Raw genomic sequence first — 144,179 nt, 5'->3', positions numbered from 1 at the left:
TAGCATAGTTAGATTTCCAGAAAGCTTTTGACAAGCTCTCTCACCAAAGATTCTTAAGCAAAGTTAGTTGTCAGAGGGAAGGTTCTCCCATGGATTAATAACTGGTTAAAACATAGGAAACAAGGGGTACAAATAAATGGTCAGTTTCCAGAATGGAGAAAGGTGGTGGTGTCATCCCTCAGGGGTCCATCCTGGGATCAATCTTATTCAACATGTTCAAAAATGATCTGGAGAAAAGGGTAATCAATGTGGTGGAAAATTTGCAACTGATACAAAACTGCTCAAGATAGTTAAATCCAAAACAGACTGTGAAGAGCCTCAAAAAGATTTCGCCAAAGAGGAGACTGGAAAACAAAATGGCAGATGAAATTTAATGTTGATAAATGTTAAGTCATGAATATTAGAAAACATACTCTCAACTATACATATACAATGATGGGGACTAAATTAGCTGTTACCGCTCAAGAGAGAAATCATGGAGTCATTAGGGATAGTTTTGTGAAAACATCCACTCAGTATGCAGTGGTAGTCAAAAAAGCTAACAATCTTGAGAATCATTAAGAAAGAGATAGAGAATAAAACAAAGAATATCTTATTGCCTCTATATAAATGCATGGTATGCCCACATCTTGTATACTGCATACAGATATGGTCATATTCAGCCCACATTGATTCTTAAGCAATGTCTACACTGTTCCTGCCATCAGCCCTCCAAGAGCTCTGGCTCATATATCTATATACCAGCTCAAATCCTGCCCCCTTGATCCCACCTGCAAAGCAGTAAGGATCCTTGTGGAGGTCAAGTCTTCCAGAGACAAGTGGGTGCAAACCCTTCTGCACTAGCTCTCCTCTGTGCAGCAGAACCCCACTGGCTTAGATGCCCTCTGCATCTCTGGAGAAAGGAACAGAGTCTGGCTCTTAATGATCAAAGTGTGAGGGAAGAGTGTGGCTCAAATCAGTACACACTGTATCATTCAAGTAACAAAAGAAAGAGAAAACAATAGCTCAAAACACTAGGCACTGTAAATCAATTATGTCCCAATTATATCTCTGCCACCCACTGATTTCTAGAACAGCCAGCGAGTACCAGTCTCATATCTTGTATATTTCCCTTTCTCTCACATCCCACTTTCATCATTGTCATGCTTACTGGGCCTTTGACGCCAACTCAGATTTTAACCTCAGTTATTCCAGTGCATTTTCATGGTTTTCAATCAGTGGAACCGAGACCAGAATTCGGTGCTCATTTGGTCCACATCAGAAAGCTTCTGCAATAGGTGGTTTCACACAGAGACAGAGCTCCCCCTTAAGTTAAAAAAAAGAACCTTCGAAGCTGTGTGCTGCATCTGTCCTTTACTAAGGAGAACCCTATTTTCAAGGGAATTCCAAAAGAAGACACCACTGCATTTCACCTTCTCTCCGTTATTCTTTCTTTGTTTTCCACAGCCCTTTGTTTTTTTTTAAGCTGCGCTAGATCACAGCCTCTCTGTTTCCCGTCAGATACACGTCGCCATGCCCTGCTGCTGCTATCAGAGCCGGGGCTTGATCAATATGAGCGCCTCAGTCTAGGGGAAACATTTGCATTTTCATTGGCACAGGTACAGCATTCAGAATTCTTTCAGGCCAGGCCAATTAAAACAAGCTGAAAACTGCTGAGCGAAGCAGTTTCAACTGGGATCTGCTTACATTCTCTCTCTGAAAAAAGCAGGGGGCCCACTTTCTGCAGCTCTCTCCTTCTCTGCACAGCGTGGGCTTTTTTTCCCCTCCTTTTTTTCTTTTTAAGGTGGAATATCTAATGCCGTTTACACAAAGGCCAAAAGAGAGGGAGGGCAGGCTCTGAATCTGTCTCTATGCCAGCGCTTGGTCTGTAATAGGAGGCAGAGGGAGGAGAAAGGAGCTGGTAACTCTTCCTAGGCTGAAATTCCCCCTCTACTGAAATCCTTGGATGATTTTTAAGGTCCTGAACCACAATATAACTGGCAATCAGTTTGAGAACAAGGACATGCCACCAGCACTCTGATATCCAGTGTCCCAAGGGCAGCAAATACAACTATATTACCCAAGTTTTCTTTTCTGTATCCACAGTCAAAGGGATCCTGACAGGTTAAAAGACTCAACTTCCTTCCCTCCCCTACCCCGAGCAACAAAACGTGCCTGTGCTGCCAGGACCACAGCAGAATATGCTAATAATCTGTAAAGGCGAGAAACTGCCACGGAGATACAGGCCACAAAAAGGGGCAGTGGATTGCTGACCTGGCATCCCAGGAAAAGAAAGTAATGCCAGCAGTCCAGCCTCTCTCTTCTGTTCTAATCTGGTCTGTATAGGTTCTTACCACGTGCTCATCACTATCGTAGCTGAGCATAATGGGGGAATAACCAAGATTCCACCGGTTGTCCAACCAGCTGCGTGGTGTGTCTGTGGGGGGACAGCTGGGATGCTGCTTCTATTTACTTCTGAATGATCAACACAAGGTCAAAACAGGCTGAAACTCCATAATCCAGACTTCCTTATTCTGGCATCACCCCTGGTTTGGCATCGTGGGGGTGACCCTGTGGGGCCAAGACCATTGCCAGACTAGGGAGCTGAGAGAACAAAGCCCCTGTGGCAGCGGATCTGCTGGGTGAAGCGCAGAGCTCTGGGTGGCAGCGGGGCCACTGGGGAGAGCTGCTGGTGGCAGCAGAGCTACCAGGTGGTGCATGGAGCCCTGGGCAACAGCAGGAGCCCTGGGCAACCGGTTTGGGAGAAGCACAGACCCCAATCCCGGGCAGCAGCAGAGCTGCAGGCAGAAACAGACCCCCGGGTGGAGCAGAGCCATGGAGGGGAAAGCAGAGTCCCCTCCCCCCTGTGGGGAAAGCAGAGCCTAAGGCGGCAGTGGGGTGGCCAAGCAGGAAAAGCGCAGCCCTTGGTGCACTATCTCCCCTGGTCTGGCAAATTCCCTGCGTCAGGACCTGAGGATGCTGAAGGAGGGAGGTTCAACCTGCAGACTATTTCCCAAACACCGTTATATAGGCAAACAAGTTAAGAAGCAATCAAGCCCTAAGTGCTCATGTCGTGCAACAAGCCACAGCATATGAATTCGGATCTGTGTTTCGAATATCTAAAAGCAGGACAGTGCTTGGATTTTGGATGCTGGTTCCACTGACCATAAATATGGGTCATATGCAAAATATGGAGCCAGAGTTGGTTTGGGATTTCAAACACACACAAAACCAAGGAGAGTTTTGATCAGAGACAGGCAAGGTAAGCTAGTGAACGGGCTGTATGAGTGGCCCTCTATCATTTCAGTGAGTCACAAGATTGTTGTAACCAAGACAGTCTCCTGGGACAGGGTAGTTTTGCTAATGGAGTTTGCGTACCTAGAATTTGACGTTTGTGCCGACTGAACCATAGCAGTGCTCTGATTGGATGCAGAGGGAAGGCACGAGCAATGTTGTGTGCAATCAGCGTGCACCTCACGTCACGTGCCCTGGTTTTATGTGTGTGTCATTTTAGTAATAACAGTAGGAAAAAAACCTACATGGATGGAAACCAGTGGAATCCGGCAAGCCTGTGAATGGACAAAGGTAAACAAAATGTCTCACAGGCCACGCGCAGAACCTCAGTGGGATTCAGGTTTGGATCCAGATGGGTCTGGGGTGGCTCTATTACAGAGGTGGGCAATAATTTTTGACTGGAGCCACTTCAGAAATTTTTGAAGTGCCCTGGGCCACCCTGGAAGGGGCAGGGCCTCATGCATAAGGGGCGGGGTCAGGACACTTCCGTGTTTCTCCGCCAACAGACCCTGATTGCTCTGTGGATGGGGGAGGCATGAAGTCTTTGTCCCCACCCCCTCAGAAAGAACTGCCAGCTGCTCTGAACAGCTAGTGGGTCCCTCTAGGCACCCACGGACATGGAGGTGGGAGGAGACTTCATGCACTCCCCCCCCACACACCCAATCAGGGCCTGGGAGTGGGGGGAGCACATGAAATCCCCCTCCTGCACCTCTAAGTGCTGAGCCCCTTTCAGGGCAGGAGGAGACTTCACGCACTCTCCCTGCCCCCTGGCCAATCAGAGGCAAGGGGAGCGTGCGAAGTCTCCTCCTGCCCTGCCCCCACCTGCAAGGAGCGCTCTCACTTCCTGCCCTCCGGCACGCAGCGCTTAGAGTGAACTGCCAGGGTTGACTCTAAGCGCTGTATGCTCCCCCCTCCCTAGGCCCTGATTGGCAGGACCTCTGCAAGCCGGATCACCCTGCTTGGCTCTATCAGCAGGAATGACCACTATTATTATATAGCTTAGGTTTTAAGCACATTGGGGTGGGGACCATGCTTTTCCCTTACAAGGATGCAGGAATAGTGCGCCTATTATTTTGAAATAGATTTCAAAGTAACGGATGCATTTAAAGATGCAGAACTGCTACTTTGGGATATTTTCAGTATCCCAAAAGAGCACCGCTATCTAGATGGCCTCAGAGAACTGTAGGGCAATTTTCAAGGTATCTAGGGTGGGGGAGAAGGAGGGTGAGGAAAAAGTCACAGCAAAAGATCAGAACTGTCTATAAAAGAAGTGTCTATATATGGGCTAAACTTCCGTGACCTGCCAGTTTTGAGACAAGATTGCTATGCCTTTTCCACACTCGTTTTGAGGGAACACTTGGTCATTTGCTCAGGGCATCGGCAAGCTGATCATCACTAGTACTGGTGATTTACCATCACGTCACTGGACCTTCTTTCTTCTGATCCTGAAAGATTTACAGACCAGACCAGACAAGGAGAGGGGCTCTGGCAACATCACCATGGCTGAGTCCAGAGCAGCTGTGGAGTTGTGAATGAACTTAAGCTTCTTGCTGACCTCCAGAATGTGGCTGTCACCGTTCCTACCTTTTCCCTCCTACTCATCTCTCTCTGGATATGTCTAGACTGCATCCCTCTGTTGGCAGAGGGATGCAGATTAGGCAGGTTGATATTGCAAATGAGGCAGGGATTGAAATATCCCGCACTTAATTTGCATAAAAATGGCCACCACATTTTGCTGACTCAGCACTTTGTCGGCAAAAAGCGGCAGTCTAGAGGGGGATCTGTCGAGAAAGAGCCTTTCTCTGCTATTAGGGATGATGCTAAGGGTGATGCTTACTGGGTAACTCACATCCCTAATAAAAACAATGCAACTAACCATTTTCCAGACCCAGGGTAGGAAAAGCTGGGCCTTTCAAATGGGTCTAAGTGCATGAAGTGCTGTGCTTGTGACATTCTAGCAATGGAAATGCAAGTATCAGAGACAGGAGTCACACTTCCGTATTATGCTATGTGTGCCTCCACACACACCGCTTACATAATCAGTCAAACTGGCTGTTGAGTTTGGGTACCTTGGATTTGGAAGCCCAACTTGACTCACTAGCCTTGATTGTCAGAGCAACTGCATGTCCCATTCACACTCACTGACCTCCACAGCTCTCATTCAGAAATCAGGGGGGTATAATTGAAAATGCTTGGCGGGTGGAATGCAATAAATAGCCTGTTCAGAGATAAATAGTCTCTCTTGCTTTCTATGCAGTTGTGGAAATAAAAAAATCACATCACCCACCGTTGAAATGCAATGCATTTCAAGGATGGAAAATGTGAGTTGTTAAACATTCCATATCAACACTATGCAAAGCAGTTTAAGACAAGAAATGAAGACAGTTGTAACCATTTGGAACTACTGGGAGACTCTGTATGAATTTAGAAGCTAATGACCCAATGTAAAAAAATGCCCAGCCACTATTTATACAAGTCTCAAAATACCAGCACATACTTATGGAAGGAAGATTTGTCCAGCTGTAAGTATGCCAACCACCCCTCATGCATCACATGGTTCTGTCATTCCAAGACATTTAATTTTTTTTCTTTTCAATGATCTACAGAACATTATGGTATTCACCAAGGCAGACTAGTGCAGTAGCAAAGTGCCTGTCCCTCCTGCAAACCTCCAAATGCCTCTGAATGTAGAGGTACAGAAAAGCATTTCATATTCTTTTGGTCCATCTCTAGTCACCTGATAAGAAATGAACCTGATAATACAAACAATGCGACTGACAAAGTCAAGATAGCCAGCGAGTGTGGGTCAGGACAAGTGATCCTAGGGAGAGGTAGCTGTCATATATTTATCTCAGGGTTCTTCTGAACCAGTACCGGCACAGATTCAGAGCACACAAAGAGCTGCTCAGAGCAGCACATGACCTGAAATAAAGCAGATACATTTTGGAGTTTGCAAGATCCTCTGCACATAAGGATGCAGATCCCTGCTCTGTCTTCTTGGCATCATCAGGAAACCCTCTATGGCCTTGGTGCCAATGCTATTAATTTTTGTATGAAGGCCGGTAGACAAGATGTAGTACTCAGTACTTGCAAATGCAATGGAAATGAAGAACTGACATCAGAATCAGAGACCCGGTCTTTAAGTGCTTCTGCTACTCTTTTTTGGGGTAACTATTAAGCAGAGTAGAACCACGAGGCAATGAAGGTTGGCACTAGGCTTGCTGCTAGCTTTACTCCAGTTAAGCTGAGAAGGCTGCAGTTCAAAGACTGGATATAGTAATCATGTTTCACAGACAGCAATCCAGTATGGAACATTTTAGATGCCTCAGTGATGGATGATCTAGTGAACTGCGGTGGGTGGGGGGAATCTAGGATCAAACTGGACAAAATTAAGATGCTTCAATCATAGCAAATCCATCCAGCAAATTTGAAAGACTATTCAAGGAGGGTATTTTCAGTATGAATAAAATCATGGCACCTGGTTTTATGAACTGGAGTCTTTGGATATGGAACAGATATGATTTGACAAAAACAATGATGACCCAGACACATGGGTTGATGTTAAAAAGTATACCCACTGTCAGTTTCAAACCTATACTCTTGGGCTATGTCTTGACTGCAAGCCTCTTTCGAAAGAGCCTCTTTCGAAAGTTACTTTTGAAAGAGCCTCTTTCGAAAGAGAGCGTCTAGACTGCACGCGGAACTTTTGAAAAAGCAAGCCGCTTTTTCGAAAGAAAGCACCCAGTGAGTCTGGATGCTCTCTTTCGAAGAAGCCCTATTTACATTCAAGAACGCCTTCTTTCGAAAGAGCACTTTCGAAAGAAGGCGTTCTTCCTCGTGAAATGAGATTTACCGCCGTGGAAAGAAAAGCCGCGTTCTTTCAATTTAATTTCGAAAGAACGCGGCTGCAGTCTAGATGCAAGTGAAGTTTTTTCGGAAAAAGGCTACTTTTTCCGAAAAAACCCCTGAGTCTGGACACAGCCTTGGATGGAAAGCAAGGGATGTGTTAGAGGTTTGTGAGACCCGTGTTCTGAGCCAATTCCAGTAGGTGGCGATAGACAGCAGGAACAATCCTCCAGAGTGGTGCATTCTGACACAAGTCGGACAAGTCTCCAGTGGCTCTGACTTTGTCTGATTGCTGGCACAAGGACAGCAGCAAACGAGACCAAATTTCAGAACAAATGACAAAAGCTGTAAGGGCTGCAGAAGTAGATTAAGAAAGTGACACGAGCAAAGTTGAAACAGTGAAACTCAGGAGCCTGGCAAGAAACAGCAGGTGGGATCTTGGGAAGTCACTTGTTGACCTTTGACAGAGGCAAGCAGAAAAGGCAACATCTGAAAGAAAACAGGGCTGATCCATTGACTTCACGGCAGCTCTGCTGAGCCCCAGCAGTAGGGGATCTGGCCCTTTAATTTTTAAATGCCATTCCAGCCTTTAGACGGGTGTAGGGCACTGCATGTATACAATGCGACAAGCAGATCAGAGGACAGGGGAACTCTGCCTAGCATTAGGCTGTGCTGCTTAGAAACAAGGATAACATACAAGCCTTCAACTTCACCTTCCGTGAATCTCTTCTTAAAACTCTCCTGTCTGTTGTGATGTCTCCAATGCACATAACAGGTTAGGTAGCTAGTGTGCTGGAATTTCTGCTGGCTGTGGTGATCTTAACTGTTTCATTGCTACCCTGTCCTTCCTGCTATCTGCTCTGGCTTGCCTTATACTTGGATTGTAAATTCCTTGAGGCAGGGACCTTCATATTATTATGAGAATGTGCCATGCCTAGCACAATACAGCCCAAGCTGACCAACCTTCTCTCACTGTTTCCTTGTATTCCCCTGTCTGTCTCCATCTGTTATCTCATGTCTTATATTTACATTGTAAGGTCTTTGGAGCAGGAACCAACTATTTGTTCTGTGTTTGTGCGTCACCTAGCACAATGGGAACCTAAATAATAATTTGGGCCTCTAGTTGCTACTCCAGTACAATTAATAGTATGAACAAAAACAACAATACAAAAAAATTACCACCACCAGCACCAACAACAAGCACAGTGAAGATCACAGGTAAGCTTATATCTTCACCCATTCCACCTCCCCTTTTAAATCATTCTCTGCACAAAAGCTAGGAAGGGGGTGGACATACAGGGAGCTTGAGACATACCACCGAACAGGAACTGCTGTATGACACATAATAAAGCTGAATGTTTTAAAAGAGTTTCTGCATACAAAATAAGCCACAAATGTGAAGTGCAAGAGGTTTATATTGACACCTTATCACCTCAGAAGCTGGGGATTCATAACCCATGTTGAAGTCAATTAAAAGAATGATCAAAGCCACAGAATCCTCAGATTAAAGCTTTGCCTTATTATTAGAATGGTAAGGATCTTGTGAACTGTGAAGATATTTGTGTGAATATCTTCTTCAGCTCTGCTCTGAATGGGGCTGTGCTGTGAGTGAGCTCTCAATACAAGATCCTTAGCTTCTGTAAATCAACATAATCAAAGGAGACACTCAGTTAAACCAGTGAGGATCTGGCCTCACACAAAACTGGTAAAAACAATAAAGTTTTACATACTGTTGCATCAAGATCATGCGAAACTGAAGTGTACGTGTCCCACCTATGAATCAAAAATGTCCCACAAAGTTTCCACACACAGAGAGAAAAACATTTAAAATTTTTGGTTTCACATTCAATTCAATTTAACAGGAGACACCTGTCAGGGATGATCTAGACAGTGGTTGGTTCTGCAGTGAGGCAGGAGACTGGACTCAATGAGGGTATGTCTACACTACAAAGTTAGTTCGAACTAACGGACGTTAGTTCCAACTAACTTTAATAGGCGCTACACTAGCGATCCGCTAGTTCGAATTTAATTCGAACTAGCGGAGCGCTTAGTTCGAACTAGGTAAACCTCATTTTACGAGGATTAAGCCTAGTTCGAACTAGCTAGTTCGAATTAAGGGCTGTGTAGACCCTTAATTCGAACTAGTGGGCCTTAATTCGAACTCTGGCCAACACCAGGGAAACTCGTCTGCCCCCCTCCCTGCCCCGGACCCCTTAAAGGGGCACGGGCTGGCTACGGTGCCCGTGCCAGGTGCAAGCCTGCCAGCACCCAGCCAGCAGACTCTGCACCTGGCACGGATTGAGCCAGCCACCCGATGCCCTCCAGCCCTCCCCCTCTTCCTGGGACCAGGCTGGCGGCTCCCAGGAGCTTGCCCGGGACCGCAAGAGGCGGGCACCCACCTGGGCTAGTGCGGACATCGTGGACCTTGTCCACGATCTCTGCACTAGGCACAGGAAAGTGGCCAGCTTGGGCAGGAGAGCTGCCAGCCTGGCCACCCAGGAGCAGGTGTCCATGAAAATCAAGGGGGTCCACTGAGACCCCCGACCCTGAGCCCTGAGCTTACAATGGCCGTCCTGGGTCAGACCAAAGGTCCATCTAGCCCAGTAGCCTGTCTGCCGACAGCGGCCAACACTAGGTACCTTGGAGGGGATGGACCGGAGACAGTGACCAAGCCATTTGTCTCGTGCCATCCCTCTCCAGCCTTCCACAAACTTTGGGCAGGGACACCACTCCTACCCCCTGGCTAATACCACTCCATGGACCCAACCTCCATGACTTGATCTCACTTCCCTTTCAACTCTGTTCTAGTTGTAGCCTTCACAGCCTCCTGCAGCAAGGAGTTCCACAGGTTGACTCTTTGCTTTGGGAAGAACAACTTTCTGTTACTACTTTGAAGCCTGCTACCCATTCCTTTCCTTTGGTGTCCTCTAGTCCTTCTTTATGGGAACTAATGAAGACCTTTTCTGTATGCACCCTCTCCACCCAACTCCTGCTTTTAGAGACCTCTATCCTGTCCCCCCTCCGTCTCCTCTTTTCTAAGCTGAAAAGTCCCAGACTCTTTAGCCTCTCTTCATATGGGACCTGTTCCCAACCCCTGATCATTTTAGTTGCCCTCCCCTCTCCCAGTCTCTCTCTTCCCCTCTCCCACCTCCTTTTCCCAGTCTCCCCCAGTTTTGTTCAATAAAGACAGATTCCATTTTGGAAGACACGTTATCTTTATTTTGTACATCAAGAAGAGGGGCTAGGGAAGGGTAAGTGGAAGGAGGTGAGGGAGGAATGGGGCATGAGCCTCCGATGGGGAGGACTGGGCTGGCTCTGTGGGCTTCTGGGGGTGGAATCTCTCCTGCAGACCCCCAATTGCCCCCTCTCCCCAGATGGCAGCCTGCGGCAAGTACAGCCGGGCTGATGGCTGAGTGCTGTGATGTGCCCAGTGTGGGCACTCAGGGCACTCCAAGCCAGGACTGGTTTTCAAGCGGGGCACCCCTGAGAACTGTCTGTCTGGGGTGGGGGTCGGGTCCCTTTAAGCGCAGCCCTCCGCTAGCCTGACACAGCATCTCAACGCTCTAAGTCCTCCTCTGATGCCCTGCCGGCACTGCTTCCGGCCATCCTTAAGCCCTGTTCAGGGTCCACTTAATGTGGACATGCTAGTTCGAATTAGCAAAACGCTAATTCGAACTAGTTTTTAGTTCTAGACGCGTTAGTTCGAATTAGCTTAGTTCGAATTAACTAATTCGAACTAAGTTAGTTCGAATTAGCGCTGTAGTGTAGACATACCCTGACAGCTTCAGGTCCCTTCCAGTTCTATGATTCTATTATTCTAATTTTAACCATTTAACTTAGTACTAACACAGTACATTTCATTTTACATTCAAATGATATTTAGTAAACTATCTGAGACAAATTTTCATTGTCTGTGACATCTGTAGGGGGGGCCTGACTCAGCTCCTGTTGAAGTTAGCAGCGAAACTCCCCATGATTTCAACAAGAGCAGAATTGAACCCTCAGATGTGGCATTGTGATATAAGGCAATATTTACCTTTGTATTTAAATTTGCCTCGATGATCCTTCTCACCTCAGGGATATCCAGTCTACCCAGGTGCCATGGGAGATCTAAGAGAAACAAAAAATACACATTGGTTATGGATGTCCTCTTCCAAGCAGCCAAAAATGCAAGAAAACCACTTGGATAGAAAAGAGTCTGAACTGAAATATTAGATCCCAACAGCCCTATTCTATTTAGAATTAGTGGATGGGATCTACTGTACTAAATCTAAAACTAAATCTATGTCGGATACCCTCTAGGGCCCTATATATACAACAGGTTGAACAAAACCTTTGAACCTGGTTTTGGATGTAGCTCTTCTTTTAAACTTCTGCATCCATTTCGTAGGCCTCGTCTGCAATAACCCCTACCAACAATCCAATCTATGTGACTTCATAAGAACATAAGAATGGCCATACTGGGTCAGACCAAATGTCCTTCTAGCCCAGTATCCTGTCTGCTGATAGTGGCCAATACCAGATGCCCCAGAGGGAGGGATCACAACAGGTAATCCTCATGTGATCACCTACCTCCAGAGAAACAGAGGCTAATAGCTATTGATGGACTTAACCTCCATGAATCTATCTACCTTTTTTTTTTAACCTTGTTAAAGTTCTAGTCTTCACCGCATCCTCTGGCAAGGAGTTCCACAGGTTGACTGTGCTGAGTGAAGAAAAACTTCCTTTTGTTTGTTTTAAACCTGCTACCTATTTATTTCCTTTGTGACCCCTAGTTCTTTTATTGTGGGAATAAGTAAATAACTTTTCCTTATTCACTTTTTCCATACCAGTCATGATTTTATAGACTTCTATCATATCCCCCCTTAGTCTCCTCTTTTCCAAGATGAAAAGTCCAAGCTTTTTAATTTCTCTTCATAAGGGACCCGTTCCAAACCACTAATCATTTTTGTTGCCCTTTTCTGAACCTTTTCCAATGCCAATAGATCTTTTTTGAGATGAGGCAACCACATCTGTATGCAGTATTCAAGATGTGGGAGTACCATGGTTTTATATAGAGGCAATAAGATATTTTCTGTCTTATTCTCTATTCCTTTTTAAATGACTCCTAACATTCTATTTGCTTTTTTCATTGCCAGTGCACACTGAGTGGATATTTTCAGAGAACTAGCCACAGTGACTCCACGATCTTTCTCTTGAGTAGTTGTAGCCAAACTAGTCCCCATCGTATTTATCTATAGTTGGGATTATTTTTTCCAATGTGCATACTTTACATTTATTGACAATTAAATTTCATTTGCCATTTTGTTGCCCAATCACTTAGTTTGGTGAACAAGAAGCTCTTCACAGTCTGCTTTGGTCTTAACTGTCTTGAGCAGTTTGGTATCATCTGCAAATTTGGACACCTCACTGCTTACCCCTTTCTCCAGATCATTTAGGAATAAGTTGAATAGGACTGGTCCTAGGACAGATCCTTAGGAGACCCCACTGGTTACCTCTCTCCACTCAGAAAACTTACCACTTATTCCTACCCTTTGTTTCCTGTCTTTTAACCAGTTATCAGTCCATGAAAGGACCTTCCCTCTTATGCTATGACAACTTACTTTACTTTAGAGCCTTTGGTGAGGGACCTTGTCAAAGGCTTTCTGGAAATCTAAGTATACTATAACCACTGGATCTCCCTTGTCCACATGTTTGCTGATCCACTCAAAGAACTCTAGCCGATTAGTAAGGCAGGGTTTTTCTTTACAGAAACCATGTTGACTTTCCCTCAACAAATTATATTCATCCACGTGTCTGACTATTTTATTCTTCACTGTAGTTTCAACTAATTTGCCTGGTACTGATGTCTAACATCAGTACCAGGCAAATTAGTTGAAACTACAGTGAAGAATAAAATAGTCAGACACGTGGATGAATATAATTTGTTGAGGGAAAGTAATTGCCAAGATCACCTCTAGAGCCCTTTTAAAATATTGGTGTCACATTAGCTATCTTCATTAGGTACGGAATCCGATTTACAGGATCGGTTACACACCACAGTTAATAGTTCCACAATTTCCCATCTGAGTTCTTCCAAAACTCTGTGACAATTCCTCCGATTTGTCATCTGAAAAGAATGTCTCAGGTCTGGGAATCTCCCCAATATCCTCAGCCATGAAGACTGAAGCAAAAAATTCATTTAGCTTCTCCACTATGACTTTATTATCTTTGAGTGCTCCTTTAGCATCTCGATCGTCTAAGGGCCCCCTATTGGTTGTTTAGGGTTGTTCCTGCTTCTGATGTACTTAAAAACATTTGACTATTACTTTTTGAGTTTTTGGCTTTCCTTATTATATTTTTACACTTTATTTGACAAAGTTTATGAGCGGTTCTATTTTCCTCATAGGCGTCCCACATAAGGAAGGCAGGATAAGGTACACCCCGAAGAGAGAGTAGTTGGGTGGGTTTCTGTGTGGCCTTAAGGATTGCTCATTTGTCTCTGGAGGGCAGGGTTGAGGGTTCAAGCCCCACCCTAGGTGCAGCAGAACAGCCAATACAAGCTGCACCAGGGCTGGAGTTAGCAACTGCATTAGGAAAGCAGGAATAAGGGATGCCTGGAAGGTGCTGGGTGTGGGAGTGGCCTAGAAGACTAGAGCATCTCCATCAATAGAACCTCCCCTAATAGATGTCTCTGTCCAATCCATGTGTTCCTCTGCACCTGTCGGCCTTCCCCCAGACCTTAGTTTAAAAACTGCTCTACAACCTTTTTAATGTTAAGTGCCAGCAGTCTGGTTTCATTTTGGTTTAGGTGGATCCCATCCTTCCTGTATTGACTCCCCTTATCCCAAAAGTTTCCCCAGTTCCTAATAAATCTAAACCCCTCCTCTCTACTCCATCATCTCATTCACACATTGAGACTCTGAAGCTCTGCCTGCCTACCTGGCCCTCTGCGTGGAACTGGAAGCATTTCAGAGAACACTACAATAGAGGTCCTGGATTTCATTCTCTTTCCTAGCAGCCTAAATTTGACCTCCAGAACCTCTCTCCTATCCTCCCCTATGTCACTGTTACCTACATGAACCACGACCACCGGCTCCTCCCCAGCACTACACATAAGTCTATCTAGATGTCTTGAGAGATCCGCAACCTTTGCACCAGGCAGGCAAGTCGCCATACAGTTTTCCAACTATGCAAATAATATAACTGAAGTCAACAAACCTATCACAGTGTCTTGCATGAGGTAAGGTTGGTAGGGGCTGCACTCCCCTGGACACCAGCTCCTCTTCTCATCCCGGTAGAGTACAGGCATCAATGGGAGAGCTCTTGGAGATCAACTGGTTGTGTATACGGAGATACGATAAATCAACAGCCGGTGGACTGATTGCTGCAGTGTCAATCCCCAATGCAGTGGAGACACGCTCCCATTTCACTTGTGTCCATGTACATAACACCTTGGATTTGTTGCTTCACACTCCAAAGGAGCAGCATCTGCAAAACAGTCAGGGTGTGCCTGGTATTTCAGTACTTACATGGCACATCCGTCCTCCCGCTGACTTGCCATCAGTGTTACACTGTCCAGACAAAGCAAAGGATTTATTGCGGAATCTCAGGCTGGCATCACAGCCCTGTCCCTGAAGTGTACGATGACAGGAGGCTGCAGAACAGCAATGGGGCTGCCTTTTGAGTGCTTCAGGGTGTACATTTTGGCCAAGCAGGATTGCTTAAAATGAGACACTCCCCTGAGATTTCTCAACAGCTCCAGAGAAAAGAAGCCTATTAAAAGGGCGGGGCCCCACATGTTAATCTGGCACAGAAATATTTATGCAGGCCAGAAAGTGAAATTCAGGGTGATTCTATTAACTTCAGTTACTCTGGATTTCCACTGGTGATCTGAATCTGGCCTGCAAGCTTTAAGGAGAGCTGTATTCTGTGGTGCAGATGGTTTGCATTCTAATTTGGAGGGCAAGCAGGAGCGGTTGAATGACTTTTCAAACCTTTGATTACTGACCGATGCATTCCCTTCAGGAGACACAAAAGTACAAAACCTCAGCATGGAATAACTCTTGTGATTTCTTTTATTTTTCCTCCCTGGGCAATTTTATCAGTTTGGCATTTGGCCAACACATCTGTCCTTGTTAACATATGCCGGCTGTGAAATGCTGCCCCTGGGTGGGCAAAATCTACCATTTGTATGTGAAGTAGTTGCCACGTACTCTTTTGTTTTGTTTTAGCCTCTTAAAAGGACAGTCTGGGGGGGAAATATCATCACTTAAATGACAGAAGCATAATTTAACATCCCCTGAACTATTCAACCAGAACCAAGTTGAGATAATAGGACAAATCCTCAGATGGTGGAAATTGGCTTCATCCTTTGGAGACAATGGGACCACACCCTAAGATATTGTAAACTGATGTAATTCCAAGTGATATAAACCAATTTCTGCCTGTCGAAGATCCTTCTCATTTGATGTGACCAGCAGTAGCTGCCCCAGAAGGATATCTTCACATTTGTTTTTCAGGCATCTCTTTTACTATGAATTTAACTAACAGGAATTCTGAAGAAATTTCCCCTCTGGGCATGTTACAATTATAAGTGCCTGTTGCAGGATTCTTACATTTTCCCCTGAAGAATCAGGTACTAATCAGTGGTGGGACCAAGTTATCTGAGTATCGAAATACCTCCCCCCACTTCTGATCCAGCATGGAAATCCCTAAGCACCTAGGTTCGTGAAGTCATTGAAATATCTTCAATTTTCAGCCCTGGAGAGAAAAACCTTCCCTGTGGCACTGCCAACAACAGCACGAACCTTTCTCACACCACCAAGCCAATAAGGGTGCGTCTATACTGCAGGGCTTTCCTCAAAATAAGCTACGCAAATTGAGCTATGTCAATTGTGTTTCTTATTTCAAAATAGGGAGTGTCTACACAGCACTTATTTTGAAATAGAGCACTCTTTCTTCCTTCTTCCTTATACAATGAGGATTACAGGAGTCAGAGTAAAAAGTCCTCCAGCTTGACAGTATTTTGACACTACTTTGAAATAACTGCCTGCTGTGCAGACACAGACCAAGTTATTTCGGAATAGCGCTAGTTATTTCAAAATAGTGTTGCAGTGTAGACGTATTCTAAGGGTCAATCTTGAGCTAACGGGACTTCTCTGCTGGCCCACCTAATTTTACTGCCACTGGGTTTAATGCACCTCTGTACAGAGCACCTACGATCCTCTTGAGTCCCACTCATGCCTCCAAAAGGAGGTTTAAGTGATGAGTAAGCCGCCTGCTGGCTCTCCGCACAAGGGTAGTTTCCACCCACTGAGGGTTTTGCTACTGACTTCCATGGGAGTGGGATCAGCCCTTTGAGACAAGTGACAGATGCTCCTGTGCTCAATGGCCCATTCAATTCCTCAGCCTCTCTGCGAAGACTGCCACATCTGGGGCACCCGTGGATAAGGGATGGGGGATTGTGTTTTAATCAAACCTTCTTTTTTAGCTGTGAGGTTTTACCCCAGCAGCCAAAGTCACTTCCGCACAAAGTGCAAAGGAGCAAAATTGTTTAAAAAAAGATTGTTTCCACCAGAGACTCTGCCACAAATTCACTCTGCTGTCCTGAAGCTTGAAAATGGAAGCCTGCTGCTGAACCCAGGTCTTACTATTTGCATTTTTAATCATTTAAGAGTTTAATTAGTATCATGGCCTTAATCAGGAGCTGCAAATACAGCTGAAGTCATCAGAGCTTAATTAGTCTGGAAAAAAGTTTGGTGCTGTCTGAAAACGTCTCCACTGACATGAAGAAAAGAAGCCTCCAGGGTTCCCAGAGAGGAGACGAAGATGTCAGTTCAGTGGAGAAAGACTGCAGGAGTGTCGTTTTCTAGTTTTCAGAATGACCAGCGGTGGAGAAATATTAACTGACCGAATGACTCTCTTTAAGGTTGATATTGAAGACGCTGATCCATTGGTAAAAACTGGTGATTTGGAATCAGGAGAGAGGGCTAGTCCTAATGTCACCACAGAGTCTCTGTGTGACTTTGAATGAATCACTTCAGCTGGATGTCCAACATGAGACATCTAGGAACTGATTATCAGCAGTGTCCAGACCCTCTGACTCAGTGGTGGGCAAACGGTGGCCCATCAGGATTCTATATATGGCCCACAAGACTTTTGATTTAATGTTGCCCCTGCACAGGGGTTAGAAGATTCCACTGGTTTCTGTCTGCATGGTTTTTTTTCCTAACAGCATTTCTAAAGTGACATGCACATAAAGCAAGGACGCTTGAAGTGAGGAACACACAGATTGCACACAAGGCTGACTGTGAGAGCTGTGTGCTCCTTCTGCATCCAATCAAAGCACTTCTACGGTTCAGTTGGCACATCCCACAAATTCTAGGTATACAAACACAGTTAGCAAAATTACCATATCCCCCAGAAACTTAACGGTTCTGTGCATGGTAATAAAATGGGCATAACCTACCTCACAAGGGCATTACAAGGTTTAATCATTATCAAGTGCTCTGAGGTACTCAGATGATGTTTGGAAGTACTCTTGTACTAAAATTGTTTAGGTTCTGAAATGTTTTCATAGTTCTGGTGTTGTGGATGAATGATTTGAGTCTGGACAGAGTGGTTTCACTTTCACAATATTAAGTGAAGGTCAAGAAAAAACTTCCTGGGAAAATGCTGAAGGAGTTAGAATAATGTTAGTTCTTGTTGTACACTCTGTGTTTCAGTCTGTTTCTTCAAGGAAAGTATTTTAGGAGAGGTCCCCCATGTAGCAGCCGTGTATGTCCTCACAAAGGCAGGACAAGCTAAGGATGGATTCCAGACAACTTTGTGCACCGTGTCTGCTGTTTTAGCTGTAGCACCCCTTCTTGGGATACATGAGTTGACAAGTGGTCTCAGCCGAAAGAGATCTCTTTCCATCTGACTGGTCAAAGGTTTCAATGAATTGTAACACAGATAGTTATAAATCCATGTCACAATATCTACTTGGATTACAAAGTAGTTGAGGCTGTGATTTTCAAATGATCCTATAATGAAGTGCCCAGATCCCATTAAAATTCATTAGAAGCCGAGCAACTAATTCACTTAGGTTCTTTTAAAATATTCAGAGTGGAATCCAGTTGAGTTTAGCTACTGACCCCACTGGGTGATATTAAATTACTAAACTGTTACATTACTTCCTGTTTGTGTATGTTTGGGGAAAGGCCTTTCTGCATCCCTGTGCTAATACAGGGCCTTGCATGACAAGGCCCTATTCTTGGTTGGTTCCTAGGTGCAACTGTATTAAATGTACTACATAATAGTAAGTGAACACAAAATGGGCCAAATTCACCCTGACATTATGATTAACTTTAGTGAAATTACATCAGGGTTTGAATTTGATCCCACATCAATCCAATGGACCTGCACATACATTTCTTTGGGGTGTAGGTAACAGGTCAGATATGTATTAGATATGTTTGTTTTTACTTGCACTGGTGCATATCAGGAGTAACTTCACTGAAATTAACAGAATTTGGTGTAAGTATGGTCAGAATGAGGCCTCGTGTAATTCCACCAGTGATTTATTTGTCGAAGCAGCAGCAAGAAAAAAGTCTCCCAATTGCCAGAACTGTTCCTTGCCTCCAAGTGTTAAAGAATATCTCATCAGGCAATGCACTCCACCTCTCCCCTTTTTTGGGCGGAATGGGGGGTAGGAGAAGAGGAATGGGAGTTGCATTTTCATTCAGTAAATATATTACAACACACTATGGCTGTGTCTACACTGGCATGAATTTCCGGAAATGCTTAAAACAGAATAGTTTTTGTTATAAGTATTTCCGGAAAAAGAGTGTCTACGTTGGCAGGCTGCTTTTCCGGAAAAGCCCTTTTTCCGGAAAAGCATCTGTGGCCAATGTAGACGCGCTTTTCCGGAAAAGAGCCCCGATCGTCATTTTCACGATCGGGGCTTTTTTTCCGGAAAAGACTACTGGGCTGTCTACACTGGCCCTTTTCCAGAACAGTGTTCCGGAATAAGGACTTATGCCCGAGCGGGAGCAGCGTAGCTTTTCCGGAATAGCGGCTGATTTTGTACAGTAGAGCGTCGTTGCTTTTCCGGAAATTCAAGGGCCAGTGTAGACAGCGCGCAGCTTATTCCGGAAAAGCGGCTGATTTTCCGGAATAAGTGGCCCAGTGTAGACACAGCCTATTTGTCTCCCCTACAGCTTCTTGACCTTGGTGTAATGTCCCAGCTCAATGTCTCCTCAGGAGTTTCACAATGAAATTAGTGAAACCTACCACTAGGCGATAGCAAGCAGAGATATTGTGGAACTCTATTTAATAGGAAATAAGGAATTCGGTCAGTTATGTGTAAAGGAACACAGCAACAATCTGACTGGATCAAACTGACAGTCCAATCTGTCTCTGTCAGCAGAGGATCAGTTGCTTTGGCAGAAAGAGCAAGAAATCCCATAGTGGATGATCATGGGTTAATTTTCCCATAAGTTTCTTCTCAACTCCATGCTGTTATTGTTTGGCTTATTCCCTGAACCACGGAAGTAGACATCCCATACAGTTAAATAAGTCCACTCCTCCTTTGATTCCGCCTAAACTATTGGTCTCAATAACATCTCAAAGTACTGAGTTCCACGAGTTAATTATGCATTCAGTTAAAAGGTATTTTCTTTCTTACAAGTCCTCTCTGAAGAAACCTGCCTTTGTACCTGCTAAGTTGATGCACATCATCTCTTTTTTTCAGGGTGAGGGGGTGATCTGTTGGTGAAAAGAGGACAGATGACAAATGAGTTAACACAAAGCCGTGGAATGCAAGTGCGGCTCTGCTATTTTTAATTAAGAAGTGATGACAGCTGACTAAATTCCCTGACTCTGCAGTTACAGGCTCCCTGACCTAGACATTACTGGACACGCTCCTGAGACAAGGCCAATATATATTGGTCCCGGCGGTGCTTCTATTATTGTACCCGCCATCGCAACAGATGCAGGACTAACAAAATCTATGCCTATTATCAACATGAAAATAGCGAGATAAAAGTGTAAATGCTTATGAGCTAAACAAGTCAGCAGGTGAGAAGAGGACAATGAAGGTCATGCCCAGAAAGGACTCAAAATGCCTAAGTTTGGTTTTAGGGATGTGACTAATTAACCAGTTAACCCCTTTAATCGTCTAACCAGTTAAACATATAGGCTGTGTCTACATTGGCATGATTTTGCACCAAAGCGGCCGCTTTTGCGCAAAAACATGCTGCCTGTCTACACTGGCAGGGAGTTCTTGTGCAAGAACACTGGCGTTCTAATGTAGGAAATCAGGGCTTCTTGCACAAGAACTATGATGCTCCTGCTCAGGGATAAGCCCTCTTGCGCACCTGTTCTTGCGCAAGAGGCCAGTGTAGACAGGCAACGTTAATTGGCTAAAATGGCCATCAGAGCTTTCTTGCTCAAGAGAGGGTCTACACTGGCACGGATGCTTTTGCGCAAAAGCACATCTCTTGCGCAAAGGCACATGCCAGTGTAGACGTAGCCATAATGTTTAACAGGTTAACCAATTAAACAGATTTTACATCCCTATTTGGTTTCCAGTAAATGTTCAGTTTATCTTCATTCTCAACCTTTTTTAAATTACCCTTTGCAATTTGACACGATTTAGTCCAAAACCCCACCACTAACATCCTGTCTGAGGGCAGTGCCTAGAGATCAGGAGTGAAGTCAGGACCCTTCTGTGTTAGCTGCTGCAGATACATATAATAAGAACAACCCTAGCTTGTCTTTGTCCTAGTAGACAAAACAGACAAAAGGTTGATGAGAAAATAGGTGTGAGGATCTAAGATCATATAGGTTAGAGGCAGTGCTGGGATTAGAACTCTTTTCTCCTTATTCCCAGTGCAATAATGTAGCTACCAGACCCTTCTAGCTTCCTGTACGATGTACTTGTGGTACAGGAAACTGAAGATTTCACCTATTCAACAATAAAGGAGTGTCCTTTATATGAGATCTTAATGTTATTCAGTGGCATTCACCTGGTAGTGAAGGTATCTCTCATCTTAGGATAGCAACATGTTTTACAAACATTAAACTCTAAGTCTAGAACTTAAGCACCAGCTATGGTGCAGGCTGATGTATACTGTGTGAGCCGTAAAATAGACCCAGATGGAAAATGAGGCACGGAAAGCGTTCCCACTCCAAGTCATTGGCAGAGCTGTGCATATAAACCTGGGTTTCCAGCTCTCACCACAAAAACTGTCTATCTCCCTCAAACTGTAATACTGCAGCACAAATATCATATCATAATGGAGGGGACAGTTTTACATTGTTTCATCTGCTTTGGAAATGCATCAAAATAAGATAGTGAAAAGCTCCACAGGACAATAAATTCCACCTTTGCTTTTTAGCCCATGATGCCCACACAGAGGGATTTCAAAACAAAGGAAATTAAGATATTGGCATATCATTTTACCTGGAGCTCAATACTGGGTTTTAGTAAGATTGGTCAGAGCAAAAGAAATCCTTTCATTCTTTCTAAAAAACTATGAAGTGACCAGGTAAACAGGCACACTCTGTGAACCAAACCAGTCATGCTCAGATAGGGCTATCGTGAAATAAAAGCATCAAGGAATATAATCAAGAACTTTCCAGTGTGGCAGCACTGTGGGCACAGAAGGGAGGGGGTAAGTTCAGTTCTGCTGTTGCTAAGACAGTTCCCCCAACCCTAGCTTTATTCTAACCCAATCAGATGGCTTTGTCTCTCCACTGGCTCACCAGCTGCATCGAATGATCATGACAGGTTTTCTTTCTCCTCGTTCTATTGGCTTATTCCTATGGTCTATTATCAAGGGAAAGTAAATCAGACACCTAATCAATAGTTTGCAAGAAGGCACTGAGGCTGCTAGATGCTACATTTGCATTCAATCTCTCACCGTCTATGTCTCTGCATGCAGATAAGCACTGTATTAGCCTACAAGTTGGAGCACTAGCTGCTGCCAGGCAGCCATATTGGCTATGCTAGCTGAGATTTCTAGATGGCAGACTGAGACATCAAAGCATCACAGTGGGCAGCTATAACTGAAAAATCATCCTTCTCTCCCCCAGTCACCACAGCACCTAGGGCTCTGATTCTGCAGGATGCTAAGATCCTCAAAATCCATCCAAATCAACAGGAGACAAGAGCATATCACACCTTGGGGGGCTGGGCCTTATGTCCAGATGCTCCCAACAGTGTTTCTCACTATCATCCTTTTAATCTAATGAGCTAAATGTGGTCACATTCCCCCTGGGATGGCAGATTTGGTCAATAGGATGGTGGAGATACAGGAAGGTGAAGAGAAAGTGATTTTCCATTGCTTCAGTAGAATGTCAGATGTTCTCCTCAGCAGGCTGATAAGGGCATTGTTTGGTATGGTGCTCTGCCTCACAAGGCTCTTTTAGAGAGGGCTGGTAACTCATCCGTGTCCCACAATGCAGTGGGAAAACACTCTGGCTCTAAACAAGGCCATCAATGTTCTACTGAGTTACAGCAAAGATGGTGCCTCGTCCCCATTGTGCTCCACTCTTGCTGCATTATTGGTGTGGTGGTCACTCCTTCCTCAGGAGAAGACCTTTCCCAGGCCAGAGAGAGCATGGCTCTCTGAGGCCCTTGAAGACCAGGGTGAAATGTGAAATAGGACCTCAATGGGGATGAGCAGAGGAAGAACAGCTTGCAAACGTTTTCCATCAAAAAGCTAGTTTTGAGCAAAGGCCTCAAAAGCAGGCATTTTGCATGTTTTCTGCATAAAAATCACATGATATGAAGAAGCAAAACAGAGTCAAATATTTTACACAGCTTTAAAGCTGACCAGGAAGGTTGCTGCTGGCAGCCAGCTGCCCAGCAGAGGAGCGCATGGAGACCAAACTTCCCTCTGATCTCCAAAAGTAAGTCCTCCCCTTCGAGGACCAAGAGTACACTTCAATATAAACACCTGTCACAGGCATTGTTCAGCTGATATGGGCTTGGGATCTGCAACCCTGCCTCCTCAAAGGGTCCCATAGTGTGGGCTCTAGTCTGAGCTCAAATGTTTACATGGCAATTTTAGAGCCCTGAAGCCTAAGCCAGCTGACTTGGCCAGCTGAAGATGTTTTATCCAAGTGAAGACACATCCTAATGAACATCAGTATAGCTCTTTGAGGGAAGCTTGCTACCTGCCCTTTTCCTTAGCCAGAAGCTTGGTTGGGAGCAATGATAACCAAGACTGGTTGTAGAAAACCACAAAAAAATAAGATTAAGAAACAGTGACATTTTCCTATTGCCTCTTGAGTGCCACTTCAAATGCTTAGGTTCTGTTTCTTTAGGTTCTGTCAAACACCGGGACTGGGACAGGAGATGTCAAAGAAAGAAAGCTAACAGATAAGGAAAAAGTCTCTCTTTCTAAACTGTAAGACGGGTGCCCTTTAGACTGCCTGTGTGCAACTATAGAAAAGTAAGATAAATTAGATCCTGCCAAGGTGACAACAGTCAATACAAATAAGAGCTCCGACTCAAAATCCTGGTTTACTCCAGCCATTTATTTAAGTGACTTCTAGATATGCCTTGCTACTCAACAAGCTCAAACTTTGCCAGACCAATGTGGCAAGGGGAGTTGGCGCTTTCTTGCTGAGATGATCCTCACTCTGATACTCTACAGTGTCCACATCTGTGGTCTCCTAGACATTGCTGGTGCTGAGCTATGACAGGTCCATTGGATATGCCATCCAAGCGAGATACTACAGACAAGCAGAGGCTTTTCTCAAAAGTATCCCAAACAGATCTCAACTGCTGGGGTGGTGAATAAAGAGATTGTGAGATTTATTGCCTGAACTGCTATGGCCAGCATGATGACAGGTTAACCCTTATTCTGCTGTGGCTCATTTTGCTGCACCAGTTGGAAATGTTGTTTCCTTACCTTGAAAAATGTTTCCCGCTGTCTTCCCCAGGCCAATCCTGGGACAGGGCAGTAGCTGTGTTCCTCAAGCAAAGGAAGACAAAGGGGTCTTGAGCCTCCAGCTGTCATCAGCAGGGATCTACATGAACAAAACCAGACCAGTGTGAAAACCTGTTTTTTCCACACTCCTCTGCAGATCAAGGTCCAGAGGGACGACAGCACTGAATGCATGCAGAGAAGACCTGGACTGGGGCATGATATGGCAGAAAATATAGAGAAGGAAACAGAATTTCCCTTCTCTTCGAACTGGAAACAGCAAGAGAAGCAGTTCTCTTCTGCAACTTCGGCTTCTTCTACTCTCTGTTAACTTGCAGTGTATTATTCAGCCACTAGATGTCTCTAGGGGCTGCACAGTGTTTCCTGCAGGGTGTGGTCTGCAATAAACAAAGGAGGCAAAGTTAGAATTCAAGCTGTGCCGTAATCTGTATCTGTATCTGTCTTTGTTTTCTGTGGTTCCATACATCATGACACAAGCTGATTCCTGTGATGCCTGAAGTACGACATGCAAAGGCTTTTCTTTCGGTATTCTTGGACAATGATCAAACATTCTGAAGCCGCTGTGAAAACAAAAGCCTCACAAACAAGCCTGAATTAAATTTTAGATGAAGCTTTGGTCCGGTTCCTATTTTGTTCCATCCAGTTCACCCATCTTGAAACAAAACAACAGACTCCCTGCTTTAATGAATAATCTGGAAACTCAGAGGCTCTAAAGAGCATGTTCATGTGGGTAAAAACCTTTCAAATCTTCCATGGGTTTAAGAGTGGTAACTCCCCTTAAATGTAATAAGGAATGACACTATCAAATGTCCCACAAACAGAAGAGAAAATAGCACCTTAGAACTCAATACAACTAAGTCCCTGTCCAGAAAACATGTCAATCTGCTCTATATTTATCTATCTTATACTGTAAGTTCTTAGGAGCAAAGAATCTGTTATTGTGAGAGGATACAGCTGCAACGTGTGCTTTGGACAGTTTCCTCCACACATACCAATGAACTCTACCTACATATGGTTCATCCATTCAGGCCCCGATTTCTTTGCCCTGACACAACTTACCCAAAAGGTGTACCACTAATATAGCCAAGATCCTCACTGCTTCTAATAATACTGTTACACTGCTCTTTTCCTCTAAGTTACCAAAGGATTAACAAACAGTAAATTAACCCCTAACATGTCCCACTCAGAGCACATGAGTATTACTAAATCCACTGAGACACAGAGAGGTGAGAAGAATTCCTCTGGGTCACTAAGAACTGAATTCAAGTCCTAACTCAGAAGTCCGTGTTCTAACTTCTAGGGTATGTCTAGACTGCATCCCTCTGTTGGCAGAGAGATGCAGATTAGGCAGGTCAATATTGCAAATGAGATAGGGATTTAAATATCCTGCACCTAATTTGCATAAAAATGGCCACTGCGTTTTGCCAACTCAGCACTTTGTCAGAAAAAAGCGGCAGTCTAGAGGGGGATCTGTCGAGAAAGAAAGCCTTTTTCGTCAGATCCTGTAAACCTCCTTGCTGGAGGCTTAAGAGATCTGTCGGAAAAGGCTTTCTTTCTCAACAAATCCCCTTCTAGACTGCAGCTTTTTGCTGACAAAGTGCTGAGTCGGCAAAATGTGGTGGCCATTTTTATGCAAATTAGGCACGGGATATTTAAATCCCTGCCTCATTTGCAATGTCGACCTGTTTAATCTGCATCCCTCTGCCGACAGAGGGATACAGTCTAGACCCGTGGTCACCAACCCGTCGATCATGATCGACTGGTCGATAGCGAGGCCTCGACCAGTCGATTGCGAGGTGTTCGGGCAACCCCGCCCCTCATTTTCTCCCCACCCCCGAGAAGCCCCACTACCTACCTCTAGTGTAGTGCCGGCTTCCCGCGGGGTGGACGGAAATCCTCTCTGAAGCCCGCGTCACTTCCGGGGGTTCCGGAAGTACGCGGGCTGCTCCCCCTCCCACAGCTCTGTTGCGTGCTGGGGGAGGGGGCGTTGGCCCTAGAGGAGGAGTGCGGAGGATTCCCTGCACCGCCGGCGCCGGAGGGGTGAGTTGGGCGCAGGGGTTTCCCTGTGCCGCGGGAGTCGGCCCCGGGGTTTGGGAGGGAAGGGAGTTGGCCGGGCCGCGGGAGGGGGGTTTGGCCCCGCCGCGGGAGGGGTGGAGGTTGCCCCTGGTGCAGGCTCCCATGGGGGTTTGGCCCCGCCGCGGAATGGGGGGGTTGCCCCCGAGGCAGGCTCCCGCCAGTGTTTGGCCCCGACGCGGGAGGCGGGGGTTAGCTCCAGGGCAGGCACGTTCGGGGTTTCCCTTTTGCCACGGGGGGCCCAGATGAGGCATGTGCTGGCTTCCCGCGGGGGGTGGAGGAGAATCCTGGGAGGAGGCAGATGCAAGTGACTCTGCGGCCACTGACACCCTGTCCCCACTCCCCAGACTCCACTCCCCTGTTCCCAGCTACAGACCTCTGTCCCCATTCCCGACCCCACTCTCCGAACTCTGTCCCCACTGTCACTCTGTCTCCTGCTGCAGAACCCTGTCCTCTGCCCTCCCAGCACCCTGTTCCCTCTCCCCTGCCCCAGCCGCAGAACTCTGTCCCCACTGTCACTCTGTCTCCTGCTGCAGAACCCTGTCCTCTGCCCTCCCAGCACCCTGTTCCCTCTCCCCTGCCCCAGCCGCAGAACTCTGTCCCCACTGTCACTCTGTCTCCTGCTGCAGAACCTTGTCCTCTGCCCTCCCAGCACCCTGCCCCCAGCCGCAGAACTCTGTCCCCAAAAAATTTATAATTATAAATGCTTCATTTTAGATTTAAATAGCATGAATAAAAAACAGACCATTTATTTCATAACTATAAACACGTGATTTTAATTTTATATAGCGCATAATTTAAAAATAAACTGTTTATCAGAGTGTGTAAGTAAGGGCTAGGGATAGCAAGTGATGGACAGGAGGAGAATAGAGTGGGCGGGGCTTCAAGGAAGGGGCGGGACTTCAAGGAAGGGGCGGGGCGGTAGATCTTCGCCTGTTCTGAGATTTAAAAAGTGATCTTCGGTGTAAAAAGGTTGGAGACCACTGGTCTAGACATACTCCTGGATAAAACTTCCGTCCCTTGTGATCATTAAAGCTGCTATGACCATCTTTGTAAGAGTATGTGGTACTAATTTAGATGTGTTGGTCAAGTTCAAACTTGGGTAATTGCATAACCAAATTATTGAATGCAATAGTTTTCCAACCTTGTCCTAAAACATTGCAAAGTATTGCTACGCACCATTAAACAACAGCTGTTTCCCACCCCTGAAGTAGCTGCATTTCAGAAATGGGTAAAGCAATTGATAGATACAGATGTAGATGTAGATGTAGATGTAGATACACACACGTCAGTTTTTAGAACCAGTTATTAAAAGTAGAAAGAACTTTGCTATCTGACGTTGCTTGCTCTGGAGAAATGAACATACGGATAGAAGCCAGAAGCTCCTTTGGTCTAATCCAAGCTGACTCACTCGTGTGGCCGCAGGCAAGTCATTACCTCTCTGGTGCCTCAATTTCTCCATCTGTAAAACAAGACTATACATTTATTTATCTCACAAAGCAGTTGTGAGAATTAGTTGACTAACAGATGGGATGTTCCTTGAGCACTGAGGGTATGTCTACACTACAAAGTTAGTTCGAACTAACGGACGTTAGTTCAAACTAACTTTCATAGGCGCTACACTAGCGCTCCGTTAGTTCGAATTTAATTCAAACTAACGGAGCGCTTAGTTCAAACTAGGAAACCTCATTCCATGAGGATTAAGCCTAGTTCGAACTAGCTAGTTCGAATTAAGGGGTGTGTAGACCCTTAATTCGAACTAGTGGGAGGCTAGCCCTCCCCAGGTTTCCCTGGTGGCCACTCTGGCCAACACCAGGGAAATTCTACTGCCCCCCTCCCGGTCCCGGACCCCTTAAAGGGGCACGGGCTGGCTACGGTGCCCGTGCCAGGTGCAAGCCTGCCAGCACCCAGCCAGCAGACCCTGCACCTGGCACAGATCGAGCCACCCACCCGATGCCCCCCAGCCCTCCCCCTCTTCCCGGGACCAGGCTGGCGGCTCCCGGGAACTTGCCCGGGACCGCAAGAGGCAGGCACCCACCTGGGCTAGTGCGGACATCGTGGACCTCGTCCACGATCTCTGCACTAGGCACAGGAAAGTGGCCGGCTAGGGCAGGAGAGCTGCCAGCCTGGCCACCCAGGAGCAGGTGTGCAAGAGAATCAAGGGGGTCCAGTGAGACCCCCAACCCTGAGCCCTGAGCTTACAATGGCCGTCCTGGGTCAGACCAAAGGTCCATCTAGCCCAGTAGCCTGTCTTCCGACAGCGGCCAACCCTAGGGACCCTGGAGGGGATGGACCGAAGACAGTGACCAAGCCATTTGTCTCGTGCCATCCCTCTCCAGCCTTCCACAAACCTTGGGCAGGGACACCACTCCTACCCCCTGGCTAATAGCACTCCATGGACCCAACCTCCATGACTTGATCTCACTTCCCTTTAAACTCTGTTCTAGTTGTAGCCTTCACAGCCTCCTGCAGCAAGGAGTTCCACAGGTTGACTCTTTGCTTTGTGAAGAACAACTTTCTGTTACTACTTTGAAGCCTGCTACCCATTCCTTTCCTTTGGTGTCCTCTAGTCCTTCTTTATGGGAACGAATGAAGAACTTTTCTGTATGCACCCTCTCCACCCCACTCCTGCTTTTAGAGACCTCTATCCTGTCCCCCCTCCGTCTCCTCTTTTCTAAGCTGAAAAGTCCCAGTCCCTTTAGCCTCTCTTCATATGGGACCTGTTCCCAACCCCTGACCCCTCTCCCAGCCTCTCTCGGTTTTGTTCAATAAAGACAGATTCCATTTTGGAAGACACGTTATCTTTATTTTGTACATCAAGAAGAGGGGCTAGGGAAGGGTAAGTGGAAGGAGGTGAGGGAGGAATGGGGCACGAGCCCCCGATGGGGAGGACTGGGCTGGCTCTGCGGGCTTCTGGGGGTGGAAGCTCTCCTGCAGCCCCCCAATTGCTCCCTCTTCCCAGATAGCAGCCTGCGGCAAGTGCAGCCGGGCTGATGGCTGAGTGGTGTGATGTGCCCAGTGTGGATAATCCGGGCACTCCAAGCCAGGACTGCTTTGCAAGCGGGGCACCCCTGAGAACTGTCTGTCCGGGGTGGGGGTCGGGACCCTTTAAGCACAGCCCTCGGCTAGCCTGAGGCAGCAGCTCCACGCTCTAAGTCCTCCTCTGATGCCCTGCCGGCACTGCTTCCGGCCATCCTTAACCCCGGTTCAGGGTCCACTTAATGTGGACATGCTAGTTCGAATTAGCAAAACGCTAATTCGAACTAGTTTTTTAGTCTGGATCCGTTAGTTCGAATTAGCTTAGTTCGAATTAACTAATTCGAACTAAGTTAGTTCGAATTAACGTTGTAGTGTAGACATACCCTAAAAGTGCTATGTGCTATATAGATGAAAAGTGAAGCAGGTAGCTTAACTTTCTTACTGTCACTCCTGTCACTTGCCCATAATATTTAGCTTCTTACCTGTGTGGCTACTAAGTTTTCACCTTCTCCTCCAAAAATGTGACTCCCACCAGCATATGTCATTAGCCCCACAACAACTGGCTACCTACCCATTACATTTTATAATTAAAATGAAGACTCATCTACATAAGCTGGACACTGATGGCTAGATGGCTTTGGTATCGCTGAATGCTGACTCTTCAAGCAAACAAACAAACAACAAAGGCAACTAACAAGTTTCTAGACCCATTTGTTCAACATGACAGATGGGCAAACAGTCTTTTTTTTTTTTTTTTTTAAACAAACAGCTTTTTATAACACACAACCCAAAATAAGCCCTGACCTAGCTGTGGTGCCATGTCAAACAATAATTACTCTATATAAGGCTTACCAAATGGGAATATTTGTGGGCCGGTGGGATGAAATTATTTTAGGACTTGCACAAACTTTCTCTGGGAGTGGAAAGCTCGCTGTGGGGAATGTGGTGTACCTAGGAAACAAGCAGACACAGGGGAGAGAAAGAAAGATTGGCTTACTCCTCTGTAAAAATAGCCCTCTCTATATCACTGTATGTGTTGTGAGATTCTATCCAGATCTGGCCACGAGCCAGGCCCACTAAACCACACCCAAACATACAGGAGAAAGCCGGAAAGCAGAGATGCATTGCAAGGTCCCTGTAATATTTTACAGTAGTGGACAAAAAATAAACAATTGGCTTCATCTCCATTTCTCACATTCTATTTGATCTCCTTCACCAGGAATTACTGTCCTGCCTCAGACTGAAATCTTCATTGCCATGCATTGTGCCTACATAATGCACTGCAGTATACACAGCTGCATTCAAACAGCCTTGCATGCACTAGTGCCATCACTGGCATAGCTGCACCAGTGCAAATCCCAAATGGAGACAAACTAAGCAGCAATTTGCACTGATGCGGTTCACTCTGGCCTGAACCCAGCATAAATTGGATCAGTACGAATTGCCTTTTTAACAATCCTGTCTGCTCTCGGGGGCTGCACTGGGGCCAGCCTCTAGTGCAGATATAGCTTTGTGGTTGGGTTCTCCCAGGAAATGCCTTTGTTATTTGAAGTACTATACCATCCTTGTGCGAGGTATAGGGGTCCACAAGAGGGGAAAGCTATAATTGTGTGTCCCACCCTCTCTCTCCAACAACAGGAGTCCTACTTCCTACTGAAAAGATGTAAATACTTCATATTAAATATCTGTTCATCTTGAACCTCAGCTATCTCAATCAATGTGGTCCCCAAGAGCCTATTTACACTGTCTGTCCACAAAATGCAGCATTAACAAACCATCAGAAAGCTTTGTCCTCATCTGTCATTGTTATTGAACTTTTGTGTACCATGATGTGCATAGAGTTGTAACTTCACATAATGAATCTATATGTAAATCCAAACACATGGTAGCATATTCAAAAATACTCAGGTGGCTTATGAGGAGAGAGCGGTGAATAACCAATTTATTGATTTAGTGGCTAATCCAAAAATTGAAAACAAAAATAGTTTTGGAGCAATTCAAAATTTTTTAGATGTTTCAGTGAACTGAAAAAGTCAAAGAAGTTGAATTTCAGCTTAAAAAAAAAAAAAACTTTGTTTGACCAAAAAGAAAACATTTCATTTCAATCTTTGAAAAGTCAAAAAGTTTCATTTTGAAAAGATCTGAATGAAATGTTTTGACTTCTTCTGAATTTGTATTTTTTTGTTCTGATTAAAACATTTTGGTGAACTTTGACATGGATTTGTGGACTATTTCGGTTGACCCAAATCTGCATTTTTTGGTGAAAATCCTTTCATCTAAAAATTTTCTCTGAGCAGTACTTAGAATTCCCATTTATTACAATGGGATTTAGGCACCTCATCACTTTTGAAAATCACACTGGGCACCTAACTTCATCTTTAGAGCCTCAATACCTTTAAAACTCTGATCCTTAGAAGTCTACACCCCATTGACTTTTAAGTAAGCTTAGATGCCTACGTGTTTTTTTAAATGTGACTGCAGTATCTCTTAAATGACTCAGAAAATACTGAAAATTATTTCTACCATTAATATCATGTGTTGTACAATATCAGTCATGGGGTACGTCTACACTACATGCCTCTGTCGGCAGAGGCATGTAGATTTGTTTGTTCAGCAAAGGTAAATGAAGCCGCGATTTAAATGATCGCGGCTTCATTTACATTTACATGGCTGCCGCGCTGAGCCGACAAACAGCTGATCAGCTGTTTGTCGGCTCGCCGCTAGTCTGGACGTTCCCCCTGTCGACATCAAAGCCCTTTGTCGGCAGCCCCGGTAAACCTCATTCCACGAGGAATAACGGGGCTGCCAACAAAGGGCTTTGATGTCGGCAGGGGAGCGTCCAGACTAGCGGCGAGCCGACAAACAGCTGATCAGCTGTTTGTCGGCTCAGCGCGGCAGCCATGTAAATGTAAATGAAGCCGCGATCATTTAAATCGCGCCTTCATTTGCCTTTGCCTACAACCCTAATCTACATGTCTCTGCCGACAGAGTCTAGACACAGCCTTAGTGAAAAAGCAGGAGGAACAAAAGGAAGCTTTCCTCCAGTCCTTCCTCCTTTCTATCTGAGACCCCCCCCCCCTCCCCACTCCAATGGATTTATCATAGGTTAAAGGGTATGGGAAGTTTTGTGCGAGGCATATGTAAAGAAATAGTTCATCACCAGGATGAGGATTAGTTCAAGAAATGGACAGAAATTAGCATCAAGCCATAATGGTGCAAATGGCCCTTTTCTGGTTTCTAAAATATCTCATGTCCTTACATCATGGTAAGAATGATAAAAATGGAAAGTGGTTAACAGGGTAATACCATTTAAATTTAAAATAGAAGCGCAGGGGATTAAAGCAAATAGCCAGACAGTTCTAAACTGTATTTATAGCCCAAATACAGTCCTAGATTCCTGTTTTTTTCAGGGGTTTGTTCCTGTGCTATAGCTGGGTTTTTTTTTCCCTGGGATGGAACTTGGCTCATGCTGCCATATGACTCATCTAATGGCAGTCACTGGGCATGTGTTGCAGAGGTTAATCAACTTTGGCGCCCAACACAGTTTTAGCTAGAGGGACATGAAAGAGTCACAAAAAGTATTCGGTATTTTTCATGCCTCCCATGTCACTGAGAGTTTCAAAAGGAGCCACTTTTGCAACAACAACAACAACAAAAGTTTCTTTTGGGATTGCACTCAGAACTGCACTCCATTTCTCATTAAAAAGGACCCACTCAGAGAAATTTTGCTTTAAAATTTTCAACTATGGAAATTGAAAAAGGTTTGAGATCTGCAGAAGTGCATTATTGATTGCCCAAGCTAATCCTTGGCAGAACTCAATGGCCTTGAGTGAAATAGATTAATTGTTTACAGGGTTGGTTTGTTTTTAATTGTAGATGCTTTTCTGCATTCCAGTGATGTAAAATCATTAGTTAAATGATGGATGAGTCCCACGGGGTAGCAGTTTTATTTCATTTAGGAGAGTAAACCTTGCAAAAAATCTTTAGTGTCCTGTGTATGGAGATAAGATTGAGATGCAACCTCAGTATACAGACACACTACTGGTAGCATGTTCCACAATAACACATGGCGCTTTTACCTCAGTACTGTCAAAAATGTCTGTCAGTTGTCTGTCAGAAAATGTCATTTCCACAAAATTAAATCTTTTTTGTGAAATTGTGCTGATTTCAACAATAACCACAAATTTAAAAAATAAGATTGGGGAAAAGAACATTTAAAAAATGTCAAAATGTCCATTTCAGCATTTCTAGAATGGAGAGTTTTGATTTTTCATTTTGAAACGACTTTTTATCTTGAAATTTTCTTTTACATTTAAAACCTTTTAAAATGTTTAAAAAGAGGCACAATATAAACAAAATATTTTGAAAGTACTGAAGTCAAGCATTGCCAATAGCCTGAAATCAAAAAAAGGTCAGCATTTCATTTAAATGAAAAAAAATGTAAATTATGTTTTTCATCTTGATTTGAGATGAATATTTTTTCAAAATCTATTTTTTTCTCCTGAGGATGGAAATCTGCTTTCTAACCACCTTTGCACATGGACAAAGGACAGTATACCGTACATGATACTTGGCTTTACAATAGTGTTCAACATGCTATTGCCCATATATTGTCCAGCTAATGCTGCTCATTTTCTTTAAATGACTCACATTCTAGCATTCAACTCACGTGCCTTCACCAGACCCAGCAGTTTCTTTAAACGTATGGTGTGAAATTCACAGATGGGAGAAATTCTAGCCACATAGAGTCACACGGTGCAGCAGGACATAATTAAGGGTCACATTGAAAAGAAAAAAAAAGAGGATAACTGCAGAGAAATGACACTTGTGAGACACTTGTAACAGGCTATGGAGCTTTTGATCCGTCAGTCACTGGTTTTAATCCCAGTTGGGTTAATAGGGTATAGACTCACTTGACATCCAATGGCTGTTCAGTGGCCTGCATGAAAACAGTTGGTATCATGGGCTCAATTCCTAGTAGACAGGGATCTATATCATAAAGAAAAAAAAAACCTGTCACATTGACTGAAGCAGCATGAAGCCTGAACATCTGACTGCTAGTGCTGGGTTTTTGGGGGTCCATTAGCAGAGCAGGCTGGGAATGGGAAGAAGCTTGCACAGTCACGGCTCCTGTTTTGGGATGAGTTGGGCTTCACTGGTGTTCTTCGGAGAGAGGGGAACTCAGATCTTAAGTGGTGGAATCCAGAGGAATTCTGGAACTTTCATCAGCCATAATTCTGCTAGACGGGGGGCTGGTCAAGGAAGCTACTAGAAAGTAATAGCTGGATTTCTGCTTGTACTGCAGCCCTGATTGCATGCTGATGTTTTATGGGCTGCAGTGGCTGGACCTCTTGCTCCTGAGTGCTTTGCTAATTTAGATGCACTTCCACCACAGAGACTCCTTGCAATGACTCACAGCAAACCTGACTTATAACATCTGAGCGTCTTCCCCCTCATCCCCGCACCATTCTGTTGAGGGAGTACCAGAAAATTATTAAAGGTTGAGAAATGGGGATCAACTAGCAAAAATGCCAAACCCTGACAGGCTGTGCTCATGCAGTCTAGATGAGAGTATGCAGCCTAAAACAGTAGTAGATTATATACCTTACAATTTATGATTTACCTCTTTTCCATACATTTCTCCATCAAGAGCGATGCTTGGAGATTTGCCCTACTATGCATCTGTCTTAGATTGATGGCTGTAGCTCATGGCTATTTACCCACTAGGGGCTTCATATCAATGAAAGGTAAAAGCCCACAGCACCTTCTACCATGTGGCCCATGAGTTCCCATAGTCCATAGTTCATCAATGTATTTAATTACATAGTTCACTTTTAGTGTGTGAATGGTCCAGTTGACTTCAGTGAAACTAGATGTGGACTTGTAGTCAGAGCTGGTGGGGAAAATGTCAACAAAACTATTTTTCCCTTTAAAAAGTGCCATTGTGTCACAGTATTTCACAGAAGCACGTCCGTTTCAACGAAAACATTGGGACGTTTTCTCCAGTCCAGGATGCAATTTGAGAGAGAGACCCAGAGCAGCCACATGGTTCCGCCACTTGCCTGCAAAGTGGAAGAAACAGCTACAAGTTCCTTCCCAAAACCAGGCAGGGCAAATCTTCCATATCACAGGTGAGTGTGTGAACTACCTGGATATTCTGGGTTGGGCAGGTTTTCTCTCCCCTTCTCAAACAAGGTGTCAGAGCTTCACTCTGGAACTAAAGCAAATACCAAAACCTTGACATTTCTAATAAAACAGAATGGTGGTTTTCCAGCCAGCCCTATTTAAAATTCCTCATATAAGTAAGTACTTCAGTGAATTTAATTATGGATCTTACTTCAGAATTTGCTGGGCCCAATTATTCTCTAGCTTATGTTAGTGTAAGTCAAGACTAATTCTGCGGAAGACAGTAAAGATACATAGAATATAGGCAATGGAGGGGAGCAGAGAATCAAATTCCATATTTTAGATGCAAGCAGCTGTGTCTTTTCTTTAAACTTTAACGTTTTTTCCATATGACTATTCCCCATTGGCTATAAATATTATGCCCACAACATTATTATAGGATATATTTACAGGAAAACCCGTTTCCTTACATTTCATTCCATTGGGCTGATGGTTTTTTTAAACCATCTCTCTTCCCCTGCTTTGCTCTATATCACTGAAAAGTGACATCCAGCTAAATGGAGGAAAATGAATAAAAGTTACACTCAAGCATTGTGAATAGTTTATAACTGGAGCTGAAAGAGTCTCATGACACAATCTTAGGGCCAGGTCCCCCAGTGGTGTAAAACGGTGCAGCTCCAATAAGGTCAATGACTGTCTAATGATTTGTACAAGCTACAGACTACAGCTACATAATTTTCTGTCTTCCAAACCAAAAACAATCATCACAAACTTTTCACAGGAGATTGTGTATGTGTGCATCCACATGTGATTATGTGTATTGCAGATGCTCAATCTGCAGTAATAAAACACAGCTTTCAAAGCAATAGGTCAAGTGAGACAAACAGATTACAAATGATTAGGGGGCTGGAGCATATGACCTATGAGGAGAGGCTGAGGGAGTTGGGTCTGTTTAGTCTGCAGAAGAGAAGAGTGAGGGGGGATTTGAGAGCAGCCTTCAACTTCCTGAAGGGAGGTTCCAAAGAGGCTGGAGAAAGGCTGTTCACAGTAGTGACAGATGGCAGAGCAAGGAGCAATGGTCTCAAGTTGTGGTGGGAGAGGTCTAGGTTGGATATTAGGAAACACTATTTCACTAGGAGGGTGGTGAAGCACTGGAATGGGTTACCTAGGGAAGTAATGGAGTCTCCATCCCTAAAGGTGTTTAAGTCTCAGCTTGACAAAGCCCTGGCTGGGTTGATTTAATTGGGATTGGTCCTGCCTAGAGCAGGGGGCTGGATTTGATGACCTTCTGAGGTCTCTTCCAGCTCTAAGATTCTATGATTCTATGAAATAGGTGAGTAAGGCAGAAAGTTGAAGTGATCTGTGTCATGCCAGCATTTCCGTGTCAGACCCAAAATCAGACTTCAGAAACTCCCATTCCTTAGCTCGTGTTGCTTTAGTTTTAAATCACATGATCTTTGTGATCTCTTCTAGGGTCTGATCCAACACCTGTTGAAGTCAAAGGAAAGACACTCACCAAATTAAACAGGTTTTAGAAAAGTCCTGCAAATCCATGGATATCCACTTTATATCCACAGGTATCTGTATCCATGCATTTCAATGCAGCTATCCAGGGCTCATTTGTACAGATACAGATGTGGATACAAACAGATCAGACCCCAAGACCCTAATTAGTACTGTGTACACATTACTTTGAATAGCATATCTGGTTTCAATTAGATACGTGAAAACAGCAATTACAGCAAATCAATATCCCTTAATTTAACTCTTGGAAAATTATCCACCTCCAATGTTTTGGGCATTTTAAAACTTAAATTCTTATGAAACTTTAATGCATTTAAAACATAACATCAGTTTAGTCCTGTTCTGCAAATGTCACCATTGGTTATGCCCAGGCATAGATAATGGTACAGCACATTCTATAATGTGTGTTCTACAGTGTATAAAAACACCTGTTGGAAGGAAAACGATCATAAGAACATAAGAACGGCTGTACTGGGTCAGACCAAAGGTCCATCTAGCCCAGTATCCTGTCTGCCGACAGTGGCCAGCACCAGGTGCCCCAGAGAGGGTGGACCTAAGACAATGATCAAGCGATTTGTCTCCTGCCATCCCTCTCCAGCCTCTGACAGACAGAGGCCAAGGACACCATTTTATCCCCTGGCTAATAGCCTTTTATGGACCTAACCTCCATGAAATTATCTAGCTTCTCTTTAAACTCTATTATAGTCCTAGCCTTCACAGACTCCTCTGGCAAGGAGTTCCACAGGCTGACTACACGCTGTGTGAAGAAGAACTTTCTTTTATTAGTTTTAAATCTGCTACAATCACATGCTTATTGAATGGCAAGGGCAGAACTTCCACATAGCTTCCAAATTTGTACTTAGCCCTTTTTCCCATAGTTGGTGCCCAGTTGTTCCCATGAATGCACCATTTGCACTTGTAAACTCAGAAGCTTGCAAATTCAGTTGATTACATGCAATATAATGTAAATCTAAATCGTGCAATCTTCCTGGCCAGAAAAATATAAACTGAGAAGGAAAAAAATCCAAGTGATAGCGTAAAGGAAAATATGGAAATGGTACCCCACAAGGATATTCAATTCGATACAAGAGCTCAAATTCAATGTATTTTCTGCACTATCAGGAGTGGATTAGCTGGAACAAGGTCCCATATTAAATACAAATTTGTAAATTATCTTTCTGATTTTTTTCTCAACTGCATTAGTGGATAATAGGCAACACATAGACGTTAAACACAGCAATTTCTTTCACTGTAGGACCTGATGAGATAGTAACAGGAGAGGGCCTAATCCGCAGCAGGTGTGTTTCTGGGAGTGCATCTCTTCTAACCCCAGTCCCAGCCCAGCTTTCAAATAGGTTCACAAGCAGCTGCCTCGTACACAGGTCATTGTAGATCATTGGAGTTGACTGTGAATCAATTCAAAAGAAACTAGAGATTGATCAAAACACTCCTGGGGGCCTTGCAATTCTGTCAGTGCTCTCCTCCCCCCTCCCCATTCCACAGATTTTCATGGAGTTACTCCAATTTATACCAGCTGAGAATCTGACCCCTAGAATGAAAACCACCTGAAGTCACTGCAGAACAGACATTGGTTTTATTGAAAACTAGAAGATTCACCTGGCATTGCTCAGGACCTTAACTCAATTTTTGTTTTTTGGCAAATCAAATGAACATGTTCATGTTTCATTTAAATCATTGCTCTGAGGCGGGGCTGGAGATGTGGGGTTCAGTATGCAAGCTGACCCAGGAGGGAGGACTACCCCACCCCACCCCTCATTGCAGCAGCATGGTGAAAAGCACCTCTCTATGGTTGCTGCAGCTCCAGCAGGCACAGCTATGGGAAGGGTACATGTCCCCTGGCTGGGACAGGTCCAAGTTCATCAGCCCCCTGTCCTCCCCCACCAGAGTGAGGAATGCAGAAAACTGTGCACTTTCCCCTCGCTCCCTGATGAAGGGGCACAGTCAAAAATGTTCCCATATGAATCAGAGGGGGAGGGCTTCAGCCCCTGTCACCCTCCCTAAAAGGCACATGGGAAGGTGGGAGGCTCAAAGCTGAGGAAGTCCCAGGCAGGGTGGAGGGGCATCCCCAGTCAGCCCCTTTCACCTGCCTGGTGATTTTGTCTCTTTTCTGTATGGTTGTCTGAGAAACAATCCCATTCCAGGCACATCCCATTGTCCTGGCACAACCAAATCCTTACAGTGCTTCAAGTTATGATAAGGGGAAACTGTGTACTGAATTTGGCGGTCCTACCTCACATCATTTGGGAGGAGTTCTTGAACAAACAGATGGACTTGCAGAGACAAACTCATTCAAATATATGGTAGATGTAAAGATGCTTAGTGCCGGTGCTTCTCTTTTAAAACACAGACATGCACGCTCAGGATGCAGATGCAGGTGGATAGATATCCTCAGCTGGAAATCATATTCTCTCAACACTCACAGCTGATGGACAAATTGTCTCTACTCATGCTTAGCTTTTCAGATGGCCTGGTGCCTATTCATGAGCTGATTAGAACTTGCCCTAGGCTATGAGGGCAAGGCAATGGCATGTTCAGATCAGTAAACTGTATAACCATAGACACATCATCTATTCAGCAAAAAGTCTTGGCAGGATAAGTGTCTTGTGCCTGATTGCATCTCTGTGCCAAAATGAAACTTGAAGACTCTCTGGAGAAAGGCAAGCATGAGATTCACCACCAGCTCTTCTGGCTTGCAACACAAGCTGGATAGCCGTGGGTGCCTTGTTAATCCCAAGACTATCTAGTGAGTGTCAGATTGTATGTAACATGAATATGACCGGTGTATATATAGACTTGTTGAGCAGCCAAGCTGAGAGCAGAAAATGAACCACAAACTGTGTGTCTGGCACAGTTCAAGACATGAGCTGTACATTTGCCAGAAAAGAGGGCAACCTGCCAAAGTAGAATAGTCCTGGGTGGTCACTAACTGGTCGTGTGTTAGGGCCAAACTGGAGCAATGCACAACAAGCATTATGGACAATTATTTTAGGAGGCGAGTTGGAATCCAGGCCACATCTATGGACAGTCATCACCATCCAATTGCCCCTGGACACCTATATGAAATGAAACGATGGTTTCACTTCAGTCCCTAGAGGTCAGCACTATGATTACACTGTGTATCCTCCTTGGCAAACTTGCCAGAGAAGCCAAAGGAGAAGAAAGGCTGGACTCTATCCTATTGTCAATGAAAGGGTCCCTTTAGGACAGAGTTGAAGCAAAATGAGTTACCTGGTTCACAAGGGCTATTTAAACAGGAACAATGCGAGATACAACATGTAGAACATGGGATAAAATAATCTAAGTTAAAGATCCAGTGTTTGAACCCACAAAACAACTGAAAGCATAATGGGACAACGTAGCAAACTGCTTCATGAAACATGTTGGAATACCTCCAGGACATGAACATCACAGTCTGTTGACCTGCAAATACATTACCAAGGATTACTCTGTATCATAAAAAAGGAACATTTGCTAGGTCTCAGATGTCTTTTTCCAGAGTCATTGTCTTCGCTTCTCAGTCATACACCAAACCACTGAAAAATGGCTTCACCCTTTTCTTTGATCATTCATCATTTTGTCCATAATCAGGAGATTGCTAATCCTACAAAATACCGGCTTCCCGTATCACTGCCTAAGGTACAAATAACTCTCCTTGATTTCAGTGAGAGCCACTTGTGTCTTGGTGTGTGAGAATAAGAATGCTTGGCTCTGCAGCTGAGCCAACGACCAGCTGTCTGAGATGACAAGATGTGAAATTCATCAAAGATGTGTTTTTTAAAAGGACAACAATAATTTCTTGAGGGTCCCAGCTAGAAAGTCAGTTTTAAAGGTAAATGAAAGGTCAGATATTTATCAATTAATTCAGTGATCTGTGGCCCAACTCTATAATTTAGGGAATCCCTCCTAAATGATAAAAAATAAGCTGCCCCATCTACGTTTTTCCAGCAACCATCAGATCTTGTATAAATTCAGGGCCAAATGACGTACCCCTATTATGCACTTTTTAATGGTCCTCCTTCTTCAACCCACAGATGGAAGAGTACTATTCTAAAGGCCAGAGTTTTTAAGTTCAGTTTCTGTGTCCAATAATTTTTCCCATTTTTCCATATATTTTCACTGGATTTACATAGCCATTTGCAATTCCTGGGGCAATCACAGTGTTGATTCTATTCCTGCTAAAGGTTTCATGAAAACTTTCAGTACCCATAAAGTCAGAATCTAGTGCAAATCAGTAGCATTGCTCTGGATTTACACACTTAAAATCTAGCTCTGATATTTTTCAGAGGTTCCTCAACCAGTAATGTAGATCCATTACAAATTCATATATACAACAATTTGTTAACTGCCTCTTCCATCTTTGAAAACAGAAATCTGTCTGAAATGCTTCTGATTCGCATAATCCAAAACCACTAAACTTTTATTGCCAAACTGGATTTGAGTTTGTATTTAAGTTTATGACACAGAGATATTTAAAAGATTGAGATATGTGCTCAGAAAAAAAATCCCCAACAACACTGGAATATTTCCATCAATATTTCAGTCTAAATTGTTGAAGCATCGGAATTACAAGGTGCAATTATCTTTTGGAATGCATGGCTCCTAGGGGTGATCTTTATGTTTAAAGGAAAAGATGGTTTAATGCTTAGTAAATGAGTGCTAATTAAAAAGCTGGAAGAAAAGTCTGTCATAGCTGAATAATGAGACGAATGCATGCTGTGCGTTTGTTTAAACAGTCTCTGGTATACTGACAATACTAAACAAGTATGGCCCTCTATAAAGTGTATTTGCCAAAACAAATCCTTATGCAAAGTCTGATTCTCTGTGACTCTATACATCAAGAGCCTGATTCTACAGTAAGGCATGCCTTATTTTAGATAAAGGCCTATTCAAGTTAATGGTACTTATTGTGAGTGATGCTATCAGTGTCTGTCCCCATTGAAGAGTTATATAGAAGGGTTTGGACACCTCTCAGATTTTTTTTTAATAATTTGGAAACAGTTTGGCTAATATATTATACATTTGGCCCCTTCTATTGTGTATTTTTTTATGCTGGACATTTGCATGGAAATAGCATTTTTGTTGAATTCTTTTTTTCATCTGCTCTGGTTGCCTGCTCTGTACTTGAACTCATTGATCTGCCTACTTAGGCTTCTTTCAGTGTACCCTGTGCAACAATTTTGAGCTGTGATCATTTAAATTGTCAATATTACAGGCGTGTCCTCCAGTTGTTTCCTTTTTAACATAACAAATCTTTTATGTTCAAAAGCTTCAGAGGAGTAGCCAAGTTAGTCTGTAACTGGAAAAACATTAAAAAAAAACCAATGAATGGTCTAGCAGGACCTTAAACTCTAGCAAAACATGTACATTGTATCATGAGCAGAAGTGGGTTGTACCCATGAAAACTCATGATACCATCTACATGTTTTGTTAGTCTTTAAGGTGCAGCTAGACCATTCGTTGTTTTTAAAATATTTCATGGTCAGATATGGGAATGTGGCTGACATGAAGAGCCAAAATAAAGATTCTCATTGACTTTGACAGGTTTTGGATCAGGCCACAAGCAGGTCTGGAGGTGGATTATTAAGAAAGAAAGTGACTCGTCTCTTGCTATGAATATGCAAATTTCATTATTCACTTACATTGGGAACAGTTTCATTCTGATTTAGATCATGGTTCAGGATCACCAGTCCACTATTCTCTGCTCCCAACAACAGGGAAGCATAATTAAGAGAACACTGGGAAGCAAACCTATCCAGAAGAGCTGTACTTGCTTTAATAATGTTTATACCCTGTTCATATTGTATTTATGGCTGCAGGCTGGGTTTTTTATTGAATCCCCTTTCCTGCCCCAATGTTATTTCCAGGCCTGATTCTCAACTGCTCCACTGATTTCTATGGAACCACATTCTGATTTACACCATCTCGGGATCTGACCTGGAACAAGGTCTCTTTATATTTAAAAATTCAAACCAAAGCTCAGTTTATGCCAAAATGCACATTTTTTCCAGCTCAAACCTGCTAAATTGCAAAAAGCCTTCTCTGGTCCACTGCTGGTCTCTTCTCACACATTGCTTGAATGCAATCCAAGCATGGGCCAAGGAAATGCATATTAATAGAAAAAGAAAATGACTGACGACTTCCCAAACATCTGTCATACTTGCAATTTTTAATGAGCCTTATATAATGTGTCATCAATACTATTTCTTTCATAGCCATCAATCTTAGTCACCCAAATCTATCACAGGGAGCATAGCTCTGGGAGGGACCAACTTTTAGAGCAACGTGGAAACCTATTAAACAATGATGCTTTTGTAGCCAATCTCAGAAATACTCGGGCTCCATTCACATTTGTGTGTCTAGTTTTGCTCCCTATTATTTGGCTTCAAATTTTGCTTGGTCCTAACAAATCCTGCTTTAAACATCCAAATTGGCCAGCCTTCCAAAAGTTGGCCCAACACTTGATTGTGAGTTAGGCTGATATTTTACAAGTGGCCATTGATTTTGAGCACCACCATCTCTCTGCACACAACCTGAGACTCCTAGAAGTGCTGAGCATTGATTTAAACCGGATCTGTGGATGATTAAAATGGAAACCCAAAAGCTAAAGTATCAAAAGCTGGCAGCCACTTCTGAAATATTTGGAATTGGCTCAAACAACTAGGTGTGGGGCAGCTTCCCCATCTTAAAGCAGAGCTATTTGCCCATCTTTATAAAACCCTTTAAGATCTTTATATGAAAAAAAAACTACAGAAGGGCTAAGAATTAGTAGTAGAGATGGCAGAAAGGAGAAAATTTTCATGAAGATTTTTTTCTTCAAAATTCAAAGTTGATGGAAAATATTCTGTTGTTAACAAATGTGTTGTTATTCTTATTCCTATTATCACACAGGCCCTTACCACTCGAGATAGAGGGGGATCTATTGGCACTATAGAGCTTATGACGTTCCGTTGAGTAATTTGTATTGTTCCCAGCAGAGGACAGTAACACACCCACAGACTAATTAGTAAATACAACATACAGTCTGTGGAGGGTATATTCCCATTGTAATTCTCGCAGGTTTGGGACACCAATGACTGGATGCTCAGAGGCTGAAAGCAAGAAGAGACCAGTGGATATTGTTCACTGTTTAGGGGCAAGGCCCACTGAGAAAAAATTGGTACCCTGGCATGTCATGCTCACTGGATCTCTATCCCCTCCCATTTCACCTCAGTTGCAAACATTTTTGGGGGACTCCCACGTGAGGGTCCCCAGTACAACCATCCCTGCTCTCCCTTGCCTTTCATCAGCCCTGCCATGCTAGACACAGCAACAAAAGTCATCCAGCACAGGCTGTGTATATTTGCTTGGCAGCAGGTGTGTGCAAATAAACCAACCATGGGCCAAAGTGAGCATCCATTTCTGATGGCTCCTGGCTTCACACTGTGCTTAAACCTCCTCTCAGCTTTATCCACTAAGGTTTCTCTAGCAGGCAGCAAATATACATATTAGTCATATTCTCACCCTCCCACACTCACCTCAGAGCACATATTTGTGGGAAGAAGAAAAGCCACTGAAAGAAACAGGGGTTTTATTTTATCCTTTTTATTTTCCACAGGCTAAAGTAACCCAACCCTGGTTTTATTCCATTTAAAAACAAAAACAAACCCCTCTCAACAAATTCCTGTTTATTACACATTGATCTTCAATGTGCTAAATAAATCAGTGAAAATGGAAATCCAAAAATAAATAGCCATTCTGCTGTTGCTATGACTACTACACATTTTTACCTGGACAGAGATTTTATGTTTCACAGTTGTTAACAGTTTAAAAGGAGAATTACATTTAGTTTTTCGTCCTGGCACATTTTCCCCATAGGAGAGATTATTTTGGGTTCCTTATTAGAAAATAACAGAAAATCAGACAGAGGAGCTCTTTTTCACTCAAGGCTGAACAGACAATATACAAATGTAGTAAATTATTAGGGCTTATGAAGTCTATTCTACACATACAGGTAAGAGGATACAATATTATTATTGGCTTTAGCAGAGCACCTAAGGATGTTAACTAAGATTGAGATCCCAATACGCCAACTGCTGGTTTGATGGCTAGTAAGAAATACTCCTTGGCCACAAGGTCTTATCTTCCAAGCAGGCAAGACAGACAAACAGTGTTAGAAAAAGATTCATCGTGCAATCAGATGATTGGGAACTGAAGCAGAGAGGTCACAGCTCTTGCCAAAGGTGTTACAGGGAGACTGTGGCAGCACAGACAGTTTAGCTGAGATCTTTAGTTCCAGTCACCCTCCTTCTACCACAGGGCAGAGATGTTTCTTACCCGACACCTGATCGTCATGACCAACATGACTGAAAAGATTTCACCTAGAAGAGCCTACGTTCAGTAATGTAGTTGATGGAGTTTCACTGGTTTTTTCAGGGCTGAATTTGGCCAAATGGGGAAAACATACCAGGCTACACACCCATCCCATAATATTATCATGGCTAGGAGGGGTAAAAAGGAAGCACAAAAACTGTCTTCCTTATCGTGGCCTTTCTTAGAACTGATGCACCACAAACCCTGTGCACTGTGAACTTCAGAATCTGTACCAGGGTGGGTTCAATCAGGGAGCGTCTTCTCTTCGCATAAACCCAGCACTACACTTCCACATCCTATTCACTCCCCCCCCCCATGCTTTGTTTCTTCTCTCAGCAGAAGCAGCTGGCTTCCGTGTCAGCTGTTTGACCTCTGCCTTGCACCTTGAGCTGTCATGCTCGCCAATGAAAAGTTGGCATAAGTCATCAATAAGTCAAAGCGGCACCATTTACACCTACTTCCCACTTGCTGGGACATTCCACAGCTGGTGTAAATCAGCATAGCTCCACGGCTGTCAATAAGACTCGGCTGAATTAGACCTGGCCCATTTTGCACATGTTTTAATAACTTCAAAAGGCCAAAGCAATGAGAAGTCAAGCCCACAGACTTCATAGAGTTAACTTCTGATTTATAGCAGCCCTATGGCAGGGAAGGGAACAATCTTATCCTTGGAAAGGATGAACCAGGTGGCCTTTCCATTTCTAATTTGAGAAACAGCATGGGACTGAGTCCAACTGATATGAGGAGTTCAGGGGGCTCCCAAGTTCTAAGACTAGTTGGTTTGAAGACCTACTGTATTTCTTCAGGAAGTCCCTTAATCTCCCTGAACCTTGTCGCACCATTGGCCCTATTAAAATCCCCCTGCCTGACAAATATGGTTAGGAGGGTTAAATAACTAATGAAACAAATTAGAACTGGGCAAGAACATTTCTGAGATGTCCACGTTTTCCCATCCTAAATCAGGATGACAAGACAAAACAGCAAAGCAGCAAACCTCTTCTCAAAACCAAAATCTGAGCGGGGGTGGGGAGACTCAGTTCAAGTCCATTGAAATATTTCATTCTGATCCTTTCACACATTTCTATTCAATTTTGTCTTTATATTTTTTGACATTCAAATGTATGCATCCCACATTTTCAAAGGAGAAGTCATTTCCCCCTGGATTTTTCCTTTTGAAAGAGTCGAAACAAAATGTTTCGCCAATTGCGAAACGTTTTTGTAAAATGTTTTCAAGTCAAAAACAGGGGGGTTGGTACCGTTTGTATAGATGTGTTAAGAGCCATTAAACAAAGTGCAAATGCTGTCTGTGGTGGAAACCACTTTGAGCCACTGGGTGCTGCTGCATTCCCAGCTCTTACACTTGACAACTTACTTGAAACCAGACCCTTTTCCACAAAAAGTCTCAACAAATTGGCATTTTCCAACAAAAAATGTGATGTGAAAAAATTCCCAGTCAGCAATAGACCAGACCCTCAAGCTGGTGTTCCTCTCCAGTCAATGGTGAGAATCTACCCCAATGACAGTACAAGCACTAAGCACTCATTTATGTGATTCTACACAATATCCAGCAACAGGAAGCATTTTTGTACCACCAAAACGATTCTCAAGTACCTTGTTAATTTTGTTCACTTCCACCAGTCTCAGTCTATATAGAATTGCATTTGCATGCTCTCTCTCTCTCTCTCTCTCTCTCTCTCTCTCTCTCTCTCACTCACACACACACATACTGCTATGCCTCTTTTCCTTAAAAGCAAAGCAGACGGCTCAAGCAGCAGTCGGTGAACGCAGGCATTCAATTCTACTCAGAGAATCTCGTTTTCCTCTAAATGAGCCTCTCATCAGGCTCAGTGACAACTCTTAGCTGCCTGAGAAAAAGCACTGACATAAAAAAAAGGAACCTATTTTCCAGAGCAAAATAATCCCTATTCCATTGCCATGGCACCAGACATCCGTCTCTTCCTTTCATTGACCAGACAAGGTCCCCCTCAGCTATTGGCTTCTTTTTTTTCTTTTCCTTTCTTTCTTTCTCTCTATCTTTTTTTTTTTTTTTTTTTTTTTTTGTGGATGTGTGTGTGTGCCTGAATTTGTTTCCTTGCTAGGAAAAGTAGTCATTAAAGTATTAGTTTAGGTTGGTTGATTCTTCAGGGACAGAGAAGTGTTCTGGGGACTTTGTAATCTCTGACATGATCTCAAAACAGAGGCCTTCAGCAGGAGACAATATTGAAATAAAAACAGGAAGGTACAGTTTCTCCCATTTGGAAATCCAAATAGTACCTTTATTGCCTACAATTGAAATTTCCTCTGCAAACCTTCCTTCACCAAGGTACAGAGAATTGTTACTGGGAAAATAGGATAAACTCACCTTTTTATTGTTGATGGGGGCAAAACTATCAGGGACACCCTCGGCTGGTATAAACCTGAAGTTTCCTTGACTTCAATGTAGCTGTATTAGTTTATTGCAGCTGAAAATTTGGCTCTATATTCCAATGCGACCTGAAAAGTAGCATAAAAATGAATGATAAAGAGGAGTCAGTTTGAAACCAAAGAAAGACAAATGGCTAAACAAAGAGAAGCCAAGTGAGGTGAAATAAAGACTAGACATAAATACCTGGAAACCTGTGCTTGGATAAAAAATGCACAAGTGCTGAAAAGAATGAACAAGTAAGGTCACCCAAAACACCTTAACTCTGTCCTCAGACCATGGGCCACCTCCCATTTTTGCCTGGAGTATCCTTCAGACACTGCTTGTTATGGTGGGAAATTTTTAAGAGCTAGGCTTTCAACTGCACAAAGCTTCTGCTGGGCACAGTGAGTTGTGGCTCCTTGAGTCTGGATGCGACCTAGCCCCAGCACCATGTTGTTCTGCTATGTGCTGGGTGATGATGACTAGGGGCGCAGCAGCTGCATAGGAGCTGGCTATGCCAGGGGAGCCTTTGTGGGAGACAAGAGCTCTTTTTAAAGCCTTTTCTAGTCTGATTTTCGGTGGTATTGAGTACCCATAATTCTTGTTCCAGTCAATGGGAGGCCCTCAGCACCTTTGCAGTGTCAGGTCTTTAAAAAATGTGTGCTTAGATGTATCATGTGCCCAGATTTCAATTTGTGTGAGTGATAGCCCAGACTCCCTGCCTAATTCCTGTAGACAAATAAGGTTGTTTTTCCCCCATACACAGAAGGATGGCTTTTTAGCTGGAATTTGGCTGGCTCTTTATTAATGAATAATTCTAAGTAGCCACCTTCTGCTGTTCCCATGCAACAACGCTCCTGACAAGACAGATGGCTCCGAACTGCTGAGCACCAGGGTTCACCTTTTTTGTTTCATAAAGATCAATTTTCTGTGGCATCTGCAGGCAGGTGCAGGAGAAAGCAAGAGAGAGTGAATGTATATGCACTGCACACACAGATCCCCAATCCATGCTATGGATGGTGCACACGCATACACAAAACTGATTCCTGCAGAGGTCTGACCAATTTTGCATTCAGTTCAGACCTAGAGTGAATTTATTATTCTTTGGAAACTTGGTCCCTGAAAGGAAGATGGATCCTTCATGACATAGCCCAGGGTTTCAATCAGAAATCTCCAGACATATATTCAGACAGTTTTCTCTTTTCACAACACTCCTTTAATGGCTCAGGCTCCCTCTTTTGGCTAAGGGGAGAGGTAGATTCTTCAGTGCTAACACATTCAGTAATTGACAGCTTGCCTTATTATCTACTATATATTTGAGACAGTTTGTGTGTCTGTCTCTCTGTCCATCTGTATGTGAGTTTGTTTGTTCAAGAACTCCTCCTAAATGGTACAAGCAAGGATCACCAAATGTGGTATAGACCTTCCCTTTATAATAATGTAAAGCAAGGTCAGGGTTTGGTTGGTCTGTGACAATGGGATGTGCCTGGAATACGACTGTGTCTCATAAAATGGAAAGGGAGGGGTCTGGTAGGAGGGACAGTTACACTGTGTAATGACCACATGGGGGCAGCAAGGGGCCAGAGCTGGAGACTGGGACAGCTATAACTCCACTGGGGCAGCAAGGTGCAGAATGGGATAGTGATAGAAATGTAGCCGTGTTAGTCTGGGGTAGTTGAAGCAAAATGCAGGACAATGTAGCACTTTAAAGACTAACAAGATGGTTTATTAGATGATGAGCTTTCGTGGGCCAGACCCACTTCCTCAGATCAAATAGTCTAGCTATCTACTATATATTTGAGGCTGTCTCTTTGTGCTCAGCGCAGCAGCCATGGAGATGCATTTCTCCTATCTCTCTCTCTCTCATAGAGCTGGAAGAGACCTTGAGAAGTCACTGAGTCCAGTCCCCTGCTCTCATGGTAAGACCAAATACCATCCCTGACAGATTTTCCCCAGATCTCTAAATAGCCCCCCTCAAGGATTGAGCTCACAACCCTGGGTTTAGCAGGCTAATGCTCAAACCACTGAGCAACTCGTCCCCTCAAGCTGTGGGGGTGAGAGAGAGGTGGGGTAGTCTTATCTCCCTGGGCCAGCCTGCATCCTGAACCCCTCCTCCCTAGCCACAGTCTAGAACAATATTTTAAATGAAGTAAAACAAAAATTATTTCAGTTAAGGACTTGAGCAATGGCGAGCAGGTCCCGTAGTTATCTGTATTATACTATGCCTCAATGCCCAAATTGCGACCAGGGCCTCATTGTGCTAGGCACTGTACATACACATAATACATAGCAAGACACAGTGCCTGTTCCTACGAGCTTGCAGTCCACCTAGGCAAATCAGGCACAAAGGGTGAGCAGGGAAAGAGAGATACAGAGGGGTGAAGTGACTTAAGGAAGGCCTTGATCCAGGTCAGAGCAAATAAAAGAACTGATTGCCTGAATTCCAAGCCCCTGCCTTGTCCCTTGGCCCATGTGGCTATCTCCTTCTGCCCAAAGACAGGTGTAATATATATGGATTCATAAGACAAAGCACCCTCCCATGCACTGGGTTCCTTGGAATCATTTACATTTGCATATAACTTTATAGATCGCTCCTCCCTTCTGACATTATGTAGCGATCTCTCCCCACCCTGCTGACACAATATGAGAGTCTCAGATTCCTGCCTGGCCCTTCTGAGGGTGCACAATGACAAGGAAGGGAAGGGAAACTTCTCCCCTTTCCATGGCTTTTGTAAGGATCAACAGCCTCTGTGCTCTGGGAAGTACATGTTCCTTCCATGCTGTCCCAGCAGATTCCAACCTCGATTTCCTGTAGATCATTTTATTTTTTAAATTCAATCCTGATTTGCATTTATGCAGGAAGAGGAGTCCTCTCTGTGCTTTTGGCACAGAACGGAAAGCGACACACCTCTGTCCTGCTCCACCATTACCTTCCCAACATATCTCTTCACCTCTTGTAATAAGCCTGATGAAGGTAACTACAGGTTGAACCTCCCTAGTCCAGCACTCACTGGTCCAGCAACATCAGTGCTCCAGCATGATTTTAATAAGCCAGATGTTCACTTATTATAGGTGTGGTCAAGTTTCTAGTGGTCTCACGAAATTTGTTTACAGCTACCAATCCTGGCTCTTAGTGTTCAGTGATATTAGCTAGCTCTAATTTATCCCTAAGGCTGTGTCCAGACTCAGGGTTTTTTTCAAAAAAACTTCACCTGCATCTAGACTGCAGCCGTGTTCCTTCGAAATTAAATCGAAAGAACGCGGCTTTTCTTTTGACGGCGGTAAACCTCATTGCACGAGGAAGAACGCCTTTTTTCGAAAGTGCTCTTTCGAAAAAAGGCGTTCTTGAAAGCAAACAGGGCTTTTTAGAAAGAGAGCATCCAGACTCACTTGCTGCTTTCCGTGTGCAGTCTAGATGCTCTCTTTCGAAAGAGGCTTTTTCGAAAGTATCTTTCAAAAAAGCCTCTTTTGAAAGAGGCTTGCAGTCTAGACATAGCCTAAATGTCTTCTAAGAGCTTAATGAACCAGTGGCAGTGCTGGTAATGCTTCTAGACAATATTGACCTCCTATGGTTTGGTAAAATCTCTGGTTCAGTGCCAGTCAGGTCTTGAGGGTGCCAGAGCAGAGAGGTTCAACCTGTCGCTCCAAGTGATTATTGTTACAGAAGGAAGAGGAAAGCTCTGGTGCAACAAGGTAGACATTGGACAACTAGACAGCAACAGGTCTCCAGCACAACTGCCTTTGTGATTAGACCCATAACTGGGAAGATGAAGTCTGGACTGAGACTTGAACTTGGCTGCTGACGGTTATCTCTGTTTCAAGCCAAGCTAACCCTGCAGTACCTGACCCCACAGAACATTGGAAAAAGATAGAACTTGGAATGTAACCAGCACCTTGGATCTGCTTTCTGTGCATGGGGTCTGAGTCTAATCTCACTGGCCAGTTTTACAAACTGTGTGGGCTTGAGAAGAGCTACTCCTGATTCACAGCAGTGTAAGTAATGCCTCATCTCTTCCTTCTTCCCTTTGCATCTCACACAACAGGTCCTGTCAGGTGAGCTAGAACAATTTTTATAGTTGGGGGTGCTGAGAGCTGTTGAACCAAACTGGAAACCCTGTATATAACTGAAACCACTTCAAGCCACGGGGGTGCTGCAGAACCCCACCCATCAAACTCCTAGTTCCAGCACCATAGGTCCTGTAGGTGCACTGTGGCGGGTCCAAACCAGCTTTGACCTCATCATCTTTTTCACTTGAACAAAGTGAATCTGAAACTGCAAAATCAGAATGGCAGCATTTCACCCCTCATTTGCATAGGTGAAAATGACAACACAAAGTGCCAGATAACGGAGGATCAACTGCCCTGTTATCTGTGTTGCAAGATATACTGCGAGTGAGGTTTAAAATATGGTGGTCTAATGCACCTAGACCAGTGCAAACAAAGAGTAATGCCCTCAGCACAAAGGAATTGTGCTGGTGTAATTTTGGTGTAAAGCAAGATTAAAATCAGACCTTTCATTAGGAAACAACTTGAAATCATTGCAGCTTCTATTGTCTGAAGCCCTCTTATCCACACTCAATTCCAAATACAACCAGCAGAGGGAGTTCTATAGTAATGACAGGCATTTTCATTTACCACCAGAATTTCCTTTTAATGGATTTTTGTTTTTAATTTACCACCCCACCTCACAGTGGCAAAACCCAATATGAAACAGGGAGTCTTGAATGAACAAAGATGCAGTCAATAGGGGAAAGTGATGATACAATAATTTATGACGGTTTAAGTAGGAATCGTGAGATTTTAATGAAACACAGTATTCTGTTACTGAGCCTAAGTGATAGAAAACAGAAAAGGAATAACAGAACTCAAAGATAATGAAACTGACTAGAACTGCCCGGCTTACCTGAACACAGGTGTAAATCAGGAATAACTGCAGATGAATGAGACCTTATTGCATTTTTACATTTACAACTGATGAGTCTTCAAAACAAAAACTCAAGCATAAGGCAGCAGTGGAGGAGAATGTTTGCAATTATGCAGCATACTACACATGTGCCCCTGCAGTAATCTAGGACCCTGGATCCAAATATTTCTAACTTTAGAAGAAATTTGGATTATGACAAATTTCCCTAGACCATATCTCTACCAGCGGTAGCACTGAAAGTCCTACATTTAGATCCCCCCTCAACCACTCCTCAAACTACGCGAAAGTTTTATGCACACTGGGAAATTTGCAGATGGGGCCTAAAATAAGGAAATCTTAGAACCCAAGGTAAAATCCTAGTCCTTACCTCCATAGAGTATCAGAAGTGACACTGAATTCTGCAGCTTTCTGAAGCTAAAGAGGCTGAAAGTAAGCCTTGGAGAGAGTGCCTGCAGAAGGCCACGGTACAAATTACGTCTCACATAAACAGCCTGGCACTAAGGACTGGAGTAAATCAGCACAGCTCCACTGAAATCAGGGATGGGGTCACACTGATTTACACTAGGCAGTCCTTTCGGACATTTTTTAATCCACTCCCACGCTTCATTTCAGACAAGAACTATGTTAATTTCAGGAATGTACCAGCCAATCTGCTGGCTCCTTTTGGCTTATGCAGAAGCAGTAATATAGAGTAATGGGGGATGGAGACAGACTGGCTGAAAGGGGAGTATGTAAGTCGGACGGGGTCACATCCAGTAAAACATCAGAGCAATTGGAGGAGCAATTCTTTTCTGAGAAGAACAAAAGACATCTGCTGAGTAAAACAGGAATTGACTCAGAGCAAGGACAAAGCCAGACAGCATCACGTGAGGCACCAGACTGTTCCATCCAACAGGATGCCAGGGTCAACGGCAACTAATGTACCCAATAAGTCAAGAGGAATCAATAATGCTAAGTAGCCAGCATCTCCTATACAGAGCAAATCAGAGCAAATGCAGTTAAAACGGTCTCTGGGCTCTGCATGCTGCAGCCTAAAATCTGATTGAGGCTTGTCATGTGACACACTGACATTGGCACATGGGTTCCTACATTGCAGTAAAAATGTCTTTTCAAGCTCTACGCACGCACAAGGCAGGATTGAATGTGGCTGTTTGTTATCCATCTAAAACCAAGGGCCCTGGTGGATTAAATATCCCGTGGCGTTTTCTCCACAAAAAGGAGGGTTGCTAGTAATCTCCAGTTCCAACTCTGGCTTGAATCACATTCCACCTGCTAAAACTCTCCTTACCCATGCATACCCAGAGAAGCAGCGAGCGAGAGAGAGAAATAGCAGAGTGTGTATGGGGATAGAGATAGATACGCAGACAGACGCCTCTCACACACAAAATAGCCATTTGTTGATAAATATAGGACATGCTACAGGTTATTGCTGGCTCACAATTAAGCTGAAAGGGCATATCAAGTGGGGCTCCACAGGGATCTGTTCTGGGTGTGGTTCTATTCAATATCTTAAACAGTGGCTTAAGTAATGTAAGCTCCTAAGATATTATGAGCTTAATAGCAGTATTACATTGTGCAACCCAATTCATTATGAAATAATTGGATTAACTAAAACTCATGTAAGTATGAATTTCTGTAAATTATCCTCTTGATTCTTGGAGACAAGACTTGGCACCCAACCAATGTGTGGCATCAACTAAACTACCATGGACTACTTATTTCTACTTCTAGTAAGTCTGAAGTTGGAAAATAGTTCTGCCCTCAAAACTAATACATGTTGGTTTTTAAATCCTCAGATTTATGTCTTTGGAATGGTGCTGTCCTTGATAAAGAACAGAGTTCACCTTAATTTGGGTTCAAATTCTGTGTATGTTCCTCAACAAGAAAGAGCAAATGTACAACTCTCAGGAAACTTCTTTTGACCATTTTTAAGTGAGCAAGATGATTCCATTTGTGTAGAAAGGTTTCTACAGGTATGTTATCATTAAGAGGGTGATCAGAGAGGGTGTGGATGAGGGAGGTAACCTAGTGACAGATGATGTGGGAAACAGACAAGATAAACTCCCAGACAAATGCACTAGGCAACACAGTATGGAAAGGTAGTGGACATCCCATGGTGGGGAAAGAACAAGTTAGGAACTATTTAGAAAAGCTAAACATATGCAAATCCATGGGCCCGGATTAAATACATCCGAGGGTACTGAGGGAGCTGGCAAGTGTCATTGCAGAGCTTTGGACATTATCTTTCAAAACTCATGGAGATCGGAAGAGATCCCAGATGATTGGAAAAACCCTTAGTTTCACGAGGCATAAGAGATCGGTCGGCAAAGGCTTCCCCCGCTGACCGATCCGCGTCTAGACTACCGCACTGTGCCGGATGAGCTGATCGTCGGCAGAGCGCGGCGGCCATGTTTATTTTAATGAAACAGGGATTATTTAAATCCCCTCTTCTTTGCCTATGCCGGGTAAACTAGTTTACATGGCTCTGTCGACGGAGCCATGTAGTCTAGACATACCCTACGAGGGTGGTGAAGCACTGGAATGGGTTCCCCAGGGAAGTAGTGGAGTCTCCATCCCTAGAGGTGTTTAAGTCTCGGCTTGACAAAGCCCTGGCCGGGTTGATTTAGTTGGGATTGGTCCTGCATTGGGCAGGGGGCTGGACTTGATGACTCCTGAGGTCTCTTTCAGCCCTGGGATTCTATGATTCTATGACTAGTGGTTCCCAGCCTGTGATGCATGAAGGCACTGTAGAGGGTCCACAGAAAGTTTTTAAAAGTAAGGATCAGGCCCACCGCAATCAGAGAGGCATGCACGTCATGCATGCAATTTCCCCCATGTGCCCTTAGCTTCGGGAGAACGGGATCAAAAGCAAGCCGCGTCCCAGTGTGCATGGCTACTGCTCCCCTCCACACTCCAGAAGTTCTGCCCTTGCCCCTACCCTCCTGAAATTCCACCCTTGAGGATCTGGCAGCTTCAGAGCTCCCTTTGGCCACGAGAGCCCCCTTGCTACGTGGATGGTCAGGGGACGGAGGCGACAGGAGCTGAGAAAACAGCACAGATGAACAGCAGCCAAAGGGATCTGAGAAGCTCCGTGCCCTAAAGTCTTCATGTCCTTCGGCCCACACTGAAGCTGACAAGCTGTGACTGTACTTTGGAATTGGCTAATAAATGGGTCAGTCACTTTTTACCATTTTTTTCTCTTTTTTTGAATAGGTCAGCCTGCTCTAACCATTCAAAAGCTATTAGAGTGGTGGGAAGGGTTTAGTTGGTCCGCTAGCAAAAATGGATCAGTGGAGCCAATAAAATTTTATTCAATAAAATATATGGTGCCTCAACATTGTCACATTTCAATGTGGGCATGCTGTACTATCTCTCAATATTACTATATTTGTTTAGATAACATGAACTATTATATATCTAAAATTATTATCACGTAATGGAATGTTTGAAAACAGCTATATTGCTTGGGAGTCCGTACAATTTTAATAGCTTGAAAAGGTGTCCGTATGCTCGCAAAGGTTGGGAGCCACTGCTGTAGGCTGAAAAAGATTAAAATACATTTTTCCCCGAATAAATCTGGTAAATTTTAAAAGGACTGTGTGTCCTTTGTAAGCTTCCTTCACTTCTAAAATTTCTACATTTCTTACAATGTTTTTTTAAACTATGTTTTCTAGTATAATAATGTATTTTTTTCAAATAAAGAACTATACCAATTTTTAGAAGTTTCTCTCTCAATTTCTCTCTCTCACTGCATTTCTCTCTTTTTTCTTTTGAAAACTTCTTTGTTCTATTATTAAAGACTTCACTGAGCATCTTTCTGAGTGTGTGCAACAGATTTCTCCATCTTGGCAATTCTTTGAACTATGTTGTGAATTTTATTATCCATTTCCTTCAGACATTTATTGAACAGAAGACAAGAAATACCATTTGAATCTATATATCAGTACTCCACAAACTTTGTGCTGGACATACTAACACAGTTTGAAGGGAATGGATTAACAAATAGAGGGCTAACTGGAGTTTAACAGCCCCAATACAGTTCTACCCAACTCAGACACAGAAATACAGATGATGTTCTGGATGGTGGCAGGACTGTAACAAGGGCAAGGCAAGTGGGGCACTCACCCCGGAAGCATCATAATCAGGAGCGCCAAGACACAATACGTAAAAAATAATAAGCTGCAGAAGTGAAGAGCACAATGTGTGCTTACCTAAGGACAGGGGGTGCATAATTAATATTTTGCCCCAGGTGCAAAAATACCTAGTTACGGCACTGGGCAGTGACACTTCTCTTCAGATATTAAGGTATCATTTAGAATTTTGGGGACAAATTTAGAAGCCATTTGCACTGGTTTCAACTAGGAGGAACTCCATTTATTCTAACAGATTAACATCCTGGTGCAACTGCAATCATTATATGGTCCTCAACTCTTTTTAATCTAAAGATCCCCTCTCCTGTCCCTCCTGCCCAAAAATATAGATACAGATATAGATATTTTATGGGGGCCAGTTAAGTTCCAAATCCCCTTTCAAACAAATTAAGGGTTTACCAATGTCTTGGATCTCACTCTCACACACTCTCAATTCCCCCATCCCTATTAATGTCAGTTTAACAAGGTCAGATCCTTGCAGGGTGGCATAGATCCATTATTTCAAATGACATTATATCCATTTGACTTGGCTGAGAATCTGGCCCACAATAAACAATATCACTCCAAAATCTTATAACAAAAGAAAAGGAATTTGGCCTTCTGAGTCTAATTCCCTGTGACTAAAGCCACGTCAACACTACAAAATTACATTGACCTAACTTACGTTGGCATACAGCCCCGCACACTCGTTCCATCCTCTCCAGGAGCACTTGTAGCACTTATATTGCTAATGTGGGGGCATTGTGGGATGGCTCCTGAAAGCCAGTAATGACGTAAGTTAACATTGCATCAGCCTAATTACATCAGTTGTGACTGTATGCCATGTGGGGAGGTGGTGTTACTAAATTGGTGCAAAGAGGCACACATGAGCAGGAGCCAAACTTAAGTGATGACACTTCCCCAGCTAGGATGGCCTTACATCGATCTAACCATGAACTGTAGACCAAGCCTCGGGTGCATGCTGGGGTGGGGTCAGAAAAGTAGATTATAGCTTGAAAAGAAATTAGCAAGAAGGTATAAGTTAAAGCAAGGAGACAGCTAGTTTAACTTGCACTTCTTACTACCTCTTTGAGCTCCTTAAGCCAGCTCAGTCCCCTTTGATATCAGTAAGTGGGTGTAAGTGGGTGTCAGAGAGTCTAACTCAATGTAAAGCAGCCTGAGTCAAAGAGAAATGAAGTAATGGCATATTTCACATCATCTCTTGTATCTGCGCCTCTATCTCCAACTTATCTAAATGGTTTATTTAACCTGATCCTAAGCACCACTGAGGAAGAGACTATCTGAGTCACTGTGTAAGCAGAAAAGAATACACCCCACCCCCCGCTGCAGTGGGAGACTATATGAGCCATCACTTTTCTCAATGCAAGTCAGCAAATGCGATAAGTGTCTATCTCCTCCAAGAGCAACCCTATCAGAGCTAAGCAACCCAGAGCCGGAGCAGCAAAAAGAACAGCATTCTTCAAAGGAAGGTATGGAAAACCAATGTTAAATATGCTAAAGGGTGGCAAGAAAACCATCTGATCTTGCCGGAGGAAGTATCCAGGTCAATGCACAGCCTCTTGCCAGACTATATTGCTCAGCATGACATCAGCTAAATATGGGGAGTCCTATTGCCTCCATGTGCTGACTAAAACCTAAGGGCACATCTACATAGCAGGGCTAAAGCCATCAATTGTATGGCTTAAGTCGAAATAGCTTATTGTAGCTTTTGACTCTGTCTACAGAGCAGGAAGTCATAGAATCATAGAATCATAGAACTGGAAGAGACCTCAGAAGGTCATCAAGTCCAGCCCCCTGCTCTAGGCAGGACCAATCCCAACTAAATCAACCCGGCCAGGGCTTTGTCAAGCCGAGAAAGAGCACTCTTCCCCCGACTTCCCTTACTCCTCAGACAATGAGGGTTACAGGAGTTGGAATAAGAAGTCCTCCAGCTTGACAGTATTTTGACATTATGTCAAAATAACTGCTTGGCTACGTCTACACTGGCCCCTCTTCCGGAAGGGGCATGTAAATTTAACGAGTCGTCGTAGGGAAATCCGCGGGGGATTTAAATATCCCCCGCGGCATTTAAATAAAAATGTCCGCCGCTTTTTTCCGGCTTTTAAAAAAGCCGGAAAAGAGCGTCTAGACTGGCCCCGATCCTCCGGAAAAAGTGCCCTCCAAAGTAAGAATAAGAGCCTCCGGAAAAGGGCACTTTTTCCGGAGGATCGGGGCCAGTCTAGACGCTCTTTTCCGGCTTTTTTAAAAGCTGGAAAAAAGCGGCGGACATTTTTATTTAAATGCCGCGGGGGATATTTAAATCCCCCGCGGATTTCCCTACGACGACTCGTTAAATTTACATGCCCCTTCCGGAAGAGGGGCCAGTGTAGACGTAGCCCTTGTGTGTAGACAAGGATGTAGTTATTTTGGAATAATGTCAGATACTCTGAAATAACACTGCTGTGTGGACGTACCCTTAGAGAGGTTGCCAGTGGGGCAGGAAGAGGAAGAGTTCTGACATGGCTCTCCCCTTGGAGTTTCTTCCCAGGCCCTTCCTTTGCTGGTGATGGGGAACATCCCATAATGGATTAGATCAGGGATGTCCCAAACATGAAATGAAGGCCACCAAATATCTCTCTCCAGCTCTGTGGAAATACTGATTCGTATCCTGCTCCTCCCTTAAAAGGGGTGTCCTTAGTGCCGGGGTGTGTGTTTATGCCTTCACTCAGGTTTAATGAAGCACCAAGCACGTTTACATGGCACAATGGGAAAAATATTAGGAAAGATGATAGCTGGAGGAGCTCTAAACTCTGAAGTGTATAAAGCACCCAGAGTCCTATACTAAAGGATGAACAGGGCTAAGTACAGAGTATTATTATTTTCCCTATACTAGTCCACAATTCTGGATTCTCAATTCACCCACACCTACTTCCTGGAGCATTAAATGCCCCTTTGCCCTAGTTTTCCTGCTTTCAGCTATCTAGGTAAATATAAGGGCCCCATCACCGCAGTATCCAAGGCACCTATTACATCCTGCTGTTACACTCTCTCACTTATCCTATTACGTTATTATACTTACTGTTGGGTGTTGTGTTTTCTACTTTGCTCCATAACAGTGTGGGCCCAATTTCATCATCCTTAATATACCATATAATAAGGGTGAGACATACAGGAGTGCTGGTAAGTGCACTTCATATGACAGGAGTCAGGGTTATAAATGGTTATACTACTATCACGAGGCAGGAAACAGCAGCCACTGAGTTACCTCCTGCGAAATGTTCCCATTATAGAAAAAGGGTGCGTGTGTGTGTATTTGTTTGTATAAATTAAACTTAATAACAGCTGAAATTAACAACCATTGCAAATGCAGCTAGTTAATAACAGATTCAAATAGTGACCTCTCAAATGCAGATCGAAACAGACAACCTCTACAGGCAGGCAAAAAACCTTTCTCCTTTCTTTTCTTCCATTCTCTTCCAGTTCTTATACTATTTCAGTCCAGCATCGTATTATGCGATGTGACTAGCATGTAGCACCAGTGGGGCTCTCTTCTCTCCCACTCTCCCCACACCAGGAATATCATGGATGGATTTTTTTTTAAATGTCTTCAGCACATGTTTTTTTCTTAGTGAAAGCAAGTTGCACTTAGAATAGAGATTTATGAAGGTTCTTACATATTCAGAATGGAGAGAGAGAACCAATGGCGTCCTCCGGGGTCCATACTGGGACCAATCCTATTCAACAAATTCATAAATGATCTGCAGACAGAGGTAAACAGTGAGGTGGCAACATTTGAAGATGATACTAAACTGCTCAAGATAGTTAAGTCCAAAGCAGACTGTGAAGAGCTTCAAAAGGATTCACAAAACTAGGAGACTGACTAAGAAAATGGCAGATGAAATGTAATGTACATAAAAACAAAGTAATCATAGAATTCTGGGGCTGGAAGAGACCTCAGGAGGTCATTGAGTCCAGCCCTCTGTCCAAAGCAGGACCAATCCAACTAAATCATCCCAGCCAGGTCTTTGTCAAACCGGGACTTAAAAATCTCTAGGGATGGAGATTTCACCCCCTCCCTAGGTAACCCATCCCAGTGCTTCACCACCCTCCTAGGGAAATAGTTTTTCTTAACATCCAACCAAGACCTCCTGCACTGTAACTTGAGACCATTACTCCCTGTTCTGCCATCAGTCCCCACTGAGAACAGCCTTTCTCCATCCTCTTTGAAACAGGTAGTTGAAGGCTGTGATCAAATCCCTCCTCACGCTTCTCTTCTGCAGACTAGATAAGCCCAAATTCCTCATAGGCCATGTGCTCCAGCCCCTTCATCATGTTGGTCGCCCTCTGCTGAACCCTCTCCAATGTGACCACATCCTTTCTATAGTGGTGGGCCCAGAACTGGATACAGTACTCCAGATGTGGCCTCACCAGAGCCGAATAAAGGGGAATAATCACTTTCCTAGATCTGCAGGCAATGCTCCTGCTAATGCATCCCAATATGCCATTAGCCTTCCTGGCTGCAAGGGCACACTGGTGACTCATATCCAGCTTCTCATCCACTGTAATCACCAGGTTCTTTTCTGCAGAACTGCTACTTATCCAGTTGGTCCCCAGCCTGTAATAGTGCTTAGGATTCTTCCATCCCAAGTGCAGGACTCTGCACTTGTCCTTGTTGAACCTCATCAGATTTCTTTTGGCCCAATCCTCCAATTTCTCTAGGTCATTCTGGACCCTATCCCTACCCTTCAACATATCTATTTCTCGCCCTCACTAAGCATCATCTGCAAACTTGCTGAGGGTGCAATCCATCCCCTCATCCAAGTCATTAATAAAGATGTTGAACAAAACCAGCCCAAAAACCAATTCTTGGGGCACTCCGCTCCTCATGACAGAACCTCACTGGTTTCTGGTCATACAGACACTTCTGTTCTCAAACCAGTTCCTTCTGCCAGCCCTGGTGGCAAGGGTGACTCTTAAAACAGAAGGTCAACCAGGCTACATCTACGCTGCATGATTATTTTGGAATAAGCTATTCTGGAAGAAATACTCCAAAATAGCTTATTTCAAAATAGCACGTCTACACTACAAGGAAGCCTCAAAATTAGTCCGAGGCAGGCTCCCCTAATGTGTATGTGCCACCTCGATTTAAACCCCCAGGAAGCACTGGGAGTAATTACTGGGGAAATAAGCTTCCCGTTATTTTGAAATTATTTCAAAATACAGGCTAGCTGTGTAGACGCTCACATAGTTATTTTGGAATCATGGATGTTATTCCTAAATAACGCTGCTGTGTAGACCCCCAGAGTGAAAGAACATCCCACTTCTGTACTCTGAAGAGCTGACAGCTTTAATCTAGCTCAGAGATTCCAAGAGAAACCCCAAAGGGAGGTCCAGCAAGCATTCCACTGAGGGCTTTGTTCCCAAGAGCCCCAAGTGTATTTTTATTTGTTTGATTTTTTAAAAAATCGGTTTTAAATCTTGGTGGGAGTTATACAGTGCTGATAAAAGTTACTGGGTTAGAAACGCCTGCAATTTATCCACAGAGACACAGCACAGCAGTGGAAACAAAAGGATGTCAGTATCTCATTCTGCCAATGCTCTTCAATTCTGACCCAGACATAGGTGCTTCCCCATGGCCCATTCGCTAATGAATTAATGATTACTTGTACCTAGAGGCCTAAGCCAAGATCAGAGCCCCTTTATCTAAGGCAAAGAACAGATGCACAATAAAAGACAATCCTTACTTTGAAGAGTTTCCAATTTAACTAGAAATGACCAGCGCAGATTGAAGACAGGAAGTGCTGTTATTCTCCATTTTATAGATGAGAAACAGGCACAGAGATATAAGGGTAACTTTTTAAAAACACGCCTAAGTGACTTAAGTGCATTTTCAAAAGTGACATAGGCACTTGGGGCAAATCTTAGTGAAATCAATGAAAATTAGGTGCCTAAATGTTTTTAACAATGTAGCCCAACTGGAACCTAAGATGTTTCTGACTTCCAGGGCTTAGGGACTATTGAAAATTTTGCAGTAGCTGACATGACAAAGTTCTCGTGAAAACTCTGTAGCTGAACCAGCTGAACACCACTCTCCTGAGAGCCACAAGAGCAGAGATGCTGTGTTGATGTTGCCAACAAGAGAAACGAATAATGAGCAGATTTTTTAATCCTTTTTTGAACAAAATCATAACATGATTGCAAAATAGCGTAATTAGTGATTAGTTCAGGCCCTTAGTCAGTCTTCATTCTATAATACAGAATATAATGAGAATTTAAATTAAGTAATAAATATTATGGCGTGCCCCTAGCTTTATGCTATGGTTATAGTTAAAGTCTTGCTTAGCTAAAGAAAGGGAGAGCAGATACCTGGGTGGTGAATCACATCTTTGTAGTGTTTCTTCTCTTTTTCCTAACAGCAACTGCTCTGTTCTGTCCCTGGTGCTATGGGCTGCGGAGGGAGGTGAGTGAAGGTCTCTGGCTGAGAATGACAGAAGTGGAGAATGACTGGAGGAGGAGGCCATGTCAGAAATGGTGATGCTCAAGGAAGGACATTTGTGTCTCTCAAAGGTTCCTGCTCAGATCAGCACCCTTCCAACATTCAGATGATCACCTGAGGCATATCCAAAATAATCCGCACATTTATGCAATGTCACATTTTTCTAACGTCTGTCAATCGGAAGGCTTACAAAGCCTCCATAGAGCGTCAGTGAAAGGAAGCCATTTCTGGGTTAATGGGCAGAAAGCTACTGATACAACTCAATGGGGCAGTCTGCACTACTGGATGCCAGTTGGTCCACAGCAAACTCCTGCCCTTATGGAAAGCTTTAATACCCATGTAGAGTAGAATGGACCATAGCAAGGTTTTGTTCTAAAGAGTAAAGTGACTGGAATTGAGTTTATCTTTCTCAAAAGCATAAAGGACAGAGTCACACCTGCTGGGATGTGTATTCTGCAGCCTGAAGCAGTCTATATGTTTCAAAGGTAATGCTAGAGCCAGAAAATGGGCCTTTATAGATAGACTAGAAATTTGGCAAGGTCAGAAGACTACCCAATGCTGCTGCTTTTCAATAACTTGCAAATCTTTAACACTGGGTGTTCTACTGGAAAACAAATCTTTCCATGGTCAGGTTGAAAAAGATTCTGAATCGGTTTTTGGTCAGGGCCTGCCTGCCTACATTCATAACCCTTGAAGTCTGAATGGACCTAGTTTCCCATTGATTGACTCTCATTGCAAACCCATCAGCAGAGTTCAGGTTGAATGGGTTTGTGCCCTTTCCCACAGGTTTGCTGGGCGCCAGAGTGGGTTTAGGCTTCCGCTCTGATGTAACAACCAAAGGGGGGAAAATGTTCCCCTTGTAGAAACTGGGTATAATTATTCTGTAAAATAAAATGCAATGCAATAATGAGACAGACCGCAATGAGTGGGAGAAGGTGCCATTGTACTAGACAACTGCCTGTCTGAATCAGCCAGACAATGCTTTGGTCCTTCTGTTTTCTTCCCTATTTTCTTGAGAGCTCAACTAACATACAGGCTGTGTCTACACTGGCCGCCTATTACGAAATAGGCATGCTAATGTAGAACTTTGGAAGAGGCAAATGCGCGGGGGATTTAAATATCCCCTGCGGCATTTGCATTTCCATGGCCGCCGCTTTTTTCCGGCTTGGAGATAAGCCGGAGAAAAGCGTCCAGACTGGTGCGATCCTCCGGAATAAAGCCCTATTCTGGAGGATCTCTCATTCCTACTTGCAATAGGGCTTTATTCTGGAGGATCGCGCCAGTCTGGACGCTTTTCTCCGGCTTATCTCCAAGCCGGAAAAAAGTGGCAGCCATGAAAATGCAAATGTCGCAGGGGATATTTAAATCCCCCGCGCATTTACCTCTTCCAAAATTCTACATTTGCATCCCTATTCCGTAATAGGGGCCAATGTAGACGTAGCCACAGAATCTGTCAATAACTTCCTAGGGGTACATCTACACTGCATGCTTATTTCAAAATAAGCTATTTCAGAAGAAAGACTCTGAAATAGCTTATTTCGAAATAGCACATCTACTCTTCAGGGAAGCTTCAAAATTAGTCCAAGGCAGGCTTCCTTAATGTGGATGTGCTATCTCGAATTAGAGTCCTAGGAAGCACTGGGGAGTAATTACTCTGAATGGCCCTGGGGAGGAGCTATTTTGAAATAGCTGCAGTGGCGCCTGCACACCACTGCTATTCCAAAAGAGCTATTTCGAAATAAGTGTTATTCCTCGTGGAATGAGGGTTACAGATTTCAAAATAAACTTTCCATAATTTCAAACTTATTTGTATAGATGCCTGCATTGTTATTTCGAAATAACATCAGTTATTTCAAGATAACAGTGCTGTGTAGACACACCCTATGAGAATTACTTCTGCTGAGCTGATAGTGACTTTCCTGACCATAAAGGGGCAGACTCAGCAAATCAGTCATGTAAATCACTGGGAACTATTCCAGTGAACCTAGTTTGATTTTGGAATGTAAGAGTTGCTGTACTGGGTCAAATGAATGGCCCATCTGTGAAGTATCTTGTCTTTCACAGTAGACAGTAGCAGCTACTTTGAAGGCATGTCCCTCCTCACCCTCCTCATATGTAGGCATGGAATAACTTACACCTAGGGAATGTTTCTTTCTACCCCCCAATTAGTTAGAAATTGGTTTGTGCCTTGAAGGGATATAAGCCTTCAGCTTCTACTTTTAAAAAAAGCCAGTGTTCATGCTGCTTTCCCCCCTTCCAAGGTCTTTCTCCCTTTTGTCCTTCACAGTCAGTGGCTATTTTTGTAGGGTTTCCTAGGTTCCTTTGCAGAACCTGCTAGAACGTCCAGTTCTCAGTCCCACCAGCACAGAACTTTTTAGAGCCGGAGTAGTGCAATAATTCTCTGCTTGCTGGAAAGCAAGCAATGCCTCTGCACCCTGCCACATTATGGGAAAATGCTGGGGTGGTGGGTAAGGTAGGCAAGGGAAGGAATTGCCTTCCCAATGCTCATCAGCCCCCTGGGAGAACTGGAGCCATGGCTAGCCAGGAGGGACTGGGCTTCAGGCTGGGGTTGGGTGGAACTTGGCTTCAAGGGGAAAGGCTGCTAACGGGGCAGGTCTTGGTCAGAAGGGATGGGGCATTGGGCAGAAGGAGCAGGGCTGGGCTTGCCTTCCCTAGCTGGAATGTCACCCACTGAGAGTTAGTATAAACAAAATCTCCCATTAAAGTCTCTCACTCCAGCAGCGCCACTCACGGAATGAGAGATCAGAAAGTGAAGAGGCTTCCAAAACATTAACATAAATCGAGAGGCCTAAAAATTGTCCCAGGGCTTTTGAACCAAGGTCTAATCCAGGATTCACTGGAATAAGACTACCCTTGACTTCACTGGTCATTGGATCAGGCTTTATGAGGCTAAATCCTGACAACCTACGTTCCTCCTTCGCAGGCCTTCCTTAGCCTAGTGCTTTCAATGGTAGATTTGCTTAAGTAAAGCTTGGTTCTTTCAGTAAGTGCATCAGTGTTTGGGCCAAGATTTGGATGGGTGCGGGACGAGTGAACGCTCCAGTCCATGGTTATTATTCAAGCCACCCTACCACAAGCAGTGGCTCAGACTAGCAGCAGGATTATCCCCTTCCAAGCATACAATGGGCCAGGTCCACAAGCGCTGTACATCAGCATACTTCCCCATGCTCAATCAGACCACACCAAAGGAGGATCTAGCCCAATGTTTTTAAAGCTTAATGGTGACAAACTGTTGCCAGAAGGCACTGAATCCAACAGAACTGTCATGACACAAACAAATGCAGTCTGCAGAGCTCTTGGCTCACACACCCCACACTCTGACATGTGGTTGACTTTTCTTACCACTCTCTTCTAAAGGATGGGCTTCCACAAACTCACAAAGCTCTGGACCTCATTGAATTCCATCCAGAAACGCACCAAAATACACAGAGAACCTATTCAGGACTTAGGGTTACTCTAAAACCAAGCACTTGTTAACTGTGCATGCTGTGAACTTAGCTAAGCAGATCGTAAGGTGATTTTGATAGCTTGGGAGCATAGATAGCATCTTTCACATGGGCTGAAAAAATAATAGCAGCAGCCCTATGCAAAAAATTATTTCTAAAAATTCAATTATATTTTTTGCAGGAGCAAGAATGTTAGTTCTGGACAAAGTCCAACCTGGGCAATGACATTCTGCCTTTCAAAATCCCCTCTTTATTTTCAGCTAGTTACAAGGTTCTCAAGCTTTTTTCAGTGTCTAATCCACAAAACAGCTGAAAAAATAATTCTCCCGTGATACATTATATTGCACAATCTTTTGTGACCCAATTCTAATCTCCCTTACACATACACACTTGAAATCAGAGGGTACTCGGATGAAGTCAAAGGTGCTGCAATTAGGAGAAAACAGAGACAGATCAGAACCAGGTCCAATGGAATAAAATCATCAGCTATAGTCACAATGTCTATCCTTTGTGGGTGGTGGGACGGGGTACCTAAGCTAAGATCTAAAATTAGTGTTTCTTGGTGGTTTGCACATTCAGTCTGACATTTCATAATAGCCAAATCATTGTATTTGTTTATAGGCACAGCCTAAGATGTCAGATCCTGCACATGTGTCAGCCATTATCTTAGGCAACACACCAGGGATTAAACCAGGGACCTCCAGAGCTGAAAGATGGAATCTCTCTACAGCTTGAGATGAGGCTGGAGTGAAGAGCTATAAGAGATGCATAAGCACAGAAGGGAGGCATAACACACACTGACAAGTGGGTTACATTCTTCCTCTGGATAGAGGAGGCGCTATCAACACATCTGAGGTCCAGAGTACTTCAAACCCCAAATGAGCTTCCACTTATGCAATGGCGGCCTTGTTGACCAACAGGAGAGCTTGAACTGGGTGGTTTAATGGAAAATGCCCATAAAGAGACTGGGGTGCATAGCTGCTAGGGCTGCAACAAACTCAGAGCCCATGTGGAGTGAACAGAGTTACACAAACACGTAAGTGCACCACTTTACCCACACGTGTAGCACCCTGACATCTGTTAGACTCATTATGTGAGCAAAGTTACACACTTGCACGCACAAATGTTTGTAGGCTCAGGGGCTATGTTTATTCCTATTCTGTGCTGATAGGATCTGGGAATTACAGGAAGAAATATTAGCCTTTTATGTCTGTTTCAAATTGTAAACCATCCCGCTGCAATTAAACACAGCTTGACTGATCAAGTACAGTGCACTGAACTGACAACATGCCTTCTAAAAAGCTAACACTTCACGTTTTAGCCACAACAAGTTTATTTTAAAACTCAGAACCATGAAGGTTTGTCACTGACTTTCTTGTCTGATCCACCCTGCTGAATGTAGCTTTTCAAACATTCAAGAACCAGATGGCCCACAAGATCATTTTACAAATGTTTAGATTTTGAATCACTTCCTAGAAGGAGGCATCCAAAATAGCAAGCTACAGACTTAGTGCTCCCTTAGAAAGACAAGCTTTCTCAAAGGCTGAGACTACAAGGCTAATAGTGTATTTAGCTTTATTACGACAGTATCTATACTCATCTGTATTCACTACAAGCAGTAAATATATAGCATGAGAGCTATTGAGATGTTTTACCTTTTTTCATAGATTTAATTAATACTCACCATGTCATTATTAAATTAGCTGATTTTAAAGCTAAATAATATGGTTAAATTGTATAATAATAGTAAAAGCTGATTAATAACTTGTTCAAATAAATCCTAGCATTTTTTAAACACTCTCCCCATTTCTAATTTTCCTTCTTAATAGAGTTATCCACTTTATCAGAGTAAGTATGCTCAACTGGGAGTACATGCAAAATTCTCTAAGTAGCCTAAGGACTTGTCGCCACTTACTGGGAGATTGATGTTGTGGAGATCGATCTTAGGGGGTTCAATTTATCAGGTCTAATAAGGACCCACTAAATCGACTGCTCATGGTGCCCCCATTGACTCTGTACTCGACTGTGTCATGAGGAGTAAGGAAAGTCAATGGGAGAGTTCTCCTTTTGACTTCCCGCAGTGGGGATGCTGCAGAAATTCAATCTAAGGTACCTCAATGCCAGCTACACTATTCACATAGCTTAAGTTGCCTATCTTAGGTTGACTTTCTCCCGTAGTATACACCTGGCCTCAGTCAGCTACCAGGATACTTTGCAGGAGTGATGTTACTACCTCTATAAAGAGAGGTTTCCCATAAAGACAGTAAGGCCTCCTACCACTTAGTATTTCTAATTATTTGTCCTGCAGTAGGTCCTAGAGGCCCAAGACATGGACTGGGTGAACACCATTATGCTAGCCATTATACAAACACAGAACAAAAAGAAATGTGATCTTACATGGTTCATACAGAGCTAGACAGGAAATACTTTTCCCATCCAAAATTGGGACAAAAAATTAAAGTCTCAAAAATGTCCATGAAACACAATTATCATACATAGGTTTGGATCAATCAGATTGTATTCAACCTATGAAGCTCCAGCTGGATATAAAGCTACCTTCCATTAAAGAAATATGTTGACAACATTAGTGCCTTCTCTCCCACCAGGAAGTTTGTCCCACTCTGATGTAGCCCCATGTGCATCCACAAGAGGTGAGTCAAGTTCATAGTTAGTAAAGTGCTTTAAATATGAAACATGCTACATAAGGACACACATAAATACTGAATGGGTTCAAACAATTAAAACTGGGAGAGAAAAAAAAAACACTGGACTTCCAAAACCAGTGAACAAAGATCTCAGGGCAATATTCTTATTCCTACTAATCAATGAATTTGCCTCTTTAAATTATTGGTCCTTATTACATGGTAGGAAGTTAGTGGGTAACATAGAGATTGTTGTAAAGAGATCTAAAACTAGGGTCTCTGCTGAGTCCATGACTTGGGGTGGACCTGTAGTTAGCCATGATGCTCCGATTATCTACCCAGATTTGAAGATCTCTGCAGAGCTTGCAAGCTTTTCTCTTTCACCAGCAGAAGTTGGTCCGATAAAAGCTATTAGGTCACCCGACTTGTAACCCACAAATCCTGTGATGAACTTGGCTACACCAATACTACAAAATACTTTATCTCTCTTGCCTATCAATCCTGCATTCTTCAGATAAGAGACTTCCTGCACTATGTGCTTGTACAGTGTCCAGTACAATGTGATCCTGATCTCATCTGGAGCCTCTAGGTTCTACCTTAAAACAGATTATAACCTTAGGTTCATTTTGCTCCCATGGAAGTTTTCCCAAGCCATTAAAAGGTGAAAAAATAACCCAAAAAATCACATCTCTGCATGCTGGGAGCTGACTGGCTGAACAGTAACCTTGGTACTACCCATTTTTGTCAGTTTGTATCAGTGTCCTTTTTTGGTATGAACATTCATGAAAGTAAAATTTTGTTTTGTGTAATTTTATGTATAAACAAAAATGCCCATGATTCCAGCTCTATAGCTACGTCTACACTGCGCATCTCTTGTGCAAAATCTTATGCAGATGAAGCATAGAATAGCATATTATCGTGCTTCATTTGCATAAAATTAGGGGCCGTTTTTGCGCAAGAGGCTTTTGGGCAAAAAAGAGCTGTGTTTTCAGGAATAACAGCTCTTACACAGGAGGGGGGTTTGTGCAAAAAGGAGCTGTCTCTTCCAAGCTTTCCCACTGGTTTTTCCCATTAGGAGACAGAGAATTCTACATCTCGTCAACTTTGTATCCCAGCTGCTCCACCTTGTTACAGAACTTAAGCTGTTTTAAGTTCCACCGTCCGGGACCATATTCTGATCCTTTTGCATCACTGAAGAGCACTTCACCACACAAATGTCTCCACTGAAGCAAATGCAGTTACTTGGAGAGCAAAATCCTGCCCAAATTGAATCAGGAGCTGGGCCATGATGATGTTGTATCTTTTGCCCTTTACTCAGCAGGCATAATTTGAAGTAATCACATGGGCACAGTGCATGTACTGAATAAAAACAACAGGCAAGGCCAAGGTACCCATTGCTGTTCCAGTTGGATTCTGGCAGCTTCTAAAACACAGAAGAGTGAGCATCATTAGATGGCGCATATGCTATTTAAAGGGATACTGTCCTATTCCTATATACCACAGATAACAATGAAACATGGATATGGATTCAATAAAATAGTAATATTGGCCTCCACTGGCGATTAATGTTGTCCTGACCTTGCTATCCAAAAAGGTCTGCTTTGCGTGTGTCCCATTGTTACTTTCTAATCCTGGATCCTTTATATGTAGGCAAATCCCAGTTTGGTCAATGGGAGTCGTGTGGGTGGTGCGCAAGGAGCTCAGTGACTGGCCTTAAGTTCATTAACATAGTTAATTGAAAGTGCTGGGGAAGCCACAGAAGATTCAGAGTTCAGGTTCCAGTCAGAAAAATGATAGAAATGTAGCCGTGTTAGTCTGGTGTACCTGAAGCAAAAGACAAGACTATGTAGCACTTTAAAGACTAACAGGATGGTTTATTAGATGATGAGCTTTCGTGGGCCAGACCCACTTCCTCAGGGTCTGGCCCACGAAAGCTCATCATCTAATAAACCATCTTGTTAGTCTTTAAAGTGCTACATAGTCCTGCATTTTGCTTCAGTCAGAAAAAGGAACCCCAAAGGTGAGGAGAATCTCATTGTAAAACAAGACTTCAAATCTGAAGAGAACAGATTCTGTTCTGAAATTTCTACTGCTGTGCCACTAGCCTTTTTATTTGTATTGGAATTGGAAAAGGTACAGAAGAGGGGAACAGACATTATTAAGGATAGGGAATGGCTTACAATCTAGCAGAGATTAATACGATTGGGAGTTTTCATCTTGGGAAAGAGATGACTAAGGAGAGATAGGACTGAGGTCTATATAATCATTACTGATGTGGAAAATGTAAATAAGGAAGTGTTATTTATTCTTTCTCATAACACAATAACTAAGGGTCACCAAATGAAACTAACACGCAGCAGATTTAAACTACCAAAAAGAAGTATTTCCTCAAACAATGCACAGTCAACCTGTGGAACTCCTTGCCAGAGGATAATATGAAGACTAAGACTAAAACAGGGTTCAAAAAAGAACTAGATAAATTCATGGAGGATAGTTATTAGCCAGGATAGGCAGTAGGGATGCAATAGTATAGTTGATTAACTGATTAACCTATAAGCAAAAGCTTATAGGTTAATGCTATAGACTGCACACATTTCCTCCCCACCCCTTACCAGTAAATTTTTAGCAGGGTAGCCAGCAGCCCAGCTCTGTTCCAGCTTGCACTGGGTCCTGGACCTACCCCCACTAAGACTCTGCATTTAAAGTACCGTATTAGGAGCCAAGTGGACAGGTAGCCCGGCTCAGTCCTGGTTCGTGCCAGGTCTGGAGACCCTTCCCCACCCCGGACAGTGGATGCCCAGGGACTATAGAATAGTCGACTAACCGATAAGAATTCATGAGATTAATCGACTATTCAATTAACCGATATTTAACATCCCTAATAGGCAGAGATGGTATCCCTAGCCTCTGGGAGTAGGCGGAAGGGGATGGATCACTTGGTGATTGCCTGTTCTGTTCATTCCCTCTGAGGCATCTGTCATTGGCCACTGTCGGAAGACGGGATACTGGGTTAGATAGACAATTGGCCTTACCCAATATGGCCGTTCTTATGTTCTTTTTAATAGGATTGTGGCTTGGATTCTGGTCTCACATAGAACCCCATTGCATCCCTTCTGGGGTGTATAACTCCCACTCAGGTAACTGAGAGAACATGGCTGATTACATTCATTCCTACATAGGGGATCAGGACAAGGCATGGGTCACACTTTTGTCCCTCTTAAGCTTGGTTTTGGGGAGTTAAGTGGTGCCCAGGTCATTCCTCAGTACAGGATAAATTCCACTTAGTAAGAATAGGGCTCAAGAAACAGGGAGGCTGATACAACAATTTGTTATATTAGAAGTTTATTGAATATTGCAAAAAAAAACCCACAAAAATGTGGAGATAGTATTCCATTCGCAAATTAAATACAGCTTAAAGCACTTAGAGGGAAGGTTTTTCTTATTACATCCAAACCAGTTCTCCCATTCCAGGGTCATAACAGCTCTGCATTCACTCTCCATTAACTGCTCTGTACTCAAGTGAAACACATTTCTTCAGCCAAATCTTGCTGTCCTTATGTTAGCTAACCTCCCATTTATTCTCTTAGGCTCAGATTTTCTAAGCTGCTCAGGACTTGCCTATCTCTGCTTGCATCAAAACTCAGTGGCCAAGTTCCCATTGAATTCTATGAGAGCAGACTTGTAAAAATCCCGACCTTCTTATTTTAGATTGGAAATACATTTTACTAGCTAAAGAAAACATTCAAAAGTTTATTCCTGGATCCCAGAAGGATAAATTCTGATCTCCTTATACTGGGTATGAATTTGGAGTGTCCACTGAGGTCAAAGTTTTACATTTATGTAAATTAGAGCAGAATTGGGACCATTGTACCTGGTCCATAATTACCTATAATTACGAGTGTTAAATAGGAGCTGTGAATGAGCCCCAAGAAATACCTGCAAGGTAATGTCCATGGTCTGAAACTGAAAAGAAAATTAACTGGGCCTGATATCAATTCCACTGTTACCTGTTTCAGACGGGTAAATGCCATTGAGTTCAATGAACTGACTCCTTTTTCACATGAGAGTTAGAACAGAATTAGGCTTATCATACCGAAAAGAGCCAGTGTCGAGAATTTTTAACATACTTGAATTCTCTTCTACCGTAGTATTTTCCCCTAGAGTAGGAATCATCAGAGGTTATCAATTCAGAAGATTTTCCAAAATGATACTCCAGATGTACAGGGCAGACACGACAGCCTTCTGACAAAGAGGGTACTAAACTTTATCACTGACAGTTACTCCTTGACCATGACCACTGGCCTCTGATTGCAAATATGAGGCAGATGTGGAATAGAAATTAAACATTGTGCTCACAGGGTGGCCTCAATTGCATTCAGACTTTGGACGAAAACAAGGCCAGAGCTCTTTCATCCTTGCTTCAAAAGTTTCATTTATAGAGAAATTTCAAACAGACACATGCTTGACCTAAACCTCGGTAATGCCAGACAATGCGTGTGTCTAAAAAAGCTTAGTGCACAAAGCAAGTCAAGGTATTTGCAGGATGTACTAAAGACAATTTGTTCATCAGACCATTAACACACACTATAATCGGTAACTTCTAAAATTCTCTAGTAAAAAGGGAAGGAGCTGGTCTGAAATATTTCCCTCCATTTATTTCAAAATAATTCACAAGACACATTTATTATTTGGGAGGGCCAAACAACAGGGTCTTCTCAAATATAACCAACTCAGGGTATGAACATTCAATTAGGGGGTATTTCTCTCCAAAACCCCACTCGGACTTAAGCTACATTTACAACTGAGAACGCACTCTGCCCACTATTAATAGACACAGTAAAATAGTGCTGGACATTCGCAACCACTTAGATATTCCAAGTTCAAGGAATAAACGTCTGAATGATTGGAAATTGTTATGTCTTGATCATTATAAATATCAAAATAATTTTGTCAATGTGATTTAATGAGGGATGCTTTTAAAAATTAAATTCCACGCTGGGCAAATTTAATTTACATTGAGGTTGTTAACTATAAATAAAACGGGGACTGGTAAAATGTTTAGTAGAGCTATTTGGAGCTCTATCCCAAATTTTTCTTGCATCTCTCCTTGCTTTAACAAAAATGTATATCTTGGATATTTAAATACATATGTATTCTTACTGAAAGCCACATTTTACAAATATAATTTGTTTTTAATATTTAACAAAAATGTTTTGAGGCCATGACTTTGTAACCTCCCTGAAGTTTGGGTACCAGAAAAGCTGGCCTGTTCATGGAAAACAACCGGACAGATATATAAATGTCAACTAAATACTTGAGCATAATTTTTCTTGCAGGAGGAAAACAATTGACACAATTTTATTTTTAGATGAATTCACAGCACAGCGTCTGCCTTGTGACTAGAACAAGAAAGTTGTCCCCCTCTACATTTTCCAGTGCAAGACTCAATTTTCTAAAACAAATACCTCGTTCTTCTTAGAACCGTTTTCAAAAGAAACAAAGTTGCAATCACTATAATTTGCTTTTACACATAAAATACAGATGGATAGATGGATGGATGGACCACAACTAGAGAAATGCCTTCAGTCATGCTCTTTCTCCCCCTTAAGATTGAAAAGCTTCAGTCTCCAAATAGCAACAGGAAATTTTTACCTTGTGGCTAAACAGTTCACTGTTCACTTTGCAGCTGCTTCTACTTTTTGGCTGGCCAAAATACCAATACAAAAGTCTTTCCTAAGAAACCAACCTTTTGACAGATGGACAACGAAAAACACAAATCTACAAAGAATCGCACTCCCTCCACCCCGGTCCCATCGTTATAATTCCTAATTTTGTGGAATCTATTGCTGGGCTGTTTATCATAACAGTGTGCAATAAAAAGGACGACTAACTCTTACAATTTTCTCCCTACTCCTCCCCTTGACAGGGGCCACTGATAGGGAAAGAGGCTCGGAAAAGCAGAGCAGTGAAAGGCTAAGAAACAATAGGCAACCATGGCTTTGACAATGCAGCCCTGAGCCCTTTTTGCTCCCGCTGTGACACTTGCATTCAAGAGCAAGGGCGGCTGCCATCATAAGAATGGACAATGGCATGAGGAATACAAGGGGGGGAAAAAAGGAAATCAGATGAATTCAGAGCTAAGATGGCAGAGCTCTCACCTTTTCCGCTTTTTTCGAGTAATCTGGAGGAGACGTCCCGCAGAGAAGAGATAAAAAGGGTGTTCTGAACTGTTGGATGGTTCTGAAGACTTCTGCATTTGCAAACGCATTTTAGAACTATTTGTAGGGGTATACATGCTGCATGCCATCTCTCTGTCTGTCTCTCTCTCTCCCTCTCTCTCTTCTGTTTTATGTCCTGCTATCTCCATCACACACCTCTATTAGTATGAAGACTTTCTGCCCATGTAAGTAAGTGAGAGTGTGTGTTCCTTAATGTTTGAATCAAGACACACGTCTGCATGCATTTCTAATCTAAGGAGCCTATAGCAGTTACTACAACTATCAATTAGTCAGCAATAGCTTGAGATCCCCATGTGTCTGAGTGAACAAAGGTGGGAAACACATGCAAATAATACTACAGCACCTGGGTCACGTACAGTAACTTAGCTAGCAACAAATAATTGCATCTGTTTCTGCTTTTTCGATGTTTAGTACTCATTGTTATGTAAAGTTGCAGGTTATTAATGTGAATACAACCATAATTAGACATGGCATTCTATATATTCCTTTAGAAAACACAATAAAAAGAAATAAAAATGAACTAATAAATAAATAAAAGGGGATTTAAAGGCTTTAACAAAAGAGGGCTTTTAAAAAAATTCTGTAGCTATGCATCCGTTTTTTTCTGATCAACTGTTCTGGAGTTAAAGATGCATATGACAAATACACATGAAATTTAATTTCTTAAGAAGAGACTAAAAGAAGATTGATTGTATTGAAGTTAAGCCCCAAAATTGAGAAAACTATACACCCTCTGTTAATTTTTAAAAAGCAACTGTTATTTGTGAGGACATTTTAAGAGTGCTTTCCACACATTTTTAGACATTAGCCTACCAATTAAAAAGTAACATACAGAACTTTTTATACTTATTTATTTTTACATTTGACGAAAGAATTTTATTTTTGGAAATATACCAAAGTGCTACTTAATAAAGGACAAACATTTTTTAAAAACCAAAACCCTTCCCAAATCAAACAATCCAACACCATTCTGAATCCACAATAAAAGGTAAGAATGAGAAAGATTCGGTTTACTGTCTGTTCAGCATAGACTATTTCAAAGGTGTGACTAAAATCTGTGAGCGATTTTATGCCCGGAGATTTCATCATGACAGCTCTGGTGCCAAGTGTAATTTAAACTGAAAGAATAATCACCTGTTTTGAAATATGTCACAGATTAAAAATTAAATCATTTGATGAAAATAGTTACTTATAAGTCACATTTTTTCTCCTCTATAACGTGCCACCAATTCCACATGGAGACTAACTATCTCATTAGCTCTATTGCTACTTATATCACAATCCTTGGAAGGCTTGTTAGTGACACCAGACCATTTTTTTCCTTCCAGTGATCCTGAAAAGTCATTAACTTTATTTAGCCCAAGAAGGCTTAAAAACAAAACCCTCTTTAGACAATAAAGCAGCAAAAATACATCCCCAAAGAGAAATTCCCCAATACGAGAATGCTAATGGGTAGAAGAGTAGAGAGTAACTAGTTACTGGTAACCACACAGCAGGTGTTCTCAACAAAACAAAATTAAAGGGAAGCTGCAGTAAAACAATTCCTTTACCAAATGAAGCCCTGAGTGCAAGAATCCCAGAGCAGATTTCCTAGCATGAAGGAAAGAAATAAACCTGCTATTTTTATTTTCAGTGGTGCTAACCCACCAGGCACTTCGTTTCAAAACTTAGCTGTTGGGCATTGCAGGCACTGTGGTGACAGAAGACTTCCAATATGCCAAGTGCAGGGTTTATTCTTTTTGCTCTCTGAAAGAAACACACCACAGGACTAATACAATGTGGAGAGCGCTAGCAAGGCTCTGCAGTCCCGGTAAAACAACTCTGCTCTCAGCCTCTCTCCCAAAGGTCTTATCAGAGAGAAAAAAGCATAACAGATCCTACAAAAAAATCTCACCCTTCACTGAAGAATGAGACCTTAATATACATATGTGAGGGTGTAATATGCAGAACAGCGAGGGGGGCAGAGACGGAACAACCATTCCCAGAGACTCATTTGATTTCATAGTATGTGGCTAGGCAGCTTCTGACGTTAATATGAATTACTAATCTTCCTTATTGGACCAATTTGCTGCCTGCAAATTCTTCTCTCAAGTTAAAGGGATGTTTATTTAAGAGTTTGTAACATAAAATAATCACATGTGTTGTGTCATTGGGAGGAGAAGGGGAGGTAGAAGAGTAGAGGCAGAGAGAATAGTAGAAGACCTAAATCCCTGGAGTGGATGTGTTATAACTTCTCATGAAAGTAGATCGCCTGAGACAGCGAGAGAGTTTTCATTATTGTGCTTTATGTGCAATAATTCTATTTCCTTGCCCATTTTGTACTGAGATCACAACCTGCTCCCTAATACCTTTGGTCCTTAAAACATACCACTTGCTGCTAAAATGAGTAATTTTCTTAAAAAATAATTAGATGAATAGACACCCCTAATCTAATCCAAGGCTTTTAATTCAGCTAACCTACTTTGTCTAATTTAGCTACATTGCCATCTAGGTATTTGTATATTTACAATTTATAATGTTATTTCACTATTGTATTCTCAGATAAGACTAAAAGTTGGGTGGCTATTCTGCATTACAACAAGTAAGGGACGGACTGAACCTTCATGCTGGGTTTTTACTGTTCCACTTGGTGATACTGTAAGCATTTACCAGCAGCAGGGCACAAATATTTAACAAACAAAAGAGCAACAGGAATACGGGCAGTAGAACTCTTCAGCATCATCAGCTAAAAAAAACCTCCACAAAATATTAGACAGGATTTGCTTTCAGAAACAAACTTAATCTGAAATTGTGAGGGCACAAGGGATACTGTATTTTTTCTTGCCTTCCCAAATTCTAAACAATTTCTTTAAAACTAATGGTTTAAATATCACTTGTTTCTTTTTTTTCCCCAATAGAAATAACTCTCAACTATAGTTTTATAGGACAACTGGGATCCACAGATTAATGAGTAAATCGGTATGGAAGGTAAATGACGGCAGTCAAACAAACAAACAAGCAAACCCTTCCAAACTACAAAACATCATTGGCTGTAATAAAAATATTGACAATGGTTACACAATTAAAGCAATTGTTTTGCATCTGTGGCCTTAACATTGAACTAATTCAAAATTAAGCGAGAAACAGATGCCCCATGGGTTTTGCAGAGAAGATTTAATTTATAGAAACAGGATTTTTAAAATTATAGCTGTTTTCAACATTGTACGATAAAGCCTTTTTTTACCCTAATTTTATTTTAAGACTAGACCCCGTTTAGGATTTCACGTTGTAAATCTCCCTCTGTCTGAATGCTGTTACAAGGTTTGACAATGAAAGAATAATTCATGTCAGACAAAAAGAGCCCTTCAATCAGCTTCATGCAGCTTTTCTCCTGCAGGGCTATGCCAAAATGAATGTGGAATCCTGAGCCGAACCATCCATCACCTTTCCCAAGTCTTTCAATTAATGACACTGCAATCAGATCGATGGCGTGTAATAAGAAAAGAGCTTTGCATTTCTATACCTATTAATTCGCTGAGTAACTCCAGAGGTAAAACGTGACCAGAAAGGGAAAGAAATACCATCTTCCAAGCAAGATTTTTAGGGAGGTTGGGCAAATTTACCCTTCCTCCACCCCTAATAAATGTCTGAAAAGTCAAAATAAAAATCAACTATGCTTTTCCTAAAATGGGATCATTTCCCTTTTTCAGGCAGGTATTTTCCTTTTGTGTTGTCAAGCTTGTGACATGCTAAGTGTTTATTAGGGATAGATACACTCTAGATTATAAAAGGAGTCCATTTTTCTTCCAGACACAGACTGGTCAACCCCCATTAGACTCATAGTTAGCCAGAAATGTCCTGAAATTCAAACCATGGACCAGTGCAGTCACTCTTAGGGCAGGACTCTGCAGATTCCTTGCCTGGTCCTAAAACAGTAATTAGCAACCAGATTTCCAGATCATAGAATGTGCTAGCAATAGAGTCACCTCATGCAGTGATTAACCTCTAGGGAAAGGGAGGGAGGAATGCACCATCAACTGTGGGACAGAATTAAAATGATGATACATCACTGAACTGGCATAAGACTTTGGTTTGATGACAAAAATCATCCCAGGCTTTGCAGTACAGAACCTGACAAGCACGTTGCAGTCTCCCCTGTATCACAGAGCTGACGCCACCCATGCAGCCCATCACTCACGTCCCAATTTGGTTTTGATCACTTTCTGGCTAATAGGAGACCTTGTATCAACAGCAACTCCAGCTACTTTCTTTGTGTGTACAGGCAGAAGGCGTTTTCGCTGAATCCAGGGCAGCTCACAAGTGAATATTTCTGACATTACCCAAGGTTCCCACTATGAAAGATACTATGGGAGATTTACAACTCTGCTGAGTCCTCTGGACTGGCCAGTCGCAAGGCACAGTGTGTACTCTAATGTTCAATAATGTACAAATGTCTCGTCTGTTAGCAGGTCAGGGAGAGGAGAGAAAGTGGTACTGCCTTGAGGCCTGATTTGAAGGTTGGCTGCCATCCAGGAAATAACAGAGTCTTGGAAGGAAGAAATGGATAGGCTTGCTTACATCTGTTTCCTTCTGCCATAGCTACAGACAGATGCCGAGAAATACAACAGTGCCTTTTAAAAATACGTTTAGACAAGCCTTAGGCAAGAATTTTCAGGGGGTTTCCTCAACACTCTCGAAGGGGCTTCTGGTGCTATGACCGCCAATGAATTCCATAAAGAGGATGCTTCTATAATTATCCGTCTCGCACGATGGCGTAGGTGAAGGGAGTGTCCGACCTTGCAGAAACGTATCACTCTGTAAAAGCTGTTGAGCTTCTGGTAGCCATAGTCACACAGAAAATCCCCAGTACCTATCTAGCTGCGGTATAGACAGGCATACAATAAAGCCATCAGCACTGTTAATGCATGTGACTGACCCCAAGCTTTGGAAGGTAATAATTACAAATCATGATCATAGCAACATTTTCCCTCTATGTATATCCCCCTGAGGGCCTGATCAACAGTTTGCTAGAGGGTTTATTCCTTTAGGTCTAGCTGCAGAGGCTCATGATCTTAGCTATGAAGGGCCTGGGTTCAAACTCCCAGCAACCATATTATTTAAACAATTTCATTATTCTATTTTATTTATAACCAAAAAGCTCTAGGCACACAACACGATATAATTAAATCTCTGCAGCATTCTAATGGCCAATTTAAGGGAGACACAGCCAGCCATACACCTGTGTAATCTCCTTTCTGCCCCACCATCATCTAGGAAATCTTTCCAGAGTCTTCTCTAAGAACCCCGTCCCTGTGAGATACAAAATTAGCACTTGCAGCCACATCTTGAAAAATGATCTGCGGCTATCCACATCCACATCCACGGATACCCATGGATATCAAATAGTTATCCAGAAATTTGCAAAGTTCTGGATACAAAATTTGTATCCATATCTGTAGATGCAAATACCAGCTGCAGATATTCACAGGGTTCCACTGATCAAACTGTAGCATTACAATGCCACTTCATCTGTGGTAAATGTAGGTAAAGCTTTAGCACCATTTTACAAATAATTGAACTACAGTACTCACTGTGGGAAAATATTATTGAGACAAAGCTCTTAGAAGGGTTCAAAGTTTATATGAATATCATAGATAGCTACAATAACAAGGAGAAATGATTATAAACAAGCTCAGTCCTCATGCTTCAGGCCATGAGCCAACTACTAACTAGGAAGAAATGTCCCCCTAACAATACGTTTACATAATCCTACATTCAGAGCATTTTAAATCTTCTTCTGAACTTAAGCTCTTTGCTACTGTGAGGGCAGGACTAGATAAACTATTGGTCTCATCTGGGATGGCAATTTCTGTGTTTCTGGTGAAAATGAAGTACAGTCTAGAGTTTTGCTCTGAAGCACTTTGAAGTTCTCATTGCATACTTCTCTCTTTTCTACTTATTACCCCCCTGGGTCAGAGTTGGGCCCATAAAACAATCCTTTAATCTTCAGGAGCCTCCAAGCGAAAGATAGAAATGCTCATCTGCACAAGCCTGAGTGAATCTTTGCTGTTCTTGCTGTTGTTTCCGAGCAGGTGGTGTGAAGGCTACATGAGTGTGAGAATCAGACTGAAACAAACAAGCCTTGAAGCTGAAAAGGTACTGGGGCTCCTACACCATACTTTTACTCCACTGGCCTCAAACCACTTTATAAAACACTTTACCCCCATATTACAGGTGAGGAACCTGAGGTGAAGTGACTTGCATAAGTCACAGCTAGTAATAAACCCAAGCACCTCTAAATCCAATCCACTAGGATGACTAGGCTATCTGCCTATTTTGGTCATTTGCATGGTCCCTATTACTGTCTTATCTGAGCACCTCACAATCTTTAATACATTTATCCTCACAGCCACCTTGCAAAGTAAGTCAGTGCTATAATCCACAGAGCTTCTGTAGGGTCCAAGGCTAGGATGCCAACTACGGAACCATCCTTTCAGGTCAACAGCAGAGACAAGAATAGAGTGAAGGAATCTTGAATCTCACTCCACTAGATCGCACTGCATCAGTTTCATCTCCAAACGCTGGTCATGGTGGGTTTTTTGGACAGGTGGATGTAACAAGTTAGTGGAGCCCAACATTCCTTTCAAGAGATACATATACACTTAGAAGTTTGCTTTTCAGAGGTGCGGTGTATCTGCCTTTCCTATTAACTTCCAATAGTACTCAGCACTTGATGAAATCAGCCCCTCAAGATTTAAAGTTGGACTCTCACATGGCCTGGATGCAACAATTCTAACGGATAAAAAGGAAAGCCAGTAGGGGCTATGTTACATTCAACAATGTAGATGCAGCTTTTATAATTCACAAGAAGCCTGTGACTACCTGTAAATTACTGCTCTGCTAAAGAACCATGTGCAGTCACGGCTGCCCCTTTCACTAAGCGTCCCACATCTATGAAAAAGGGAAAAAACATTATTGTAGCTTCCGGGCTTCAAAAGAACAATGGAAATGAATAAACTTGGAAGTATTTGGTAGTTCCAAACTTGGCAGAGAGGGGGCTTAGCCAATACAGATAGATCAGTGTTTCTCAACCAGTGGTACGAGTATACTTAGGGGTACTCAAGAGAAGTCTGGGGGGGTACGTCAACACAGCTGACATTTGGAAAAACTGAATTTTTGTTTTAAGTTTTACAGTGCTTTATTATTTTTGTACTTTTTACATCCAAAAATTTCATTGCCCGCCCAGCCACAATTAAGTTGTTTAAACAAATGTGTTGAAGTGGTAGAAAAAAAATTGTATGTCTGAAAACTGTAGGTACTGGGGGTACTTATAATTTGTTTAAAGGGGTACTTTATTAAAAAAAAAGGTTGAGAAACTGCTATAGATCATCTAATATTTCTCTGGCTAACCTTAATAATACTCAAGCAATCTCATATAGCAATGGAAATGTTGTTTTAAGAATTCCCTAATATCATTCTTGGAAATACTATGGGGCCATACTGAAATAAGGACATTTGCCCACGAGTCAACAATGGTAATAGTTTAATAATCATTAGACCAAACCTAAGCAAACATGAGCACCTGTCCTTTCAGCAACAATGTGAAAAGCAAAGGAAACATTACCACCAATAACTAAACTGTATAGTAGAGTCAAGGTTATTATATGCAACCCTGTGAAGGGACACTGTGTTATCCAAATGATGGTCATCACAAAGTAAATTATAGCTCTCAACCAGCTCTATCTAGAAATATGAACCGTTGCCCTCATCTTGATCTCTAGATCAGGATCTTGCTGTTTATGGCTGCCATCAAAGCAGCATTCAACTATTTATAGATTTATCATCACACCAGTTGCAGGGAAGCATTGTTTGAATTGTTTACAGCTGGGGAACCAGAGCAGGGAAAGAAATTAAAAGGCCCAAATCCTCAAAAGCTATTAGGTTCCTAACTGCTAATGATTTCCCTGGAGTTATACTCCTATGTGTCTTTGAGGATCTGGGCCTAAGTGGCTCACTCAAACTCATGCAGCAGGTCTGTTAATAAGCTACGAACCAAACCCACATTTCCTGGATTCCAGCCACATGAAAATTCCTCTGCTCACAGCATAGCAACAGTACAGTGCTCCTGAGCTGTGTTGGAGGATCTCAGAACATCAAATGCTTGGAAAGAAAGCTGCTAGAAGCCTCCCACAAGCAACAACTGGGAGAACTTAATTAAAGTAAATGGTGAAGTCTGAAATGAGGAGTCGAAGCACCAAATGACAGATGAAAGGCACCTGCTGGATAGGGTACACTATGGTGAATCAGTTGTCCAGGTATCTGACTGGTACCACTGCCATTCTACATCAAATGCATGACCTCGCGCCATTCCCCAATACATGGAATGGAACAAATTTAACTCTGGTGAGATTTCTCAGGAGATCATGGGTATGATAGTAGGATAGGTACTTATACAATTTATTCACTGTGACATATGCATGTGGATACACCATATATATTATACACACATGCATATACATAAACACACATAGATAGACTATATCAACACTATACTGTAGGAGTATGAGTCAGAGTCCTCAACTCCAGATAGGACCAGCAAACGATCCTGTCTGACCTCCTGCCATAAACCAGGGGTGGGAAACCTAAGGCCCAGGGGCCACATCCAGCGTCTGGCTTGCCTGGAGCTGGCCCCTGGAGCTCGCCCCCTCCCCCGCTTCACTGGAAGCACACAAAATCTACTAGCCTGGGCGCCCCCAGGTGCTGGTATATGAGGGGAATGCGGGGAGGGTCTTTCTCCTTCTCAGTCGGGGCCACGTCAGTGAGGGGTTTCTGTTTTTTTGTTTTTGCTTCTCATTTGTTTGTGGCCCCCGACTGATTTTTCTGTGGACTAGCGGCCCCCAACCCAAAAAAGGTTCCCCACCCCTGCCGTAAACCATCAGCAACAGCCTAAACCCAACAATTTTCATTGAGCTTGGTGCCGGCCTACCTGAAACCAGTGGGGATGTATTTGGCACAGCGAAACTGTACCACCACTGCCCCTGCATGTGCTGCAGCGGCTACATTGCTAGTTATACGGATGCTAGCTTTCTTCAAGCTACTGTGCGTTTGTGTACATGAGGAAAATCGCACCCCTACCTGATGATGCAGACATGGCTAGAGCCCTGCAAATCCATGAGTTTTATATCCATGGGTATCCGCATGTGCGGATATGAATGCGAATGTCTGCAGGTCATTTTTGCAGATATGTATCTGTACAAATGTTGAATCTACAGCCCTGCAAAATTGCACTATCCACCTTACATCCATGGAGGTGGATGTCAGCAGTTCATTTTTGAGGATGCAGATGCAGATATCAATTTTGTACCCCCACGGGGCTCTAGACATGGGCATAGAGAGGGACTGCACATGTAAACACATAACTTCCCCCTCCCCAGTGGCTAAGGAAAGGAAGACGTGATGGGTCCGATACTAGTCACATTACTTGGCTCTCAGATACCATGAAGAAGATTTGACATAAGACAAGAGTGGGCAAAAGCCTGCCAAGCAGGTTGATCCGGCCCACAGAGGCCCTGGCTCTTCCCCACCCCCCAGCCAGTTAGGGTCTGGGGGCAAGGGGAAGCGCATGAAGTTTCCTCCACCCTGCCAGGAGCAGACGTCACACACTCCCTGATTGGCCTGGGGAGGGGGAGAGCACAAAGTTTTCTTCACCCTGCCCCCGCCCTGCCAGGAGAGCATGGCACTTAGAAGCACCACGTGCTCCTGGCAGGGTGGGAAGAGGCTTCGCGCACTCCCCTGCCCCCAAGCCCTGATTGGCCTGGAGGTAGAAGGGGGAACACGCGAAGTCTCTTCCCACCACCAGGGGCATGGGTGCCTAGGGAGAACCTCGGGGAGTGGGGCAAAGGCGCTTTCCCATCCCTAGACCAATCATGGTCTATGGGTGGGGAAGCAGGGAAGTATCCTGGCTCCGTCCCTTCTGCTTGAGGCCCTGCCCCTTCCAGTGTGAGCCAGGGCCACTTCAAAAATTTCTGTACTGGCCCCCGGCAAAAAATTATTGTCCACCCCTGGCATAAGAGAATCTAAACAGAATCGACTAGAGCAGGAGTTCTCAACCTAGTAGTGCCATGACCTGCCCTTCTCATATTTCTGAAGGAGAGTCCTGAGTACACCCCAGATGGGTGGCAGGAGGGGCCCCTAGGAGGAAGGCAGCTTAGAATGAAAAATCAGTTGCAAGTAGGGAAAAGGCAAAGAGGTGCTGAACTAAAAAGCCTTAAGATGTTTGTGGAAGCGGTGACTGATGCTTCAGATCCCTAGCGATGCCACAGGGAAAAAATTAAACCCTGAAATGTGCTGAGCTCTTTCCTCCTAACTGATCTCATTTGCAGATAAAACAATAGAATCACATATTTAAATATTGGCAGCACACTGGCTTGTTTTTCCACTGTGAGCCCACAGGGCGCACGGCAGTGAGATCGCAAACTCTTCTGAGCATGTCTAATCAGCTCTGCCTGCCAGATTTTCATTCTCTGGTGACCAGTTTAGTTCCCAATTTATACAAAACCGCTGCTCCCAGTTTACATGGTGTTCCAAGGACAAGCCTCGGTCTTTAGGATCATCGGAGGTAGGCCAAGAACACCCACGGAGGAAGCAGACACAGAAAGGAGTTTTTATTAATTGGCCTCTCGATTCCCCTGCTGGGATCTCTTCTCTAAGTCCTCAAGCGTGGCAGTGAAAGCCATGTGGATTGCAGTTTTGTGTTGCGCCTCCTGGAGATCTAAACCAGAAAGTACAAGGAGGACAAAGGAGATTTTATGCCTCCAGGGCTCCCTCTGGATTCCGGGCTGCTCCTTGGACCATGTTAGCCTTTAGTGTAAATTAGAGCCACCCCAGAGTTTGCTATGGGCTATTCCACCTCACAGAGAGACTCGGACTCCCCATACCTACCCTGCACAATGTCCCTGCTCATGCCACCCTGGCTCTACCTCCAGCACACCCCCTGCACCAGGTCTTACAGCAGGAGGCCAGCATATGGCCGCTACTGAAGGCTGAATTCTCCCCTTGCAAGACATTTAGGATCCCGAGAAACTGCTGTCATAGCAGGACAAAACCCCCATTGCAGTTCTCTCTCACCCTTTGTGTTGTGTTAATAGCCCAGAAAGGCTGACTCATTTGATGAAAACTACAATAACGAAAAGCTGCATTGAGACATAAGTGCTTCTGAAAATGTCACCCAAAGTGACTTAAGAATCTAAGAGGCATTTTTTACAATTATTTAAGCACTTTAAGAGATAGATAAGCCACCTAGTGGGATTTTCAAATGTGTCTAAATAGATTAGGCACACAACTCCCATTGATCTGACTCAGGCATCTATCTAAGTGGGCATCTATCAGCACCTAAATAACTTTAACAATCTGGCCCTTAGGCATTTAGGTGCCTAAGTCCCATGAGACTTAAGTTTGGATGTTAAAAGGAGCATAAGAAGTTAGGTGCCCAACTCCTATTGGTTTTTCACTTGGATTTGGCAATTTAAACTCCTAGGGCTCGTCTACACTGGCCCCTTTTCCGGAAGGGGCATGTTAATTTCAGCTATCGTAGTAGGGAAATCCGCGGGGGATTTAAATATCCCCCGCGGCATTTAAATAAAAATGTCTGCCGCTTTTTTCCGGCTTTTAGAAAAGCCGGAAAAGAGCGTCTACACTGGCCCCGATCCTCCGGAAAAAGCGCCCTTTTCTGGAGGCTCTTATTCCTACTTTGAAGTAGGACATTTTTATTTAAATGCCGCGGGGGATATTTAAATCCCCCGCGGATTTCCCTACTACGATAGCTGAAATTAACATGCCCCTTCCGGAAAAGGGGCCAGTGTAGACGTAGCCCTATGGTCTTTTGAAAATCCCAATCTTATTGACTAAATCACTTTTGAAAATGGGACTCATGAGCTTTGAAAACGTCTCAGCTGTCCTTCGTTTTGAACCACATTTGTCTCACTTGCTCTCGCTTCTATGATGCCAATCAAAAACACAAACTCACAAAAGTTAACACTGGTCCTACACCTCATAAGTAACTCCCTTCTTTTGATATGCTAGTGTATACTGCACCTCTGTAATTTCTACTCTATGCATCTGACAGAATGATTTTTACCCCCCAAAGCTTATGCCTATATACATTTTTAATCTTTATGGTGTCACAGGACTCCCATGTTTTTTCAAGAAAGTGAGGTTATGGAAAATGGTTTTTATGCTACAGAAATGAATCCCATCCTTCTTTCAGCAGTCTAATTGTTTTTGTGTGTCCCTTAAGTTGGTTCTTTCCCTCCCAAAGCCCCTCCAACCAAATATACACCACTACTTGGGTTTTGGCAGGTAGAGAAGTATGGAAATGGCTCTTCCAAAGAGAAGCTAAATCCTAGATTTCGCAAGGATAGACAGAAGCAAAAAGTATTTACAGTTCAGTGCGTTGATCAATCAATAATTTTTATTCACTCAGATATGGAGATGCAGGATGATCTGAGGTAAGTCGAAAGAGCTTCTTCTATGATAATTTTTAATGAGCTATTATAGAAAACACAGACTGGCCACTATTCTTTTAAGTCAGTGATTTATATTTCACTGGAAGGCAAAACTCCCTTCCACAATATATCCATATGTAGTCTGCTGGACCAAGAGAGGTGAAAGCTTTCCTGACCCTTGCAGTAATTAGCTTGTGGACCTAAGCATGAAGATTTTATCACTCTTATCTTAGCCTCATAATTACAAGGATTATTGATCTCAAAGCCAACCATAAGGCTTTAACTCAATGGCCACTTGCAGCAGTGAGTTCACCTGATGTAAAGGGGCCCTTCTGTACCACCTGAAGGCTCTGGCCCAGAGAGTGTCCTGAAGGGATTTCTTTGGGGTTTGACCCCAATGTTGTATTTGATGCACAACTTCATTTAACTCAGTGGTTCTAAGTGCCAACACTGGCTTTGTTCAAACTCAAGAAAATGCCTGAGGCCACCCAACAGCAGGTGCAAATCAGGGCAGCATCATTGACCTCAGTAGAGTTTTATAAGATCTCTGGGCCAAAGAGTTTTGGGGCAGGGGAACCTACCTGAAAATCATATGCAAACCCTAACTAGAGACTTGAAATTTCTAGAGATTGTTGTTGCAAAATCCAACACGACACAGAAACAAATTGCCATCAACATATGGTGAGAGTCCGACGTTACAGCAAACATTTACACACATTACAAACTTTATACACAAGAGCAGTCCTGCTGAATTCAAATGGACGACTTACATCCATCAGGTTACTCATACGCCTTTATGTTTGCGAGACTGGGCTCTGAGATTGTAACTTTCTGCTTTCTCTGTGTACTAATAGCGCTTTATGTTTTTGCATTATTGAATCAACATCAGTAAAAAAGCATACATAAAAATTCAAATCAGATGGCTGCTGCTTTCTTAGCAAACAAAGTTAAATGAGTTTTCAGAGGGATTTCATTTCCCTTTAAAATGCCACATAATTCAAGTGAGAATACTCATCCTGCTCAAACTAGAAACTATTCAACTATTTTATCCACATAATTTTTAGGAAACAGAAAAATGGAAAGAAATTAAATTAAAGAAAATGACAATGGGGAAAAAGTACTGTGAAATAAACAGATTGCCCCTAAACTGAGGCAAAAGATAGTCGAAAATGTAACATTAACACCCCTCCTCAGATTTCTGTAAAAAGCTTGATGAGCTCTACTTAACATTTAGAAAATTATTTCAAGAATAATGATCTCTCATTTATTTTGGATATAGTGATCTTCATCTGTGATCCTCTTAATCTCACTCTGAAGGTTCAAGGTACTTTTTAACTAGAGAATCTCATACAGTTGCTAGTTGCTGAGTAGTTAATCTGCTCAAACATTTCCCCAAATAACCATCTGCTCTACCTTGTATTTATTTCATTTGCTGACTATCTTAGCTCTTAGTCTGTCCTGCTGGCTCATTCAGCACTCTTTAAATTTCTCCTCTGGCCTTATGTCTGGTTGCTTATGTTTTGGATAGACAATGGAAGAGATATAGGCCATTATTCATGAGAAGCTTCAAGTGTAACGTGAGAAACACCTCCTCTCCTGACCCCTGTTAGCATAAGAATTGCTGATAAAAATTCTTAACTGAAAGAGAAAACTCTTCTGGGAAAATATAGGCAAAGTTTCCCCTGGGAGATGTGCTTTAGAAGAATCAAGAAGAATTCTCCACTTAAGACCTGATCCAACTTCTGGAGAAGTCTGTGGGAGTCTTTCTAAGGACTCCAGTGGGAGTTAGAAGAGATACTAAAGGCTTTCAAAATTATGTTTCTCAAATAGAGAGAGGGATATTCTTCTTCATCATCATAAGTGTACTGCACACTCATATTCTACTTTTCATCCAAGGATTACATGCATTAGTGAATTAAAATCCACAACACTGCTGGAAGGTGGTTAAATATCTTAGACCCATTTACAGATGAATCATATAAGTTAGAGACCATCAAGGTCTGCTCGGATTATAGATCCTGACTCACCATTGCATTAGTCTTGTTTTACCACTGATTTCAACAGAGTTACACCCAAATGAAATTGGACGAAAGCAGTAGTGAGCCAGGTTCATCAAGTATGCAGGTTGCAGTCTCTGTCAAAGGATGCAATCAATATTAAACTGCAAGCAAACTTGATTTTAGCAAAACAAAACAAAACCCAAAAGGTGAAGAGATATTACTTTCCCCAAGATCATGAAGCAAGTCAGTGCCAGTCAGGAATAGGAACAAGAAATCCAGACCACTTATCTGAACTCCCTATAGGAAAATCCTCACAGTTGATATTGTATATATTTGTGTACATCTTTACTGACAGCAAGTGACACCAGGAAACCCATAAAAACATTAAGGGCCAAAGTCTATTCCCATTCATGCCAGCGTAAAGCTGGACTGCCTTCACTGACTTTGGTGGAATTCAATTTACACAAGTGTAACAGAGGAAGTCCCGGGGGGTGTGGGCCACCCTCCACTCAAAGCTGGTCTGGCTGTGGAGAACAAAGAAAAAGGGTCAGTCAGCCCAGCAGACACTGCCTGAAGTCAGCCCCCCCGCAAGCCAAGAACAACAGTTCTCTGCATCGTCACAGCCAGTGTGCTTGGAGCCAGGCCGTGTGCGCTATGACCAGTGGCCCCTGATGTCCCTGGGCCTGGGGGCTGCCCCAAGACTGTGGCCATGCCTGTGTGCCATGTGCAGAAGTGCTCAGTGAGTGTGGGGGGAGGGAATGTCTCCTGCCTCCTCCTAGAGGGGGCTTGTGAAGGGAGGGGGATTATGGAGGGAGGATGTTCCACCCTGGAGTCAGGGGCATGGCAGGTCTCTCCAGACACCCTGTGGCCAATAGCCCAAGGCTCACGTGTTGCAGCCTGCTGGGGCCATGTGCCCAGGAGTGGCATGGCACATGCTCCCACGCGCACAGGTTGCTGCGTGATCCGTGGCCAGCAAGGCCCAAGTGCGGAGCACCTGGCTCCCCCCGGCCCTGCATGATGGGAAAGTGATGACACTCACACAATGTTCCTTCCCCAGCCTCGGATGATGCCTGGAAGATGTCCGCAGGAAGGACTCGGGACTCCTGGGTCAGCTCAGTGGTCAGGCTGGCCTCTCCCAGGTCCTGAGCCTCCTCCTCCTCGTTGCTGTCCTCTGGACCCCCAGCGAGGACAACGACTGGTGTCTCCATCCCAGAGTCTATAACTATAGGGAGGTGGGAAGGGAAGGACTGCCACGCCCCTCAGGATGCAGTTCAGCTCATTGTAATATGGGCAGGTGTGAGGCTCTGCCCCGGATTGGGAGCTGCCCTCCTTGGCCCTGGCATAAGCCTGGTGGAGCTCCTTGACCTTCATCCACACCTGTTCTTGGGTGCAGATGTGGCCTTTGCTCCCCAGGCTGCCTCCCATGCGGCTACAGACGTCTGCGATTCAGTGTTTGAAGCAAGATCCTGGAGGTTTGTCTCATCTCCCCAAACCTCAATAAGGTCCAGGCCAGGAAGGCACACATCATTTGTGGCCCCTGGCAGGCTCCTGGGAGCTGGGTGAATGCTCCCAGGAAGCAGTGGAGGACTGGTTGGCACCAGCTTCTGCACCCAATGACTGGAAGATAGTTAATGTAACACCAATATTTAAAAAGGGCTCTAGAGGTGATCCTCGCAATTACAGACCGGTAAGTCTAACATCAATACCAAGCAAATTAGTAGAAACAATATTTAAGAATAAAATAGTTAGACACATAGAAGAACATAATTTGTTGGGCAAAAGTCAAGATAGTTTCTGTAAAGGGGAATCATGTCTTACTAATCTATTAGGGTATGGCTACACTGCCACCCTAGTTCGAACTAGGGGGGCTAATGTAGTCATTCGAACTTGCAAATGAAGCCCGGGATTTAAATATCCCAGGCTTAATTTGCATGTTCCCGGGCACCACCATTTTTAAATGCCCGGTAGCTCGAACTACCTGCCCGCGGCTACACGCAGCATGGGCTAGGTAGTTCGAATTAACACTCTTAATTCGAACTACCGTTACTCCTCCTGCAATGAGGAGTAATGGTAATTCAAATTAAGAGTGTTAATTAAAACTACCTAGCTCGTGCTGCGTGTAGCCGCGAGCAGGTAGTTCGAGCTACCGGGCATTTAAAAATGGCGGCGCCTGGGAACATGCAAATGAAGCCCTGGATATTTAAATCCCAGGCTTCATTTGCAAGTTTGAATGACTACATTAGCCACCCTAGTTCGAACTAGGGTGGCTAGTGTAGCCATACCCTCAGAGTTCTTTGATGGGGTTAACAAACATGTGGACAAGGGGGATCCAGTAGATATAGTGTACTTAGATTTCCAGAAAGCCTTTGACAAGTTCCCTCACCAAAGGCTCTTATGTAAATTATGTCATGGGATAAGAGGGAAGATCCTTTCATGGACTGAGAACTGCTTAAAAGACAGGACACAAAGAGTAGGAATAAATGGTACATTTTCTGAATGGACAGAGGTACCTAGTGGTGTTCCCCAAGGGTCAGTCCTAGGACCAGTCCTATTCAACTTATTCATAAATGATCTGGAGAAAGGGGTAAGCAGTGAGGTGGCAAAGTCTGTAGATGATACCAAACTGCTCAAGATAGTTAAGACCAAAGCAGACTGTGAAGAACTTCAAAAAGATCTCACCAACCTGAGTGACTGGGCAACAAAATGGCAAATGAAATTTAATGTGGATAAATGTAAAGTTATACACATTGGAAAAAATAACCCCAACTATACGTACAGTATGATGGGGGCTACAGCTAATCAGGAAAGAGATCTTGGAGTCATGGTGGCTAGTTCTCTGAAGACGTCCACGCAGCGTGCAACGGCAGTCAAAAAAGCAAACAGGATATTAGGAATCATTTTAAAAGGCATAGAGAATAAGACGGAGAATATCTTATTGCCCTTATATAAATCCAAGGTACGTCCACCACTTGAATACTGCACGTAGATGTGGTCTCCTCACCTCAAAAAAGATACACTGGCATTAGAAAAGGTTCAGAGAAGAGCAACTAAAATGATTAGGGGTTTGGAACGGGTCCCATATGAGGAGAGATTAAAGAGACTGGGATTTTTCAGCTTGGAAAAGAGGAGACTGAGGGGGGATAGGATAGAGATCTATAAAATCATGAGTGGTGTGGAGCAGTGGTCCCCAACCTTTTGGGGCTGCTGGGCCGGGCAGGGGCAGGGTTGCGCATGCGCCACGCGCCCAGGGTGGGGGCCACTTCCCCCCAGCAGACCAGGGAGACGCGGAGCGGCGGGAAAAGCCGCTCTGCGTCTCCATGGTCTGCAGCTAGTGCGCCCCCCCCCCTCCAGCAGACCAGGCTTTTCTCGCCGACACCAGGGGTAGAACAGCTGGGGGGCTGCCGGTTGGTCCCACAGCGCCGAGGTGCGGCGCTACTGGACCAACCCAGCAGCACCCCAGCTGCTCTGCTCCAGGTGTGTCTGATTCAGCCACTGTTGAAACTGATCAGCGGCTGACTACAGGAAGTAACAGCGGCTGAATCTGGACGCCTGGGACAGAGCAGCTGGGGCACTGCCGGGTATGTCCCCGCAGTGCCGCACCTCGGCACCTATTCCCAAATAGCTATTTCAGAAAAGGCGCTATTCCTTGTAGAATGAGGTTTACAGAACTTGAAATAAGCCATCCGCTATTTCAAAATTATTTCAAAATGGCAGTTTTGCTGAGCGGACACTCGCGAAGTTATTTTGGAATAGCGGTCATTATTCCGAAATAACTTTGTTGTGTAGACATCCCCCTACTAACGCATCCCAATATGCCATTAGCCTTCTTGGCTGCAAGGGCACACTGTTGAGTCATCAGTCTTCTCATCCACTGTAACCCCCAGGTTCTTTTCTACAGAACTGCTGCTTAGCCAGTTGGTCTCCAGTCTGTGGCAGGGCACAGGATTCTTCCATCCCAAGTGCAGGACTCTACACCTCTTGTTGAACTTCATCAGATGTCTTTTGACCTGATGTGCCAATTTGTCTAGAACACGCTGGACCATTATCCCTAGACTCTAGCATATCTATCTCATCCTGAAACTTGCTGAGGGTATGTCTACACTACAAAGTTAGTTCAAACTAACAGACGTTAGTTCGAACTAACTTTCATAGGCGCTACAGTAGCGCTCCGTTAGTTCGAATTTAATTCGAACTAACGGAGCGCTTAGTTCAAACTAGGTAATCCTCATTCCACGAGGATTAAGCCTAGTTCGAACTAGCTAGTTCAAATTAAGGGCTGTGTAGCCCCTTAATTCGAACTAGTGGGAGGCTAGCCCTCCCCAGCTTTCCCTGGTGGCCACTCTGGCCAACACCAGGGAAACTCGTCTGCCCCCCTCCCGGCCCTGGACCCCTTAAAGGGGCACGGGCTGGCTACGGTGCCAGTGCCAGGTGCAAGCCTGCCAGTACCCAGCCAGCAGACCCTGCACCTGGCACGGCTCGAGCCACCCACCCAATGCCCCCCAGCCCTCCCCCTCTTCCCGGGACCAGGCTGGTGGCTCCCAGGAGCTTGCCTGGGACCACAAGAGGCGGGCACCCGCCTGGGCTAGTGCGGACATCGTGGACCTCGTCCACAACCTCCACACTAGGCACAGGAAAGTGGCCGGCTAGGGCAGGAGAGCTGCCAGCCTGGCCATCCAGGAGCAGGTGTGCAAGAGAATCAAGGGGGTCCACTGAGACCCCCGACCCTGAGCCCTGAGCTTAGAATGGCCATCCTGGGTCAGACCAAAGGTCCATCTAGCCCAGTAGCATGTCTGCTGACAGCGTCCAACCCTAGGAACCCTGGAGGGGATGGACCGAAGACAGTGACCAAGCCATTTGTCTCGTGCCATCCCTCTCCAGCCTTCCACAAACCTTGGGCAGGGACACCACTCCTACCCCCTGGCTAATACCACTCCATGGACCCAACCTCCATGACTTGATCTCACTTCCCTTTAAACTCTGTTCCAGTTCTAGCCTTCAGAGCCTCCTGCAGCAAGGAGTTCCACAGGTTGACTCTTTGCTTTGGGAAGAACAACTTTCTGTTACTAGTTTGAAGCCTGCTACCCATTCCTTTCCTTTGGTGTCCTCTAGTCCTTCTTTATGGGAACTAATGAAGAACTTTTCTGTATGCACCCTCTCCACCCAACTCCTGCTTTTAGAGACCTCTATCCTGTCCCCCCTCCGTCTCCTCTTTTCTAAGCTGAAAAGTCCCAGTCTCTTTAGCCTCTCTTCATATGGGACCTGTTCCCAACCCCTGATCATTTTAGTTGCCCTCCCCTCTCCCAGCCTCTCTCTTCCCCTCTCCCACTTCCTTTTCCCAGTCTCCCCCAGTTTTGTTCAATAAAGACAGATTCCATTTTGGAAGACACATTATCTTTATTTTGTACATCAAGAAGAGGGGCTAGGGAAGGGTAAGTGGAAGGAGGTGAGGGAGGAATGGGGCACGAACCCCCGATGGGGAGGACTGGGCTGGCTCTGCGGGCTTCTGGGGGTGGAAGCTCCCCTGCAGCCCCCCAATTACCCCCTCTCCCCAGATGGCAGCCTGCGGCAAGTGCAGCCGATCTGATGGCCGAGTGCTGTGATGTGCCCAGTGTGGGCACTCAGGGCACTCCAAGCCAGGACTGCTTTGCAAGCGGGGCACCCCTGAGAACTGTCTGTCCGGGGTTGAGGTCGGGACCCTTTAAGCACAGCCCTCGGCTAGCCTGAGACAGCAGCTCCATGCTCTAAGTCCTCTGATGCCCTGCCGGCACTGCTTCCGGCCATCCTTAAGCCTGGTTCAGGGTCCACTTAATGCTCAGGGTCCACAAAACGCTAATTCGAACTAGTTTTTAGTTCTAGATGCGTTAGTTCGAATTAGCTTAGTTCGAATTAACTAATTCGAACTAAGTTAGTTCGACTTAACATTGTAGTGTAGACGTACCCTGAGGGTGCAAACCAACCCATCATCCAAGTCATTAATGATCAAAAAGCATCAAAAGCATCTAAATGATTTGGAAGCAGAGCTGATGAAAATCCTTCTCCCCAAACTTTTTTTTCACGAAATAACACATATTCAGTTTGATCAAAACACTTCATGAATTCATGCTGATTTTTCCAAATTGTTTCCATTGGACAAAAATACTCCCAAACTGAAATATTTTGTTTCAACATTTTGAGATTAAAACTGTTTGATTTTTTCAATTTGAACCTATTTTTTGTTCTGAAATGTATTTTAATTTCATTTAAAAATAAAAAGACTTTTAAAAGCTCAGTTTTTTCCAACTTATTGGAACAGATGGGGGGGGGGGGGGAGGACCAGTTATTTGCCCAGCACTATTTAGGAATCTAAAGCTTAAATTCAAAAGTGTGATTTAGTCACTTGGAGAAAGAAGTACAGATCAGGTTCCAAAATCAGAGTGTTTATTCAAATCATACCTCTGCAAGTTTTCTGTTAAAATGTAGCACTTTCAATCCTATGGATGTTGAATTCTAAACCCTGAAGGGGCCTCTGCGATTACCTAGATTGACCTCCTGGATTACACAAGCCATAGAATTTCCCTGAAATAATTCCAGTTTGAATTAAAGCCCAGCTCCTTCAACAACAGCCACATGGGGATTTGAATGAACTCATGACCTCTAGCATCGCAAACCACCAGGCCTTCTGAACTCTACTCAGTGCCACATAGCACTGCATAAACACGAATCCAGTCCTACCATATTCACACAGGCTCACTGCCGGGGGACAAAGTGGGGGGGCAAGGGAGCAACTGCACTGAGGCCTGGTGATTCAAAAGGGCCTGGGGCATCCAACCTGCTGCCATTACTGCAGCAGAAGCTGGAGCCCTGGGCCCTTGGATTTGCCACCCGAGCCTCCTGTGGCTCACTCTGGCTTGCGCTGAGGGCTGCCTGGGGAAGGCTATCTCTACCTCTTTTGATTGATGTCCCGCCCTATCGGGGGCAAAGAGCTATCTGTCTCCCTCACCTTGCCCAGGGGCCCAGCGAGATGGATCATTATAAAGATGCATCATTATCTTCATTATACAATGGGAGAACTGAAAGACATGAACAACGAGAAATCCTGTGGCACCTTATAGACTTACAGATTTATTGGAGCATAAGCTTTCATGGGCAAAGACTCACTTCGTCAAATGCCCACTTATGCTCCAATAAATCTATTAGTCTCTGGAAAGTGCCACAGGACTTCTCGTTGTTTATGCAGATTCAGACTAACACGGCTACCCCTCTGATACAGTGGTACATGACTTTACCAAGGCCATATGAAAAAACAGTAAGAGAGGCAGCATTGGAACTGGGAGTCGCTGGCTTTCAGCTAGACCATGCAGTCTCCCACTACTCTACACTTTGTAACACAAATTGCTCAGATATTACTTCGAAAAAAACCAAAGAAATAAACAGCAAACCAAATGGACCATTAAATATTCTTGGATAGATTAAAGGAAAAACTACATGGACATATTCAAACTAGTCCAAAAACAAAATCTAAACATACTGAGAATGTTTATAGATGTTCAAATTGTTAATGGCATGCAAGAGGTTTACATTTCAAATATCATAGGTCAAAGAGAAAGAATATGTGACTTTCTCAATGTTCCTTGCTTGGCTGATCCTTCAATGTGATATCTAATACATACTTAAACTCTTCAAAGTACTCTGTGGAATTAAAACAATCAGATAGCATAAAAAGAACATACATAACCTCTATCAACGGATTTCAGATAGAAATCTAGGCATAATTAAAAATGTAAAAAAAGATGACCAAACACAATCAAATGAAATAGCTTTGGAAATTGATCAGGAAAGTGTGAGTTGATGTCCAATTACCTTTGGCAGATGTGAATCAGGGGACAGCTCAGTCACTGAAAATATAGATTAAGAACGTCATGAGGCTAGTCTAAGATATGTTACACACTAGCAAATGGAACTAGCTTAGCTATAAGGAAAGGGATGCTATGTTAATATTAAAGATTTAATGGAGGCTTTCAAGCAATTTGCTCTTCCCATTTTGATAACTCAGAAAGGGTAAACTAAATATAAGTGTCCAAATCTTACTGAAAGTCAAGGGGACTTGGGCTACTAAGACATTTAGGGCCATATTTTAAAAGGTATTTAGGCATCTAGGCTATGTATACACTAGGAAATTATTTCAAAATAAGTTATTTTGAAATAGCAACTCCCGTAATAACTATTTTGAAAAAAATTATTCCTCTTCACAAGCAGGAGTTATTATTTCAAAATACCAAACCCATTATTTCTAAATAACAGCCTTGGTAGTGTGGATGCTGGCCTTGCTATTTTGAAATGAAAGGAGTTATTTCAAAATCATTTCTCAGTATAGCCATGCCCCTAGAAACGCAGATAGCTGCCCAGTGGGATTTTTAAAATTGTTAGGGCACCTTACTCCATATGGGAGAGTTACTACCTGGACACTTTCAAACATTCTACCCAGTGCATAATTTCCCACTGAAAATCAATGAGAATTAGGTACCTAGGTACTTTTGAAATCCCTACCTACTTCCATAGTCTAGTCCCTGGGTACTTTTGAAGATGGGACTTAAGTGATTTTGAAAATTTTATCCTGAATCTCAGCTACGTAAGGCAGGGAGGGAGTTTCTGGTATGGAAAAGGAGGTCACCATGTGGAAAAAGTCAGAGAAACACTGCCAACAAACATTACAGCCAAATATAGTCATTATTGTTTGTACTGCAGTAGGTTTAGGGCCCCATTGAGCTAGGCACAGTAGAAAACTAAGAAGAGTCTATGCCCCAAAGAGGTTACTGTCATAATTTGAAACAATACACACATGAGCCTAAAAGGGAAGGTAGATGAGGAATGGTCTTGAATAAATAAAACCATCTTGAAGGTTCCAAACATTTAGACATTTTTCTTCTCCCTTTTCTTACTAGCTTTATTATTTGCATTAGAATATTATCCAAGGGCCCTAACCTAGATTGGGGCCCCATTGCACTAGTCATGTATTCACATGACTCCAGGATCTGGGGGCTTTAAACACCAAATACTCACTTCACACTAAACTCCTGACAATGCTAGAAAAGTAGCCCCATTAATTAATTTAAGGAGGGCATTTCAAAGCTTAAAAATGTAAACGTTGGTTAGGGTTTGCTGTGCATTCATACGCATAGGAGTTATGGAGGAGAAATACTTTACTCCAGGCATCTCTTCCGGTTCAGTTTACTTCAGTGTTGGCTACCCTCACAGCATCTAATTCTGCTTCTCTCTCATGGGCGGAACCCCGCAGCTCTTTGATTTCCTTTCGTATTTGCAGTTATATCATCTCTGGCTGACCCTTCTCAAAGCTGTGATGTTTTCCTTTAAACGCGGCAGGAGCATTATGTATGCTTGTTGAGAGGCAAGCCTTTGAGATGGGAGAGGCTTGCAGCTTTCTAGGTCTCAAGACATTTTCCAAGAATCCTGTGGGGTTACAAAGCTAGTCTGGAGGGTGTGAACCATCTTCCCATAATTTAAGCACTTACTTTGTACATTTTCTCTCTCTCTCTTGAGGGTGATTCAATGTATCAAAAATAAATAACAACAGCCCTATGTTTTCCTATCTATAGTACAATCTGCATTCTTTATTAGACCTGGGAGAACAGCTCAAAAAGTTAAACTACTACAAATGGGGGATCTCTATACAATAAATGACTTTTAGAAAGTTCTACTTCCTTTCAATTCATTTCTCACCCTCTTCCATTTTCCATTCTAATGTTTCCTAGGTTTTGTCCCCCCTAGAGTTTTGGCTCCCCTTCTTTCCTTCCCTCCCCCACAGCCCTGCCCTCCAAGCCCCTGCCTTCCGACTCTTCTGAAGGGCTGTGTCTAGACTGGCCACTTTTTCCGGAAAAGCAGCCGCTTTTCCGGAAAAACTTGCCAGCTGTCTACACTGGCCGCTTGAATTTCCGCAAAAGCCCTGACGATCTCATGTAAGATTGTCAGTGTTTTTGCGGAAATACTATGCTGCTCCCGTTCGGGCAAAAGTCTTTTCTGAAAAACTTTTGCACACAAGGGCCAGTGTAGACAGCAGAGATTTGTTTTCCGCAAAAAAGCCCCGATCGTGAAAATGGCAATCAGGGCTTTTTTGCGGAAAAGCGCGTCTAGATTGGCTATGGACGCTTTTCCGCAAAAAGTGCTTTTGCGGAAAAGCGTCCTGCCAATCTAGACGCTCTTTTCCGAAAATGCTTTTAACGGAAAACTTTTCCGTTAAAAGCATTTCCGGAAAATCATGCCAGTCTAGACGTAGCCAAGAGGAACTATTAATAATTACATTAGAACTTTATAAACTGCAAGGTTCTACATTGATTTAAAAATCAGATAGAACACGTTTGCTCAGCCCTGCTTAAAACAAAACGTCACAAGAGACCATTAAACCTACAAAACACGTAATAATGATCAATGATCAGGGATGGACAAGCCTTGAAAGGTTCAGAGAAGAGAAAAACTGAAGCCACATAGTTCTACTCCACTTTGGAACCTCATCCAAATGTGGAGGCATTCAGAGCTGGGATTTTGGGGTTTGTCTCGTTTCTAGCATGGAGGGTGTTTCCCATAAGAATTCAAAAATTGGATGTTTACAGAAACTATTAGATTCTTTTTTATCAACAGGATTCTCTCGTGATATTTCCAGCCCTTCCTGATTCTGTATAGGAAGTCAGCCATGCAGCACTAGTCTCCTAATGCATAGACATCATGGGTGAATAGTCCTATACAGAAACTAAAAACAAAGGAATTGGGCAGACACAGAAAGATCCTGGGAAGAGCTTAGAAGAGAAAGTCACCCAAAAATGAAAGTTTTTTTTTTTTCAAATGTTAACAAAGCTTAGATACAAAGATAGATATATTTATAGCATAGCATTGCTCAAACCCCCTTAGCCTGCATCATCGGTGTTGATAACTCTGTACAAATATGGTGTAAGAGTCTCACTTCTTCTCTAGCCCCTTTTCTTGCTAAAGGGGCAGAGCAGATTAAAGAAGCCCTACATTTTGCCCAGTTTGGGAGACCTCCCCAACACACAAAAGGAAGATAACCACAGGCTCTTCTCCAAGCTCAGCCTCAGAAGCACGATGAAACCTCCACTGGGCATGTTTCATAACACTATTTCATGAAACATATGATTTTCTGTTGATTTATAAGCATAAGATTATGCATCTAGGCATGCTTGCATATATATATATCAGCCTACATGGGTAAGAGACTGGTGCAAAGACATCACTGAGGATCTTGCTTTCTGCATATCAGTGAAAGAAACTAGGATGGAGTCTCTCTTGTATACTGATGGAACTCCACTGATTGCTATGGAGTTAATTCTGATTTACACCAGCATGAGCTCAGACTCAGGTCTATTATGCAAAGGGCATGAGCTATTCAGACGTTATAGGAGAGAGATTTCTGTGCAATGCTTTCTACATCCACAGCAAATTCAGATCACATTTCACTAATCACCCACATCTTTTCAATCCATTATATTGACCATTAAGATAATCATACGAGTTTGTAAGGCAGAGCTGAGAGAGCCCTGAAACCCTCCATGTTTTTGTTTCTATGGAAACGATTCCCTTGGCATCCCCAGTCTATGTTCAGTATTCCTGTCTGGCTCTGTTTGTCTCACCAAAATAATCCAAGCCTCTTTCGAATAGTCAGTGGGGAGGGGTGAGCTTTACTCATCGTTCTTAATCTCGTACAGCATTTTTCATGCATTTATCCACAAAAAAGGGACAGTTTGGGCCCTGGAATGGCAGTGTCCCAAGCCTGACTTAGAAAGGACCACATAAAAAGGTGAGAGAAGAGCTCAGTTGTCAGAGTCGCCATTCAATATCTGGTTTCTTTGCTGAGATTGGCAACAAAATTGCAAATTAGTGTTAACTGTGATGGGGACATATTCAATCAGTAGAATCTCTTAGTTAAATTGGAACACTAAAGCCAATAACAGTAACTGATACGTGTGGTGGCTTTCATTAAAAGGGTACCACAAACTAAGGGTATGTCTACACTACAGCACTAATTCGAATTAACTTAATTCGAATTAGTTAATTCGAACTAAGCTAATTCGAACTAGTGCATCTAGACCTTAAAACTAGTTCGAATTAGCGTTTTGCTAATTCGAACTAGCATGTCCACTTTGAGTGGACGCTGAACCAGGGTTAAGGATGGCCGGAAGCAGTGCCGGCAGGGCATCAGGTTAGGACTCAGGAATGTATCAGGCTAGCCGAGGGCTGTGCTTAAAGGGACCCAACCCCCACCCTGGACAGACAGTTCTCAGGGGTTCCCCGCTTGCAAAGCAGTCCTGGCTTGGAGTGCCCTGAGTGCCCACGGTCGGCACATCACAGCACTCGGCCATTAGACCGGCTGCACTTGCCGCAGGCTGCCATCCAGGGAGGGGGGTCAAAGTATGAGTGGTGTGGAAAGGGTGCATAAAGAAAAGTTCTTCATTAGTTCCCATAATAGAAGGACTAGAGGACACCAAATGAAATGAATGGGTAGCAGGCTTCAAACTAATAAGAGAAAGTTCTTCTTCACAAAGCAAATAGTCAACCTGTGGAACTCCTTGCTCCAGGAGGCTGTGAAGGCTAGAACTAGAACAGAATTTAAAGAGACGTGAAATAAAGTCGTGGAGGTTGGGTCCATGGAGTGCTATTAGCCAGGGGGTAGAAATGGTGTCCCTGCCCTCTGTTTGTGGAAGGCTGGAGATGGATGGCACGAGACAAGTGGCTTGGTCATTGTTTCGATCCATCCCCTCCAGAGTACCTAGTGTTGGCCGCTGTCGGCAGACAGGCTATTGGGCTAGATGGACCTTTGGTCTGACCCAGTACGGCCATTCTAAGCTCAGGGCTCAGGGTCGGGGGTCTCACTGGACCACCTTGATTTTCATGCAAACCTGCTCCTGGGTGGCCAGGCTGGCAGCTATCCTGCCCTAGACGGCCACTTTTCTGTGCCTAGTGGGGACGTCGTGGATGAGGTCCACAATCTCCGCACTAGACCAGGCGGGTGCCTGCCTCTTGCGGACCCGGGCAGGCTCCCGGGAGCTGTCAGCCTGGTCCCGGGAAGAGGCGGAGGGCTGGGTGGCAGCGGGTAGCTGGTTCATGCCATGCCAGGTGCAGGGTCTGCTGGCTGGGTGCTGGCAGGCTTGCACCTGGCACGAGCACCGTAGCCAGCCCGTGCCCCTTTAAGGGCTCCGGGGCCGGGAGGGGGGCAGACGAGTTTCCCTGGTGGTGCCCAGAGTGGCCACCAGGGCAAGCTGGGAAGGGCTAGCCTCCCACTAGTTCGAATTAAGTGGCTACAGAGCCCTTAATTCGAACTACTTAATTCGAACTAGGCGTTAGTCCTCGTAGAATGAGGTTTACCTAGTTCGAATTAAGCGCTCCGCTAGTTCGAATTAAGTTTGTATGTGTAGCGCCTATCAAAGTTAATTCGAACTAACGTCTGTTAGTTCGAATTAACTTTGTAGTGTAGACAGACCCTAACACCCTAACTGGATTCATATTCCATTGGCCACTTCATTCATCTACGAAATGCCACCATTTTGAGGGAACACCACAGAGCAAGGCTGCGCATCACTTTAGGACAGGGGTGTCCAACCTGTGGCTCTAGAGCCACGTGTGGCTCTTCAGAAGTTAATAGGTGGCTCCTTGCACAGGTACCAAATCTAGGGCTGGAACTACCGGTGCCAACTTTCCACTGGGTCAGAGGGTGCTCACTGTTCAACCCCCAGCTCTGCCTTAGGCGCTGTCCTCCCTTGCCCTTCCCCTGCACCCACCCCCCCTTTCTTCCTAGGATCCTGCCACTTCCCACCCTCTCCACTGGGCCTGTCACACCCATGCCTCCCCTCTCCAGTGTCCCGCACTGAGAAAGAGCTGATCCCAGTGGGCAGGAGGAAGAAGAGCTGGCACTGCCCGTGGGGCTACCCGTGGGCAGGGTGCGCTGAAGGGAGATGATTTGGGCTGGTGACATAGAACTGTGACTCTTCGGCAATGTGCATTGGTAAATTCTGGCTCCTTCTCAGGTTTCGGTTGGCCACCCCTGCTTTAGAACTAGGGAGTGAAGAATTCCTTATTCAGGGAAAATCAGGATTATAACTACTCATTTGGAATTTGGCCAGGACGCTTCAGGAAAGCTGCACTTCCATGAAAAGTACCAGGTCCCCAGCAATGGGAGGGAATGCCATCACTTCCTTTCTGAAATTATTCCACAGTCCAACAAACCTCATACTTAGCAGCATTTTCTAGGACTAAGTCTAATTTATTCAGTTAATCAGTTTCACTCTAATTCTGTCCTCTCAAATGACCCTAAACAATTCCTTCCCTTTCCTTCCTGTTTGTGTCATGGATGCCATCTTGGCCAACACATCAAAAATAGGAAAAACTTTAAAAACAACAAATAGTTTAGTAGCACTTTAAAGACTAACAAAATATAGAACAGGGTACCACTAACACTAAAATCATTAAGTGCTACGACTTGAACAAAAGAGTCAGGCTCTCTCATTGGAATTGTATCAATCCCCTGTCCTCCAATAGAAGTGGCATATAGGGCACACTGTAACACACACTCCACACACACCACACAGTATTTACCACATTTCATCTGAAAGGGCAAATATGCAGTGCGCAGAAACTCATTTTAAAATTCAATAATTCAATTTCTTGGGACAGTTTTTAAGACACACCAGGCTATAAATGAAGAATGTATGCCCCTATATCTGGATAACTTAACTGTATTTTCTGTGAATAAATCTACTCAGTAATTTCTTGATTTGTACTGTCTTCTGTCATAGAGGTATAACATAAAAATACTTCAAAGGCTTTAACAAATTCCCTCAAGATGTGGTCTTCAGCATTTCAAAAGTTAAAGACACAATGTTTAAACTGATCATGATGTATTTCCAAGGAATAACCACTCACAATTCTTGTTCACCTGTTTTCTGAACCTGAGATTATATCATGTATGAAACTTCGTGAAAATATTGTCTAAGTTATAAATAACACCGTGGTAAAATGATTGAATGTACTTTTATTATCTATAAATGAAGCCGGCAATTCCTTGTATCCAAAGTCCTCCAAATAGTTCTTAATGTTCAGATTTCAGCACTGGTCCCTACTTCCTTAGTGAACCAAAACAAGTCCTTGAGATTTAACAGTGAGGACAAGATTAACTCTCAGCGTCACAGCTTTGGCCCATCTCTAGTATGAATACAATCTTTTTTTATTTTAAGTTTAAAGCCATGTGGTAGTTTTGAAACTGATGATCTCAGCTAAATCCAGGGTTTCACTGCTTTATAACAAACTCCCCTTAACTACGGCATATTTAGTGAGAATGCAGATGATCAATTGCAGTCTGCCGTGCATGGTGAACTCAATCAACGAAGTACTAATGACTCCAGCATGTTATAGCTTTTTTGGTTAATGAGAACCTTATTGACCAGATTTTTCCCTTTCTCCCATGATCAAATGGCAATACCGAACAAGTTCTGGTAAACTGTAACGTTAGCCTAAAGGCAAAATGCTGACCAGTGATGGCGGGACAAGATCTGATAGATAGATGGTTCCTTTTTTTATTAATTGTTCAATTTCTGGTGGATCTCCAATGCCACAGAAACACTAAGAAGTGTGGAGCTGCGATAAAGTCTGCAAGGTTACATTGGTGTACATATTCAGTGGCTGCAGCCTTTTGTTTTCTAAGAAATGCACCTTCAAATTTGCAAGAACTCTTCTGGGTGGTAGAATTCTGCAGCCATTGTGTACACAGCTGTACAGTAAGAGACATTCAGGCTATGTTTCCCCATTCATGAAGACTGCGGTTTTGTACTTTTTTGTTGCCATTTTCCTTAATCTAAAATAAAAGACATTTGGGTGCTTCGCACATGGAGCTATAATAACTAAATATGCCCTAAATGAAATGTAATGTTTACCACAGCATCACAAGACTGAGAGTTGGACAACAGCCCACCATTCCTAATCAGAGTTAAATTAGGGCTTGGAAGTAAATAGAAGGAATCCCGGAAACTTCAATAGGCTTTACATCAGGGCTTCATTTCCTCGTAAGAGATCCTCAAGTATGCTCTTCAGTCAGATTTTTCAGAGACTCACATGATAGGGTTTCCACCACATTCTTATAGAAGAAAATTTCACAATCTAATGGATCTCTCTCTTAGGGAACATTTCCTGCTATGAAAGAGGCAGTACGGCCTAGTGGCTAGGGCACTGGATGAGAACTGTATTCAGTTTCTGGGTCTGCCCCTGTTTTGCTTGGTAACCCTGGACAGGTCATTTCCCTGCTTTGTGGCTCAGTTTTCCTATCTGTACAATAGGAAATTTTATTATACTAACCTCATTTGTGAAATGCCTTGAGAGCCATTGATAAAAGCACTAGGTAAAAGAGCTAGTATGATTATTCATTTTAATTTTTCTTTTGCTCAGTTTGGCTTTGAAACCTTTAAATGGTTCCATTCCCTCCTTGGCTATTATAGCTTTCTGATCAAAAGGAATGCATGTGTGAGAGAGAGACCAGGAAAAGACAGACAAGAAATGGTTGAGCATTCAAAGGCTACTTTTTGGACTTGACCAATTTGTTTCGACCACCTTCCACTCTGAACACTCTTCCTCTCAGGTGCAGTCTCTTCTTTTTTACAGTGGGAAACATATATATCCATTTTATGGCCCACTCTGCCACATAGTTCCCCTCTCTGCTATCTCTCTTGGAGGTGGAGAATTCAGACGCTGTCTCAGAACTCCCACTCTAGACTGCAGGCTTCTTTCGGAAGAGAACTTCTGCAAAAACTTCTTCCAAAAGAGAGTGTCCACAAACAAAAGCCCATCAAAAAAGCGATCTGCTTTTTCGAAAGATAGCGTCCACACTGAATGGACGCTATCTCACATTTAAGTTGTGATTACTATGGACAGAGTGGCCACCAGGGCACCTGTGCTTTCTCCTCTTTCCTCTTCTTTCGAAAGTACTCTCTCTTCTCCATCCACACACGCCTTTTTCTGAAAGTCTTTCGGAAAAAGGCTTCTTCCTCGTAGAAAGAGGATTACCAATGCCGGAAAAACCCCTCTGGTCTTTCAATTTACTTTCGGAAGAATGCAATTGCAGTGTGGACGTAACTAAAGTTTTGCCGGAAAAACAGCCATTTTTCTGACAAAACTCTGTAGTGTCCACATACCCTCAGGGAACAACATGCTTTTCTCTGCACACACAAACATGGAGAGACAGAGTAGCAACAGACTCCCCCGCATTTTGATTTTTTGTCCCTATGTGGCACTGGGCAAAGTTATACTCCTCTACTAGTCACTCAATAGTGGTCAGGGTAGGAGGTTGTGTGCTTTCACTCCCCATGGGCAGAGGAACGGAACACAGGGTGGAAAGCAAACAGGAGAAACAGCCAACTATCTGATTCTCCTCTCTATGTCTAGACACAACCAGGAGCCTGGCAGACCAGGGTAAAGAAGAAGGTGCCCAGCTGAACCAATACAGGCAACCTTAGGAGGTAAGATTGTTGCTCTTGCAGTATGTGTTTCTAAAGGGAGATATATGAGAATAACTCAGGATCTGACATCTACCCAACCAACAGGCATGGAAACACCAGTTATCAAGAGTAACACTGTGTGTGTAAATGCTCCTCTTCTAGGCATCTTCTCGAGCAGGTCACTCCTAATTATTAGTAGTCACTATTTGTATTATCGTAACACTTAGGAGCCTTAACCACACACCCACCCCCATCTCCCATTGCTCTAGGTGCTGTACAAACACAGAACAATCTTCTCTCCCACTCCTCCTGGAGATTCACAAAGACACCAGCAGCTAGGTTATTTAATGGAAGTTTGTTTTCAATCATTGTATTTTTTCTATGTTAAGCCACAAAAATACATTTACAATGCAAATCCAGATCCAAAATTAAATGACTTGAGTCTATCTCAGCTTAGTGCTGAAAGATGTGAGTCATTTTCTAATGACATGCAAGTCGCTCTTGGCTTCGCTTTCTTTCCTTGGGCATCAGGCAAAGGGAGCATGCAGTGTCTGACATGCAAATTGTGCCTTCACTATCAAGTAAGTTAAAGCTAAAGTAAAAAAATAATGTCACCATTTATTAAAATTAAAAAAAAAATTGTCCAGGGCATTGGCAGTGCCAGTACTTCCTTCATTACAAGACTTCTGACCTCACCGAGTCTCAGTGTCAGGAAAAATGGGCAGTCTTGTAATCACTGGTAAAGAGGTGCAATGATATACTAAGCAATTAATCTGGTAATAAAAACGCTAGGAGGAAACACAGTTTGGTACCTAACTGGAATTTAGGCCAAGGGGGGGTGGGGCGAATTCAGGATCAATCATTATTGTTCTATGTGACATTGGTCAAGATGCCCATTCTCTCTTTCAGTTTCCCCACTTGAAAAACAGCAGTTATCCTACTTCACAATACACCTGCGAGGCTGAATTTATTAATGTGTGAAATGGAAACAACAACAACAAACTAAACATATTTTTCTCTTTTCTCTTAGTACCATAGACTATAGCAAATACATCGAGAGGTCCTGTTATCAAATCCTGAATTCTGTATACATCACATCTCTTGTTATACTTACCAAAGAAACAATGACAAATATGGCCTTGTGGTTAAAGCACTGGACTTGGAGTTGGGGAATCTGGGTTTAATTACTAAGTGCCACAGACCCCTTGTGTAATGTTGGGCAAGTCACTAGTTCTCTTCGTGCCTTGGCTCCCCTCGGTCAAATGGGAGTACTAAACGTTTGTCTGTCTTCTCTCTCTACACTGTAACCTCCTTGTGCCGAAACAATAAGGCCTCCAATTTTGGCTACTGTAATGCATAACATAATATATAGATAGATATATAAATTAACTGCCATCAGCAATATATTTAATAATGGGCAGGACAAGATTTGAAGGTAACAAAGAAAAATGTATATCCAGCACTGATTGATTGCACATTTTAGAGCAAATATGGAGAAAATAAACTTAATTTTTCCTCTTAACATTTGCTTTTGCCCATTCTGTCTTAGGAGCGTAGAAGTGAATGAACATAAGGTTCTTTGGATCAGTCGATGAAGCTAACATCCAACAAATGACCTTTCCTCGTTGCCTTATAAATACCCATCAACTTCAGAAGCACCATCATCACTGAATGGAGAGGCTTAAAGCCAGACTGTTCATTAGACAGCAAACTATTATCCTAGAGTCTTTAATGAATTGGCTGGAGGCCAGTCTTCCCTACAGTTTAGGCACCACTGGTAGCATGGAAAGTAGCTTAATTGGTTTACATGAGAGAGAGAGGTCTTTTAAGCCAAACTCTAACTAGACTGTTCAAGTGGTGAAGGTATAACATACAACATAGAACATAGCAAGAGCATAAAGTATAATCAGAGAACCATGAAAATGAACAGAAGACAGTAATCACTCACATTTTCATACATTTTATGGCATCACTAACACTCAGCCAATTACAAACATTTTAATGAACATAATCATAGACAAGATGGAGGGACGGTTTCACATTCTAACTCTAATTTTCCCTTATGCTGTAGGTATGAAAGACTTAGTAAAATCCTTCAACCCCTTCTGCCTTATCTGCAAAATGAGGCCCTACTGGTGTGACATTTGATAGCGGAGATCCTTGGAGAAAAGCTTGTGTAGTAATGTAAAGCTAGGATTGTAAACTCTTTGTGGCAGAAACCTTCTTTTTCATTCTGTGTTATCACAAAAGAGGCACTGTCCACTCCGAGGTGCTATTGCAAGCCATGGAACAATAATATGGACCAATTGTAACTCAAAATTTATGGTGAGTTGATTCCAAACACAGATAACATGGAGGACATGCCACACTACTGTGTTTGTGCAAGGAGCAGGCAGAAAAGCAAGGATAACTATATCCTGATATTTTCCATGCCATACTTTGACAAGACATAGTCAGATTAACCAAGTTTACACTTTAGTTTTAAATCTCAGGGGGTAGCTGTGTTAGTCTGTCTCTGCAAAAGTTCTGTGGCACCTTAATGACTAACAGATTTATTTGGACATAAGCTTTTGTGAATAAAAACCACTTTTGTGGGTAAAAACCACCAATTCTTTATGTTGGACATTAGGAAAAACTTCCTAACTGCCTGGGTGGTTAAACACTGGAATAAATTGCATCAGGAGTTTGTGGAATCTCCATCTCTGGAGATATTTAAGAGCAGGTTTGACAGACATTCATCAGGAATGATCTAGACCAGGCATGTCCAAAGTCCGGCCCGCGGGCCAATTGCGGCCCGTGTTCCGATTTAATACGGCCCCCGCTTCCTCCCCCTCTCCTGGCTCCCCGGCTCTCTTTTGAACTGGCGCGTCCAGCGCGCCGCTTCCGGCTGCGCCACCGCCGCCCATGGCCTCCGCGGTCCTAGAGCCTGCCCTGTAGGGCACGTCCGCAGCCCCGCTCCTCCGCTCGGCTGCGGGTTCGCCCTGCCCCCAGGCCGCCGTGAGGCCGCCGTGCCCTGCGCTCTCCGCCCGCCTCCGACCCTGCGGGCCCTCCGCCTTGGGGCTGAGAGTGCGGGGACGGCCCTCACGCATGTTCACTTCTTCAAATCTGGCCCTCTTTGAAAAAAGTTTGGACACCCCTGATCTAGACGATGCTTGAGGGCAGAGGACTGGACTTGATGATCTTTTGAGGCCCCTTCCACGAGGAGTAACGGTAGTTCGAACTAGGAAGCCTAGTTCGAACTACCTAGTTCGTGCCCCGTGTAGCCGCGCTGCACGGGGTTCGAACCAGCGGGGTTTTAAAAATGGCGGCGCCCCACTTATGCAAATGAAGCCCGGGAAATTCAAATCCCGGGCTTCATTTGCAAGTGCGGTATGCCTACATTACCCCGCTAGTTCGAACTAGCGGGTTAGTGTAGACATACCCTGAGGGTGTGTCTAGACTACAGGGTTTTGTTGACAAAAGTGGACTTTTGTCGACAAAACTATACCTGCGTCCACACTGCCTTTGAGTTATGTCGACATAACGTCGACAAAACTCAGCAGTTTTGTCGACATATGTAAACCTCATTCTACGAGGAATAACGCCTTTTGTCGACAGAGTTCTGTCGATAGAAGGCATTATTGCATCTACGCTGTCCTTTGCGTCCACACTGTTATGTCGACAAAGTGGCTTGCTTTGTCGACAGACCTGGATGTAGTCTAGACGCTCTTTGTTGACATAAGCTTTGTCGACAGTATCTGTCGACAAAACTTCTGTCGACAAAACTCTGTAGTCTAGACATACCCCTACAGAAAAAAACCACAAATGGTCTGGTAGCACTTTATAGACATGTAGATGGTATCATGAGCTTTCGTGGACACAGTCCACTTCTTCAGCCGTTCATCACCTGGAGGACCCCTTCCCCACTTCCTGAGCCAACACCACCTCACTTAGCTTGTGAGATCTCATGGGAATCACAGTGCTAGCTGCAGGAATTTTCCTAAGAGTGGAGAGTGCACACTAATCAGCTAAGTAGAATCAGAGACTGGAAGAGACCTCAGAAGTCATCAAATCCAGTCTCCTGCTCAAAGGAGGACCAATCCCAACTAAACCATCCCAGCCAGGGCTTTGTCAAGCCAGAACTTAAAAACCTCTAGGGATGGAGATTTCACCACCTCCCAAGGTAGCCCATTCCACTGCTTCACCACCCTCCTAGGGACTCATATCCACTGTAATGTAAGACCTTATTCTCCTTATGCTCCTTATTCTGCCATCCGTCTCTACAGAGAACAGCCTCTCTCCATTCTCTTTGGAACCTCTCTTCAGGAAGTTGAAGGCTGCTGTCAAATCCCCCCTCACTCTTCTCTTCTTGTGAGATCTCATGAGATGGTTTAGTTGGGATTGGTCCTCCTTTGAGCAGGAGACTGGATTTGATGACTTCTGAGGTCTCTTCCAGTCTCTGATTCTACTTAGCTGATTAGTGCGCACTCTCCACTCTTAGGAAAATTCCTGCAGCTAGCACTGTGATTCCCATGAGATCTCACAAGTATTCCCAGGATACTCAAGGAGCTGATAGAGGAGATATCTGAGCCTTTAGCTATGATCTTTGAAAAATCATGGAAGACAGGGGACATACCAGAAGACTGGAAAAGGGCAAATATTGTGCCCATCTATAAAAAAGGGAATAAGAACAACCCAGGAAACTACTGACGGGTCAGTTTAACATCTGTCCCAGGGAAGATAATGGAGCAGGTAATTAAAGAAATCATATGCAAACACTTGGAAGGTAATAAAGTGATAAGGAATAGCCAGCATGGGTTTGTGAAGAACAAAGTCGTGCCAAACTAATCTGATAGCTTTCTTTGATAGGATAACGAGCCTTGTGGATAAGGGAGAAGCGGTGGATGTCATATATATATATACATAGACTTTAGTAAGGCATTTGATACGGCTTGGTCCTGCCTTGAGGGCAGGGGGCTGGACTCAATGACCTCTCGAGGTCCCTTCCAGTCCTATGATTCTATGATTCTGCAGACTAAAAAAGCCCAAATCCCTCAGCCTCTCCTCGTAGATCATGTGCTTCAACCCCCTAATCATTTTGGTTGCCTTCCACTGGACCCTCTCCAATCCATATCCTTTCTATAGTGGGGGACCAGAACTGGACACAATACTCCAGATGTGGCCTCACCAGTGTTGAATAAAGGGGAATAATCACTTCTCTAGATCTGCTGGCAATGCTCCTCCTAATGCACCCTAATATGCCATTAGCCTTCTTGGCTACAAGGGCACACTGTTGACTCATATCCAGCTTCTCATCCACTGTAATCCCCAGGTCCTTTTCTGCAGAACTACTACTTAGCCAGTTGGTCCTCAGCCTATAACAGGACTCTGCACTTGTCCTTGTTGAACCTCATCAGCTTTCTTTTGGCCCAGTCCTCCAATTTGTCTAGGTTACTCTGGACTCTATCCCTGCCCTCCAACATATCTACCTCTCCCCCTAGCTTAGAATCATAGAATCATAGAATACTAGGACTGGAAGGGACCTCGAGAGGTCATCGAGTCCAGTCCCCTGCCCTCATGGCAGGACCAAATACAGTCTAGACCATCCCTGATAGACCTTTATCTAACCTACTCTTAAATATCTCCAGAGATGGGGATTCCACAACCTCCCTGGGCAATTTATTCCAGCTTAGAGCAATCCATCCCTTCATCCAGGTCATTAATAAAGATGTTGAACAAAACCTAGAACTGATCATTGGGGTACTCTGCTTGAAACCGACTGCCTACCAGACATCAAGCCGTTGATCACTACCCATTAAGTCTGACAATCTAGCCAGCTTTCTATCCACCTTACAGTCCATTTATCCAATCCATGCTTCTTTAACTTGCCTGCAAGAATATTGTGGGAGACCATATCAAAAGCTTTGCTAAAGTCAAGGTATATCATATCCACTGACTTCTCCGTGTCCACGGAGCCAGTTACCTTGTCATAGAAGGCAATCAGATTGGTCAGGCATGACTTGCCCTTGGTGGATCCATATTGACTATTCCTGATCACTTTCCCCTCTTCCAAGTGTGGTATATGTAATGATGGGGAACATCCTTGCATATACTGGAACAGCAGGGCTGTTGGAGCTAAGCACCAAAAATCAGGTTGTGTGTTAGCAGGACCTCTTTGTGCAACTCGCTACTTGCTGCTATGTACATTTCTCTTCGTCTGTTTACCTTTTATATTAATGCATTCTTTTGATCTATTTCTCTCCACTTTGTCTCACTGAGTTTGCTGACACAGTAAAAGCATGACAAGCCCAGACAGGCTAACCTACTTTTTCCTTTTCACTTGTACATGTTAGTTCTCCATTTTCTACCTAGCATGTAAAAGCATCAGTATAATGATACATCCAATAGGCCAACAAAATATTGTTCCCATTTGACAGATGAGGAAAATGAAATACATACTCATTAAATAACTTATTAAATGCTAAATGACTTGCCCCTCAAGCATGCAGGGCAATTCAGTGGCACGGCTGGACATAAAAACCAGGGCTGCGTCTACACTGGCATGAATTCCCGGAAATGCTTAAAACAGAATAGTTTTCGTTAGAAGTATTTCCAGAAAAAGAGCGTCTACATTGGCAGGCTGCTTCTCCGGAAAAGCCCTTTTTCCGGAAAAACATCTGTGGCCAATGTAGACGCGCTTTTCCGGAAAAGAGCCCCGATCGTCATTTTCGCGATCAGGGCTTTTTTCCGGAAAAGACTACTGGGCTGTCTACACTGGCCCTTTTCCAGAACATTGTTCTGGAATAAGGACTTATGCCCGAGCGGGAGCAGCGTAGCTTTTCCGGAATAGCGCCTGATTTTGTACAGTAGAGCGTCGTTGCTTTTCCGGAAATTCAAGGGCCAGTGTAGACAGCTCGCAGCTTATTCCGGAAAAGCGGCTGATTTTCCGGAATAAGTGGCCCAGTGTAGACACAGCCCAGGTGTCCTGAGTGTTTCTTAGTTCTGAACTCCAACCTCTCACTATTTTAAGATTGTATACGGTTGCCCATAACCGGAGTAGCTGAGCATCATCCATGTAAAAATCAACAGCAATAGTGACACTCCTACTGGAATCTCTGACAATACTCCCACAGCTTCTTCCTATGACGTAGCTCAATTCAAAACCATGGACACGACCCTATAGACAATTACATATGTGAGCTACTTGAATCATGTAAGCAATGAGGAAGGGCAGTCAAGGGTTTGAGCACTGTGCTGGCTACTCTTAAAATGAGCATTTAATTCCCAGCTCTGCCATAATCTTACCATATGGCCTTCAGCCTTGCCAACCCTAAGCTTCCAAAAATCATCAGTCAGGCCCCTCGAAATCAAGACATTAGCTTTAAAATCATGAGATTGCTTTGTGGGGGCAGGCAGGAGTTTGAGCCTTCAGAATTCATATTTTCAAAGCTTTTCCCCACACCTACAAAGTTTTGAATTTATTTTTGAATGAATGCTGAATGTATCACATACAGAACTTCCAAAAGTTGGGACTTCACCAAACCCCCCAATATTGCAAGACCTATGACCCAATCAGCAAAGTTGGCAATGTGGGACCATGGACAAGTCCTTTCATGTCTCTGTGCCTCAGTTCCCCATCTCTAAACATGGAGATAACATTCCCTTTATCTGTCTAGTCCATTCTGATGTGAGTCTTCGGGGTAATGATAGACTTACCCTGGACATATACAGCACTAATACAGTAGGGATTTTGATTGGGGTCCAGATACCAGCATTTCTATTATATAATTAGAAGTAACCCCATTGGATTACTCATGTGAGTAAAGACACTTACATGCAAATCTTCAGAACAAGCTACAGTGATTGAAATATTTATCCAATTTATTTAATTTATCCAAACTGAAATAATACAGTATATCAAAGGGGCTGTATTATCAAAACATCTACAATTCTCACATGCAAATGAAGCTTAAAACCTTGTACAAATTTTTAATTACAAAATAAATTATTAAAAAAAATCCTAATGTCTAATGTTTGAGTTGCTAGAAAACTGGGCCATATCCTGACCTGGTGTAAGTCACTGAGGGTACATCTATACTAGTCCCCTCGTTCAAACTAGGGAGTCTAATGAGGGCGACCGAAATTGCTAATGAAGAGCAGGATTTAAATATCCCATGCTTGATTAGCATATTCCTGGCCAGTCGCCATTTTGGAAACTGACTAGCCCGAAGTAACTGCCCGCGTCTACATGCAGCAGAAAAGCAGAATTCTGAGATAAACCCTTAGTTCGAATTAACTGTTAAACCTCATTCCATGAGGAGTAATATTTAAATCCCACGCGTCATTAGCAATTTCGGTCACCCTCATTAGCCTCCCTAGTTCGAACTAGGGGGCTAGTGTAGATGTACCCTGACATGCTGCTTATTTACCCCAGCAGAGCAAATTACCTTTAATATACTGGTTGAAACCAAACACAAACAGTGAGATCCACTGTTTGATCTGAGGAAGTGGGTCTGGCCCACGAAAGCTCATCACCTAATAAACCATCTTGTTAGTCTTTAAAGTGCTACATTGTCCTGCATTTTGCCTATTCTATGGGCAGCCCAATCCTTCTCTGGCTCCAAATCATAAATTAATGCATTTCATAACCAACCTTACAAAAGAGACATGTAGGATATGTACATCTATTACACTTGCTCTTTTAAAAGAAAAAATTTTGCAAAGCATCAATCTGACAGACTTAGATTCTTAGGGACATTTAACACAGGGAAGTAATTTACACTAGAAAAATCAGCTGAAGTTTATTAAATGATACTCACTTGCATTATTACAATGTCTTATCTCAAAAGCTCCCAACACACTTTACACATAGGATCTGTATGTGGTATATCCATGTGTCCTTGTGTGTGACAGTGAAGACATATTATTTAGGATCTCTTCTCCCGTTAATGAAATGAGGGTACATCAAGAGCACAACTTGCTACATATATATCCATTTAGGACAGGATGTGCAGAATGCCATTTTCAGCTGAAAACACAAGTGGGATTTAGGCAGGCAGACCATCTTGGAAAATGATCCCTCACTCTCAGAGGTCTTAGGAGAAAAACCTATCCTTGCTTACAGACAAACGCATTCTTTCTGATAACCATGCCATACAACCACATCATAAATCTCCAGGAACCCAGCCCTGCAACTAAAAAAGATGCCAACTCTGCCCACATATCTACACTGGCGAATTCATCACTGTAGCAAACAACATCAGATCACAGCTGGAGGATTCTCTGCATCTTGGGGTCTTTAAACTATTTGAAGGCTTCAATATCTGAGATATAGGTGAGAGGATTATTCCAGGAGTGGGTGGGTAAGATTCTGTGGCCTGCACTGTGCAGAGGGTCAGACTAGATGATCATGATGGTCCCTTCTGACCTTAAAGGCTATGAGTCTATAACATAAGCCACAAAATCAAAGGGTCATTTGACTGTACATCCAGTAATTTGATCTATGCCATGAAATGCCAGTAGTGCCCCACTGCTATATATATTGGACAAACTGGACGGTCTCTGAGGGAAAGAATCAATGGACCCAAATCACATATACGTAAAGGGAATATACAGAAGCCTGTTGGTGAGCATTTCAGCTTGCCTAACATTTCAGCTAGCATTTTCAGCTTGTCTGACACACCTGCAAATATCTGTCTTGACTCAAACCAGCTCTACACAGAGAAGCCCTGGAATCCCAGTTCATCCACAAATTCAATTCACATGCTAATGGACTCAGTGGTGATATGGGCTGGTCGGGACTCGACCTACTTAATAAACATTGAAGGTGCTAACAGGTCCCTGAGTGGTATCCTTCCTGTTTTAGCAAAATGCAGGACAATGTAGCACTTTAAAGACTAACAAGATGGTTTATTAGATGATGAGCTTTCGTGGGCCAGACCCACTTCCTCAGATCAAATAGTGGAAGACTTTTCTTCCACTATTTGATCTGAGGAAGTGGGTCTGGCCCACAAAAGCTCATCATCTAATAAACCATCTTGTTAGTCTTTAAAGTGCTACATTGTCCTGCATTTTGCTTCAACTATCCCAGACTAACACGGCTACATTTCTATCACTTCCTGTTTTAGGACTTTATCTATTGACTTTGATTTTTATCTGCTTAGGTTTAAGTACCCATTCTCCAGATACTTAATGATGCTCCGTCTCTCACCCCCTCCCTTTTTCTTTCTCTCCCCCCTCCCCTTCCCCTCTCCTATTCATTTCAAGTTTTCATATCCCCAACTCATAACTCCGGTCATCTGAAGAAGTGGGCTGTGCCCACGAAAGCTCATGATACCATCTACATATTTCATTAGTCTATAAAGTGCTACCAGACCATTTCTTGTTTTTTTTCTGTAACAGACTAACTCGGCTACCCCCTGAAGCAAATAGCCAAACTGGAACCTGACTCAGACACTGTCGTTAACAGCTACTCATTTATGAAAAGATTTTTAACAAGAACAAATACACAGGACCTTGGTTTTATATTCCACTTCAGCAGCAGTGACCCACAATACCTTGGCAGGGTTCATTGTGGTTTGGTCTCCATTTGCTCATAAGAACGGGCAGACTGGCTCAGACCAAAGGTCAGTCTAGTCCAGTGTCCTGTCTGCCGACAGTGACCAATGCCAGCCACCTCAGAGGGAATGAACAGAACAGGGAATCATCAGGTGATCCCTCTCCTGTCACCTATTCCCAGCTTCTGACAGAGGTTAGGAACACCATTGCTACCTCTCCTGGCTAACAACCATTGATGGACCTAACCTCCATGAACTTAACTTAACTTCTTTTTTTAACCCAGTTAAAGTCCTGGTTTTCACAAGGTCCTCTGGCAAGGAGTTCCACAGGTTGACTGTGTGTTGTATGAAGTAGTACTTCCTTTTGTTTGTTTTAAACCTGCTACCTATTAATTTTGGTTCTTGTGTTATGGGAAGGAGTAAACAACTCCTCTTTATTCACTTTCTCCACATCAGTCATGATTTTATAGACCATTACCATATCCCACCTTGGTCATGTCCTTTCCAAGCTGAAAAGTCCCAATTTTATCCATCTCTCCTCAGGTCAGCCATTCAATACCGCTAATCATTTTGGTAGCCCTTTTCTAAACTATTTCCAATGCCAAGATATCTTTTTTGAGTTGAGATGATTACATCTGCATGCAGTACTCAAGGATTTATATAGAGGCAATAAGATATTCTATGTCTTATTCTCAATCACTTTTTAAATAATTCCTAACATTCTGTTTGTTTTTTTGACTGCTGCTGCACATTGAGTGGGTGTTTTCAGAGAACTATCCACAATGACTCCAACATCTCTCTCTTGAGTGTTAATAGCTAATTTTGTCTCCATCATTTTATACATATAGTTGAAATTATGTTTTCCAATACGCATAACTGTGCATTTATCAAAATCAAAATTCATCTGCCATTTTGTTACTCAGTCATCTAGTTTTGGAGAAAGAAAGAAGATTCACCAGCATATACACAGAATTCATGACAGAGTTCAGTAAAATGAGTTAACAAGCTCCTCTGCCATGGAGTCTATATGCTGGAGCAGGATATATTGACAGAAGGGCTGATTGTGTGGATAATGCACTGGACTAGAACTCAGGAGGTTCTTGACTCTGCCACAGACTTCCTGTATGACATGGGAAAGTCACTTACCCTCTCTGCCTCTGCTTCCTCTCCGCAAATGGGAATAATATTTTCCCTCTTCTAATCTCTGACTGTCTTGTCAATTTAAGAGTTGATCAGGGTAGGGACCCTCTCTTATTATGTATATACAGCACCCTGTATGTTGAGACCTCAATCTAAACTAGAGGGTGCATCTAGACTACATTCCTCTTTCGAAAGAGGAATGCAAATGAGGGAAATCAAAAATGCAAATGAAATGCTGATTTACAAATCTCGCACTTCATTTGCATAATCTCATCTAACCGCTTTTTCGGAAGAGATTGTTATGAAAAAAAAGCAGTCTAGACGGGGTTCTTTCAAAAAACACCCCCTTTTTAAAAGAACGCTTATTCCTGGAAAAATGAGATTTACAGGATTCTTTTGAAAAAGGGGTTTATTTTAAAAGAACCCCCGCTAGACTGCTTTTTTTTTCCAAAAAAAAATCTCCAGAAAAAGCTAGCTGAAGAGATTATGCGAATGAAGTGTGAGATTTGTAAATCCGTGCTTCATTTGCATTTTTTATTTCCCTCATTTGCATTCCTCTTTTGAAAGAGGAACATAGTCTAGACATACCCTTAGGTGTTTAGCTCTAATCATCATGGCTGAATAACCGTACTCAGAGAGTAGGTATTAATGGTTCAAAATCCTGCTGGAACGGTATAACTAGTGGGGTTCCGCAGGGATCTGTTTTGGGACCGGCTCTTTTCAATATCTTCATCAACGATTTAGATATTGGCATAGAAAGTACGCTTATTAAGTTTGCAGATGATACCAAGCTGGGAGGGGTTGCGACTGCTCTGGAGGATAGAGTCATAATTCAAAATGATCTGGACAAATTGGAGGAATGGTCTGAGGTAAACAGGATGAAGTTTAATAAAGACAAATGCAAAGTGCTCCACTTAGGAAGGAACAATCAGTTTCACACATACAGAATGGGAAGCGACTGTCTAGGAAGGAGTTCAGCAGAAAGGGATCTAGGGGGTATAGTGGACCACAAGCTGAATATGAGTCAGCAGTGTGGTGCTGTTGCAAAAAAAGGAAATATGATTCTGGGATGCATTAACAGGTGTGTTGTGAGCAAGACACGAGAAGTCGTTCTTCTGCTCTTCTCTGCACTGATTAGGCCTCAGTTGGAGTATTGTGTCCAGTTCTGGGCACCGCATTTCAAGAAAGATGTGGAGAAATTGGAGAGGGTCCAGAGAAGAGCAACACGAATGATTAAAAGTCTAGAGAACATGACCTATGAAGGAAGGCTGAAAGAACTGGGCTTGTTTAGTTCAGAAAAGAGAAGATTGAGGGGGGACATGAGAGCAGTTTTCAGGTATCTAAAAGGGTGTCATAAGGAGGAGGGAGAAAACTTGTTCATCTTGGCCTCTGAGGATAGAACAAGAAGCAATGGGCTTAAACTGCAGCAAGGGAGGTTCAGGTTGGACATTAGGAAAAAGTTCCTATTTGTCAGGGTGGTTACACACTGGAATAAATTGCCCAGGGAGGTTGTGGAATCCCCATCTCTGGAGATATTTAAGAGCAGGTTAGATAAATGTCTATCAGGGATGGTCTAGACAGTATTTGGTCCTGCCATGAGGGCAGGGGGCTGGACTCGATGACCTCTCGAGGTCCCTTCCAGTCCTAGTATTCTATGATTCTATGGTCATCATCATCAAGCTCCAGTCCTTCCCCCTAACCAATGTTCCCTTTATTTTTTCCATCCATATGTGGAATAAATTTTGTTATATGCACTTGCTGCCAGCTGTGGGTGCTCTGCCAATCAACTGGGTGGCATTTGAATCTCTCCTGAGTGGCCACCCAAGCACTCATCTTACTGCCCCCAACCTCTTTTATATAAACTGTGATTCCGGCAGCTGTAACCTACGGCATTACAAGCATTGTGTTATGCCTGTGGTGGAGAAAGGGAGAGAGAACAACCAAATGTGTACACTGCCTTTGCTGACACTAATGGTGACTAAAATGAAGACTCGTGGCTGTGGTAGTAACAACAAACAGTGAAGCTTCTAAGAAGCCTCTCTTCCGAAGAAGCACAACTTGTTCACAAGAGGAAACATTCATATTCTATATTACAGTACATGCAAAAACCAGACAGATGTCACCATGTTTAGCCCAGACCTAGGTTTTGCACAGAGCATGCTATACAAGAATTACACAAGAAGCATAGAAAGCGCACAAATGTAAAACAAAACTCCACAAGCAAAACCAGTGGACTAAAGGCTCCAAATAAGAATAATGAATGATACATATTTGTATGGCACCCATCACAATAATTGGGCAACCCACATGCATATAGCCTAGAGGAGCAAGAACTTATAGAATCATAGAGCTGGAAGAGACCTCAGGAGGTCATCAAGTCCAGCCCCCTGCCTAAGGCAGGACCAATCCCAATTAAATCAACCCAGCCAGGGCTTCATCAAGCTGAGATTTAAAAACTTCTAGGGATGGAGATTCCACCACCTCTCTAGGGAACCCATCCTAGTGCTTCACTACCCTCCTAGTGAAATAGTTTTTCCTAATATCCAACCTAGACCTCCCCCACTGTAACTTGAGACCATTGCTCCTTGTTCTGCCATCCGTCACTACTGAGAACAGCCTCTCTCCATCCTCTTTGGAATCTCCCTTCAGGAAGTTGAAGGCTGCTATCAAATCCCCCCTTGCTCTTCGCTTCTGCAGACTAAACAAACCCAATTCCTTCAGTCTCTCCTCATAGGTCATGTGCTCCAGCCCCTAATCATTTTGGTCACTCCGCTGGACCTTCTCTAATGCATCCACATCCTTTCTATAATGGGGGGCCCAGAACTGGACACAATACTCCAGATGTGGCCTCACCAATGCCGAATAAAGGGGATAATCACTTCTCTAGATCTGCTGACAATGCTCCTCTTAATGCAACCTAATATGCCATTAGCCTTCTTGGCTACAAGGGCACACTTTTGACTCATATCCAGCTTCTCATCCACTGTAATCCCCAGGTCCTTTTCTGCAGAACTGCTACTTAGCCAGTCAGTCCCCAGCCTGTAACAATGCTTGTGATACGTCAATGTACTCAAGAGGAAAATACCAGCCTGATGACCCTGCACAAGTCTCTTCCCTGCTCTGTACCTCAGTTTCCCCATCTTCTTATTTCCCTTTATAAAGCATTTTGAGAATTACTAATGAAAAGTGCTATACAAGAGCTAGATAGTATTATTATATGGCTTACACTGAGATAGTAACAAACAGAAGTGGCATATGCTTCTTGAGAAGGCACCATTTTTTTGTTTTGTGTGTGTTCTGTGTGTAGCACGATGGAGTCCAGCTTCCCATTTGGTGTCTGTACAGCATGTAAATGCAATCAGTGTTCCTTGTAAGCTGTGCACTTGTGTGGCCCGCAGGAGGGTGTCAAATGTCACCCAGCTGAACAGCAGGGCACCCACAGCTAGGTGCTTTGTTTCTACTGATGCCTTGGTGCACATCAAAAACGTATTCCACACATGGATGGAAAAGATTGGAGGGAACATTGCCTGCAACCAAATAAATATACTCATAGTAAAGGCACTATGCATGAGAGATTACTGCCTTATATGCATGGTCAAGACCAAACCTTTCAAATATAGCTATGTATAGAGAAAAGTTGTAATTTATGGCCTTTTCTAACTCTCATTGAAGTCACTAGGACTCTTTCCCTCCACTTCAATGAACACTAGATTAAGCCCTTAGGGGAACCATTTGTACAGGCTGTTTTGTGTAACAACATGATCTCATTATTATGATGCTGTTTTTCCTCTCCCTTTGCCCCTTTGATGCTTGTTTTTGACCCTTGTGAGCTGCATCATATGTCAGTTAATCTTCAGCACAGGACAGCCTTAATTTGTTTCTGCAAAAGGCTTGGCACACTCTCGAGTGCTGAAAAAATAATAAAAATTAAAACTGGTCAACATTTTCTGAATTTGAGAGGGGGAATACAATTGCAAATTGTTTTTTAAATAATTTTTTCCAGAAGTTCCTCTCCCTGGCAATGTAAGTTTGCACTGACATTTTGAAGGAGAGAAAAGCCTCAGGCAGCTTTTTTCCAATGGTTTTAAGTGAAAAAAGTGAATTTGAATTTGCTTTCGGTTATACCAGAACAAGTAACTCCAGTCACGAGAATTAAACCAGTCTAGAACTGGTGAAAGGCAGAGACGAATCCAGCCCAGGATGCTGTATAAAGTTTTAGGTATGGGGTTTAGTATTTTTCATTTAAAGTGTGTGTGTTTGTCTTTCTCATGGGCTTTTTAGTGACTCAAGGAGCCATGTATAAACCAAAAGACCTTTTCTTTTCAGAGTCACACTCTCTTTCACTCTGATCCTCGATGGGGGCAATGCCGTGAGAAAACCAAGTTTAATGTTAGGACCTATCCCATCATGACCAGTGGGGGGAAGGAAGGGCAAGAAATACAAATACTGACATGATCAGACACTGGGAGCCTATCTGGTTGGGTGCGTGGTCCTAGCCTCTTAGGCTATGTCTAGACTGCAAGCCTCTTTCGAAAGAGGCTCTTTTGAAAGAGAGCGTCTAGACTGCACGTTGAACTTTCGAAAAAGCGGCTTGCTTTTTCGAAAGAAAGCATCCAGTGAGTCTGGATGCTCTCTTTCGAAGAAGCCCTATTTACATTCAAGAACGCCTTCTTTCGAAAGAAGAACTTTCGAAAGAAGGCGTTCTTCCTCGTAAATTGAGGTTTACCGCCGTCGAAAGAAAAGCCGCATTCTTTCGATTTAATTTCGAAAGAACGCGGCTTGAGTCTGGACGCAGGTGAAGTTTTTTCGAAAAAAGGCTACTTTTTTCGAAAAAACCCCTGAGTCTGGACACAGCCTTAGTGATACAACTCAGAACCTAAGTGTGTTGACAGAGTTTGTAACTCAAGGGCATATTTGCTGCAAGGCAGACAGAGCAGTACAGTGAAAGTGAGACATGTACTATTCCAAAATTCAGTTTTTATCCCACAGCCTGGGGACAGTCTTATTGACCTTGCACTGAATGTACATCTTCGCCTTCAAAATTCTCCCCCAAATGCATGGTCCTCACTCGGGTGTCAGTCTTAGGCTCTTTGGAAATGCACAGGACAGTTTAACATGTAAGATGTTTGCAACAAAATATTTGTAACTATGTGAAATGGGTTCACTGGAACCCCAAGGCGAGTGATGATCACCTTGTTTGACTTTGTATTACAAACCTAACCCTCAGGTCAGGTTTGCTGAAAGGTTCACTGAGCTTTCCATAATCATGGGCCCACACAGGGCTTTGCACTGTGGTGGACCCAAACAAACCCCTGTATCCCAAGTGAAAAGTCTCAAAGTGGGAGCCATGTTAGTCTGTATCTACAAAAACAACAAGGCTTCCTGTGGCACCATAGGCCAGTCTACATTAGAGCCAGCAACATAAAATATGTAACTGGAGCTGGCTAACCTTAAGCTGAGCTTGGCAGCGTCCCAACAGTGGGAGGCTGGTGTGAGCAACACTTCCAACAGCTTCCTTTACTCCTTGAAAAATGCCAGCAGGGGCATCCTCTGAGTTCGATTTAGCAAGTCTTTACTAGACTCGCTAAATCAAGCTCTGGAAGATCATTTGCGGCAGCAACAATCTTCCTTTTAGTGTAGACAAGGCCTTACAGACTCACAAATTTATTAGAGCATAAGCTTTCATGAATAAAACCCACTTCATCAGATGAATTGGAGTGAAGTTCACAGACCCATGGGTACATATAAGGACAACAGAAAGAGGGTAATTGTGTAAATGAGTGTGGGAATTCTGAGACAGTGTTTGACTCCTCCAACTCCCAGAGTTCCAGCTTCAGGATAGGCAACAGTTTTGCTTCACGTGGGGCTCGCACTTTGATTTTGATTCTTAAACACACGGCACTCCTATTCTGGGTTAGCATTCTGGGTTCTAATCAACTCAGAATCTCCAAGCAAAACTGCTGAGTTCCACCCAGTTGCCCACTGAAATCATGATACCGCCATGAATGTCACATGATTTCAATCAGAGCCAAAAAGTTCACTGCTCTTTTCCAAAGTTCAGGGAACTCGCTGAGACTAAGTCATGGTATAAAGCACTACATCTGAGAGCAAGGGCCAATGATTTCAAAGGGACTACTCAGACAGAAAGTTACTAGTCAATGTAAGCAGGGGGACAGAATCTGCTCATAAATATTTATAGACTTGGAGCAATTTCTTTAACTCACATATCTAATGCAAATGTCATTTCATTGATTAAAGAAAACTGGGACAGAGAAGACTAATATTTGTGTCCATTGGATAAACAATCCCAATTACAATATTAAAATAAAAGCAACTATGTATCTTTCAACCACCACCCACTCTAAGCCAACGTGAATTTTCAACACAAATAAAATCCAACTCCTCCAACTTCCATGAAATAAACACAGATGAGCTCAAGCAGCAGTGCTCAGATTAAAGCAGGTTTTAGGGAGCTCAGATCTGGGCTTTTGGTTCAAGCTCATAAATCAGAGAGTTTAAAAATTGATTTTGAAATCTAGCAAACTTTGAATAAATATTAGCCCAGGCATACGTCACCAAGAAGAGTTCATTCCGGTGAATTGCCTGATTAGTTATGTGAATTTGATTTCCCTTTTTATCTGACGTTGTACAGAATACAAACTAGGGGATTTGGGATACTGGAAAATCTGTGAGGGTTTCAGAGCTTGGGATATATATTCCACATCTTGAATTCATTGTCCCCTGCCCCGCCATCACCCTCCCCAAATCCTACAAGCATGACAGAAATAAATTAGCCAGCAGTACAGGTCACACTTTCCAGGGCACTAAGTTCTGTGCAAAATCAATAGAGAAGACGGGAGTCGCAAAGAGCTGAAGCAGAAGGAATGATGCATTGATGGCTTTACATACTGCAAACAAAGGCACTTGAGAACAACCCTAAACCCTGCTGCCTGGTGCACACAATGCTCATTTAGTCAACCACCTGAACCCTAAGAATACTAGAGAAGCAGTTCAGAAAAGACACCTGTTTTTTCAGAGTCCTTACTTGTCAGTGCAGGGTATTTCACCACTTGTTTTCTGCTAGGGATATGGCCCAGATTCAGACACCTTCAAATTTTGTATGCAGAGGATCAACATTAACAGTGAGTTTTGCAGTGGTTTCCAATGTTCCCTCTATTCCCCCCTCAATGTGCAGAATGATTGTTGTTATGTGCACTGAGGCATGTGTGGATGTGCACCATCAGTAGTAATATATGCTGCTGGCTGTGGGCACTGTGGGAACTCAGCTAATCATATGGGTGGCATTTTAATCTCCCCTGGGTGGCTGCCAAACCACTCAGCTTATAGGGAACAGTGGTAGTTTCCTACCTTTGTAATGGCTAATACAAAGCCCTAGACACCTAAACTTAGTGGGGATCACAGTTCAGAAACACATTTCAAAACTATTTTTGCCATCTATAATGGGCCAAACTCTAATTCTGGATCCAAACACTTCTGAACTTTTCAGGCTCTGGCAAATACAGATTTAAACCTGAATTTAGCAGCTAAACTATACTCCAAGTTTATGCCTCTTTGTCATTGACTCTTTAGTCAAAATCCTTTTACAATGCAGAAACCATTAACAGCAGCCAAAACCTTGTCTTACATTCATTTTTTTCATGTGTTATTTTAAAGCAGATGGGCAACATTGTGAAAACCACCTATGTGGCTTAGGAAACCTTTAAGAGTCATCTTCAAAATGACTTAAGCATTTAAAGCATAAGATGTATGGAAGGGCAATGAGACTTAGGGCCAGATTTACAAATGTCTGTAGGCACCTAAAGATGCAAATAGGAACCTAGTGAGATTTTCAAAAGTTCCTAAAATTGGTCACATTCCCAACTCCCATTGACTCTCAATGGGAGTTAGGGTACGTCTACACTACAGCGCTAGTTCGAACTAACTTAGTTCGAATTAGTTAATTCGAACTAAGCTAGTTCGAACTAACGCGTCTAGAACTAAAAACTAGTTCGAACTAGCGTTTTGCTACTTCGAACTAGTAAGTCCACATTGAGTGGACTCTGAACAGGGCTTAAGGATGGCCGGAAGCAGTGCTGGCAGGGCATAAAAGGAGGACTTAGAGCATGGAGATGCTGTCTCAGGCTAGCCGAGGGCTGCGCTTAAAGGGTCCCGACCCCCACCCCGGACACACAGTTCTAAGGGGTGCCCCGCTTCCAAAGAAGTTCTGGCTTGGAGTGCCCTGAGTGCCCACACTGGGCACATCACACCACTCGGCCATCAGCCCGGCTGCACTTGCCGCAGGCTGCCATCTGGGGAGAGGGAGTAATTGGGGGGCTGCAGGAGAGCTTCCACCCCCAGAAGCCCGCAGAGCCAGCCCAGTCCTCCCCATCGGGGGCTCGTACCCCATTCCTCCCTCACCTCCTTCCACTTACCCTTCCCTAGCCCCTCTTCTTATTGATGTACAAAATAAAGATAACGTTTCTTCCAACATTGACTCTGTCTTTATTGAAAAAAACTGGGGGACACTGGGAAAAGGAGGTGGGAGAGGGGAAGAGAAAGGCTGGGAGAGGGGAGGGCAACTAACATGATCAGGGGTTGGGAACAGGTCCCAGATGAAGAAAGGCTACAGAGACTGGGACTGTTCAGCTTAGAAAAGAGGAGACGGAGAGGGGACAGGATAGAGGTCTCTAAAAGCAGGGGTTGGGTGGAGAGGGTGCATTCAGAAAAGTTCTTCCTGAGTTCCCATAAAGAAGGACTAGAGGACACCAAAGGAAAGGAATGGGTAGCAGGCTTGAAACTAGTAAGAGAAAGTTGTTGTTCTTGACAAAGCAAATAGTTAACCTGTGGAACTCCTTGCTGCAGGAGGCTGTGAAGGCTACAACTAGAACAGAGTTTAAAGGGAAGTGAGATAAAGTGATGGAGGTTGGGTCCATGGAGTCCTATTAGCCAGAGGGTAGGAGTGGTGTCCCTGCCTAAAGTTTGTGGAAGGCTGGAGAGGGATGGCACGAGACAAATGGCTTGGTCATTATCTTCGGTCCATCCCCTCCAGGGTCCCTAGGGTTGGCCGCTGTTGGCAGACAGGCTACTGGGCTAGATGGATCTTTGGTCTGACCCAGTACGGCCATTGTAAGCTCAGGGCTCAGTGTCGGGGGTCTCAGTGGACCCCCTTGATTTTCATGCACACCTGCTCGTGGGTGGCCAGGCTGGCAGCTCTCCTGCCCTAGACAGCCACTTTCCTGTGCCTAGTGCGGAGATCGTGGACGAGGTCCACGATGTCCGCACTAGCCCAGGAAGGTGCCCGCCTCTTGCGGTCCAGGGCAAGCTCCCGGGAGCCGCCAGCCTGGTCCCGGCAAGAGGGGGTGGGCTGGGGGGCATCGGGTGGGTGGCTCTGTGCCGTGCCAGGTGCAGGGTCTGCTAGCTGGGTGCTGGCAGGCTTGCACCTGGCACGGGCACCGTAGCCAGCCCGTGCCCCTTTAAGGGGTCCGGGGCCGGGAGGGGGGCATAGAGTTTCCCTGGTGTTGGCCAGAGTGGCCACCAGGGAAACCTGGGGAGGGCTAGCCTCCCACTAGTTCGAACTAAAGGGCTACACAGCCCTTAGTTCGAACTAGCTAGTTCGAACTAGGCGTTAGTCCTCGTAAAATGAGGTTTACCTAGTTCGAACTAAGCGCTCCGCTAGTTCGATTCAAATTCGAACTAGCGGAGCGCTAGTGTAGCACCTATTAAAGTTAGTTCGAACTAACGTCCGTTAGTTCGAACTAACTTTGTAGTGTAGACATACCCTTAGGGACCTGTTCTGCTTCAGTGTATTATTCTTTGATAAGTAGAACCAAAACTTCTCCCCGTATTGAAAACAACATAACTCTGAATTATGTACTCACATTTATGAAGTCTGTGGACAATACTATAAATGTAATGGCCTTATCTCCCCTGCGACCTGTAAGAATAAACACATTTTTGTCTTAAAATGTCACAAATAAAGCTCTGAACGTTTGTATTCTGGTTGTGGTCATTGCCCCCATCCTATGCCCCAACCCCAGACAGCAATGATGTGGCTATACGTGCAGCCTCATCTCTGTCATGGCAAAGAAGGTGTCTTCAGCTTATACATGCCCCTGGGAGAGAATTCCAATACTGTTGTCTTATCTCTTAATGTGGACAGGTTTTGCATGTCTCTCTCTAAAAAGGCTCCATAGTGCTCCTTGCTCCTGCTAGTCCACAGAGGACTGAGATTGCTAAATTTCATTCTGATTGCTAGCAGCACTTAGAACTATGGCTGGCACTTGGGGACTGATACCACTGGCTCAGGGGTTTCATTTCAGTAACTGAGGGGCTTGGGATACAAATTCTTTCCTCTTTCAGTTAAGCTGGCCTACCAACCAAATGATATAATGGGTATGGCTAGACTGCGGGGGGGAGGGGGAGAGGTTGTGATACCTCTGGTATCCTGAAAAACCTCCACCGCATCCAGAGAACACGTTTGCTCTTCTGCTTTTTTTTGCGGAAGAGCAAACGCGCTCTTTCGGAAGCCACTGTATTCCTCCTTCCATGAGGAAGAAGGGGACTTTCAAAAGAGGGTTTTTTTCCAAAATTTGGTCCAGTATAAATGGGCCAAATTTCGGAAAAGCCTCTTCCGACAAAAGTATCGGAAAAAGATACGCAAAATGCAGACCACATTTTGTGTATCTTTTTCAGATAGATCCTCGCCATCTAGCTGTACCCATAAATGAGTTACAGTGGGGGAAGCCAATAATGTAAGCAAAGTCAGGCCAGGTCTACCCCTAGAGAGCGATCTTCTGAAGTTTGATTTAGCAGGTCTAGTAAGGACCCACTAAATCAACTGCTGACAGATCCCCCGTCGACCCTGGTACTCCACGGGGTCGTGAAGAGTAAGGGAACCTCCCAAAGTGTAGACTTTCAACTTAAAGTACGTCGATTCCAGCTATGCTGTTCTTGTAGCTGGAGCTGTGTATTAAGTTGACTTTCTCCTCCAGAGTAGACCTGGCCTTAGAATAGCTTTGCCTGAACACTTACTAGCTTGAGATGCAGCCCTCATGGGAAATGCTAGGATTTGCAGTAAATGGGCTTCAGTATAGTCAGCTCAATATAACCTTCTAAGCATGCTCCTGATGATGCCGCTTCTGATTCCCAAGTTTTCCCCATGTCCCAGTCATTGCTACCATTTTATTCCTATGGGATGCAGAGGGAGGGCGATGGAAGACGGCACAGTCATGGGTTTCAGAAGGAGGATGAGGACAGTCAGTATCAATCAAAATCAGGACTAAGGCTAGAAATACAGATGAACCCAAAATGCTTCCTGCTGCCCTGCTCAGGAGTCTTCTGAAGGGTCCTCTGTATAAGGCAGAAGTACAGAGCAAGATTCCACATCCCTTCCTGACTGTGCAGAACAGCCTGTGCATGCAGTGCTACTTTCGATGCCAAAGGAGACGTTGCTCTGCATTTCTGCACCAGACCTTTTCAGAGGGTAGGCAAAGAAGGTTTGCGGAGCCCATTTGTGACAGCTGCTCAAGATCACACCAAATAAACAGAATAAGCAAAGCTATACTGTCTACCCCATGACACTGAGCGCCTCCACCGTATTCACACACGTTTCTAATTGCCTGGCAGTATGATGACATTTTCCGATATCTGCTCCATAAGCCTCAATGGTACAAATGGACCTAGCTAGAGATACAGGTGTATTGAGACTGGTTTTCAAAAGTGCCCAAGGTATGACACTTCAAAGGGGCCTGGATTGTCAGAAAGCACTGAGCACTGACCTTGAAATCAGGTCTCTAAAGCATCTGAAGACAGGCGCCCACAATCGTTAGTCACTTCTGAAACTTTAGGACAATTTTGTTTCTGCCCCATCCCACTCCAACCCATAGGGCTGCTCATTCTCAGAGCAAATGTAGCTTGCTGTTTTGGGGTAGCAGAGAACATCCCATTTGTCTGTTTCTCATACTTCCTCCATCACACGTTCACTTCTGATTCGTCTGTGTGGCAGTTTCAAAAGTTTTGCCCCATATTTTAAGCAGGGAGAGTGAGCAGAATCACAGATGGGAATTAGAACAAGGAAACTCATTATAGCACTTCCCCCCACCACCACCCCATTTAAATTGTTCGGCAGTCCCAGACTCACAGCATGAGTGTGAGAGCAGAACAGACAGGGGAGCAACATGCATTGAATACATGTTGGCTATGGACAGCAGCGGATATGGGTGACAGCTTGGGCACTAAAGAAATTACGGTCACATTTTTTTTATTCAGAAGTTTTAAAGTTCATGTGTGGAATAAAAGCACCAGGGTGTTTGTAGTGTGAAAAAAACAAGAGAGAAGAGATAAAAATAAAAATGCTGTGAGGCCAAGTGGATGACAGGTTATTAGCTGACTGGTCCACCCTTGAGGAACTGTGGTAAATGGGAACTGGGCAGTACCCGTTAAACAGAATGATGGTCATCTACTATTGGGCTTTCCCTTGGTGGGGATCCAACATTCTAATAGCGCTTTCCCATCTATACCTCCTAAGACACTAACTGTTGCTAAAGCTTACGCCTGTGGATGGGTTGCAATCTTCCAAAAATGATTTCTATCTTGCACTAGAGGTAGGGCCAGCATGAATACTTGGATCTAAACTCACTTCAGCGGTGATGGGAAAGAGGGGCTATTTGTGAATGATCCCTATTACTAACATGACCTGAGCAAAATCTCGGGAGCTGAAGAACCTCAAATATAGCAGTGTTGGAAATCCAGATCTGTGTGCATGGTAAGCCTCTCTCCACTCTGCAAATATGAAACAAATGGCCTCATAGAACTTTACAAACAAGGTGACTATGTGATTCTATCCCTTTCTGAAGCACAAAGAGGCAGAAATTACCTGCCCCCAGCAACACAGAAATAGAATCCAGGTGTCCTGTGCCCAGTAGATCACACTGACTCCATGTTCCTCTGCAGGTTGGTTGCTAAACCACAGCAGGGGCAGACCTTTTCCTGTCCTTCCAGCCAAACACTTGCTTGAAGCCAACGTGAAGAACGGTGAAAAAAAGAAAGGCTTTAGAGTGTTTCAGATCTGGTCATTTTCACGGTCCTTTTGTTTGGCCACAGATATTCCTTGCCCCTCTTCTCTTCTGCAGGTAGCAGGTGACCCCAATACAAATCAATGAAAGAACCAAAGGGAACAGGCTAGATAATCTCATCATTTCCAGTCTACACTCACCCCTGTTACTGGAAAATAAAACTGCCGATTTACTACTTACAAAGTTGCAGAGTTTTCACTTACAATCACTTAGCAGTAAGACCTGTGCATTTCTATCTCCAAAACAGCACATGCCATTCCTAATCTATCAGTAACCTTCCTTCTGCTTAGCTATGTTTTTCTTTCCTATGAAGAAACAATTCCACACCTAGTTCTACTAGATAACATAAAAAATAGTTTACAACAAAGTTATTTTACTTCTGCATATACATTTATTTCCAGGATTATCTCAAGAGTTAAAAGGCACTTCCAAAATACTATTTGTATAGTCAGTGTTATATATATTTTCCCCAGTTACTCAATTTAATGTTAATTTTTTGAAGAAAAATCTCCTTTGCAGTACATTTGAAATGAGAGGTTACCAGTAGTTGAAATTGAATGAAAACACAGGAAAGCCATGGGCTAAAAACTCCTTTTTAAAGTCTAATATTTGAGTCTACCTTTATTTAATAAGTCATTTTCTTCCTTGAACACTTGGCTATATTTAGAAAATTCTCCATTAGGCAGTACAACAAGATTGTGCTTTCCGCTCCACAAAAGTTAAAAGTGTTTAAAAATCTCTGTGATGGATACTTTTAAGTAAGCTCTTACACAAAAAAGCTTAAAGTTCTTAAATTATTTCAGAAGGCAAGCGTCCACCATTCCAAGCCTATTTTTTTAAAAGTAAAATCTCCTTCTCCCACCTCCTGGCAACAAATCAAAAAATAAATTTCACAGAAAGAACTACAGCCATACATTAATATGCAAAGCATCTACATTCAGATTGGAAATGACTATCTGAACAAGCCACAACATTTGCTTGATAAGATATATTCTTCAAGAAAGTGTCCTCTTTTCAGCTGGGGGGGGGGGACAGAGAGGAATAACCTTTTAAAAACTTTACACGCACAGTATAGAAGCAAAGCACTGAGGTTTTAAATTCTTTTTTTAACTGCTAAAGTCAACAGTATCACATTTTCAGAAGTGGAGTTTCCCCCAACAAAGAATAAATACATAAACTTTTGTCACAACATTTTCATATAAAACAGGTTTATCTGATCAGAAATACTGAACAACAATAAAGCTGCTGATTAGCTTAGAAAATTAACTTTTTTAAAAGTGTGCTTTAATTTATGTTAAAGTATCTGAGGAGGTGGGGTGGAGTTGGAAACAACATTAAACTATTGCCAAAAGTACTTGGAAAACATAGTTTCTATTCACTCTCTTTACTGACCTAAGAAGAAGTCTTCACTTTACAGGTAGCAAAGTTTCCTCTTCTTTCTCTCTTGCCATGGTGATATTTGCATTCAACAACATTGTATTACTGAGACTGAATTGATCATAAAAGAATACTGTTTCCAATCTTCTGGTTACTACACAGAAGAAAGAAGGAAAAATGCAGTCCAGTCAGGTATTCTTTCCTTGTGAAAAGTAAATCCAGTATTCTGGAACGAGTTCAAACATAGGGCTTGACAGGCAAAGGAGACAAGCTTTTGCACTGAGCATGCTTAGTCCTGCACTGCCTCTGCATGAAACACACTTAATGAACATTACTTCCTTCCCAGTGGTTACTCCTAGTGGAAGTCCACACCCCCTACTCTTTCAGAAGTCAGGAATGCAGCTGCAACCAAAGTCCAGAAAACAGGCTCGATACCCAGACAAGGCCCCACAGATCAATAAACTCAGGTTGTGACCCACAGGTCAGTTTGTCAAAAAGGACACATCAGGGTGATTTTTTTTCTACACTTGGTAGAGTTTGCTTTATGCTTTGGCTAAAGCTGCACTACCCCCGAAGAAAATAAAATGGGATCAGCATTTAAAATTCAGGTTTGGGGAACCCTTTTGGGGTCAGGGGCTGCTGACACACAAAAAAATCAGTCGGGGGTGCACACAAGTGAGAAGCAAAAAATAAAAAAGACAAACCCTCACTGACGTGGCCCCCGACTGAGACGGAGAAAGACCCTCCCCACATCCCCCTCACACACTAGAACTTAGTGGGGTCCAGGTTTTGTGTGCTCCAGTCCCACAGTAAGCATGGGCTCCTCAATGTTGGGGGGGTACCCTGAGCCTCAGGGGCCAGATCCAAGCAAGTCGGGGGGCCTCATCTGGCCCCAGGCCTGAGGTTCCCCACCCCTGATTTAACACATGATTAAATGCTCTAGTTGTATATGGCAATTTTCTTTAAAATCTATTCCTCCCAAACACAAAGGGTGTGTCTAGACTACAGGGTTTTGTCGACAAAACTATACCTGCGTCCACACTGCCTTTGAGTTATGTCGACATAACGTCGACAAAACTCAGCAGTTTTGTCGATGTATGTCAACCTCATTCTACGAGGAATAATGCCTTTTATCGACAGAGTTCTGTCGATAGAAGGCATTATTGCATCTACACTGTCCTTTGCGTCCACACTGTTATGTCGACAAAGTGGCTTGCTTTGTCGACAGAACTGGATGTAGTCTAGACGCTCTTTGTCAACAGAAGATTTGTCGACAGTATCTGTCAACAAAACTTCTGTCAACAAAACTCTGTAGTCTAGACATACCCAAACAGAGTTAGAACTGTAGGTTTCCCTATAAATGTCACACAATACACACACACACACACACACACACCTTGATTTAGTTAAATATTTAGGGCCTAATCCAGCTCCTTTTAAGTCCAGGGGAGTTTGATATTGCCTTCAAAGCAAATGAGACCCATGCCTTAGCACTGGCTAGCACTGCCTACAGCCAGGTCTACACTACGCAAGAAAGTCGACCTAAGGTATGGAATTCCAGCAACAGGAATAGCATAGCTGGAGTTGATGTATCTTAAGTCAAATATCTGCAGCGTCTCCACTGTGGGAGGTAAACAGGAGAAACTCTTCTGTCAACTTCCCTTACTCCTTGCAACCCCATGGATTTCCCAAGTCAATGGAGGAACCATCAGTGGGTCCTTACTAGATTCACTAAATCAAACCCCAGAAGATGTAATGAATATGGACCTGCATTTTAAACCAGACATAGGTCTGAACTAGGGCTGTCAATTAACACGTGTTAACACCTGCGATTAACGCAGAGCACAATTAAGAAGTTAATTTTTTAACACATTAATCGCAGGCATTTCTGCTGTGCTGCCCCTTTGAAACACTGCCAGGGCGTTTCAAAGGGGCAGCACAGTAACGCCTGGGATCAGCTGAAGTCTCCAGCTGACCCCAGACTCTGGGCAGCGCTGCCCCTTTGAAAAGCTGCTGCTGCCTTTCAAAGGGGCAGCACCTAGGATCAGCTGTGCAGCACTGCCCCTTTGAAGTGCCACTCTGGCATTCCCTTGGGACTCCAGCTGATCCTGGGCTCCCGCAGTGCTGCCCCTTTGAAACGCCAGGGCAGCCTTTCAAATGGGCAGCGTTGCATGGAGCCGGGGTCAACTGGGGACTACAGCTGATCCCGGGCTCTATGAAGCACTGCCCCTTTTAAACGCCACAGCAGTGTTTCAAAGGGGCAGTGCAAGCGATTAATCACGATTAAATTTGTTAATCGTGCAATTAATCACAGTTAATTTTTTTAATCACTTGACAGCCCTACTCTGAACCTGAACGTTGTATGGGAATAACTCCAAATTCTGGAAGAGATTGGATCCAGATCTCAGCTCTGTACTGGATTAATCAAAACTCTGGATCCAATAGCCCCGGGAGAATTCTGCATTTGTTGCATTTGGAGCCATAGTAAAATTGTAGAATTCCTCTAGGAGTGATCCAAAAACTTCCTGAACTTTGCAGCTTTGCTCTCATTTGATGAAGTGGGTTTTACCCACAGAAACTCATGTCATGATTTAATATATTTGTTAGTCTCTAAGGTGCTCATTGTTTTTAAAGGTATAGACTAATACAGCTACCCCTCTGAGACTTTTTGCAGCTTAGAGTCAGGATCCTTTTTAACTCTGTTATACTGGGTTTGCCCTAGTTTAGATCAAGTAGGATCTGATCTGAACCTCTTGCTGGGAACGGGAACTAAACTTTAGAAGTTTAGTTCAGAACTCTCTGCACTTCCTACTTTTGTTCATGGTTCTAAGACAAATATCCATGACAAAGGCAAGTCTTGCTGTATTTGTAGCCCATATAAAAGCAAGAAATACTAACATATGTTGCCAAGAAATGGTAACATGGCTAAGATAAGTATCTACACTTTGCTAACCAATATTAAATGTACAACCAAAGGAGGTTTCCCATGGCTACATTTCCATTTCATACAACAAACCTCGCCTTCACAAGTGACTTGAGGGCAACAAAAGCAGACAAATGCACTGGGTTCTATAACTGGACCATTTCCAACTTTCTTCCCAGCTGTGTATCTCACCCCTCCAGTAGAACTATATGAACTCACTGTGGCCACCCACTATAATAATGCCTTTAAGCCATTGGCATCAAAAGGCGCTAGAAGCCAGGAATAGGAATAGTTATCAGTGCCAAACGAGGTCTTTTTAAAAAAAGTATCCCAGTGAGAGAATCAGTGCATGAAGTACTACTCATTTTGCCACCAGAGATCTCTGATGTTCCGGTACCTTTACCAATACACTTACGGAGACCCTTACGGTGGCCGTATGTCTAGGACCCATTTTCAGCTTGAGTGCCACAACTCTGAAGGCACGTTGCAAATCTGCAGTCTGAGAGACACAATGGAGGGAACAGACGGCTGATTCCCTTCATGCCTAATTACCCATAAGCACTTGGCATGGTGACTTATTTAGCAGAGTTTTGGCCTCGCTTGCAGACAAATCCTCTGTCCAAATGGAATGCGTTCCATCTCCAATTTTCTTCTTGAAAAGAAAATAATTTGGGGCATTGGAGGCCAAGAAATGATTCCCTCTTGAATTATTTGGCATTTGGAAGCGATCCAGACCCCTGTAGGCCAGCAGTGCAGTATTTTAATTAGGCTGTGATGGATGCTACCTCCTCATTTTCACAGTGACCAACCCTATTCATGAGAGATGGGCATAGCTCCACCTGTGAGCTGCCTCTCTGCTGAGCCTGTGGAGAGAAGAGTTCAACTTGAGGGGCACCTCATCTTTAGAAAGGCCAGCGAGAACTCAGCCAGGTTGGAGAGATTACAGGGAGCAGGAAGCTGAGTTCTTGTACTACGTTTGCGGGCAACCTCTGTCCCATGGGCCACATACAACCCACTGAAGACCCACCTGCAGCCTGTGGACCCCTTGTCTGATTTGCCTCTCCCACATACCTCTCAGGCCTGGGGCACTGGAGCTTTCACACTTTCTACTCCTCCCAGCATTTTGGAGCTATTCATGGTTGTTCAAATCCTGGGAGGAGCAGGGATGGAGCACGAATCAGCCATTTGTGGCACTCCAAAAGTGCTGGGAGGCCATGGGAGGAGTAGGAATCATGGGACTCCAGTGCCCCCGTGTGTGAGAGGCACGTAGGGGAGGGGAGCAGACAGAGGTTGTGTGGGCCACAGACGGAACCCCAGGGGGCTGCAGGCCACGGGTTGCCCACCTGCGGCCCACTGAATGAAAGGAAGGCCATTCCTGAGGCCCACTCATGGGCCTTGGTTGCCCATCACTGTTACACTGGAACTGGGGGCTGTGAAAAGAAACCAGCTATCACATGACTCCCAAGCAGCCAAGCTGAGTGAGAATGCCAGGAGCAGATAGCAAGAGTCCCTGGGTCATGGCAAGGACCCCGAAGGGCTGCAAGTGGTGAGGTAAAAGTTTCTGGGGAGAGCAGCTTATGTTGGGCAGAAGAACGACTTTATTTTGAGATTTTTGCCTCAATTCTGTTTAACCAATAAGTTGTGGCCTGAGGCAAGGGCCCAGAACAGAATCTGGCATGATATCAATTCTTTCTGGGCTGGCAAGAGAGTCCACCCATGCACACTCAGCAAGATCCACTAAGGAGGTCTTCAAAAGCGACAAGGAGCCCTTTTGCACCTTATAGACTAACAGATGTATTGGAGCATAAGCATAAGGAGGTCTTGTTGCTTCAGATGCTGCCACTTGAATGAGAACCCAGAGTCTGCCCATCCCAGAGCTAGGAAATCCAGCTGAGGCAGTGTGTTTTCTTCCTTCCACAAAATGCTTTCTCCTCCTGACACCAGAAAACCCTGGATCCCTTCCCACTGTATTGTGAGAGCCTGAAACTTGGCTACGCTATTTACAGCATCTTCTTGCCTGGTGGATTTGAGTTCCTTCATGAGTCTTCGCCCCTGGTAATCAGCAAACACTACTGAATGTGCCAGTGCTACCATTTGGAGAACCTGTATCTACCTGGAAGTTCTTCCTGGAGGCAAGGCTGGGTGGTCAAATATGCCTGTTTTTAATAAGGAAATATTTCCCGTGTGATGCCTTGTCTGGTGAAGGTGCTAGCACATGGGGGCCCCTATGCAGGAATATTCTGGGGAGGCCCCCCACACACAACCCACAACACTTACTAAAAAGCAAATGGGGGAAGCTTTGAACCACATGGAGCCCTAAGCAGTTGCTTAGACCAGGTCTACACTAGAGACCTTATGGTAGCATAGTTGTATCAATGTAGCTGCACCACAGTAAGATTTCCCATGTAACCACTCTATGCCAATGGGAGACGACTCTCCCATCGACAGAATGAAGCCATTTCTATGGCTCTGTTCATGCTGGCACTTATGCTGGCAAAACGTATGTTGCTCGGGTGGGTGGGTTTTTTCACCTGCTCCCAACATGCTGCAGCACTAGATCAGCTCTAACTCAGTAGGAAGCATTTCACCTATCAAGTCACCGAGGCAAGTTCCTTTAGCACCCTGGATGTTCTCAGACATATTTCACCTCTGCAACCCACTTATCACTGCCCATGTGTGTTGCTTAAATCACACAAAGTAGGCACAAACAAAATTAAAAAAATACGGAGTAAACTTAACTGATCCTGGACTTCCACGAACACAGAACCTATTCATTTGACCTTGCCCAGAACGGAATCTAGATGCATAAAAGCTGAACTGAAGATCAACACCAACATAGGACGACTGCAGCTTCTTTAAATATCGGATTTGCTGTGATGGGGAAGAAGTATGTGGCCTAGAGAATAGTATATTGGGCTGTGCAGTTTGGAGAGCTGGGGTTGCTTGTGGATGACCTTGCACAAGTCACTTTACTGTTCTCTGCATCTGTTTCCCCATCTGCAACATGGGGATTAGGACACTGACCTCCTCTGTAAAGTGCTTTGGGATTTACTGATGAAAAATGCTGCATAAGAGCCAGGTGTTAGCAATTTATGGGTTTTACTATGATGAATTTGACTTAACATCGCCAAGGCAAAATATATGAATCAAAAAAGCACCAGCCCTAGATAACAAATTGTAGGTGATTCAAATTTAGCTTTTTGGACAGAGAATTTATGGCAAGAATAGAGAATAAATTACTTCTGGACAGGGTAACATGGCAAGCCAAATATTCTCTGGCTGGCAGCACTCTGCTTTTGCCTTTGCAAATATTTTAGTTGTACTGGCTTAATCATGTTACAGGGTACATACAATTGCCCTGCAACAAAACACCTGCAGCTGGCCCAGATCAGCTGACACAGGCTCACAGGGCTATCCATTTGCAGCATAGGTGGTTGGGCTGGTTGTGAGACCCGCGCTAGGTAAGAGGGCAGGTGAACGGGCAGGCCTCCAAAGTCAGGCTCCATCCCAATCCAAAATCTCTATGCTGTATGTTTATAGCCCCCCGCCCAAATCAGCTGACTTGGGCCAGCTGTGGCTCTGCTGCAGGTCTTTTAGCACAGGGTACATGTACCGCAGACAACATTATAAAGTATAATGTAAGTTGGAGTTTTTAAAAAACCCTTCAAGAATATTCATCAGTGGTTAAGACTACTGAGTGTTAAGTGAGATGTCACCACACACATAGATTAGCCAGAATTACAGGGCCAGATACTCAGTTGCTATAAATAGGCACAGAACCACTAAAGCAGAGGTAGGCAATAAGCCAGCGCTTTATTTACCTGCATTCCCAGCCAATGGGAACTGCAGGAGGCAGCACAGACTGGGACACCACTTCCTGCAGCCCCCATTGGCCAGGAATAACAATCTGCAGCTTTAAGAGGTTGTACCTGCGGAGGCACAAGTAAATAAAGTGCCTGAGGCCTGACGGGACAACCCTGTTGAACTGCATCTGGCCTGAGGACCTGTTATTGCCCATCACTGCATTCAAGTCAAAGAGATTGCCTCATTTTACACCAGCTAAGGATGTGACCTAGCATGTTCACCGTGTATTTCACAAGCATTTAGAGTGTGGCTTATCCGTGATTTTTCTTCCCTGTAATTGTATTTACTGCACTAGAAAAAGAGACAGACATTTCTGACAGCAGTGTACTACTCCTTCCCTCAAGGCAATGTAAAGCTGAATGAAGAAGGAGGGGTAACAGAAAGCCATAGGAAATGTGTCCTCTTCCAATGAATACTTGGTAGTAACACCTGCACCTTTGTTGTTTTAGCTGAGAACTGAGTGTGCCACGTTGCTTCCAGGCATGAGACGTGTTCCAAGGCAGGGGCGTACGTACAATAAATATATACAGAAATAATGGTGGTACAATACAGCTTTCCTGAGTGTGTCTCAACCCACCACCCTGCTCCATTCATATACATGCCACCAAAACCAGTAGATTAAAATCCAAAGAGCAACATCCATTTCCCCACTCTTTTCTCCACACAAAACCAGTGTGATCTGCCTTAAAGCCCAACTCCACGGCTATGTCTACACGCACGGCTTCTTGCGCAAGTACGGCTGTTCTTGGCAAGAATCTGCAGAGCATCCACACTGCCTGCCCGCTCTTGCGCAAGTAAATTTACAGTACGACATGGCAAGAGAGGCTCCTTGCGCAAGAGCTAAGCTCTTTCTTAACAGGTGTAAGCCCTCTTGTGCAGGAGCTCTTGCGCAAGCGGGCAGTGTGGACGCTCGGCAGGGATTTCTTGTGCAAGAGAGCCCTATGGCTAAAATGGCCGTCGGAGCTTTCTTGCGCAGGAGAGCGTCCACACTGCCATGGGTGCTCTTGCACAAAAGCACAGCGCGCACATGGCAGTGTGGACGTTTTCTTGTGCAAGACATAGCCTAAGAGCTTTTCACAGGACACCTCATCATCCTAATGAAACAAATGGATCCATTTCATTTTTTTCCACTTAAGTCAGTGATGAGTTCAACTCTGGCACTTCAACAATGACAACAACAAAAAGAAAATCACCACTGCCAGTATTTATAATACTCTTGGAAGGGGGTGGAGGGAACAGAAAGGCATTTGTAAAGCAAATTTCACAGCAGTGACAAAATTTTTAAGTTTTAACCCTGGATTGCATATTACATGTCATATAATACAGTTCCTCAATACTGTATTTGACTCATACATTCTGGGGGAAAGGCACAATAGTGCAACAGTCCAAATTCTCCATTACATAATTTTATTGCAATGTAAATTGTTTCTATTCTCTCTCTCTCTCTCTCTCTCTCTCTCCTTCTTAAAGAAAGACATTAAAACTTCTCACATTAGCAAGGGATGTTATGATCAGGCCCCAACTTGTTTTAGACTTGCACAAATCCATTCCCCCAATGAATTTTATGTTCAGAGCTGGAGTAACTGGGGTGCAGAGAAATTACAGCCAAAGTTTCCAAAAGCGACCCCCTGATTTTGGGAGCCTTGGTCAGTTTCATAGTGTTTGTTATGAAGGGTAAGTCTATATTGGGGTGGGAAATGATTTTTGATGGGGGGGCCACTCCAAGGTTTTGGAAGGTGGTCAAAGGCTGCACTTTTCTGTGGAGGGGATGCAGGCTCTAGGATGGAGGTTGGGTGCAAAAGGGCACACGGGATACAGTGTGAGGTCTGAGAGGGAGTTTGGGTAAAGGAGGAGGTTGTGACCTGGGTCAGGGGATTAGGATGTAGGGTCAGGGAGAGGGTATGGGTGCAGGAGAGGATTGGGTCTGGGGGAGAGACTCTCGGTTGCAAACTCTGGGAGGGACTTGTGACCTGGGAGTAGGGGAAAAGGGCGTACAGACTGCAGAGGGTTTGGGTGGTGACCTAGGGCAGGGGAATGAGGTGCAGGGTCAGGGAGGGAGTATGGGTGCAGGAGAGGATTCTGGCCTTGGGGAAGGGGTATAGGACTTGGTACAAGATCTGGGAGAGAGTTGTGACCTGGGGCAGGAGGGTGCACAGGGTGACCTGGGGAGGGAGTTTGGGTGCAGAAAGAGCAAGGGTGCCAGAGACAGGCTTTGGCTAGAAGGCGCTTACCTATGCATTTCCCAGCCAGCAGCCCTGCAGCACTCAGAAGGCAGGCTGGGCTCCCTGCCTGCTGCAGCTCCAGACCACTTGAAACTGCAGGCTGATCCCTCCATGTGGCTGTCAGGTCCTGGAGCGGAGAGAAGCTTGAGGTGTGCCCAACTCCCAGGTCAATCTCTTTGCTTCTATTGGCTGGTTGTTTCCAGCCAATAGGAGCTGAGGATTGGGCTGGGAATAAGAAGATCAGATGAAGCCTTCCCCTCCCTCCAGAGCAGACAGCCACACAGAGCAGCCCTGTGCTTAAAACAGTGGCTGCAGTATGCCGGAGGTCCCAGCGGGGGGTCTGCAGGTCGGATCTGGTGGCTTGGCAGGGTGGAACAAGCCCATGAGATGTATCTTGCCATGGAAGGCTATACTGTATTTGAACTGGGATTTCAGCACACATCCGCACACCCAAGTTAGCTCACTGAAAACAACTATGAAGACAGGGCAGCAAAGCTGACAGAATGGACTAGCCACCTTAGAACATACCGTGTGTTCCAGGTAGGCTTGTCTTTAAGCAGATAACTCATGCTGCTGCAGCTTGCCACTAATTTTAGCAAGCTAGCTTAGGCATGCCTACCCATGCTGCCATGACCCCTCCTAGGTGCAATGTCAACATATCATTAAAGGGAGGTGGCCACGGACTGTAAGAAAAACAAATATGGTAGGTGACCAGATTGGCTTAGCAGTGAGATCCTTGCTGAGCTTAAACACAAAAGGAAGCTTACAAGATGTAGAAGTTGGACAGGTGACTAGGGAGGAGTATAAATATATTGCTTGAGTATGCAGGGGTGTAATCAGGAAGGCCAAAGCACAACTGGAATTGCAGCTAGCAAGGGATGTAAAGAAAAATAAGAAAGGTTTCTACAGGCAAATTAGCAATAAGAAGTCAGTCAGGGAAAGTGTGGGACCCTTACTGGATGAGGGAGGTAACCTAGTGACAGATAATATGGGGAAAGTACTCAATGCTTTTTTTGCCTCTGTCTTCACAAACAAGGTCAGCTCCCAGACTACTGCACTAGGCAACACAGTATGAGAAGGAGATGGGCAGCTCTCAGTGGAGAAAGAACAGGGTAAGAACTATCTAGAAAGCTAGACATACACATATCCATGGGGCTGGATTTAATGCATCCAAACATGCTGAGAGAGTTAGCAGATGTCATTGTAGAGCCATTGGCCATTATCTTTGAAAACTCATGGAGATCGGGGAGGTCCCAGACAACTGGAAAAAGGCAAATGTAGTGCCCATCCTTAAAAAAGGGAAGAAGGACACTCCAGAGAACTATAGACCACTCACCTCAGTCTCCACTTGGAAAAATGAAAAGTGATCAGGAACAGTCAACATGGATTCACCAAGGACAAGTCATGCCTGACACACTTGATTGCCTTCTATGATGAGGTAACTGGTTCTGTGGACAAGGTGGTGGACATGATATACCTTGACTTAAGCAAAGCTTTTGATATGGTCTCCCACAGTATTCTTGCCAGCAAATTAAGGAAGTCTGGATTGGATAAATGGACTGTCAGGTGGATAGAAAGTTGGCTAGATTGTTGGGCTCAAGAGATAGTGATCAACGACTCAATGTCTGGATCTGTGGTTAGTGTCAAGTGGAGTGTCCCCATCAA

At 43.7% G+C, this 144,179-nt stretch overlaps 1 long non-coding RNA gene across 4 annotated transcripts; it reads right to left on the bottom strand.

The window, feature by feature from the left end:
* Nucleotides 1–25,705: 25,705 nt before the first annotated feature.
* On the bottom strand, nt 25,706–133,810 carry LOC142824446 (uncharacterized). Of its 4 annotated transcripts, none has more exons than XR_012899322.1 (7): nt 133,521–133,810; nt 128,934–128,989; nt 47,476–47,606; nt 34,007–34,082; nt 33,744–33,827; nt 29,946–30,044; nt 25,706–27,589 (listed from the first exon to the last, which is right to left on the bottom strand). It is a non-coding gene; the product is annotated as an uncharacterized LOC142824446 (long non-coding RNA). The 4 variants fall into 4 exon arrangements; XR_012899320.1 differs by having other exon boundaries at nt 25,706–27,576; XR_012899321.1 differs by lacking the exon at nt 33,744–33,827.
* Between the last annotated feature and the right edge of the window lie 10,369 nt (nt 133,811–144,179).

This window comes from Pelodiscus sinensis, unplaced genomic scaffold (genome assembly GCF_049634645.1).
Source record: "Pelodiscus sinensis isolate JC-2024 unplaced genomic scaffold, ASM4963464v1 ctg35, whole genome shotgun sequence".
NCBI classification, from domain to species: Eukaryota; Metazoa; Chordata; order Testudines; family Trionychidae; genus Pelodiscus; species Pelodiscus sinensis.
This window is presented reverse-complemented; position numbering and strand designations above follow the sequence as displayed.